This window comes from Varanus komodoensis, unplaced genomic scaffold (assembly GCF_004798865.1).
Source record: "Varanus komodoensis strain SLA01 unplaced genomic scaffold, ASM479886v1 scaffold55, whole genome shotgun sequence".
In the NCBI taxonomy this organism is placed as follows: Eukaryota; Metazoa; Chordata; class Lepidosauria; order Squamata; family Varanidae; genus Varanus; species Varanus komodoensis.
In genome coordinates, this window is record NW_025336157.1 from 2,636,748 (window position 1) to 2,764,993 (window position 128,246).

The 128,246-nt window shown below is 49.3% G+C and overlaps 7 protein-coding genes across 19 annotated transcripts in view; 4 read left to right on the top strand and 3 right to left on the bottom strand.

The window, feature by feature from the left end:
• Positions 1–5,647, bottom strand: part of MACROD1 (mono-ADP ribosylhydrolase 1) — a 251,469-nt gene extending 245,822 nt beyond the window's left edge. The window contains exons 1-3 of the mRNA XM_044448380.1: positions 5,258–5,647; positions 1,379–1,480; positions 780–899 (exon numbers count right to left, since the gene is read on the bottom strand). Of these exons, the coding sequence (XP_044304315.1) occupies positions 780–899; positions 1,379–1,480; positions 5,258–5,516 (481 nt within the window). The 5' untranslated portion in view covers positions 5,517–5,647. The remainder of the gene's footprint in view (positions 1–779; positions 900–1,378; positions 1,481–5,257) is intronic.
• Positions 5,648–10,110: 4,463 nt separating this feature from the next.
• Positions 10,111–27,355, top strand: STIP1 (stress induced phosphoprotein 1). Its single transcript, XM_044448722.1, has 14 exons — positions 10,111–10,262; positions 13,693–13,902; positions 14,204–14,345; positions 16,954–17,095; positions 17,986–18,154; positions 18,751–18,877; positions 19,417–19,519; positions 21,019–21,139; positions 21,616–21,712; positions 22,857–22,981; positions 24,773–24,809; positions 25,118–25,221; positions 26,285–26,457; positions 26,848–27,355. The coding sequence occupies exons 1-14, from the start codon at positions 10,254–10,256 to the stop codon at positions 26,918–26,920; spliced, it is 1,632 nt and encodes a 543-aa protein (XP_044304657.1). The 5' UTR covers positions 10,111–10,253; the 3' UTR covers positions 26,921–27,355.
• Positions 27,356–34,948: 7,593 nt separating this feature from the next.
• Positions 34,949–56,733, top strand: FERMT3 (FERM domain containing kindlin 3). Its single transcript, XM_044448530.1, has 15 exons — positions 34,949–35,100; positions 39,556–39,723; positions 41,544–41,777; positions 42,637–42,762; positions 43,902–44,070; positions 44,810–44,912; positions 46,210–46,317; positions 47,410–47,547; positions 48,333–48,382; positions 49,836–49,960; positions 50,565–50,671; positions 51,792–52,001; positions 52,421–52,545; positions 53,375–53,516; positions 53,809–56,733. The coding sequence occupies exons 2-15, from the start codon at positions 39,564–39,566 to the stop codon at positions 53,986–53,988; spliced, it is 1,977 nt and encodes a 658-aa protein (XP_044304465.1). The 5' UTR covers positions 34,949–35,100; positions 39,556–39,563; the 3' UTR covers positions 53,989–56,733.
• Positions 43,984–62,013, bottom strand: TRPT1 (tRNA phosphotransferase 1). Of its 5 annotated transcripts, XR_006416498.1 has the most exons (10): positions 61,905–62,013; positions 61,348–61,429; positions 60,613–60,782; positions 59,565–59,739; positions 58,289–58,345; positions 57,536–57,646; positions 56,876–56,937; positions 51,159–51,232; positions 45,882–45,975; positions 43,984–44,236 (listed from the first exon to the last, which is right to left on the bottom strand). XR_006416498.1 is itself a non-coding variant. In XM_044448536.1 (8 exons), exons 1-7 carry the CDS (start codon positions 61,995–61,997, stop codon positions 56,915–56,917), a joined length of 711 nt encoding a protein of 236 aa, XP_044304471.1. In that variant the 5' UTR covers positions 61,998–62,013; the 3' UTR covers positions 43,984–45,975; positions 56,876–56,914. The 5 variants fall into 5 exon arrangements, 3 of the variants coding, with proteins under 3 accessions (XP_044304471.1, XP_044304472.1, XP_044304470.1); XR_006416497.1 differs by having other exon boundaries at positions 43,984–45,975; XM_044448536.1 differs by lacking the exon at positions 51,159–51,232 and having other exon boundaries at positions 43,984–45,975.
• Positions 62,014–62,697: 684 nt separating this feature from the next.
• On the bottom strand, positions 62,698–77,854 carry NUDT22 (nudix hydrolase 22). 3 transcript variants are annotated; one of them, XM_044448533.1, is made up of 8 exons: positions 77,784–77,854; positions 75,311–75,398; positions 69,210–69,707; positions 68,465–68,572; positions 68,280–68,377; positions 66,481–66,574; positions 65,611–65,726; positions 62,698–62,716 (listed from the first exon to the last, which is right to left on the bottom strand). In XM_044448533.1, the coding sequence occupies exons 3-7, from the start codon at positions 69,675–69,677 to the stop codon at positions 65,622–65,624; spliced, it is 873 nt and encodes a 290-aa protein (XP_044304468.1). In that variant the 5' UTR covers positions 69,678–69,707; positions 75,311–75,398; positions 77,784–77,854; the 3' UTR covers positions 62,698–62,716; positions 65,611–65,621. The 3 variants fall into 3 exon arrangements, with proteins under 3 accessions (XP_044304468.1, XP_044304469.1, XP_044304467.1); XM_044448534.1 differs by lacking the exon at positions 62,698–62,716 and adding an exon at positions 75,516–75,571 and having other exon boundaries at positions 65,357–65,726; positions 77,784–77,839; XM_044448532.1 differs by lacking the exon at positions 62,698–62,716 and having other exon boundaries at positions 65,357–65,726.
• A 118-nt stretch (positions 77,855–77,972) lies between these two features.
• DNAJC4 (DnaJ heat shock protein family (Hsp40) member C4) lies at positions 77,973–103,468 on the top strand. Of its 6 annotated transcripts, none has more exons than XM_044448630.1 (8): positions 77,973–78,052; positions 79,064–79,142; positions 84,859–85,006; positions 86,606–86,705; positions 98,234–98,442; positions 99,303–99,470; positions 102,172–102,258; positions 103,106–103,468. In XM_044448630.1, the coding sequence occupies exons 3-8, from the start codon at positions 84,912–84,914 to the stop codon at positions 103,257–103,259; spliced, it is 813 nt and encodes a 270-aa protein (XP_044304565.1). In that variant the 5' UTR covers positions 77,973–78,052; positions 79,064–79,142; positions 84,859–84,911; the 3' UTR covers positions 103,260–103,468. The 6 variants fall into 6 exon arrangements, with proteins under 6 accessions (XP_044304565.1, XP_044304568.1, XP_044304566.1 ...); XM_044448631.1 differs by having other exon boundaries at positions 78,009–78,045; XM_044448632.1 differs by lacking the exon at positions 77,973–78,052 and adding an exon at positions 78,454–78,476.
• Positions 103,469–103,594: 126 nt separating this feature from the next.
• On the top strand, positions 103,595–121,261 carry VEGFB (vascular endothelial growth factor B). Of its 2 annotated transcripts, none has more exons than XM_044448637.1 (7): positions 103,595–105,070; positions 112,815–112,857; positions 113,900–114,096; positions 114,879–114,952; positions 117,360–117,395; positions 118,259–118,384; positions 120,568–121,261. In XM_044448637.1, exons 2-7 carry the CDS (start codon positions 112,836–112,838, stop codon positions 120,620–120,622), a joined length of 510 nt encoding a protein of 169 aa, XP_044304572.1. In that variant the 5' UTR covers positions 103,595–105,070; positions 112,815–112,835; the 3' UTR covers positions 120,623–121,261. The 2 variants fall into 2 exon arrangements, with proteins under 2 accessions (XP_044304572.1, XP_044304571.1); XM_044448636.1 differs by lacking the exon at positions 103,595–105,070 and adding an exon at positions 107,858–108,503.
• Positions 121,262–128,246: the final 6,985 nt, after the last annotated feature.

A 128,246-nucleotide genomic window follows, 5' to 3' on the forward strand; every position in this document is an offset into this window, starting at 1 on the left:
CCGCCCCGAGGCTTTGTTGCGATGGGGGCAGCATAAAAATGTTTTAAATAAAGAAATAAAATGTTTTTACCCTAGTGCCAACAATATAGCCAGCCATTGCAATCCAATGCATAAAGAAATCTATTTACGTTCACCTACTTCTTAGATTTACAGAACATGAGAGTTAAAACAGGGCAGTGCCAGCTCAGAGATGCAACATCGTTCCTCCCTCTTCCACATATTTTTATCCTCTGAGCCAGTCTCCTACACACAGAACCATTTTCCAAGCAAAAGCGGAAGTTCACACTCAGCATTTTTGAGTTGGTACTCCTACGCTCAAGACTGACTTTAAGAGCAATTTAAATTATGTAGAGAGAGGAGCATCTTTCCCTATTACATACACCCCGGTTTTTCTGATTGCTGCCTACTCAGTCCAGTTTTATGACAAGAGTAGGATGCATGTGTACGTTGCGATCCTCAGCTCTCTTAAAAAGCGTCACACCATGGCTTTCTTTCGCCTAAATGAGATCAACTTTGTGAGGGAACGGCGCTACAATGGAAACTGCAGGTAGGCTACTTTAAGAGGATGCTGAAGCAGCATGTTGCAACAGAGACATCGCGCCACCTGTGTCTTTCAGTCTAACAAGAATGAGAAGGATGACCAAAACCTGCAGGACCTGTTTTAAGTTTTCAGAATCTTGGCATGGGCTCCCACACAGTGATAAACAGCACCTACCTTGGCTTGCACTGCTTCGCTTCCCACTAAGCCAAAGACAAACTCAGACCCAAGTCTCACCCACCTGCGTTGACAATGGCATCCACCTCCAGCTTAGTGATATCACCACGGAAGAGAGAGATCTTCTCGTTCAGACTATTATTCTTGGGGAAAACAGTTTCTTCGGGCTGCCTGACCCGGATACCTGGCATGGATGAGACAAGGGGACAAAGATCACACACGGAAAAGTTGGTGGGAACAGAGCAAGCTGCTTTTTAGCAAGTCAGGCCGGCTCAAGAAAGCTATGCTGGATTAGACCACTCTTGTTTAGCTCTCTGCTCCCACAGATGCCCCAGCAGGGAACCCACAGGCAGGAGATGGAAGGCAAGAGCCCCTTTCAGCTCTTCTTTCCTGGCAGCAGGTGGCCCCCAAAACCACAGGTAGTTCAACCATCACAGTTAGTAGCCACTGATGGCCTCATGACTCATAAATTTATCAAATCCCCCTTTAAGGGCATCCAAACTGGGGGGCATCCACCCAATCTGGTGATGGAGCAGTTTTCAAAGTAAGCAGCTTTGTCAGCTAACTGCTCCACAGCCCTTGATTTCCTCTTGAAATGCACACACGCAAACACACACACTGCAAAAGAGAGAGAGATCAAAGAGCATTCTTTAAAAGACTCACTTTTGGCCATTTCCTTCCAGGTAGGTATTTGCTTCAGTTTGATGAAATCCCTGGTGAAGTAATGCTCTCGCCGCTGCTTGTTGTTCAAGCCTTTAAGAAAGGCTAATCGGCAAATAAAGGAGGTGGGAGAGGGAGAGACAAGAAATAGTATATCAGTGGGACATAGAGAAGCATGGATCCAAACTTAGCAGAAAAACTTGGAAACATTCTTTTGGGAGGCGTTTGGACCAGAAACGAGAATCAGCTTGGTCTTATGAACAGGTCCATTGAAACTTATGCTCCCCAGAAGAGATCCTAGGGTCATGTCACCTGTTGTGGGGTATGATCTCTGACATTAGAACTGGATGCAAAAGTTTACAAACCCAGCCCTTACAGTTGCCAAGCAAGGCCAGGAAAAGAGCTGCAAAGCTGTTGATTTATATTATTTTATTGAAGTTACTTATGGTTGTGAGCCGCCGATGCTTCGGCAAATGGGGCGGCATAGAAGTCTCCTAAATAAATAAATAAAAAAGCAGCTTTCCTCACAGCCCTGGATGGACAGGAGGGAGTAGGCCGACACCGATACCAGAAAGAGGATGACGTACGGCAAAGGAGAAGGGAAGTCTCTCCAGACTTAGCTGCTCACACACCACCGCTTCAAACGTTTGTCTCCCCAGCAACTCATCATGCTAGACTTCATCCACTAGACTAGCAACTATTTACAGACCCCACGGTTTGTAACCTCCAAAACCCCTGCCTTCAATATGCCCTTTTGGCAGCCCTTTCCCGGGTTTCCCCACCATTGGCAACAAGATGAGTCAGAGCCAGGGAAAAGGAACTCCAAAGTGGCCTCTCCGGAGCAGAACGGTTTCCTTGGGGTGGCATTTCAGCACCCGGGGAAAGCCTTGGAAGCCGTTTTGGACCAGGCTTCTCAACATCCTTAATTTTTCTGCCCGGACATGCACAGGCTTGCCAGCCAGTGAGGCTGTCTCTGAAAAAAGTGCATGCAAGACTGCAGCCTTACAAGCATTTGTTTGATGGTGTTGCTAAAATTATGCTATGAGAAGGAGACAGTTACAGTCACAGTGCCTGCTGGCAGATGAAGTAAAAAGCGGGCAGCACTAAAAAGCACCCAACTGTGAGTTACTTCGGGTCAGTCCAGATACAACAGCTAGAAGTTCTGGAGACAGACCTTGGAGTCTCCATGACCTTGGAGTTGTCTTCATGACCTTGGAGACAGAATTCCTCATGCCACATAGGAAATAAGCTTTTAACAGCAAAAGGGACATAAAGGCAATAAACCCTCTCCTCATAAAATCTGAGTGTTTTTCTCCCCAGTAAGCTAAGAAATAAAAGCTCTCAAGAAAAAGAACACCAGGTGTGTGATGTAGGTTTTGTTCTCCTCTCCTAGTTTCCTTTTGGCTATTACACCCCGCAGCCCCAATTTCTACAAAATGGGGACATCTCCACATTTAAACACGAGGGTTTGTTGCCATCACAACTAGCTAAGCCCTTGATTATGTGCTGCATTTCATTGTGGGGAGACCACTGGGCAGTGTGTCCCTCTTCCGATTTGGAGCGGGCTGGTTTATAAAATGGCTGATCTTCGAGCTAGCATTGAGGCCACGGAGCTACGCCTGTGACATCCTGCTGCTACAGATCTCAGCCTTCGACGGGAGCTCAGCTGGCCTTTGGCAGGGTCTTGTCTTACAACAGCGACTGCGCCCTGGCAGCAGTTTTTAAGGGTTCACTGACTGAGCCAGGGATGCTGCAGTACCCATGCGCCCTCTAGCAAACATCAGCCCCAAGAGTCCAGAACTCCGCTAAAACCATCTGGGAAGGGATGTTGCTATGCAACAAAGGCCTGTGTCATTTCACTCTCCATTAGCACTCGCTGGACTCTAGAGAAGCCAAAACACCGGGGCATCCGTGCCCTCGGCCAGAGGTTTGCTAGATCCCACAGCATCCAGGCTGTCCATTATGCTTTTCACACACCACCCGGGAGGCCCACAGCACGGCTGGGCTCTCACCGTCCTCACGAGGCCTCGTAAAACCTGGAGCAGCTGCCACATCAGAGCTGATATATGCCCTCAAGTTGCCAATTTTTAATTTTAACCCCAACCCTAAGCCTTTTATCAGCTGCATGGCAGGTAGAGAGTCCACCCCCTTTGACGCTTTCCTCCTAATTCCCTTCACAAAAGATGCTCTGAACATGCTCAGGCACTTGGTCTCCAAAGTTTTTTTAAAAGCTGAAATGGACAATCCTGTAAGTAGCACCCCATCACCTCTTAGCAATGGAAGTTACTATTATTGTTATGATATGGTATCCACCAGGCAACATTATCTACATTAGCTAAGGTAGCTACAAGGTATCATTGTTTTTCCTTATCCTTAGTCAACACTTGTTTCTCTGTGCCACATTGTTTTAGATTGTTAGTCCCCTGGACAAGGGCCCTTTTGCTTAAATAATTATTTATAAGTCACTCCAGGAATGTTTTTGGCTGAGTTGCAAGACAAAAAATACATTAAATAAAAAATAGTTCTGCATCCTCTATGAACACCCCTTATAAGCCCTGTAAAAAAAATAGGGTTTAGAGCTTATTTGTTTAAACTTCATGGCATGCCACCCATCTTTAAAAAAAATACTGTTCAGCCTCCATGCCAGATCAAAATATACAACATCAAGGTAAAGCTGCCCTCCAAAGACATGGGATTACAGTTCCCAGCATCCCCTGCCACCAGAGCCAATGGTGAGGGATGCTGGAAGCTGAAGTCCGACACATCTGGTGAGGACAGCCTGTTTTAACCTCAGTTTTCATGGGGCTGATTCATTTCAAGCAGCACATGCAGCACATTCTCTAGAACCTTCTGGAAAGGTGTGGGAATTCAACAGCCCTCATACGACAAAAACACCCACCATGGCTATGGAAAGCCTTCTGGGTTCTCAGCCTTTCTTCTTGGGCTAGGAAGCTCAAAACAATACATGCATAAAATTGCTACTGAAGCTCACAATTCCGTGCAGGGAGAAAGAAAAATAAGAGACTGGCTGAGGCATATTGGGCATTGTAGGTCTTTGCCATCTAAACTTACACAGGATTGCACACTTAAGAGATGACATCCTGAATGCACACAGATTAATGCGCAGTGCTTAGCATCCAGGCTGCAGATGGTACTAAGTTGCCACCTTGCTCCACTAGCTCTGCTAGGGTTTGTTTGTTAAGCCATGCAAAGTGGCAGAATCTTAGAGCAAGGATAAGCACCACTTAATTCCCTTCACCTCAGCTGCTGCCCAAAGCCCAGGAGCATAGCCTGCTCCTTCGGAGGAAAAAACAAAAAAACCCGCTGGCAGCCTGCCTTCCAGCCTGGCACAGGCCTGCAGGCCAGAAACACACCCCTGCCAGTCTGGAGCCGCCCTTCCTTGCCCCAGAGCCCCGCTCCCTTGAGCAAAAGCGCTTGGCCTCCCTAGGCCCACTGGGACACACATGGCTGCCCGGGCCCGTCTCCTAGGAGACCGCTCCCACTTCCCATGATGCACCGCGGGAAGCCCTCCCGCAGGCAGCGCCGGCTCGGCCGGGGAGCTCAGTGCCCCACAATGCACCGCGGAGACCTCGGCTGAGCGGCGGCCGGCGGCCGCTCTCAAAATATCCGGGCCTTGGGGGCGAGCCAAGGCTGCTGGCTGGCTGGCTCCGGAGCGGGATTACCAGAGTGCCCCCGGCCGTGGCTGGCGGAGCGGGGGCAGCAGGAATGCAGAGGCTCCCCTGGGCCCGCAGAGATGCCCCGCTGCGGGGAGAGCGCAGGGCGTGCTTGGGGGAGCCAGCTCGCCCGCGGAGGGAAGCGGCGGGACACGACAGACACGCACAGACACACGCCCTGAGCCCCACAGCTCCCCCTCTCACTTACATTTAGCCTCTTTCCAGTCGGTGGAAGTGGTCAAATCTACCTTGGCTGCCATGGCCAACGGAGCAGCCGTTGCCCAGCTCCGGAAGCCCCTTGCCAATACCCAGGGAGCGGGTGCTCTGCAAACGGGGACCCTGCCTCTACTGCACACACGCCGCCTGCCACCCCCTTGCACTGCTCCGGGGCACCTGCCCCAGGCGCTCAGCAGCCTTGCAAAGGCTCCAGGCAGCCTGTTCTGCATGGACATGAGCAACCCTGGCATGGTGTCAAGGCCAGGGCGGGCAAAGGACAGGGAGGATGCCTCGGCCTGCGGCTCTGGTTGGTCCCCACCAGGCGGGAGAAATTCTTCTCCCTTATTTATAACACCTGGTATTTCAGCGGGAGAGGGGATAAGATTCCTAGCTGCTGCAGCTGCTTCGACAACACATGATAACGGCCTTTGACTTCCAAGCCTCTCTCCTCCCTCCCTCGCCAGGCACAAGGGCTTCTGGGAAATGTAGTTCCACCCCGGCTCCTTCGCCGCGCTTCCCAGGCTGCGGCCTCAGCCAGTCCCGAGGCCGTGCAAAATAAAGCCGCCGGGCGTGTGCATCGCTTTAGACGTGCATGCGCTCGGCCAAACACCTTTTCTCTCCACCGCGTCGCGCTTGCACAGGTGCGTGTATCACGTGTCGCGCTTGCATTCGCTCTTTCTCACGCACCCTCCGATCCGGAGGCGGCCAACATCCCTCCAGTTTCAGGTTGCGCACCGCTTCCTCAATGCAGCCTGTTTTTTAAAAATTGCGCCCTATACTGACAGTGGGTGCACAGACCCTGCGGTGATTCCCTTCCGACACCGTTTTTTCATCCAGAAAGCGGAGTCTTATTTCCTGAGGTCGCAACCCAGTGGCAAATGAGACTGAGGACAAAAGGCGCGCTGGGAATCCAGTAGCCTGGTCTCCATCCGGCTGTAAAACTCACCTAGCAACTTGGGGCCAGTTGCTCTCAGCCTGAGCTACCTCACAGGGTTGTGAAGATAACGGGGGATCACATAAAGATCCTTGGATTCCTTGCAGGAAAAAGGCAGGGTATAAATAGAATGAATAAATATTTAGGCTTAAGGTTCTATTGCCTTAAGTAAGCCTTAGCAGAGTAAGACCTTTTTATTCAAACAATATTTTAACAACGTTTAATATTTATAGGTTTTAATTGTGCAGCTAGGGTGTTTCCGGGTTTTAATTGTATTATATTTATGTATTTATTTGTGTGAGCCATCCCGAGGCTATATAGCAAGGGGATGGCATACAAAAACTCTAAATAAATATTTCAGTCATTAAGAATAGAGTGCCCAGCAGGCGCCAGCACAAGAACTAGGAAACAAACCCACAGCAGTCAGGACAAAGGGAGTGATCCTTTGCTCTATCAACGGAGCTCCTTTTCCACTGCAATTTTCATGGTGAGCTTTATAGGAGCAATCCATGATGCTCAACAGGGGGGACTCACTTTGGAGATGGAGTGCCACAACACAGATTGATTGGATTTCTAACCTGCCTCATTAGCCACGGGGCTCCCGTAAAGCCCCCCATCAAAGCTGCCCCACTGCCATGGGAGCATGCAGCCTCTCACGGGCTGGATTCGGTCCCTAGACTTGAGGTTCCGCACTCGTGTCAACACAGTGACTCTTGCAGCAAACTCTGAAGTTAAGAAACCGCAGTTAGGGCAGAAGGCAGAGAGGAGATCCAGTGGGATTCTACTACAACTTAACACTGCTGCTGGGAGACCCGCATGAGCAGCCGATTTGCTCCTGCAACACGGTTAAACTTGCACGATTCATTCCTAAGGAAGGGATACCCGAGAGAACACCTTCTCAGGTATGTTCCCACCAGCTGCTGCAGTCGCCATCAAAGGCCCTCCTACTTGTGCCACATCTGACCTGTGGCCACCTACTGAACTCAGGAACAGCACTTCTGTGAAGGCATCCACACTCTGGAGCACCCTCCTTCTGGAGACAAAGCATGAACCAGTTCTGAGGCTCAGATGCATGTTGATCTTCTCTCCCTCTTTCCTCAACTTTCAATAGCATATAATGTCATTCTGATTTTCTGCTTGTTTGTCTTCTACGGCTGATGACTGTTGCAATATGTCTTGATTATATTACATATTTATATTTTGATGTTTAGGTTTTAATCTTGTACACTCCCTGAATACATTGTATATAGCAGCTGGTGTGAAAATATGTTTAAATAAATAAGCATACATTTTCTGTTGCACCTAACAGCTTCTGAATTTCTTAACACCCTATCATAAAGGACCATCCAGACTTTCTTTATATCCTACCTTTCTCCCCTTGTGGAATTTAAGGTGGCTACGTGCAGTTCCCAGGCGGTCTCCCCTCCAGGCTCAGGCTCGTCCCAGACCTGCTTAACTTCAGCATGGTGGCTGCCTGATGTTCCTTCAGGCCACAATCTGGCCCAGTGTGGCAGGACGGGCTGCCCCAAGGCATCTGAGAGCAATTGCTGACCTCCTGGACACACAAATTCCTCACACGTCATTCTTCTGCCACTGCATGCTGAATTCAGCAATGGCTAAGTGTTTTTTTCTTCTGCAAATTCTGCTTGCAGGTCGTGGGGACTGCAACATGCTGCCTACCACTGTATTACAGACCAGGTGTGGATTGCTAATTAGGTACAAACAGATGCAGCCAATTAAAAAGGGGAAGCAATTTTTTACAGGTGTAATTTTGCCAAGACCTGATAACTCAAGAACTCTGCGGTTCTTTTCCACGCTGCTCAAGTTGCTCCCCCTTTTCTTTCCTTGTTTGGCTCTGTTCCTACCTGGGCAATGCAGTTCTAGAAGCAGAACTAAGAAGAAATATGAAGGCAAATCCAGGCATCTCATCTGGTCTGACCTACGGGAAGGTTTATGAGCTGTCCCAATTGCTTCCCAGCACAACCAGGCAAAATTCTCCGTACAGCTTCTACTCTTTCCTCTTTAGCACTTTTTGCAGGAGAGGAAAAGGATGGAAGAAGTGGTGGGGAACATAGGAGAATTAGAAGCGGAAGACAGTGACATTGCAGCCCCAGTGGAAGGAAGGGCAGCAGACTGCAGAATAGGAGGCTTACCATGAAATATCCTTTATTTCTGGGCAGGTGTTATTATTAACACCTTGTTGATTGGGGTCACCTTCAGCCCCAACAAGCATGGCCAATAGACATGGATAATGAAGTCATAGGGAGAGGCCCCAATCACCAGATTGTTTGGTTTATTTAAAGAATGGCTTCATTTGCTCTTCAGCCAAATGAAGATCCCAGAACAGCTTTCATATAATCAGTTAACCAGATGCTTACAATCTAAAAGGGCACAGCATATAAGGAAAAAGCTATGGAGAGGGAAGAGGAAAAACAATAATTATTTTCGGTAGGCCTGGTGAGACAGTCTACTCTCCCTCAGCTCAGCTTGCTGGAAGTGTCACTGGTAACAGCTGAAGGAGAAGGAATTCTCACAAGGGAAGTCTTTCAATGGGGTAGTGAAATGGAAACACTACTTTAAGGAACCATTCCTTAGTCATCAATGCTAATTTTTATTCTCATGAAGGCAATCAGGGACAGTTGGCAAATCTGCCTACAAGCCTGAGGCTTTGACTAGCAGTGCCATATAATGATTTATTATTAATAATTTGAAGCATTGGTTTCCACCTCCTCAGTTTACAGATCAAGAGCACCCAGGTTCAGTGATTGAGTTCCTCAATGCCTTTAGAAGAGCATTCATCTCTCACCCGAATGGACCTGTTACCCCTTTGTTTGGCAGGGCTAATTTTAGTCAGGCTGCCAGGGCACCAGAGACCAAGTCAGAAGCCAAGCTTCTAATTATAGTGGCGATATTAATCTTGCATGTTTCCCTCTATAGCACAGAGCAGCAGCACAGTGGTTTAAACAGATTGTGGTCTGTGTCCCTCAAGACATGCCATACTATGAAATTCTAAAATAAAGTGTACAAAAAGGAACAGCTACAGAAAACTTGTTCTCCCTGTTCCCTTCCCTAACCCTAACCCGCCCCCCAGGTTAAACAGGTCCAGATGCGTTTCCTTGTTACTGCACCCCACAAACTGACCACAGATTCCGATGCCTCGAGCTTGCAGTTTTAAATGAAAATAGTCCGACTGGATTATGCTAGCTCCCCTTTATAACATACACAACTATCATTAAAAATTCTGATTCAAAATAAAAGGCGAAAACTTAACAAAATATAGTTACATTTAAAATGAAATGGGCGAAACGGTGAGGGAAAAGGAGACAGAAAGGTGTAGCATTATATCATACCTAAAAGAAAAATCAGAGGGAGCAAAGGGTAACTTCCGGTCTCCCCCCTTTGTAAAAGGCATGGCGGTGACATCACTCTTTTTCTCCTCCCCCATTCAAGGACGCTCCACGAGGAAAAATTCGGAAACCAATGAAAAAGAGGAAAAAATCCTCCAGCCAATAGGCGCAGGGTCTGATGACGTCAGCAGCCTGAGCTGCCCAATAAAAGCGCGGTGTAATTTGCTGAATGAAACCTGAAGGCGGGCCTTTTAATGAGAAAGGACGTCGGTTCCCAATGAGGCTTCCCATTGCAGTTCTTCAAGCCCCGCCTCCTTTAAGTCTGTCAAGTGCGATGGACCAATGTCATGAGTTCTTCGTCGCGCGCAGGGGGGTTGTATTTGAGGCGGAGCCGGCGAAGGGAAAGGAACGACATTCTCGCCAATGTGGTGGTAGAAGGGGCGGGGCTTCAGAGCCTGACTGAGAGTTGTGAGGAGGAGGAGAAACGCTTTTTTAAAATTTTAGCCTATCAACGCGTCAGAGAGGAGAAGTGGGCGCGGCCCCGCGAGAGGCGGGAGCCTATCAGGGGCCAGGGGCGGGCTAGGAGCGTTCTAGCAGGTTCCAGAAGGCAAAAGGAAAGGCGGGCGCAGGAAGGAGAGGGAGGGAGAGCGAGGAAAAGTCTCAAATAGAGGCGGCGGCAGCTGTGGTGCGGAGATCTGGCCGGCGTCATGGAGAAGGTAGGCAACCTCGATGGGGGGCCGGGCTGGGCCTCGCGCAGGGGCTCACGGGAAGGTGGAGGTCAATCGAGCAGGGTGGTCTTGAGGGGGAGAATGTGTGGTGCGTGGTGCAAGGGATCCTGGGAAGGGGGTCTGGAGGGAGAACCGCATCTATTGGCAGGAATGGCTCGCTGGGGGGTGGTCTTTAAAAATAGCATGGCTGAAAGGGCAAAGGATTATGGGAAGTTGTGTTTCAGGGTCTGGATTGGGGGGTCTCGGAGGAATGTGTGGAGGAAGGCGTACATATCCCGGGCGTCATGTCTGGACGGGTTCTTGAGGACTACGGGAAATGGGAAACGGCGGGGCGTTGGAGGACAACGTGTGGGTGGGTGGATGGGTGCGAGATCCTGTTTGTGTGAGGGCTTATGAGAAGTTGTGCGTGAGGTTCAGAATTGGAGAGAGTGCGTGAGGCAACTGTGGAGGAAGGGGCATAACTATGCAAGGGGTCACGGGGATTTGGGGGGAGGAAGTTGTATGGATATAAGGCTGTATCTGAGCAAAGCATTATGGGAAATTGAGGTCTGATGGGGAGGGTGGCAGGTCCTTGCGTGAACTGATGGACATAAGGTCACAATTTTCTGTGATTTCTCAGAGAGGCTTGGCAGTTAGAAATGAAAGGGAAATAATATCTGAAGTATTATGGGATGTTGTGTGTGGGCTTCTTGAATGGGGAGAATTTTGGGCAGCTTGAAGGCAAAAGATGCATCACCAGGACATCATGGGAAGGTCTGGAGGAGGCCTTGGAGGAGGCTTGGATGGATATATGATTCGATCTGCTTTATGGGAAGATCTATGTGGAAGGATCTGGAATGGAGAGAGGGTTTCAGGATATGGAGAGAAGGGCATGTAGAAAGGGTTAGGGAAGTGCAGAGGACTGTGTGATGGTCTGAAACAGGTATTGATTTGAGAGCCTTCAAGGCAGAAAGTGTGGGGATATTTATCCAGGTTATTACAGAAATGTGGTGCTTCAGCTATACAGTATCATGTCGATATTCCACCTTTCCCGCATGATGGAACTTCACGTGGCTGCATGCAGTTTCCAGGTGGTCTCCCCTCCAGCCCTAGACCTGCTGAGCTTCAGCACGGTGGATGCCTGATGTGCCTTCTGACCACACTCTAGGCCATGCAGTAGGTCAGCCTTCCCCAACCAGGTTTCCCCTTGGTGTTTTTGACTACAACCTCTATCACCCCCAGCCAGCATGGAGGAGTTGATGGTGTTTGCAGTGGTGGCTGACAAGGGGTGGGACTGTATAAAGTGGGAGTGGTTGGGGTGAGGCTGAAAAGGGCATAGCAATTCCCAATCTCTAGATGTTTTGGAGGAGAAATCCCAGTGTTGCTGACCATGCCAGCTGGAGCCGAAAGGATGCCTGAATGGCTTTTTCTCTTAGAAACAACAGTATGCTGAGATTTTGTTGAGTAGGAGAACATGCGGGTGAGGTTTTCTGTAATATTGCACAAATGCCAATGCTCAACCTCATCCTGGAAGCTGAGTCTTGCACGTTTATGAGGGCTTGGCTGGGTTTATGACTCCTGCCCTCGAAATTGGGGTAGGAAATTATCTATGGGGGAGTGTTGGTTGCACATAGTGATGGTCAAACTAGAGGGAAGCGTAAGAAACAGCTGGAAATGGGAGGAAGGACTGTAAGTAGTGCTTAGCACATCTAAGGACTGAAAATGGTTCTATGCTCCCTCCTTAATTATGTACTTTATTCCTGAGCCCTATCCAATCACTCCTCACTAATGATAAGAGCATCCCCATTCTAATTGCATCTGTTCTGTGTGTGAAAAAATGCGTGAGGCAACACTTAACAAAAGGTGCCAAAGCTCTAGGAAGATTTTTCCCCATCTTTCAAGTGAAAAACGGCCTGGAGGGCAAGCAGATGAGAGTGAAAGTACCAGTGTTACACCATGGCAACCTGGCAATAATCCTTCTACGTCATTTCACAGAACCATGGCTTCATCTTTCGTTCTTTCATGTTAAGGATATTATGCTTCTCTGAAAGAAGGCCACTGCTCTGCAGAGTTTTGGCCTTCATAGGCTTGTGTGTGTGAAATCTTGCTTTGTGCAGTGGTCTCTCCTTTAATATAGGGTCTTTACATGGATAGCCATGCACATTTGTTCCAAATCAGTGCGGCTCAAAGGTGGAGGCGATTCTCCTTTTGCAAACACAGGCATCACACCCCCAGCTTGCTTGTCGTTCTCTCCCGAGCGGCCTTGGGCACAACATGGGTACTGTTCTGTTTGTACCACTGTATTATAAGCTGCAAATGGATGCAGGCTGCGTTGGCCTTGGTGCCACTTCCTTTGAAGCTCCTTAATGGAAGACGCTACCTGTGGAAGCAGTGAGTCATATCTGGGAGAGCTTTCACTGCATTTCCTCCTAGAGGGAAGTATCTTAACCGTAGTCATGGACAGCTTTGGCCCTTGGAGGTCCCCCGAATGTTCAACTCTGTGAGAAAGCACTCCTGCCACTTGCCATTCATTAAAAGGAGGAATATTTTAAGCTGCTGAGAGAGAATGTATGTACTGTGATACGGCATACAAAACCACCAAAGTGCAACCTATACATTGCGTATAGAAGTATGCATCAGAATGCAGTCCTGTGTTGTGGAGGACCCTGCAGCTGCATGCAGCTAGCTTGAGCCTGTGCAAGGCTCGGCTGGTGAAGCAAAACATAATTCCAGTGTCTTTGCACCCAGATTGCTGTTTGGAGATTGGAGTGAATCCTGAGAACACAGCAGTTGGTGTTTAAGGGAAGGATGGCCGTTCAGATGCTGAGGATAGGAAGCGCTCCCCTGTGCACTGCACAAGTGCCACTGCAGTATATTAACCCATTTCAACATTGTGGGGACTGGTGTAATCTGGCAACTCAGAGGCAGAGCTGTGAAGTAGGAGGGCCCTGGGTTTAACTTCGTCTCTGCCCTGAACTGTCCTGGTATCTTAGCCTCAGTGTCTTCATCTGCAGTATGGGGATGATAATACTTTCACCAAAGTAATTTTCAGAACTGCGTCTAGATAATGCGTGTGCGGGGCCTTCAAGTATTCAGTATGCCTCACAAGTGTTTGGGTATCATCACCATGATACGGTTTCTCTGATTCCCTGCCAAGAAAGCGACCAAGCATGTTTATGATAAGCCTATGAAGGCCATAGAAAAGCTCTGCAAGAAGTTCTGTGCCAAGGCTATTCCTTCGTCTCACTGCAAACACTCTCGGCTTATAGCATAATGCCTCTAAGATGATGAGAACATGAGGGAATATGACAGAGAGTAAGTCACCCAAGGTACTCCGCATGCAGTAAGTAGTTCAGTGTGTAAATAGGTTATGTTGCTGTGTTACTAACACATGGAGTGCTTCATAAGCCTTTGACTCCTGTCATCGTTATTTTATCAGGTAAATGAATTGAAGGAGAAGGGTAACAAGGCCCTGAGCTCTGGCAACACAGCTGAAGCAATCAAGCACTACTCGGAGGCCATCAAATTGGATTCTGCCAACCACGTGCTTTACAGCAATAGGTCTGCTGCTTATGCCAAGAAGGGCGAATATCACAAGGCCCTGGAAGATGCCTGCAAGACCGTTGAGCTGAAGCCCGAGTGGGGCAAGGTGAGGTGGCCTGGCTGTTGAGCAGGGCTTCTGTCCCCGAAGCCTGAATGGGTTTAGAGGTGGGGTGCTTTTTTGTTGGTAAGATGCATCACTCCGGCCTGTGCTATGTTGTCCCTGTGCCATCCTGCTCGCTCGAGTGCCGCCTTTGACACCTGCCCCAAATTAGTCCCCAACCCTTGCAGTTTGTGTCCTAAATGAACTAAGGGGCTCGGGGTGGCACTCGCCAGCTTCCCTGGTGAAGGAGGTGGATCCTTAGCCTTTCTGGCTTTTCCTCCAGTTTTTCTCCTCCTGTTTTTTGCAGGGCTATTCCCGGAAGGCTGCTGCCTTGGAGTTCCTGAACCGCTTTGAGGAGGCTAAAAAGACATACGCGGAAGGGTTGAAACATGAACCGGGCAATGCTCAGCTGAAGGAAGGGTTGCAAAACATGGAGTCCCGGCTGGCAGGTGAGGGGAACTGTGGCTCCATACTTTTCTCTCAGGGCTGGTCTGCACCTTTGCTAGTTCCCTGTTTAACTTGAAGCAGAAGTCTGAGAAATTATTCTTGACAGGAATCCAAGAAGTCATTCTCTGCATATAGCCGGAGTAATGACACATGGATTGTTTCTTGCAGCTGCAGATATAATCATGTTCTGTGTTGGCAGGAGAAACCTAAGTCTGGCCAGGGGCTGCAAGGCAGATTGCAGGAGTTGGATTGGGGAGAAGCAGTTTACGGGAACAGTGGTGATCCTAACAGCCAGGAAATTAGGGAGCAGGAAATACTCTAGCAAAAGTCTTGAACATCTCATTATAATCCACTGATGATGGATGCAGCTTGATGCATGTCTAGACACCGAAAGGTCCTACAGCTCCCAGCATCTTCCAGCCATGCTTCTCAACACCAGTTCCCAGGAAGCAGAAGCAGGAGAGAATATTTGCCCCTCAAGTCCTGCCAGCAGACTTCCAGAAGCTCTCTGTTGCCACTGTAGGAAATAAGATGCTGCCCAAGAGAGTTCTCCTGGTCTGATTCAGGAGGCTTCTTCACACTCTTACCTCTTGGGGACCGGTTAGTCCAGTGTGTCGACCTTATTAAAATTCTGACAAAGAGGGTTGATGTAAGCCTCCTTCCTCTAATGCAAGTCCTCACTGATTGTCCAAAGGAAAAAGAGCCCCAGCCTATCTCAGGGGGCTGCAGTATGCATATCTAAGCAAAAAAAGGCCCATGCTGGCTGGAGGATGCTGCGAGTTGTAGTACTTTTTTTTCTCTCCTCTAAGCATACATAGGATTGTACCCTGGATAAAATTCACAGAGCAGTCCTGTTCATTGGCAGTGTGATGGGGTGGTTAGAGTGTTGATCTGGGGATCAGGGAGTTCTGGGTCTGGACTTGGTCATGACACTCACAAGGTGGGAGGGCAGAATTCCTCATTTTTATTTAATTTTTATTTATTGCAATATTTATATACCATCCCATTCTCATAGTCTCTGGGTGGCTTGTAAATCTTTCATCTTTCCATTCAGTTTTCTGTGGGTTTACAGCTGCCCCCAACCTGTCCCTTGGGTATGGTTTGGCCCTCAGCCCCAGGTTTATGTCGCTGGAGTTTTTCTGCAGATGTTCAACAAGGGAATTTGGTGATTGTGCACCTTTTTTTCCCTGCTGGCAGAGCAACGCTTCTATTGCATACTTTTCATTGACTTTAAAAAGTGCCGCAATTAATCACGGAGCAGACAAATCTTTTCAATGCAAGTTCATTTTAAAGAAACACAGGTGCTAAGGTTTATCTTGTAGCAGTTACTGTTTTCAGAGAAACACTGCTCAACACTGTGCTTAACAACAAACAAACAAAATTCTGCTTGCTTCACAGTATTACTTTATGGGGCTGGGCTGGGGCTGGGCCCAGGAGCTCCCAGCTTCTACAGAGAGGTCTGCCTGGCGCCGTCGTTATTTGTTTTTCGGCGCCAGGCTAAGACCTTTTATTTAAAACTTATTTTAATTGTTAAATTATTGAATTCATTAGGATTTTAAAATTTTTAGCCGAGAATGCACTGGGGGTTTTTTAATTTTTTTTAATTGTTATATTATTATTTATATATGTTTTTATGTATTCTTTGTGAGCCGCCCCGAGGCTTTGTTGCGATGGGGGTGACATAGAAATGTTTTAAATGAATAAATAAATACTCCTCACACGGACATGAAGTTCATTGGGTGCCTTTGGGCCAGTTCCAGATTCTCAGCCCAACCTACCTCAGAGGGTGGCTTTTGTGAGGACGAACCCTTGGGTTCCTTGCCAGAGAAAGCAAACAAGCTATTACATAACAGTATTCAAATTCTTTGTTTGGAAAGAAGCAAGAGGCGTGTGTGGTGCTGTCAGTCAAATGTGAAGCAAGCCCCATGGAGTTCAGTTGGCCTTACTCTCTGGCAAGTTGTTTAGTGGCCTTCCGCTTGTCAGAAGAAACGGGGTCACATTTTCAACAGGACCCTTCAGGGGCTCCAAGCCGTGAGGCCTCCACCTGCTTGACCCGAGAAACGGGGGGAATGCCGACACCTCCATGGGCACAGATTCTTTAAGGCGTTCAGAGCTGGAGGTGAGAATCCCTGAAATTAGCAAGCCTCTGGGATTGTTGTACATTGAGAGGATCAAGGGGGTAACGAAGCCTCCCTTATGAAGCACCAAATGGATGCATTGACAAGGCCTTTTCTAGGGCAGTGATTCTTTTCAGCAGTGCCTGGTGGAGATGACCTCAGGCACCTCGTGCTGAAAGAAAGGGAGATCCTGCAGATAATCAGGTCTCGGCCCTCCTTGGTAGTCTGAGTCGGAATGCAAGGCTGGGCCTTCCCAGTTGTTTTGGCTCCAGAGTTCCTGTCATTTGCCAGAGTCCGTATTTCCACCTGGGGTGCCCTGCAAGCCAAGCAGGCAGGTAAGAGCATGAACCTCATGCCTTGCATGAGGTAATCCTTCCGCATTTTCCCAGAGTTTTCCACTGTGGGTGACACAGAAGAGCCTTTCAGCCGAAGTTCAGCTGTGCCTCCTTGAAAATAATCACCCCTTTCTTCCATCGTCCCGTACCCACCCCAGAAAGGAATCTCATGAACCCTTTCAACATGCCTAACTTCTACCAGAAGCTGGAGAATGACCCCCGCACGAGGGCCTTGCTGAACGACCCGAGCTACAGGGAGTTGATCGAGCAGCTCCGCAACAAGCCTTCAGACCTGGGGACGTAAGTGTCAGGGTGCCAATTCACATGACGGAATCATCATGCGGTGATTTCCCCGAAGGGGCTACAGCCCTTTGTGCCAGGGGATGGCTCAACCTCCACATCGTCAGGCACAGGAAGTGCCATAAAAAATAACAAGGTGTCTGTTTGAAGTGTGTTGAGGTATAAAAGAGAATCAAGTGAAGAAGGGAAGTATCCAAACAGGATAGGGAACGCAGGTGTAGGCGGCATCCTGTTTGGACAAGGCTAGCTGTGTGGAATGAGGAACAATTTGTGTGGCTGAACCCAATGGTAAATCCCAGTCCAGGGACTGAAGTTAAAGTGCATAAAGATCATACACTCAGTAGATGGGCATGAACACAAGTCTCATTGGTTTTATTGAAGGTTTCATTGTCTTACATCAAGGACAAGGGTACCTTCAAAGTCTTTCTAGTAAATCTTCACGAGACAATATAGTCAATAATCTCGTCCTAGATTCTGCGAAGCCATCAGTAAATTAGGAGATTTGTGTGTGAGTCGGGGAGGGGGGAGGCTTTCCTGCCACACAGCTAGCTGAAATCCCAGAGCAACCAAGGAAAAAATGGAATTGGTAACTCTGCAAGTTGGGTTCCATCTGTGAAGTTCAGAAGTTTCCTCAGCAGAAAGAACCAAGAGGCCTGAAGGATATTTTAAACAAACAGATGTGTTACAGTCAGAGGTTTAGGGGCTAACTCCAAGGGACTTTAAGATCCCATAATAAATCTGTTAGCCTTATGATATTGCCAGGGAAAGCAACAACCAGGGAGCAGGTTTGGAGCTGGTGGAGTCTGGCAGAGACAGAATCAAAACCTAGGCTTCTGGCACTCCATTCACCAGGCGGTGTGTCTGTGTGTGATCTGTCTGTGCCCCCGCAGGAAACTGAAGGACCCGCGTGTAATGACAACCCTAGGAGTACTGCTTGGTGTTGACTTAGCCAGTGCGGATGATGACGACGAAGCAATGTCCCCGCCCCCTCCTCCTCCTCCCAAGAAGGAGCCCAAGCCAGAGCCTATGGAGGAAGACCTGCCAGAGAATAAGAAGCAGGTACTGTTTCCTGGCCAGGAGACTGGGCTCTTGGCACCACAAGCTCCCGCTGCCATGGTCTGTGTCTGCATTTGTTTATCCCCTTTCTTATTCAGACGGCTTTCCTTTAAACCTTTAAATGGTCATGCCATCTTATGCATTACATATTTTATCCACCCCACCTTCTGCTAACCCGGTATCCAAAGCACACATCAGCTAACACACATCACAATGATAGAAAATACAAAAATGGACTCATCTACAGCTAACCCAGTGCTCAAGCGAATCAGAACTGTTCTGCTCTTAGCACCTAAAAGATGCTTGAGATCTGTCTGGGGAGGATACACCCCAGCTGGCACACCATAATCAAGAATGCCAAGTCTCTAGTAGCTAACTAGACTGACCTTTGGCGATGGGGCAGGGCCTCACTTGCCTGTCTCAAATTGGACCTCAGATGCCGAGGTGATCCTTCAGATGCCCCAGTGCTAAAACAGCAAAGCCCAGAGTCCCTAAGGACCAGAGAAGCAACTTTGTAAGAGAGCCTATAATTCTGGGAGACCATGCCTTGCTGTCCTGGAGTGACCACCATTCATAAATACGTGTCTGTTCCCTTTCAGGCCATTAAGGAGAAAGAGCTGGGGAACGAGGCTTACAAGAAGAAAGACTTTGAGGCAGCTCTGAAGCATTATGACAAAGCCAAAGAGTTGGACCCCACCAATATGACTTACATCACAAATCAAGCAGGTGAGGGTCAGGGCTGCTTCCCAGTCCAGGCAGCCTTGATGTTTACTCCTAGCAGTCTGCAGCAGGTGTGAAAGGGGGCTAATTGTGCTGGAAATGTCTTTATTTACTTAAAACATTTCTAGGTTGCCCATTAATGAAAAGATTGTCTGGGTAGTATACAAACAAAAAATATGAAACTACGAAGCATAAAAACAGCATGTACATAACATCTTAAGTTTAAAAGGCATTAGAAAACAACAGTGCAAAAACAAATTTATAAGCCCCACCGTTGAAAAGGACTCCAGCTCACACCAAAAAGGCCGCCGCAGAGATGCTGGGTCAGCTTCTCTGAGAAAGGCGTTCCACAACCAGGGTGCCATTGCCGAAAAGTGCCCCCCTCATGCAGTCACGTGACTTGTCCTCTTTGAGGGGGGCACCTGGAAAAGTGCCTTGAAGGATCCTGGGGGCGTTGGGAAGGTATGTGGGAGACGATCCCCTAGAAAGATGCAGCCGGTCCATACAAACAGGCATTCACTTCTGTGATGTTTCTTCAACTCCAGCGGTGTATTTTGAGAGAGGAGATTACAGCAAGTGCCGAGAGCTGTGCGAGCAGGCCATCGAGGTAGGGCGTGAGAACCGGGAGGATTACCGGCAGATTGCCAAGTAAGTCGCCAGCACGACCATAGCGGTCGGCCTCTCTTGAAGCAGGGAATCTGCCCCGAGCCCACTGGTGTGGCACTGGGGGATGGTGGACAAGCCCAGCTTTCTCACCGGCTTTTCTTTGAGAATTGATTTTGGGGGCCTTTTGCATACAGACTGTTTTTGCTGCTTTTGAGCAATGGTCTCACCTGTAGAGACCACCGTAGACTTTCAATTCCTCTCTCTGAGAATGGCCAACTTTGGTTTTCCCCAGTGTGTCATCCCCTCCAGATATTTCAGAGTACAACTCCCAGTCTTCTTAGCCATAGGCTTAGAGCTTCGGGGAATTAAAACCAAACGGCAGCCACATTGAGGGCAGCTGGTCTGCTCTAATGGGGAACCATTCTCTAAGTCCTTAAAAAGAAAAGGGTCTTTCCCAGGGACGGCAGACGGTTCCTCCTGAACTGGAGAATCCATGGTTTGGCCTGGAAGATTGTGCGTGCAAATTTTGCACTCTGCGCACAATCAATAGACGTGTTTTCTTCATAGTTTTAGAATTAATTGGTTAGGCTTCTCTTTAACACTTTGAAGTAGCAAGCTTTGAAAGAAGAATTCTCTGTGCATGAGGGGAATGGCAAGAGATGAACGCTTGAGAATACAGCACACTCTGGGCTTCGGTAACTTTGCTTGTTCGCTTCTTCAGCCAAGAGAGACAGCACAGGCCATTTGGATCAAGCAGAAGGCCTATCTCACCTAGCATTCTGTTTCTCACCGTGCCCAACCCAGTGCTTCTGAAGTCCAGAAGAAGGTTGTGAGGGCAACGCTCCCACTGTCGGCCCATCAACTGGTATTCAGAGGCCTGGCACCTCTGAAATTGGGACTAACCTATAGCCATTCTAACTAGAAGGCACTAATAGTCACTGAATTTTTCTACCTCATGTTAATGCTGTCTACATTTCTGCCTAATGCCACATATTTAATTCCAAGCTGTAACTATGTCCCATATGAATAAGTAATTTATTATTTAGACTTTTATCCTGCCCCATTAGCCATAAGGCTCCTGGGTGCGTTACAATTTTAAAAAATAAAATAATTGGGCAAAGTAATTCCTTTTGTCCATTGATGGCTTCATCAGATTCCAGCATGATGGCAGAGGACCTATGTACTTTCTCTACTCCATGAATAGATCTATAGACTTCTGCCATTTCCCCCCCCCCGGCTCCTCCCCCCCGCCCCACGAAGCCCCAAGCATTGCAGGCCTCCCTCTTTGGTACACTTTTCCCAGCGTTGTGCCATCCTTTCTGAGATGCATAAAGGAGAGCTGTGCACAACGTTCCACACCGGGCTGTGCCGTGGATTTGCATCCCAGCACAGACGTCCTGTATTCATTCAAAATACCAAGCGTGGAATGTGCCTTTCCCACAGCTGCCCCAAAAAAACGTCAGGCGAGTTGTGGGTCAGGATTCTTCTCCTGCCAGGTGCTTACCAGCAACTCGATTCTAAGCTTGTGTTCTTGCATCTAGAGCCTATGCACGGATTGGCAACTCTTTCTTCAAGGAGGAGAAGTACAAGGAAGCCATTCAGTTTTACAACAAGTCTTTGGCTGAGCACCGGACTCCAGACGTGCTGAAGAAGTGCCAGCAGGCGAGTGTTCCCTTCCGAGGTCCTTGATGCAGCACTGAAAGCAGATCCCTCTCCCGTCCAGATGCTGCCGCCAACGCTGGCTTTCCCACCCTTACACCTGAGCCTTGCTTCCACTGGAGGTGCCAGGAATCACACCTGAGAACTTGCACACAAGGCCCAGCAGACAACCTGCCCAACAAAGATGCATGGGCATCCTGCGGCTGCTGCAGAAATCCCCCCCCCCAAAAAGAGCTACCTGTGTCCTCAACTTCCATAAGGAATGGCAAGTTTGGAAGATGATGTCTTAATGATAAATCTTTTCCCAAACACATGCTGCTAATAGCTTAATCTTAGGGTGAAGGGCAGAGCCAGAACTCCTCTCCCCTGTTTTCCGGTTTACCTGGAGGGAGACAGGTGGACACTCCAGTAACTAGTGACTTCCTTGCCCGTCTCCCGGGGATTCCGAAAACTGACAATGTTCCCTTGCACTTTTTCAGGCTGAGAAAATCCTGAAAGAACAGGAAAGACTAGCCTACATCAATCCTGAGCTGGCTCTGGAAGAGAAGAACAAAGGCAACGAGTGTTTCCAGAAAGGTGAGGATGGGTGTGCGTGTAAGGCTGCGTGAGCAGACAGGTACCATCCCAGAGGGCAGGGGCTTCCCTGTGCACTGCAGAGGGCTACTTTGGAAGCGGCAGCACCACACGCGTGCATTTCCCCTGTTGGTGCAGAAAGAGCCCTCGCAACACCTAGAGGCCCCTCAGCCACCCACAGCAAAACGTCGAGCGGAAATGCTGCGGCTGACCGGCACATTCGCTCATCTAGCGAACATGACGGACTCGTTGCTTTGACCCAAGCCTCATTCAAAACTTGGCCATAATGTATGTGGGTGAGCCTTCCCAAGCCAGTGTTTTCCAGGCCCCTCCTCAGTCCAGACTGCAGGAGGGGACAGATAGCGCTGGCTTGCCTTGCGGTGTTAGTCACCTAAGGGACATCCAGCTGCATCCAGGCCCACCTCACCCTGCACTTTCCCCGCAGTAACCACCCAATAAAGCCCCCATGCAAGCTGAGAAGGAAACATCCCCCTCCCATTGTTCTTAGCAACTGGCATGCAGTGATGTGCCTTTGAGCCCTCACCTCTGAGCTCTAGCCAGGTATCCTGCTGGTTGGTGTGTGGAGTTACAGAAAAGACCAGAGAAAGCTGAGTAGACAGTGAACAGCTGAGACCTCAATAGGAAGTTGTTGTTGTTCAGTGGGATAATCCAGCGTGGCTGGTATAGATCAGGAGCTGGGAGTCCAGGGCTGTGTGATGCCGGGAAGCTGCTCTGCAGTCTTGTAGAAGAAGGTGGCCAAAGCAGGCATCGCAGCCCAGATAAACTCCCCTGGCACTCAGAAATATGGCAGGGGGAGAGCCTTGTGGAGTTGGAGGAAGGCCGGACCTGGTTGTGGGTGTATTTGTTGGGATGGAGGGGTGGGGAATTTGGCCCGGCATAAAATAAGTCGATAAGGAGTTTGCATTAGCCGCAGTGTCTCTTAAGTCCTAAAGAGCAATCCTCAAGTACCTTTCCATATGTGCAAAATAACCTTTTACTAAACCGCCTTTATCAGTTCGTCCTGTCTCCAGTGGTGATGCCATCGCATGCCTAAATCTACTCTGCAAAGCAATGAAGATGTTTCAGAGTATTCTAGCTAGAAAGCCTCCAACCAGCGGAATATTTAAACCTGTGCTCTTTCTCACAGGGGACTACCCACAAGCGATGAAGCACTACACAGAAGCCATCAAGCGCAACCCCGAAGATGCCAAACTCTACAGCAACAGGGCTGCCTGCTACACCAAACTACTGGAATTCCAGTTAGCACTGAAGGTGAGACCCCTGATTCCCCGTCTTCCAAACTGTATTCTGGGCAAGAGCTGCCCCCGGAAGCTTGTCAAAGGCTCCTCAGTGGTGGGCACGCTTGCCTGGAAGAGAGCTTTTTCCATCCGCCGTTGCCTGCCTTCTTCCCCAAACGATGCACGGGTGTCAAAGGGCGTGGGGCATGCCTGAGGGCCTGCTCTCTTCCTGCGGGGCCCTGGTGAAGCTGACCTGACTTCCGCAGTTTTCTGTGTGCATTGAGCATGCCTGTAAAAACGTGTCCCTGCAAGGAGCTACAGTTCAGTGGCAGATAAATCCAGTATGGAAAGGGCTTCCTAGGATTAGAGTTAGATTTGCTGGCTTAATGTAAGGAAGCTGGCCGGTCTCTGCTTGAAGACCTCCTGCAAGCAGTTTGTTCTTCCCCTGGTCAAATGGCTCTTCCCAACAAGATGCTTCTCCTAATAAGCAACGAAAGTTATTTCTCCTGTAACCTACGCCCCCTGGAATCGACTCTTGTCTCTCTGAGATGCTGCAAAGAGCAAGGCTTGGCCCTTTTCCCCATGATAGCTCTTCGGGGGTTTAAGAGCTATAAAATAGCTCTATAAAATAAACATCATTTTAGAATGGTTGTTCCAGAGCAGTGTGTTCTCCCCATGCATTTGTGTCTGGTTTGTGATCTCAGGGCAAGCTTTCCTCTGTAGCACATGACTGGCCTATCCTTACTGGAAGTCCTTTTCCTCTACAAAGGCCTGAGTACAGGAAATCCCATCACTCCCTTGCAGCGTTCTGTCACCAGAAAGGGTATGTCAGTTGAGCATTCATTTTAAAAAGATCCCGATGATTTGCTAGCTCGGCGCCTGATCCTGCACAATAAGGACCCAGCTCTGCTTCTGGGTGAAGACATTAATCTGCAGCCTTTCTTGCTTTCAAAAGAAAATTTTGTTTTCACAGGCTGTCCTCCCTGTGGTTTTTAAGAGCATTAAGTTTTTAAGAATTCATGAGACTTGGGTGCTTACAGAGTAATTGAACAGTATAAACACTACGGCCCGGTTCACATCGAACACCCCAAGTTCTTCTAGACCCTTGTACTTAAGCTGGTGGTTGGGGGACCTCCTGACGGCGTTGCTTTCAGATTTAAAAATGAAATTTGCTGCATGTCGAAGTATAGCGTGTCTGGGAAAACAGGCGAAGCGAACCTTCTCCTTGGCATCTAGTTTTCGATGTACATGGTGTTGTTTTTGATAAGGACACTTTCAGCCATGTAGTTCTCCATGCCAGGATGGTAAACTCTTGTGGTGTATGTCCAGAGTTAGGTTTGGCGCAGTTCTAGCTGTCGATGAGAGCTGGGCTTTCATGGCAAAGGCATGAACTGTACTTGGGTCTTCCAATACAACGAGGCTTAGCTGGTGCTTCAAACTTCAGTCTCTTGCCTACCTGTATTTGGTTGTTTGACATGCCATGCCAGGCTTGGATGGCTCGGAATGAACTACTTGGGCTTTGCAACTTGATGGTCCCCTGCAGGGGTCTGATTGGACAGTCAGCTCAGATTCTCTGATGCTGCTGAATTTGCTGTGCTTGCAAGTAATCTCACCCCAAGGCAGGCTTACCTGGGGATTTGGTCTTGTTCCTGGACATGGCAGTCTGAAAGCAGGGGATGGAGACTCCTGGGGGTATAAGCTGGTGGTAAGGCTAGTTTGAGTTGAAAAGCTGGAGAATGAACAGATGGAAGGATCGCAAGCTTTGTGCTTTTCCCTGAAAATGCAGTCTTTAAAAATAAACTTGCTTCTCTTCCTCCTGCTACAGGATTGTGAAGAATGTATCCGTCTAGAGCCCTCATTCAGTAAGTACCTGGATTTGAATAGATTAACTTGAAGGCTTGGGAGGGGGGAAGTAAAAGGGTTTCCTGCAGGTAGAGGATGGGGGTCTGCAGGAAAAGGGAAGGGATTTAGACTCAGCAACAGGTTCTTCCAAAGCCCTTAAGGATTGTTTGGGCCAAAAAGGGTAAAGCCGCCAGCCAGTTAGTTGAAGAGATTCATATGCTCTTAAGCAGGGCACCTGTTGAAGAACAGTAGACAGAAAGCACAGATGTTACAGGATGGGGCGCAATCCACATGTTCAAAGCACTTACTGCTTGCTCTTGGCTTCCAGTCAAGGGTTACACACGCAAGGCCGCAGCTCTGGAAGCCATGAAAGACTATACCAAAGCCATGGATGTCTATCAGAAGGCCCTTGAGCTGGACTCGAGCTGTAAGGTGAGCGCACCAAATCGGCTGTTGCCGCAGCGGAAAAGAGGGACCAGGGATGGGGGGAGGAGGATGGGGAGTTCCCACCAAGCGTGTTGTGTCCCATCCTTCTACAGGTTAAAGCTTTAGCCGAATCATTGATAAAACCCCCTCCTAGAAAAGCGCAGCCCTGGAGGGCGGGCACCAGTCCCCCTTGGGGAAGTTCCTAAATGATTTGCGCATCCTTATGTTGCTGTTTTCCTAACTTCACTGACACGTTCATCATGCTACCCGTGCTGCCCCCTTTGATAGAGAGCAAAAGCATTTGAGGCCTGCTGGGTAAGGCTGCAGGACCGTCGCCCTGCCCCTCTGCCACTTGGTTTTCTGCCCAAATTCGGCAGCATCAAGAAACTCTGGAACGGCATAAAACTCGCCTTGCTTTGAAGTAAAAGCTCAGGATTTTTGCTGCTGCCACAGCAAATTCAGCAGCGGTGGGGTGATGCCCACCCTGTTCTCTTTTTGCATTCTCCATCCCACAGAGGCTCACCGGTTACCTCCAGGAAGCCAGCAAGCAGGGCACCAAAGCAGCTTCCCACACCCTGCTGCTGGTCCTTTTGCAACTGGCATTCCGAGATAAATTGCCTCTGTCCGTGGAGGCTCCATGTGTCATTATCATTTAGTTAGCCGCCGCTGCCAAACCTCTTCCCCCGTGAACGTTTCTGAGCCTCTTCCAACGCCCTCTTTTCCAGTGGCTACCGCTACTTGGGACAGCAGACACCACAGGTTAATCACGCATTGTGCAGAAAAGCGCTTTTGTGTCTGTCTTGACTATATCATTTGCCAGCTTCACTGAATAATAGCTCAACAGAGTTACAGTAATTGAGAGAGAGAGGAAGGAAGTTCCATCCAGTCATCCGTATCAGGTTGAGCTCCTCACATCCTTCATACACACACGTATTCATCCAGCCCATTTGAGACTAGAAATTATTGTAGAGAAATAGAATTTTATGTGCTGCCATTGGACCGAAGACGACGACGAGGAGGGGAAATAATCAGTTCCAAGCACTCCAGCATTGCGCTCCATCTCCTGCAGGAAGCGGCTGAGGGTTACCAGCGCTGCCTCATGTCCCAGTACAATCGCAACGACAACCCCGAGGATGTGAAGCGCCGTGCCATGGCGGACCCCGAAGTGCAGCAGATCATGAGCGACCCGGCCATGAGGCTGATCCTGGAGCAGATGCAAAAGGATCCACAAGCACTAAGCGAGTGAGTGAGGGCAGGGAAGGACCTCTAGGCCTGGGCCGTTCTGGTTGGCGTGAGCACATGGCCGTGTAGGGGAAGCGGGGTGGACGTGAGACTGACAAGGAAGGTTTTTGTTCTGCGGACCGTCTTGCAAAGCTGTCTCGGATTTAAAAGCATCTTCACATCTGTGGTGCTCGTTTTTTGTGACAGCTTTGCCCTTGCTCCACTTCCTTGAATTGTTAATTGTCAGCAGCTTTTGGAGTTCCGCTGGGTGGATTGCTTGCAGGGGAGGTACCGGTACAGGGATCCCATTATGACTCTGTAAAAAGGCCAAACCATGGCTCAGCCTCTTCGTTTGGTGGCTGGGGCGGCCGAAGTCCTGACAAGTCCCTTCTCCCTCCTTCTTTCCTGCAGACACTTGAAGAATCCAGTCATCGCTCAGAAAATTCAGAAGCTGATGGATGTCGGATTGATTGCCATTCGGTGATGATTTTGACTTTGCGCCCTCCCTCCTTCCCCTGTTTAAAAGGGCAGCTGGGACTTCTGAATGCTGGCGACGCAGTGCAAGGGCGCCTACCCCTCTGTCGGAGGCAGAGACTTGTACAGTTGAGCGATGTGTTGGTCTCTTGCACACTTGCCCACACACGTGCTCACACACGTGCTCACACCAGGCTTCCCTGCCAGCGTAGGGGTTGGCTTAGCAATCATCCTGGCCAGCCGCTCTGTCTCTCATCAGTTATTTCCGTTCGTGAGCTGCCCTTGTCTTTTCCCTCTCCCTCTCGCAGTTTTTAATTCTCTTTGCCGTGGCTATGGCGTGAGTCAAGCTCATCACTTGTTCGTTGTTTGGTTTCTCGGTTTCTTTCAGCTGTGAGGCTGCGTTTTTTGTCTGCTGCACACCCAATAAAAGAGCAAAGTTAGATGCCTTGGCTTCCTGGGTCGCCTCCTTCGTTTTGCAATTCTGGTCTGTCTGTCTGACCTGGTATGGCGCCAATGTTATTGCAGTCAATTTAGGCCAATCATTTGGTATTTGAGATTGGGTCTCTGCAAACTAGCAAGGGAGAACTAGGACCCAAGACTAAGCAGGTGTCTTAATTCTGAGATGGGATCTGAGCTAGTTGTGACTGACCAAGAAAGTGATCTTGAGGTTGAAGTGGGCAGCTCGGGGAGAATGTTGCCCTGACGTGTGGCACCGGTCAAAAGGCAAATTCCATCTTGGGCATAAGTAAGAAAGGAAGCTAAAATAAAACTGCCAATGTGTGTTGCATCTAAAAAAGGGATGAAGTACAGAAAAGGGCAATGAAAGTGGCCGAGGGGCTGGAGGAGCTCCCCTCTGAGGAAAGGGGCAACATATGTGGGGTTGCAGAGCTCAGGAAAGGGGGAGGCGAATTTTAAGTGTACAAAGATGTGCCTCCCTCTCTCATCATTCCTCCCCTCATTGTGGCTCTCATCCCCCCCCCCCCCCGTGTCATTATGCTAAAATTCAGGAGCCTATTTGGTGGGAGGCTCAGTACGTCACTGAATTGGAACCTTCTTCCCCAAGATGTAGTGGAAGCCACCAATTTGGATGTTTTGAAGGGGGAGGAGACAAATCCGTGGAGGAGGCAGCTCTCAGTGCAAATGCTATTATGCTTCTGCCAGTAGCAGAGGAATTATGCCCGTCAGTTGCTGGGGAGCATGGGAAAGAGGGTCCTGTGGCATTCTTGTGCTGCCCGTGGGGTCAGGGATAGGGCTGGCCACTGTGTGAACATAATGCTAGACAGGATGGGCCCTTGGGCTGATCCAGCAGGGCTGGTGATGTGTTCCAGAAAGAGACCACTTTCCACTTGCTTGTATCCAGCCAACAGTTTCCATGACGAATTAACATTCAGATTCTGTGCTAAAGAGAGGACTTTTGTGTCCTATATAGCAGCTCATGCCAGAGAACCAGATTGCCTCTGGTTGAGGGGTGGGTTAAGGAGAATATGAAGGGTCACTGGGGATGGGTGTGAGTTCACTGTCAAGCCAAATAAGTGGACTGATTAATGTCAAGTGTTCCTGCTGTCCAATCCACAAGCAGCCCAAACCTCCTTGAGGGTGGAGCCAGCCCCTTTGGAGCAGAAGTCGGGAGGAGGGACTCTGTTTGGAATCAGCTCCTGATGTGGGCAAGAGCTAACACCACCCATCAGTGAGATCACCGCTATGATAGATGGACATACTAATAATGCAGTTACTTACTCTATATTGCAAAGTCAACCTAGCTCAATAAAAGACTATATTTTTGAAGCTGGTCACCTTACTCTGCTAAGAAAAAGGGTAGAGAAGTACTGAGCGACAGCAGCCTATTTCCTGTACAAGAAGGGGAGATACAGTCCTCAGCATTTCCACAAGTATTTATTTCTGCCATGTATATAATGTCTTTTCTACTAAAAAGCCATCAAGGTGCAGTTTAAAGCAGCATACTGTGATTTAAAACCAACCTTGAAAGAACCAAAGCATTAAAATTACATATCCACATAGAAGAAAACATCCTAAGGGAAGGGGCACCAAAAACGATCTGATGAGGACTGCAAATGTTCAGCATCCAGAGAATGAGGAGGAATGAAAATAACTTTGCAGCAAGATTCTAAAATCTGTTGTCACGATTTTCATCTTTTTGCACAGAGTACTGAAATATCTTTATCCCACCCAAATACTTGAGAGTTTGCTTTTTCTCAGGGGCTGCTGGGATTTTGCTTTGACTTCAAAGCATTCAGGCCTAGAAATCTGAGATGGAAGTGAAATTCTGTGCTATGTACCACACGCGCCACTTGATGGTAAGCACAACTGGGGAAATTTTGTTCTCGTCTTGCCCTATTCTCTACCTGCACAGAATCTAGGAAGTTGCACTAACAGAACCTTGCTTTCTCTTCCGTTAGACAAGGCTGTGTTCCTCACTCTTCGTTTGAATGTGTATGAAGTAACAGGCTTGTTTTTTTAGGGACTTTTAATCGTTGTTGTTGTTTCCCTTTTCGTCAGTCGTCTTCCAACTTTTTCTGAAATGTAGCCAAGCACTGGAGTGACCTGTGTGTGTATAGTCTATTTGAGACAACTTGGTTCTCACCAGCCTGCCAAAGAGATCAGTAAGGCGCGAAATGTCTGCCCTGCCTCCACATCTGCAGGTGGTTTTGCACTGACTCCAAATCAAAATGATATTTTCCAAGGCTATTCCTGTTTTTGCGGGGTGAGAAGTGGCTCATGAGAGAAGACTGGCTTTTATAGGACTATTCTGTGAATTCATCGGTAGTGATAAAATTTGAACTGGGAACTTCCTGGTTTAAGCTCTTCTTCGCTTTGTAGAAATAGACATAATCTGAAAATGGATGTGCTTCTGATGGTGCTCAGTCAAAGCCTGTGCACTTTTGGGAAAATTCTCATAGATGAGATTAAACGGGCAAAGTGTGGAGTGAACCATCCCCTTTGGGAATAATCCTGATACCAGTTGCCGGTGCTCATCTTTGTTCTGGCTCCCCACCCATTTTTCTTCTAGGCATTGTTTTTAATTGCACAAGGATCTGATGCAGCCCCTCCATCCCAAAAGCACGGCCCTCCCAGAACTTTTCCACTGGAAAGCAGCAAAGCAGGGGTGTCCAACCCGCGGCCCATGGGCTGCATGTGGCCCAGGAGGGCTACGGATGCGGCCCGATGTAAAACCGTAAACTACAGACACTGAGATCCTTTTGCGATTTTTGGGTGACTCAGCCGTGGGGTTCTCGAGTGTGAACTCTGCCAACGGCAACGTCATACCACAATGTCCCATAAAATAAATGCACGTTTGCTCTTGCTATTTGTATGCACGTTGGGGGCAGATACCACAAATTCTGCACAGACTTTTCTTGGCCGCACATTAAATGAAGACTTGTGCATTTAATGTGCGGCCCAAGACCATTTTTCTTCTTCCGATGCGGCCCAGAGGAGCCAAAAGGTTGGACACCCCTGCAGTAAAGAGATGGAGACGCACTCCAGTTCTGCTGAGAGCAGAACACGTGTTTCTCCCGTGACGATGCATCCTTGTCACAAAGCCAGCTCCGAGTAAAAGCACTCCATCCATCTTTAAACTCCTGGGTAACAAAACAGAGTGCTGCTGTCACCCTCCAAACCACACATAGGTCCTATTTTTGTGTGAAACGTTCCCTTTGTTTCCTCAGAAAACAGTTTGCTTGGCGTGCGTTGCAGCATCCCAGCCCAATTTTAAACAGTAGCTCCCACCAAAAGAGGGCAGTGGAGTTGTCTTGGTCAGGATGCCGATGAGGGTGAAGCATCAAACGCTCAGCAGGAACTGTCGGCCATCAGCGGTTCATGTGCTCCAAGCCTGGGATGATTCAGCTGGAAGCGCTGCTGCTGGCTTTGCGCAAGGTTTCCTGTCTTTCCCCCTCTTAACTCATTCTGCTTAATCCCCTGAAGGGAAGTGGAGTTGACAGTCTGGGTTGCATTATGCCTCTTTTCCTAGAGCAGCAGGGGGTGAATTAACAACCACAAAAGTCTTCGGATGTGCTGCACCTTAGGAGAATGAGTAGGAAGGACTCCCTCACCCTTGCTGTTAAAACTGGGTTAATCTGCCCTGGGAAATGCTGGACTGTGAGTTCCATAAATAATTTCAACACGGCAGAGTTGTCATCTGTACATATGCGAAGCGAGACTTAATGTGGCTGAGCTTTGCAAAAGAAAAGCTATATTTAAGCCAGTATGAGTCACGCACTTCCGGCTGGAGTGCTACAGCTCAGCCACCCCTCCTGCATAACTACTGGGTCTGTGTTTTACTTTTTATGCTGTTTATTTAGAAGGCTGGGGTGCTAGGTGAGCGGTTGCACCAGGCTCCCTCCCTTCCCAGTATAAATGCAAGCTGCGCTTATAAATAGCAGATCTGTTGCAGCTGCAAGGAGAAGCAGAAGCTCTCATGTCTTGTCCACTGGGCAGCACAACAATGAAATGATGTTGTGTAGAGCTGCATCTTTTGGTGCTGAAATGAGCGCCTTTTGGTGCCATGGACCCCCGTGGTGGAACCTGTGTAGCCGCAATGCAAGAGGTCCGGGGACTGCCCCCATGTCTAGGCCAATGGAGTGAAGAAAAGTACACTCTCTTGTGCCACGACTGGGCTGGAAGTCCCCTGTGCTCAAAAGACAAGGAAGAACAGGCATGAGAGTACAAAGGGGCACTTTTTAAAAAGCCCAGATGTTGTTACAAGGAAAGTTGGATCAAGCCAGCACCCATGACACAGAAAAACGAAGTGTTGCATGGTGTGATTTTGCAACCATCCTGGCACGAAGATCTGAAGGCAGGGCCCTCTGGGGAAGGTCTCATTACCCACAGAGTCCTATTTGTTAGACATGGAGAAAAAGATGTTTTCCTGGGCAGCTCCTCAACTAGGGAACGTCCCACGCTCTCTTGGAAAGAAAAGGTGTGCAGCTGCCTCTTTTTAATCACCTCTTCTTTTGAGGTTTTCCTGTCTTTCGTGTTCTTGTTTTTATTGTGCTGATATTTTTTTCATTTGGAATTGTTGTGCCTTGTTGTGAAAGCCTTGCATCCACAAGGTGCTCTATATAACTTAATAAAAGATAAGACAGGCAGCCCCTCAGGTGGTCAGGTCTTAAGCTATTGGAGCCAAGTTAAAAATGAGGGATCATTTTGGAAATTTTCGGCAAGCGTAGGCACTCTCACCAAATTCCTGCTGCAGAAGATCACAGCCTATCCTGTATTTGCCTTGTATGTTGTGGTTTTCATTGTTGTTGCCAACTGCCCTGAGAGCTTTGGCTACAGGAAGGTATAGAGGAGGAACGGGATGCTACCAGCAGCTTTCTCCATGGCTTTTTTGCCTGGTGAGCAAGCCAGAGGGACCAAGGAAAAATGTAGCAGGAGCAGTTAGTGACAACAGGAATTGTCCCCCAAAACCTGGAGCTCACACTGCAGAAGGATTTCTGACAACAGGCCAGGAAGCTGTGACAGGCAGGTTTGTGTTTCAGTCTGTCGGAATATCAGGGCACAAGAGGTGCATGAATTCTTGTTCCAAAGCCATGGAGAGCTCGATGGGACTCTTGTGTATTTTAGCAGGTTAGAGCCCACTTTATCTGATGCATGAAATATCATCCATAGTTGGCAGGCTGCCTGGAGAGACACGGGGGCAGAGAGGAAGACGTGGAACCCAGAAGCTGTGAAATTTCCAAGCCCGTGTCCTCTGAGCCGTCTTCATTGGTGCTAACCTCATTTCTCTAGCTCCGTTGTGTTTAGTTCATTTCCTTTTCAGAACCTTTTTTGGTGTGAATTGCCACCTTTTTACCCAGAACAGTTTTGCCTTTAATCAAGCAACTTCTTTGCTTTGAAAAGCAAATACCAAAAAAAAGCAGGTCTCACTTCTGGTTCTATGCCTACACATCACCCGTCGTTTAATCACTTCCGGAACTCACTTCCTTCTGTTAACCCCTGATATTTGCCTTGTCTTGCACATCTACGGTTCACTTAACCTTTTATTAAAGAAAAATGTGGCACAAGTTTGATCCAGCAGGACAGTGAAAATCCTGTTTTAAAAATAAACAGATCTCCCCACCAAGAGAACACGTAAAAAATAACCCGGTGCATCTGAAAGGACGTGGGCTGCGCAGCAGTGTGTGCTCAGTTAGGTTGCTCTCCTGGTCCGTGCCCATCAAGGCCACATCCTTTCTGTTGTCGGAGTTGAGGAGGAGGAGAGGCAGCTCCATCCAATGAGCTGAGAGTGAGAGGGAAGGGGAGAGAGAGAGCCGAGCAGAAAGAGAGGCTGGGCTTTCACACCGGCCAGGACAGCAAGGTGCTTCCCGAGAAGGCTTTGGTTGTGCAACTCCTCTGCCTCATTCGTGAAATTTTACAAGGGGGCCAGAAAGTGTTGCCTTTGTCTTGCACCCCTCCCATCTCCTCCCAGTGTTGCTCCTGTCTTGTCTTCCCAGGGAAAATCCTTTAAAGTAAATATCTGACAAAGCTTTGAATTCTCCGCCGGATCGCCTTGGTGCGGAACACGGGTGGGCAAGGGGGAAATGTCTCGGTTGTCCCCTGATCTCTCATCCTCGGGTATGGTGGTCGGGGCTGGTGAGAGCTGGAAGCCAAATGACTTGCCGGACCACAAGCTGGCTGCCTTGAAGCGTCCAAACTCCCTTTCCAGCCTAGTTGCCCTGGACTGCCCAGTGGACTCTAGCACAGCTGCTGCTTTTGGTTCTCCCAGTGGGGCAGCGGGTAATGTAAGGCTGGGTGTAATGGCCTTCTGGGGCTCCTCCCTTCAGACACCTGGCTGCAGTGGTGAAACCCACAACTCACATTTTCCTTCTCCCCCAGCCATGCTCTTTCATGCTTTTTGGACCAGTTTCCACATTTCTGATCTATTAGAGGCACGAGTCTGCTTAACTGCTCAAAGCATTCACTTTGAAAGAAGCTCTATTTTATAGCAGGAAGGAAGTATAAAAGTTGCAAAGCGAACGAGGAAGAAGCGGGGGAGCATGTGCAACCGGCGCCAGCTCCAAGCATTTGAGAGACCTGGGGCAAGACACGATCAGGGAGTTCCTCTGCTCGGTGGATCTACCTTCCCCACACGGTTGGCACAAGCTGCTGTTGCTTATCTTCCTCTCTCGTCGCCGCTCTGTTTGTTTGGAAGACGCAAAGGCAGGAAGCAACAGGCCATGGCATTGGCTGCTCCTTTTCTGTACTGCCACTGTTGCATGGCCCACAGCCAAAGGCAGGTGAAGCCACAGGTTGCAGTAGTGAGGCATCTTGAGAACCTGTGTCCCAGGTGGACGAGTGTTCATTCCTTTGCCCAGGAATGACTCAGTCATTGTGCCCAGAGTAAAGCCAGCCGGAAGGTTCACACTTCCCCAGTCAAGCAGGAAAGCTGCGAGCTAGAATCGGGCTTGCAAAGCAAAGGTTAACAATGTGCATCACTTTGAGCATGGATGTTGAGTTAACTACACTTCCTTTTAATGGCCTTCCTTCATGAGTATTTCTCTGAAAAGTAAAAAGAACCGTGCCCATGTCTGCCAATTAGGGTGTGGGGCCCTATGCTGGGGACTGTGGCACAAAGGTCATAGCAGGTATGGTATAAAGAAGATTCCTCCAATTTTCAGGCCTCTAAATAAGCATTAATGGAGTAGATGACCTCTCCATTAATGGGAGCAACTCCTTACTGAAAAACAGATGAGTTCTTTGATAGGGTCCAACACCTGTGGAACATTCAATGAGCGATTTGCAGAGATCCTCCTTCTCTTGTTAGCCTGTTCTTAATTTTCCTGTAACCCTATTTGGGTGAGCTCTCCACCCCTTTCCTCCTCCTGGCTGCCTGATAATAATACTCGGTTTAAAATAGAGTATTGCCTACCTGGAGTAGGTAAATTTACTCTTTCAGGGTGTGTGAAGTTGCGCGCTAAATAATCTTTGCAAATGCAAATTTGGCTCAGTACGAGAGCTGAGCTATCACTGTAAGACTTCCGGCTCGTGAGGTTTCAAACAAGACTTCCACTTTTGAGTAAGCATGCATCACAAGCAGAGAGGAAGTTGATAAAAGGCACTGGAAAGGAACACCCTGAAGACGGGTAACAGTCCACCTAAAAGTCAACTAAGCCTTCCACAGGACTCAAGAGCTGCTTCCTGGGCCACTGTCAAGAAAAAAAAAACTTTCTGGGGTGAGATCACAGCCTAAAGGTATGTTTCAGACACTTGATTCTTCCTTGAAGGTCTGGCAAGAATGTAAGAAGGGGAAGTCCTCCTTCTGAACTCTTCAGAAGCAGGTTCACTGGCAGGTTTTCTCTGGGTGGACTTTCAAAACCAGCCCCTTTCTCCAGTTGTTAAAGAAGGGCCTCAGCTGCTTTTATGCCTTCCGTGTGGGTTTTCTGGGCATCTGGCTAACCAGAGTGGGACTGGGAGGACCTCTGGTTGAGACTAGCCGGGCTCTTCACTCAAGCCCATGCTCTCCAGAAGCACCAGAGAACAAGGTCTGTTACCCCGGCCCACTGCCTGGACTGTGTGGGGCTGAAAAGGCAGTATCCACAGCATCTGAGGGAGGAGATGGTTGTGGGACTGAGAAGGCACGGGAGAGGCATCGACTGAGGTTTCCATGGCTGCTCGAAGCCCGTTGACGGCAGCTGAGCCTACTATCCTGTCCCTGCCATTATAACCAAACTGCTCTGCTAAGAGAAAGGACCTTTGCCATGGTTAAATGCTAAGCAAATGGGACAGAACTTACTGATGACAAATTCTAGTCTGGCAGTTCAGGGCACTTGCCTTTAGAAAGCAATTTATGGTAGGACGCTGGCTCCAGCAAAAGCTTACAGAAGAACCAACGTCCTCCTGCCTGATTTCTAATTTTTGCTATTGCAGCTCTCCCTTGTCTCCTTCCACACATTCTGTTCTCCTTAAACAGGAGAAAGAGCCCCACAGCTTTCTCTGTCTGCAGCTTGCTGTGGAGATGCCTACCTTCACCTCTTCTTTCACCTGTCAAAGACAAGGCATCTTCACCTTTGCTGCTGTAGCAGACCTAACAGGTGTGAGTGTTTACATGGAAGCTGTGGGATTGTTGATGAGGCAAGAGATGGCTGGGCATAGATTTCCATCTTGTCGGGTCGAAATACAGTGACTCTTCTGTCCCTTGTGTAGTCTCCGTAATAGGAAATATTGTACAGGTTTTATTATATGGTGGCAGAGCAGTTAGGGAATTTTAGACTCAACAGAGGGCACAGACCTGTGCATGTAGGCCTATGCTTCCCAGCATTCCCCAGCCTGCGACTCCCACAATCCCTCACCTCGGGCTGATGGGAGTTATAGACCAAAACATCTGGAGAATCTTAAGCTGCACCTGGATCCTCTGGAAGATAGTGGGCCTGTGTGTATAGTTTTAGTGAGGGAAATACATAATGAATCTAGATGTGAGCATGAGAAGATACATCGTCTTAGACCAGGGGTAGAAAAACACCTTCCTGGCAGCCAAATGTGGCCCTTCTGGGACTGCAGGCCGTACCCCTTCCCCTTGTGTGACCCCTTCCCCCTCTGAAGTGTCAAAAGGTTTCTCCCAACACTGGCTTGCTGCCTGTTAGAGCTGACACACACATTTTGACACGCCTTTGCCTCTGGTTCCACTTTTCCACAGCCCTGTTCAATATTAGAATAAGCTTCCCCAGAATAGAATTTAGTCTGAAAGGGCTTTCATACCCTGCCTCAAAGGCTGCCTCCTTCCCTCGGTCATGCGGCTTGTTAACCATGTCACCATGGCCGGTTAACCACATTGCATCTGTTGAACCCTGTCATTTGAAAATTTCCCTATGTAGCAACACTGAACCATGTACAGAGGTCACTGCTTGATAGGGGAGGGCCATACAGTCGGCGTGGTAAGTTCAATCAGGACTAGACACTTGACGGGCAAACCTGCACGCAGCACATGGGTCAAGGCTTCAGGCCAGGGTGACTCACCATGAGATGAGTAAAAGGCAGATTTGCAAGGGCATTCTGAATCAGCCTAGCGAAGGCAGAGCACCAAGAAAGGAAAGCCGGCAGCACATTAGTCCAGGGGAGCGTTTGGGAGAAAGGAAGAGCTACAGACTTGGCTGTGGGTTGGTCAGCCCATCTCCATCACCCAGTTGGCAGCCTGTATTCCCTGGCTTGTACCAGCAGTCCCCCAGGTCACTCCTGGTGGCCCACCAGATTCCCCTCCATCTGCTGCCACTGTGGTGGCTCTTGGGGTTTTCTGTGCTAGCCAGGGGATCCCCTTTCCCCTTATCTCCAGTCTCTTATCAGATCTACTTCCTGGCACGAGCGCGATAAGGATTAGGATTCCCTTCCTGGCCTAGCAAGGGAGTCCCCTCTGTGAATGAGATTAGGAGGGTAAGCACCCGGAGGAGGGCTTTCTCTGCGGTGGCACCCCACCTATGGAATGCGCTCCCCAGAGAGGTCCGCCTGGCGCCGTCGTTATTTGTTTTTCGGCGCCAGGCGAAGACCTTTTTGTTTAAAACTTATTTTAAGTGTTAATTTATTATGGAGAATTTTTAAAAATGTTTAGCCGAGATGCACCGGGTTTTAATATTTTTAGTGTATACATTTTCTATGATTTTGTTTGTTTTTGTTTTTGTTGTGAGCCACCCCGAGGCTTTGTTGCGATGGGGCGGCATAGAAATGTTTTAAATAAATAAAGTGTGGCGTTCAGAGCTTAGCAACACAGATCACCAAGACGCGGTCAAGGGCTCCAGATCTCAGGATAGTCCGATTTGTTCGAGCTGTCTGTCTGTCTGCAGCAGTGCCTTTGCAGCAAGAACAGCAGACGGGTACTGTTCCGGCCTCTCATGTTGCAGCTTCTCAGCACCTGCAACCCAAAAGCTTTGCCCGCACGCCAAAAGGCCCTTGCACACAAGGAGCAGCAGGCAGCTGCATCGTGACTGAGTGCACGCAGCCGCCAAGAAGGGCAATGGCTTGTTGCTCACCCACCAGCAAGACAAAGGGCTGAGCCCATAAAACGGAGATGGCAGAATGGAGGCTGCGCTGCAGCTGTTGGCTGAGGTGTCTGCTTTGTGCTCAGAAGCTTTTGAGCTGGATCCCTGGCTTCGACACACATGGGTAGGAAACAAGCTTGCCTGGAACTGTGTACTGCGCTAAGGATCTGACCAGGAATAAAAGCAACTTCCCCTGTTCCCCCGTGAGCATTTCATGCCAGTGAGCCTAACCTCTGCTCAGGTGAAACAGTAGGTAGTCGGAAGAGCTGCCTTATCTCTCATCCGTTCACCTCTGGACCTAGAGGAAGTGAGAGGGCGGGCAGAGAGGCTGCACCCCAGCTCAGCCGGGGTGGAAGCATGAGAGAAGAGGGCGCCCAAAGGAGGAAGCAAGAAGAAGAAGAAGAAGAAGAAAAAAGAAGAAGGAGGAGGAGGAGGAGGAGGAGGAGGAATGCTTTCAAATGCAGAATTGTCCTCTGAAATGCAGAAGACACACAAGCCCGAGTCTGTAGGAAGCGGCTTTTCCCAAGGTAGCCGCTCTCCTCGCGTTTGGACAGTGGCGTTTTCTCTCCTTGCCTGGAGATGTTGGGAAAATAAAAGAGGACATGAATGAGAAGTGGAAGGAAGGCCAGACTATAAAGGCAAGTAGCATGGAACGGCAGGCATGTGGGGAAGGTGAGCGCTAAGAATCAGCTGTGGTTAGCTGTGGATGCTCAACACACACATGCCTTCCTCATAAGCGGTGCCATAAAAGACAGAGGGAGAAAGCACGGCTGAGCTGCTCAACGAGGGTGGCAAAATGACAACCGGTGAAAAAGGCAGAGGCTTTCAATTCCTGCTTGTCCCAGCCTTTTCCCAACAGAGGGTCTACGTCCTCCCTGGCAAAGGTGCAGGACCACCGTTTTTGATGGAGGCAAGTGGCCAAGGAGAACACCTCATGACTTTAAACGAGTTCAGCTCTCCGAGGTCCGATGAACTGCTTCCTAAAGTAGCTGGCAGAAGAACTGCCATCCAGTATCTCTGGGAAACGATGGAGGATCGGTGACATGCCAGATGCCTGGAGGAGAGCTGGTGTTCCCATCCTTAGAAGGGGAAACGGAGAAACATGGGAACTGCAGATCTGACGTCACCCCCTGGGAAAACTCCAGAGCAAATGAGAAAGCCATCAGTCTGCAAACACCTTGAAAACCGCACAGTGATGACTGGACCCAGTGTGGATTTGTCAAGAACAAATCCTGCCAGACGAAAGTGATCTCACTTTTTGATGGGGTAGTCTCCCTGGTGGACTGTAGAAATGATGTGGATGTAATATAACTTGCCTTCAGCAAAGCTTTTGAGAAAGTCCCCCTGATATCCTGATCAGCAAACAAGCTCTGTCTTCACTGTGATTTAGCTTCAAATGGTACCATGGAGGAAAGTCTGATTGGCAGAATCATGAAGACAAAACAGAGTGACGGCAAGACACATGGCCCTTACTCTCACTCGGCTTTGTGATGAGGTTGCTTTCATGTTCTGTTTGTGGACAGCCTGAAGGCAGCCGTGTGGTCATTCTTAGAAGTGACATGGTGGATGAGATGTCAGTTCAGTCTGATCCAGCAGGCCTGCTCTTATAGTCTTAGATGTCCTCTCCACACCTTGAATTTTGCTCCTCCCTCCCTCCCTCCCTCCCTCTCTCTCTCTCCAGGGCTCACCATGGCCGGGCTGAAAACAGCCAGTGGGGAATATATTGATGACTCCTGGGAGCTCAGCGTTTTTGTGGAAGACCTGGGGCCCGAGGCGGCTCCAGTCACACTCCGGGTTACCGGCAATATGCATATTGGAGGCATCATGCTGCAGATTGTGGATAAGATAGGTAAGTTTGCCTAGAGTTTCCCTTGCCTGTTTTAAAGGGAGTGTGTAGCATGTGACACTAATATTGTTATAAGTTTGCGGCAAGGTCAAAATCCTTTCAAGGAATGGTGCCCTCTCACTGGGAGGCACTGTCCCTCTGAGCTCAGAGAGCTGGCAGCTGGTTGTAGTGATTCAGCTGGTATCACATGGTGGTTACAGCAGGGGTGGGTAACACATACTACATGCAGCCCCCAGGCCTTCGGGGCAGCTGCGGTCCCTGAACGTAGTTCCTTAAGGGCAGCAAGGCACAGACATTTGGAAACAGATGGCTAACTGCTTTGCTGGAGAGACACAGGCAGCAAGCAGGTTCAGGGCTGGAAACTGGCCAGTCCTGGCTGGAGTGTCAGGCCAGGCTCAGGGAGACCTGAGTTTATCCCCACTTAGCATGTCCATTGCTGAGCGACCTTGGGCCAGTCACACCCTTTCAGCCTAGCCTACCTTACAGGGTTGCAGTGAGGATAAAAAGGGTACAAGTGATCAGAGAATCTAATACAGATCTAATACAGATCTAATTAATTTATACTGGTAATTTATATTACTCTATTTTGAAGTTTATTTATGGTTGTGAGCCACCCCAAGGCTTCGGCGAATGGGACAGCATAGAAGTCTCCTAAATAAATAAATAAATAAATAAATAAATAAATAAATAAATAAATAAATAAATACAGCACTAGTGGGTGAGGTTTTCTGATTATTTCCTTCTCCTATAACACTAGCTAAGCCCATGGGCTTTCAGAAGTACAGTTCTCATCATCCCCTGCAATTCACCATGGTGGGGTAAGGATGATGGATGCTGCAGTCCAAAAACTTTTGGAGGGTTTCAGGTTCACAAGAATACAAGAAAAAGAGCAAGAAGGATGTGCCCCCCCCCCCCCATTTTAGTAGCACATGTGGGCAAAGTGCCGTGACTCAGCTGGGGAGTGTGGTGAGGCCCCGCTTCCCTTGCGGGATCCTGGCAGCACATTGATAATCTATTTGGGCCTTGTCACCCCTGGCCGGGAGCAGCTTTCAGCTGCTGGGATGGCGGGCGATAACCATAGCCAGAAGAACCCAGGCGATCTGTAGGAGCTGCTCAGGGCTGTGTCTATTTTATCAAACGCTTTTGAAGTAGGAAAGTCCTCAGAACGAGACTATACCATGTCGGTTTCATGTGAGAAGTGTAAGTCATAGGAAAAATAGAGCGATCTTCCAGAACTCCTTAACATCAATTGTTCTTCTGTATTTTTTTTAAAAATGTAAAATGCTTTAGGAAAAAAAGGTTTCTATTTAAAAGCAAGATAGAAACAGTAAGGGGAAACATTAAAACTAAAACTGGATTTGAATTGATTGGTTGATTGAGCTCTATGCTTCCTGGATCACCTTCCATGCTGCTGCTAAATGCACTGGACTTCTCTGTCTGCAGCTACCTAAGCATCAGCCGTTCCATCAGGCTGCAGCAGAGGGAGATGGGAACATGGGTCCTCTCCTTCAGCAGTTTTGAAAGACCAGCCCCACCCGGCTCCTTTTCATCTCTTTCCATTCCTGCAGATCATCATAAGAACTACTATGCAACTTTAAGAAGTGGTGCCCAAATATACTTGTTTTCCTTTTCCCTCCTCATTCCATGTTCCTTTTGTGCCATATCTTTTGGATTGGAAGCTTGTAGGCAGGACAGGGGCTGTCATGTTTACTCTTCAGCTTATCTTTCCAGCTAAAAAGCAGGGGGGGGAAATCCATTTTAATGTACTCTGTCTTAGATCTGTGTTTTTCCCCACATTCCTGCTTTCTCTCCTTCACATCTAGAAATTAAAAAGGACTGGTCAGACCATGCCCTCTGGTGGGAGCAGAAGAAACTTTGGCTGCTGAAGACAAACTGGAGCCTGGACAAATACGGGATTTTGGCCAGCGCCAAGCTCTGCTACACTCCGCAACACAAGCCAGTGCTCCTCTCTTTGCCGAACCGCTGCTACGTCCGAATCCGGACCAACTTTGCCCAGCCTGTCTTCCGCACGGTTGTCGACATCTGCAGGGTGCTTGGTGAGTGGCGAGTGCCGCCAAAGTCTCGAATTTGGCATCGAGGCATCCTTTCTGCATAGGGCGCCCCGGGACGTGGTCTTGAGGATATGTGGTACAGCAGGCTTGCGGAGAAAACGCAGGTCAGCACAGCACCCAGAGGTGTGATCGCCCTGGACTAGGTAACTCCACCTTGGTTTCCACAATGGAAGAAATGTCGGGTTTCAATGGGCCAAATACCAGCCTGCCAGTTGAACTCTTGAACGTTTCTTGGTCTTGGCATGGCAGCTAGAGCGGTCCCCACTGCTCTAGGGTGACATGCCCCCCCTGGAATTGCTGAGAAATTGGCCACCAGCTGTGGGCGGCCTATCGGAGGAGGGCCAGCCATTTTCCCTTTAAAACCAGTCATGTCCTTTCCCTGCGCATGTGAAATAAAAAGGGTTTTGCCTGGCATCAGAAAGAAAAGGTTAGCCTATTGCACATTCATTTGCAACCATGAGGGCTAGAACCCTAGAAAGAGTGTTGGAATTCTTGGGGAACCTTTCAGACAAGATGCCAAAGTGAGGGCAGAACAAAAGAGCATAAAAGACCCAAAATTATCTTTGGGAGACCAGGAATCTGTTAGCAGAAAAAGGAAGCAAGAAATCTAGGAAACCGCAGTGCATTAGGATCAACTAGCTAATAGATCTTAGCTAGTCTGATCTATGCTGGGTGGCAGTGACTTTCCAGGGATCCCCTTCCCTTCTGCCTGATCGTTTTTTTAACAAGCACACCTGGCCACTGAGCCGTGGACTGTCTTCAGGCGAAGCACCGGGTGAAGGCTGGCTTCTAGAAAGCAACTGGTTAGATCATCTGAGAGACCACTAATGCCGCCTCCTCACAGGTATTCGCCACCCTGAGGAGCTGTCGTTGCTGCGCGCCCCGGAGGAGAAGGACAAGCGGAAGCAGAAGGACAAAGAAAGAAGCTCCTTGGAAACCTATGACCTGAGTGGGGTGCGGCTACCGGCAAGTGAGTTTGCCTGGGAACTGGGCTTGCCCCCACGGCTCATGCCAAGGGCCCATTTCTCAGCAGAGGCCCACAAGCAAGAGACCCTCAGAGTTGTGCATCCTCTTCACCATGGCAATCTCCTTGTTCCCACTTCTCACCTGTATCCCCAACAACCATGAGAGCAGACGGAGGAGCGACAGAAGCCACGGCCTGTTTGCTCACCACACTTCCTGTCACCCAAATAAAAATTAGCCATGATTTCTTTTTCAAAGTTTCAACAAAACAAAAGCAAATTGTAAAAGAAAAAGATAGCTACCTAGATTTGAATATATCCATTAAGTAAAAGCTTCAGCAAAAGCAGACCAAAGATTTGTGTCTGTATGTACTCAAGACTGCTGTCTATTTGCCACCCATTGCATTATAGGAGGTGACTATTTATCCTTCCAGTCTTGCAATATTCATCTTTAGTGGTCAAAAGCATATGGAAAAACCACTGACCATGCATTAACTTCTACGAAGTAGGTAATTAAAAGAACACATGCATTCCAATACAAAGTTTACCCATGTTATAGAATCCTCCTGAAAAGAGGCAACAACGACTGGACACGGCCAAAACTTACAATTCGAGAAAACAGTAGTAGTATTGTATCTCTCCTAGTCAGCTGACTTAGATAAGTCAGATATTTAACAGATATTGTGGTGTCTGGTAAACATAGGACCTAACCTGGAATCCACAGATGGTTTATTTTATTTATTTATTTATTTATTTAGAATTTTTGTATGCCGTCCCATCGCTTATAGCCTCGGGACGGCTCACATAAATAAATAAACATAATACATAGAAATAAAACTATAAAAAACCCAGAAACACCCTGGCTGCAAAATTAAAACCTGTAGGTATTAAGAGTTGTTAAAATATCATTTAAATAAAAAGGTCTTAGCCTGGCGCTGAAAACAAATAACGGCGGCGCCAGGCGAACCTCTCTGGGGAAGGTGGACCTCTCTGGTTCAGGTGGGGACAATAAGGGAGCGATCCATCGACCGGGCAAAAGGGGGCCACCCAGTTCCCTGTCCCATTTCTGCTCAAGCCCCCGTGCGTTGCGCTTTTGGAGAGGGGCAAGCGCATTTGTGCTCCCCCTTCGGTTCTGTTCTCCCATCAGGTGTGGAGCAACAGCAGTTCCGTGGGATGCCTGCCCACTTCTCGGACAGCGCTGAGACCGAGGCCTGCTACCGGATGCTGTCGGTCAGTCAGACTGGCCTGACCCCAGAGCAGATCATGCGAATGCACCGGCCAGGATCCCTCACCGAAAAGACACATATCAACAGCAGGTGAGGGGCAGAAACGGGCAACTTCAGACCTTGGGGTCTATCACAACAAGCCAGGTACTGAATCTGAGGCAAGAATTTGAGCTGCTTCTCTAGATGAGGCCCGAAGTTGATCTCCCCAGCGTTCTGTTTCCAATGGGGGCCAGTCAATTGCTTGTGGGAAAACCACCTGAAAGATATGTCAGTGGTGTAGTGGAGCCTGGGCTCACAGGGTCGAAATACCTGGACTTTTTGATTAGCAAGGGAGTTGATGTCCTCTGTCAAACGTTCCTTTTCCCTCTGAGCGTCGCTGCAATCCTCACAGTGGCCTGGGGGAAAACATGTTTCTCATGTTTCTTCTCCTGCCTTCGACTTGCCCTGGCGGGATGGTTTTCCAGGGAGTCTGGACTTCTCATGTGGAGGACAAAGTAGGACAGCCTCAGTTTTGTGTACTGCTGGTCACTGATATTTTAAACGATGCTGTCTCCTGATACTTTTTAAAAAACAAGTTTCCATGACCTCTCAATGGAATCCGTGATTCAATGATGGGAAAGGCGGTTGTTTTAGTCCAATCATGTCTGCTACTGTGGTTTTCTTAAAATAGTATTTAAGGGGCACCCATCAAACAAGGTAAGGAGAGGCCCCAAGTATCCCACTAATACTTCATCTACTACTTATGGCAAACAGAACCCTTTGCAGGAAAAAGGCAGGATATAAATCGGAAAAAAAAAGTCATCCTTTTGCTCCTTTTATGCTCTCCCAGGTGGTTGGATTCATCACGGACTTTGCTGCAGCAGGACGTGAAACAGAATGAGCGCTTATGGCTCCGCTTCAAGTATTACAGCTTCTTTGACCTGGAGCCAAAGGTCAGTGCTGCTCTCAATTCGTGTTCACAGCTTCACGTGTTTCTAGAAAGAATATGTCTTGTTCCCACTCAAACCCCACCTTCTAGCCTGGGAGCTCCTGCAAAATCCTCCTTGAAAATATTGGGTCTATTTCAAAAGAAGCTTCTAGTCCTCATGACTACAAAGTAAAACTTGAAAATGCATGCCTGTAACCCTCCATTTGTTTAGCATTTGATCTTTTCAGATGTGTCTCTGCATGGTACAAGCAGCTATCCATTTGTGGGGACTTTCTGCAATGCACTTTTCTGTCCTTATAAGGTGCAAAGTTTATTTACAAAGTGCAAACTTCAGAAAACAATCCGCTTCGCCATGCAAGTTGTACTAACCCTCACTCTGCTCCTTCTTTTCCCTCAATATTCAAACAAGACTGAATTTTTCTATTCTGGTAGCAACCCCACTTTCTTCCCTTCTGCCCCACTCACACAGAAAAACTCAGGAAGGGGAAATGACACATTTAAGAAGTTTTGCAATATCCCTCCCTGAAACCTTTGAAAAAAATTAAAAGCATGTAATAAGTCACACCAATCTGCACAATCCTCCACCTCGGTTTACAAATACGGTCCCTGCACAAGGTTTCTCTGAACAGAGGAGCCATGAAGAAAGATGTTCTCCCTTCTACTAAAGGATGAGTTGTGGGGTGGAGGGTGGGGGTTGGAAGTCGCTCTCACTGCCCACCTTGCCAGGTCTGGATGACATGGCAGAACACGCATGGGGCAGGTAATGATGGAAACGAGTCAGCACGTGCAGGGTCAAGTCATGGTCTTTTTCTTCCACAGTTCTGCAAGCCTGGCTAATCCCACCTGTGTATAGTCAGACTTAGCAACCCCCTTGTCCTCTCAGCCCTGACAAATATTATTGCACCAGTAATCATAATACCACGCATGTGTGCAGCATGAGTGCCCAAAGCACATTACAAAAGCACAGCCTCACCTTCAGGGAGACGTGAGAACAAATACGATGGTCAGAAGGTTGGGCTGCGACTCGGGAGACCCAGGTTCTAGTCCTCGCTTGGCCATGGCACTCACTGGGGGACACAGAAACGCCGTGTTTTTACAAATACATCCTTTGACACACAGTCCTTTAAGCGTGTGCACAGATATGTATATGCAGTTGTGAGCTGTGGGCTTAAGCCCCAGGTCTTTGGATCACCCCTGGAAAGCTGTACAGTGCCTTGAGCCTCTTGAGAGAAGTGTGGGGTAAAAGAAATCTTAAGAGTAACTTCATGGTAGAAGTGAAATTTCCTTCCTTCCTTCCTTAGTACGATGCGGTGAGGATCAACCAGTTGTACGAGCAGGCGCGCTGGGCAGTTCTGCTGGAGGAGACTGACTGCACCGAGGAAGAGATGGTGGTGTTTGCGGCACTGCAGGTATAGTTTTCTTATCAGTGATGGCAAGGCTCCTGGGCCCAACTCCAGACCAAGCGGGCTGCCCTGCCTTCGCCCTTGTTTTGCAGACATTCTGTTTTGCATTCCAATCCGGCCTGGATTGGAGCCAGCAGTGAAAGGCACGGCCCCAAATGAGCAAACCTACCAGTGTTCTTTAGCTTAAAGTTCTTATGGCCAGTTACTAAGTTTCAGGAAAGGTCATTAGAAGTGGGGGACTGCACAAAAGCCAGGAAACCACCAAGCACTCTCGGGGAGCAAACTGGCAGGGGACCCGATTTGCTCCCTGTGCTTATGTTTCTCCATCCTTGTCCTGCTGGGTGGTTTTGCAAGCACTTGCTGCAGTCTCCTTCGATGCAGTTCCTCCAACAGGGATGTGGCTCATCATTTGCAATCCTGGATTTGTCGTTGTCTTTCACACATCCTCCTTTGGAAGCTGGTCTAACTCTGGTCATTCCCTGCCCTCTATCACCACTCTGTGCTTCACAGCTGCTCAGAATAATTTAGGATGCAAGACAGAAAAGGGGTTTCTCTCTCAGATCATGCATAGGATTATGGCTTTAAAATCATTACACCATCAAGACTACAGGAATAAAATGGAGCTTGCTTCTGCTGCTAAACAATGTTATCTTGGGAATATTTATCTGTTGTTTGCTTAAGAAATGCCTTACTGGCTTTTCATTATAAAACGGTCCCAAAGCGAGGCACAAGCAATAAAACACAGTAAAATTATACAGCCTGGACCAAAACCGCGTAATCGAGCAGAAGGGAACAGAGCGATAGATAAATAAGCATTTACACAATGCGTCAAAAGAAAAGAGAGAAATTTAATCAAATGGCTGGGCAAACAAACAGATGCTTCACTGGGAATATGCACCATATCGTAAATTAAGACAGCAAAGTGTGATGGCTGGAGAGGATGGAAAATATGGTTTTAACACATCTGGGTTGTGAAAAATTGGCCTGTTTTTGGTTTTTACGGTGAACTGTAAGCATTCAGAGCTTTGTCTGAAATCTGGGCCTCATACTTTCATTGCACAAAGCTAACCAGGCCTTCTTTGTATGCCCCTGTACCAGTATCGCATCAACCAGCTGTCCTTGAACACCAGCCCTGCAGAGCAGTCTGGAGACTCCGGACTTGATGACTTGGACAAGGCCCTCGAGTCCCTGGAAGTCAAGCTGGAAGGTTCGTCCTCAGCAACTCCCAGCGTTCTGGTAAGTGCCCAGATTTCGCTCACTTTTGCTGCTGTCTCCTGCTATAGGTTTGGTAAGCACAGTCTCTCCTCTTGTTTCAAAGCAGAATGAAAAAGGTACATGCTTCATTGTGGCTCCATCTGGTAATGTACCCATTGCTGACCTAGTGCTCGCTTAATGTGGTGGACTGCAACTCCCATTGTGCTGGCTGGGGGTGATGGGAGTTGCAGCCCAGTACATCTGGACAGCAGCTGGTTGCGGAAAGCCTCATTTAGGACTGAGCTACTTGAAAAATGCCCTTCTCCCACAGGTTCCTTGGCAGAGACCCTCTTTGTGAAACTACCCCATTCAGAGGCATGTTTAGTAGGTACACAGCGCAGAGCCTTTTTGGTGGTTGCTCCCAAGCTGTGGAATTCCACACTGAGAGTGGCTGGGTTCGTTCCCTCTCTGTCCACCAGCAAGCAAAGATTTTTTTTACTGAAGCAGCCCTTTGGCATAGTGTCTGTTGGGTTGGATGCTGTTTTTATTCTGGTAAAGTTGTGTTTTAATTCTGCTTTAATGCAATTGTTTTAATCAAGCTTTTATTTATTATTGAGAGCTGCCTTGAGGGCCATTTTTCTTGATACAGATTTCCCCCCGCCTCCCATTGGTTTTTAAACTGAGCTTTACTTTAGACTGAAATCATTTCAACTACAGCTTTTTTAATCTTTCTTTTTTAAATAGTAAGGAGCAATGGGAAGGGTTAAATCTGAAAGGTGGTCTATAAATATATTAACAAACTAAGCATTTGAATTGTTTCCGTACAGGAGAGTCTCACAGCTATCCCAGAGCTGAAGGATTACCTCCGCATATTCAGGCAAGATCCCAAACCTTACATTTCATGAGATCATCTTGGTATGGCATTTTAAGATGGACAGGAGTGCTTGCATGCAATTCCAAGGTCTCACTCCAATTCTGCTGCACATCAGTAAAAGCAATGCATTTATCTGAACCAGTCTTTCCCCAAACTGATATCCTCCAGGAGCAATGTACTATACCTTTCATCCTGGCTGGGGATTATGGAAGCTGTAATCCAATGTGTCTGGAGAGCAACACTTTGGGAAAGGCTGGCTTAGGCAGTTGATTAAACACTGCAGCCAAATGAAGCTAGCTAGAGGGATTTTGATAAACTCGCTTCCTTTACCATGAGTGCAAAGGGCAGGGCACGTAACAGAAAAAAGACAATCTCAATATAACAATGAAAAATTGCAACTGGGAACTTTCAACCAGCAATAGAAACAAACCAACACATTTTTTGTTAAATGATTAATGTTTAAAATGCCTGTAAAAAGGAATGCCTTGATCCAGTGCTGGATCTCCCTTAGGTAAAGACATCCCCAAGTCAGGGTATTGCCAAATAGAAGACCCTTTCCTTTGCAAAAGTATTCTGTAATGGATTTCGTTCACTGAAGGCATTCAGAAAAGGGCCTCTTCCAAAAATCTTGATGCACAAGCAGAGGGATTCCTTAAAGGGCTGGGCTTTAAGTTTTCTGACTCCTGCTTCTGGCTTCCTACTTTTTGAGCAGATGGTGTGTGGGATGGGCCATACCAGAAGGGCAAAGAAGTTACTGAGGTTCAAAAAGTAATGCAGTGAATTTTCACAGTGTCTAGAAGTCAGTATTTTCTGGCCCTGAAGTGTAACCTCACCTTATGTCAGTTAGGAAGAGCACCAGATAAAAGTGCCTGGAACCTTCCCTCCCCAATGATATGCCGTAGATAAGGGCAGCTTTGTTAGGAGAAACACAACTGTTTGCGTCACTGAAGCTGCTTCACCGCCTCTCTCCTTGTCTCCCAGGCAGGGAAGGGTTAGCTTGTGGTTTACTGTCAAAGGGAAAGAGGAACCCCAAACAATCCAGAACTTGTCTGTGTTTTGCTTTTGGACAAGCAGCACACAAGTATCCAAACAGCTAAGATTCTAAAACAACATCTGTTATATTGGAAAGCCATGCAAGTGAGGGGCATGTGTCAGCTTCGTTTTGCCCGTTTATTGATTTCTTATTATCTGCCTCCACTTTCCATCGCTGTGTTCAATAAACTGGATGCTCTCTGTTACAGGGGTAGTTTAATCTCTCCTTGGTTCATCTCAAGTCTAAACTGAGGTGACCTTAGTTGGGAAAGCCCCAAGAATAATGCAGATGGTGAAGTGGAGAATTTTGCCCAGGTTGTTAAGGATGGCATTGGACAGAGAGAGGAGAAATGTGACCTTGTCTTGCCCTTTCTTCCTGAGTATGGTTTTGATAGTTGTGTACTTCTTCTGCCAATCACCCCAGGCCCCGCAAGCTGACCCTGAAGGCTTACAAGCAGTACTGGGTGGTCTTCAAGGAAACCTCCATCTCCTACTACAAGAGCTCTGAGGAAGCACTGGGAGAGCCCATCCAGCAGCTCAACCTCAAGGGTGAGTCCAGTCACCCCCACCTGCAGAATCTGCCATTGGTGGGCCCACCGCCCAAGCGGTGAAGGACATGTGAAGCCAGCCCCAGAAGGCAGCTAGGTAGGGCCCTTGCTAGGGCCCACATAAGACCAGAGGGCCCGCTGTCCTAGCAGTGCTACCGCTACCTTTGTCCAGAGTGCATGGGAACACTGCCATGGTCTGCATGGCACACTTCTCCAGCGTGCTGGAAGGCCCCCCACTTCTGAAATCCTGGAGCCAGGCAGGCTGCAAGCTCCAGGTCTAGTCCTTGGGACTTCCAGTTAAAAGGGTCTCTGGAAGCTGGGCTGGGAAGGGACTCATGCCTGTCACGGCCAACAGGGCCAGCTCTACCATTAAGCAGAGTGAGGCAGTCACTTCAGGCGGCAGCTGCTGCGAGGTGGCAGCAGCATGCTGGAAAAAAGAGCTGTATGCCAATGTTGCCACCTTGAGTTTCCACCATGGGAGAAAGGAGGGATAGAAAAAGAAATAATTCTAGGTTCACTCCCTTGCAAACGGGGGCTAATGGATCTTGTTAGCTTCAGATCATTCAATACCTTGTGTTGCTAACCCTATTCCTGCTTCACTCCAGGCTGCGAAGTGGTACCAGATGTCAATATATCTGGTCAGAAATTCTGCATCAAGCTGTTGGTGCCTTCCCCTGATGGGATGAGCGAAGTACACCTACGCTGTTCAGACGTAAGTGGGGCAGGAAAGAGGTGATGGGTGGGCAGAGAGAACACCAGAGTTAGAACTGCAGGACTGGGTGGTACCCTGGCAGTCATCTAATCTAACTCCCTGCTAAAAGGAGGCAAGACGCTATTTAAGACAGGATCGTTTCAGTGCCGGCAGAAGGGCTTACCTGGTGACCAACCTGTAGCCCTTCCTACCATGGGGAGATGATCTTTTTACTCTCTCAAGATGTTTAGTTCCTCTGAGTATTTTTAAGTGTTACTTTGCCTTGAAGTGGATTTTAACTTTGCTTCTAAAAACACTACTGTTTTCTGAAGTAGTATTTTCACGGCTTCAAGTTTTGCAAACAGTCTAGAGCATGAGCTTCAGCTATTGGGCAATGCAGACATGCAAAGACCTGGGGAATGAATACTTTATAATGCAAAATACGATTACAGCATCCCTACCAGCAGTGTGTCCAAGGCGGTCTGTTTCACTGCTGAATAGCTCTTACCTTAGGAAGCTTTTCCTGAAGCTTAAACAAAAGCCGCATTCATGCAGTCGCCACCCACTGAAATCTCTTGCCCTCTGCAACAACAAAAATGTGTTGCACCGTATTCTGTTAGCAGCCCATGACCAGCTATCTTGTGCCCCATTAACTTTTTCGTCCCCAGCCTAAAGGGATACGTCTAGCCCTTTCAACTCTTTCCAGATCCCTCACCAGGGCCAGTAGCAAGGGTAAACATGATGGGCCCCCCGCTGAGAGCCTCACCCTGCCAGGGGCTGAATAACATTCCCCCCCTCCGAGTTGCTCCATCTCCTAACTCTAGCAGCTTGCTTGTCTGCTCCTCACTCCACCTGGGAGAAGGTTGGTGGTGAGAGCAAAGACCAGCAGATGCACCAGCCTCCTTTTCCCTTGCTCTGTGCTTCTCACGCAAGCCGGTGCTGAGGGAATGGGGCTGAGGGAGGGGCCTTGAAAGGTTACTGGCTCGACACCACCACCCCTGCCCCCAGAATCTGGGGCTAGTAACGCCCATGCCTCCTGGGTTGCTCGGTTCTAATGCTGCGCAAGATTGTAAGAGCACGTTGAGCAAACGTCAGTGCTGTCCATGCCTCTAGAAGGGGTTTGCTTGGCCTTCCCGACCAGGAGCAGCAGTACGCCCGCTGGATGGCCGGATGCAGGCTGGCAGCGAAGGGGAAGACCATGGCTGACGCGTCGTACCAAGCTGAGGTGGAGAACATCCGGTCCTTCCTGAAGCTCCAGCAGAGCAACCCAGACACAGCCCTAGTCCCGGAGGCGGAAGGTGCCCAGTGGCTTGTGTCCCCTCGCTACCAGAAGAAATTCAAACCGAAGCAGGTATTTCTGGGCTCGGCTGACCCCAAGGGCTTGCTATACTCCTTTTGAGGGGCTGCCTGATTTACAGGGGGGCAGCTCACTCCTCTGTGGGTGCAAGTTTCTGGATGCCGGTTTGTTGTCTTCTTGCAATGCTTGTGCGGGCGGGGGGGGGGGGGGGGCAGGCGGGCTGAGGTTATACCCACCACAGGGAGAATATACAGACTCCCAAAGAGTTGGCACACAATGTTCCTTTAGTGTTTGTGTGCGTTTGACTTTTATAAATTCACCTCAGTGCCTCTTTCCGCAGCCCCGGAAACTAGTTGGCTGGGTGTGACATGATAAAGTCTTCGAAGACGGGGTGGAAGCAGACCTGATTTCCCACCTCGCCCCACAAACTGCTTTACCTGAGCTGTGTGCCTTTCTCTTTACAACACCCACAGTTAACTCCGCGCATCCTGGAGGCCTACCAGAATGTGGCCCAGCTTTCACTTCCTGAGGCCAAGATGAAATTTATCCAAGCTTGGCAGTCCCTCCCTGATTTTGGCATCTCTTACTTCGTAGTTCGGTAAGGAGCTGCTTCAGTTTCCCAAGGCCAAGTACAGTGGTCTGCTTCCTTTCCTTTGTTTTTTGGTTTTGTTTTGCTGTGTGGGTTTTCTTTACTATTGAATTTTTTTTATCAGTTTCTGTAGCACCTCTTGGATTGTTTGGCGTCTCTGTTTGGTACAAACAAGAGTATTTGCTAAAGCTCTCACTCATCATTCTTCCAAAGGATGCTACAGCATTCTGTGTGCTTTAGAAGGTTGTCATGGATTCATCTCAGTATTAGCAAATTCAGTAGATTATCATGCTGCATGAAAAGTGTCGATTTCTACTTGGCCTCTTTGTACCCAAGAGTGTTCAGAGAATTTCCCATCAGCACAAGGTCCCACATTTGCAGTTTCCATATGATAAAGCTTGTTTGCTGATTTGCAGGTAACAGCAATGACCAACCAGGCTGCTGTCCAGAAAAGTGAAGAGTTCTTTATGTCATATTTCTGTGTTAGAGTTGTTATAAAGAGAGTGTAGTTCCAGATAGTGTCATATCTGGTTGTGCAACTTCTCTGGTTTTTTGAATTAAACCCAATCAGGGCCTTCCAGTTGTGTTGGATCTGCAGCCCCATGTGCTGCTTGTCTACTTTTCCATTGTTTCTTTAAACAAGAGGACTAGTGACTTGTTTTCTCTTTTTAAAGTGAAATCTTGAACATGGTAGAGAAGGGAGCTGGGTGGGGCAGGCTCCTCTAGAAGTTCTTCTCCTCTGTGGCTAAAGTTATGATACAATTGTTGGTTATCTAATCAGATGCTGTCTCTTGTGGGATAAGCTTATACGGAGAGATTTTTTCCTGTCTTTCTGCAGGTTCAAGGGCAGCCGGAAGGATGAAATTTTGGGCATCGCCAACAACCGCTTGATCCGAATTGACTTGGCCGTCGGGGATATAGTGAAGACGTGGCGGTACAGCAACATGCGCCAGTGGAACGTGAACTGGGATATCCAGCAGGTAATTCTATTTAGCCAGGAGGGGAAATTGCGCCGTAGGTTCCCTGGCAAAAGTCCCTTTTATGGGTAAGGCAACATTTGGTTAGGCTGGCTTTGCTAAACTGCAGCTTAGCAGCAACTCCCTGCTAGGAACAAAGCCACAAGTAAAACTGCTAGTTTCCCATCTCTCCCCCTTCCTTCTGTGGCTTAGGAGAAGTGTCTGTACGCTTCCTTGCTGGCTCGCCTGTCGGAAATTCATGTGCACCCAGGTGACTAGCCAAGACGTTCTCAAACTCTGCTTCTTCTTCCGCCAGGTGGCCATAGAATTCGATGAGCACATTAACGTGGCTTTCAGCTGCGTCCACGCTAGTTGTAAAACTGTGCACGAATACATTGGTGGGTATATCTTCCTGTCCACCCGCGCAGCTGACCGAAGTCAGACGCTGGATGAGGAACTCTTCCACAAGCTGACGGGGGGCCACGAAGCCCTCTGAACCCTCTCGCCCTCAGCTATTCCCCTCTCTGGAAGGCAGGGCCAGGTCCCACTGCTGCCTCATGGAACTCTGTAACCAGCACTGATGGAGAGGCCCAAACTGGAGCCTGGGTTTGTCCCTCAAGAACCTACCCCAGGAGCTAAGAAGGCACCAGAGCAGTGGGAACCCTTGCTCAGCAAGAGAAATCGTCCTCAATTCGGCCAATGGAATGAGAGGCCTGCAGGAATGGAGTTACTGGAACAGGCAGGCTGTGTGCTGCCCATAAAAAGGCCTGTATTTTTTGGGAGGGGGTGGGATTTGTAAGGTTGCCCTCTCCCACCCCACCCCCAGGCTGCCTGAAAACTTGATCCCTGTGTGACTTCACACAACACCTGCTTCTGCTTCTCTTGGCCATGACAGGAAAAGGGCACCTCCTGGGTGCCAGGACCTGATTTCCAGGCAGCAAATTATTTCTGGGAAGGGAAGAGAAATGAGCTCCCTACAACGGACATCACAGCAGGTGTCTGCCGGCATAAAATCCAGCTTTCTGGGACTGCCTACCTAATCACACCCTCCTCCTCCTCCTCTTTTCTCCATAACTGCCAGTTCTCGGAAGGTTTTTAAGCTTCTGCTGCTTTTGCTCCCATTCTAAAATATGGCTAGTCGTGGCCAACAGGAAATAGCCCTGATTCTTAACTCTCCTTCCAATCTAAGTGAAGCAAAAGAGCCATCAGGGTCGAGGAACCTGTGCCCCTCGAGAAGCTGTTGGACTCCAACTCCCGTCTTGAGTGCAGGTGGAGGAAAATTCCCAGCGGATGCAATCAAACCTTGGTGTGTCCTCTCTGGAGGCAGTGGGGGCAGCCAAGAAATGACATCTCATTGCCTTTATCAATTCTTCCCTTTGCCACCCATTAGAGCTGGTCAAGGTTGTCCAGGGCTTATGACACGCTGCCCCCAAGGCATCTTAGAGCCTTCTGAGGCTCACTGCATTCTTTTGCTTCCAGAAAAAAAAGCTGGAGCTTAGATTCCAGAGTTCAGGTGGATGAATCAACGGAGCTACCCGGAGTGTAACCGGCTCCAGATTTATTGGATAAGTGTCAGTTGGCACAGCTCAAGGATGTTGACAAAGTCCCAGGCCAGGTTTGTGCAGCCGCTTCTGCCATGCACTCTGTGGGATGCTGCCCTTGAAGGTGGTCTCTGCAAAATGTGGCAGCCAGACCAATAACCAGGGCCCACAGGTACCAACAGGAGACCGATCTCAGCCCTTTGCCCTGGCTGCCACCAAGCTTCCAGGCACAACTCAAGGTGCTGGTTGGAACCTATAAAGCCTTACACTGCTTGGGACTGCAATTCCCATCAGAGTCTCTCTCCATCCACAATCTACTCGAACACTATGCCCAGCCTCTGCGGCCGTTCCTCCAAGTGCCAACCCTGAGAGGGTTGGGGGTGGCACCCAGGGGAGGGATCGATCTGTGGTAGCCCCCCATCTATGAAACAAGCCCCCTGTTGCAGCCCACCTGGCACCAAACCTTTCATCTTTTTGTGCCAGGTTAGGACAACCGGTCATGCTGAGGCCTTGAAGGGCTTGCTTAGATAGCCCAGGGGCTCGAAGGGATGGCCCATCCCAGGTGTCTGTACAGAGTCATTCCTTGTTTTACAGTGTATGGTTAAACTATGGAATTCATTGCCACTGAAAGGGGTGAGGGCTACCAATCTGGATGGCACTAAGAAGGGATCGGACGGTTTTATGGGGGAGGAGGCTGTCACTGGATACACCAGGTGCTGAGGAGCTCGCGCAGGTGGGGTCCTGCACCCACTGCTGGAGGGATCCTGCGGGCAGCTGGCTGGCCACCGTGTGTGCGGAGTGCTGGACTAGGTGGACCTTGCGTCTGCTCCAGCGTGGCTTGTCTTGTGTTATGTTCTTCCGTTGCTTTAGCCATTTTAAAGCTTTTGAGTGTTCCTCTGGTTTTATTATTGTATCCCATTTTTATTGTATTTTGTGTTGTATGTGATCATCTTGACTTATGAATTGTTGCCAACTGCCTGGAGAACTCCAGTGATGGGAGGCAGCCTAAATGAAATAATTACCATCAGTCCAAGCCAGAGGGAATAAGGGCCAAGGATGATGGGAAGGAGCAGCTCATCGGTTCCTCAGGCATGAGGTGTGCAAGTCTCACCTCGCCTCAGGTTGGTCTCCCTTGAACTGCTGCACCGTTCATCCTTCCGTCATCCCAGATACATATGGGATGTCTTCTAAACTAGATTTTGTCCTAGCACACTAAGCAGGAAACCTTTTTGTTTGCTTACGCTGAGGACCATCTAGCTGCTGATTTCCTGTTCTGTTTTCTGCTTTTCTCATTTTTATACATAAACCTTTCTAAGTCCAGATCCTGCAGTTTATCTGTTCAACTGGAAACAACCAGAGGTATTTCATGCACGAACCTAACTGCTTAGGCTGCACGATCTGAGGCAGCGTTTCACCGCCTGGTGCCCTGCAGCGGTGCTGGGAGTTGGTAATCCTATAGGTATGGAGGGCATCAGGTCGAGGAAGACTTCTTCAAGCTATTGATAAATGAGAATGACACGGTTGGATCCAGGCTGAAGATACCCAGCAGATGAAATAAGTGTGATTTCCCATACCACTGACTGTAAGTGCCTTTTTGCTTAAGAGCTAGAGCCTAAAGAGCTGGTGGTCTACTTATGAGTAAGTTAAAGGACAAGTATTAAAACCTGGTCCACCTTGCACTTCAGGTGGGGGAATCAGTCTCTCTCTCTCTCTCTCTCTCTCTCTCGCACGCGCACACACGCACACACACACACACACACACACACACACGTGCACAGAGATGGAGAGGAAAAACATATTTAAATATGAGTTTTCCTGTTTAGTAATAAATAATCCACGCACCCAATAAATTCCTGTCTTGTAGAGGGTCCGATGGTTCAGTCACTTGAGAGGCAGCATGCATCCTGGTGGAGAGAAGAAGAGCAAATGGGAAGGTATGAATGTCTGAGGCAGGGTTATGGAGGTTGGCCCTCACCTAACAAGGCATGGCCCTGGAAGATGAAGCCATAGTTCTCCTGAGCATGTACAGAGAACAGCTGCTACACTAACAGGCAAAGACTGGGAAGAATCAGGTTCAACTACGAAGGTTGTAAGGGGATGCTGAAGCGGTCACCTGCCCAACTCTGTGAAGACAACAAGGGGAAAACTCCACATGTGCCACACTGGGTAATTTGGAGGAAAGGTGGAATAGTAGCAACCAAAGCAATGTCTTGACTGTCATCTAAGTGCAGTTCAGTCTCCCCTTGGGTGGCCAGGTGCACAAGAGGTGGCGGCCACCCGTCTGAAATTCCCTCTTCTGCACAAAGCTTGAAAGGTTCAGAAACCTGGTCAGTCGATCAGGGGAGGCAAGCAAGACATTTGCATGGAGACCGCTGCAAATGTGTGCATAGGACAAAGGAGGAAAAGCAAGCCGCAGATGTGAGCACAGGCTGAGGTGGGAGGCGTGCGGGCTGCTGCAGAAGTGCAGGTGGGGCAAAGTGGGAGAGACCAGTTGCGACTTACGCGTGGGCCGAAGCTGCAGGGCTTCCCGAAAGTACTGCGGGAGGAGACGACCGTTGGCATCGCCGGGAGTCAGGAGGACTCCATTTGCTGAGCGGTAAAAGGCGATTCCATCTGCAGGGGAATGAGATGCCCCACGTGTTACTATGCCAGTCACTGCCCTGACCCCTTCTAAATCGGTCTTACGAAGACTGAAATTTGCCCTGCTTCTCTGTATTGGGGGCAAAAGGCTCATTCCCTCAGTTTTTTTTCTCTTTCTCCTATACAACTCAAACCCAGGGCCATCCCATGAAGCTGATTGGTGGGAGGTTTAGGACAAATAAAAGAAAATGCTCCGTACAACATACAGTAAACTATGGAATTTGCTGCCAGGGGAACTGATGATGGCCACCAATTTGGACGGCCTTAAAAGGGGACTGGGCAAATTACAGAGGAGGAGGAAACTATCAGTGGCTACCAGCCTTGCTGGCCATGGGCTGCCTCCGTCACCAGAGGTGGCGTGCCTGCATGTCCCAGTTGCTGAGGAGCTTGGGCAGGAGGAGGTCTTGCACCCATCCTGCGGGCAGCTGGTTTGCCGCCGTGTGTACAGAGCGCTGGACTGGATGGATACTTGGTCTGATCCGGTAGGACTTTCCTCATGTCCCTCAACCCAAGATGCAGATAATTAGCTATAAACGCTTAATTGGGCAAACAAGGTTGCATGTTGGCTGATCCCGTGCCCCACTCCTCCTCTGATCCAGTTTTCTCTTCACTCACCTGCCAGTGCTTTGGCAACATCTATGATGATGGCCATCTCACAGTTGTTTCTGATCCCTGCAAAGTGAAAACCTTTGTGTTTTTTTTAAATAAGTTTTATTTGAAATGATAGTCCTAAAAAACAAAGAAAAACTAAAAACAGCATCAATCATCAAAAACATCGGGCCTGCTGGGTCAGCCCCCACACCCTTCCTTTTCCATTTATGATAACTTAAAAACATATTTAAATCTATACGAAGTCCTGTTTCTCTAGCCAATAATAAAGAGAGTCCCAAGTTTGATAGAAGTCAAAATGAAAACCTTTGTCACAAACACCCGCTTTACCAGAAACAGCCCCTCTTTCCTCATCCGTAGCCCAGAAAATCTCTCTGTTCCGAAGTTGGCTGCTCTGTGTGTGCATGTGCGTACACAGTAGTGGTGCTTTGTTAAAGTTTGTTTAGGAATTGCTGAGCCTTCTGCGGGATCTTCAAGGTGAGTGGAGAAAGGAGAGACCTTGCCTGTGGGACATCATTCCTATTAATAGTGAAGTTCATGGCCGCATGCCAATCATTTCGTGGCCAAAATGGCCAATCCATGTGTGCTTTGCTGAAGTCTGCGATTGACTATTTGGGGGCAGTAAGCACAAAGCGAAGATGAGCTGGACGGGGAAAGGTAGGAGTGGGAATTCTAATAAAATGCATGAGATAAAAAGAATAACAGATTTAAAATCCCAGACAATCCACAAAACAAGCACAGTGGACAAAAAGAGTATGGAGAAGCAAATTTAAACTAACAGGGAATTAATGTTGTTTTAAAATAGAAAGGAAACCACAAAGGATTTAGCTGGCTGATGTAGCAGTTAGAGTGCTGGACTGGGTCTCAGAAGTTCAGGGTTCTAGTCCTCAATGAGCCATGAAGCTCACTGGGTGACTTTGGTCCAGTCATGGACTCTTGGCCCTAACCTACTTCACAGGGTTGTTGTGAGGATAAAAATGGAGAGAATCAGGAGGACATATGTGGCCTTGCGTTCCTTGCAAGAGGAAAAAGGGTAGGATATAAATGTACCATAATATAATTATTATATATAATAATCTATAAGAGAGTAATAATGCTCCTGCGCAAATCTCTCTGGAGGACGAATTCCACAGCAAGGTGCATCCCCTGAACCTCAGACCAGTCTTGTACGTGATCAAGTTCACTGAGAGCTGCCTGTCAATCTAAGCCCAGTTTTGATCAGGAAGCAAACGATTTAGGGCCTGCTTTCCCATCTGCCTGGCTAGGGGAATCGAACGCTCACCACTTACGACAGTCCCGTCCCCCGGCAATCCCGGTGCTAAATGGATGTGTGTTCTCCCCATCCGGGACAGGCCGCTGCGGCGAATTGCCGTCCAGTGGCGAAGGTACGTGCCGTGGGCCACCACCTCTGGAAAATCGGATGGATCCAGGAGCGGGGTCAGTTCCAGTTCCGACACCTGGTGTTTTGGGGGCAAAGAACACAAATAGCTACTTATTCCTGCTTTCCCTCCCACTATGCATGTGTTTTTTATTATTACATTGCATTTTAAAGACTAGCTTGCGATTCTTCCCTTCTTCAAATGGCCATGGTGGCAACAGGACGTGCTTTTCTCAGGCCTGCAGCTGCGCACGCAATATAGCAGGATGAACATACACCTAAATGTCTCCGAAATTAACATGGGAGTCAACTGCAATCCGCTCACGGCAGAAATGCGAAGGGGCATTTTTAGTCATGACACCACACTGGCTCTCAAGGAATAAATAGTCTTATTGCAGCATGGCAGTTGTATCCTGCCTTTCTTTTTTGGAAAGGAACCAAGTGACACTTGCAAGGTTCTCCTCCTCTCCATTCTGTCCGGGGAACAACAACCCTGTGAGGTAGGTTAGGCTGAGAGGCAGCAATTGGTTCAGAGTCACCCAGTGAACTCCATGGCTGAGAGGGGACTCGAACCCAGATCTCTCTTAGACACTATACCACACTGGCTCTCGCTCACTGTTGTGAGGATAAAACTGAGAGAAGGAGGAGAATTATGTAAGCTGCCTTGAGCTCCTTGAAAGGGGAAAAAAGTCAGGATATAAATAAAAGGATAGTCTAGACATGCACATGGTGGGCATGTCGTGATCAGAGCCGGGGGTCAGACTAGATGGCCCGGGAGGACCCTTCTGACTCACTCTGTTTCTATGTTTCTAAAATGCATGATAAACCTGCCCTGTTCTCTTTTTCTGGAATTTCTAAACCAGTCCGATCAGTGGGTTCCACCAACCCCCAGGTTCCACCAACACTGCCCTTTTTATTCAGATTTTTATACAGCTTTTCACATGCTGATTACCGGCAGTGAGTGTCCCTGATTGGCACGGATCTGGAGGTGGCCAGTGGACGGATGGGGGCGCACTGCAAAGCGCTGCTTTTCGTTCATCTCCACAACACGCTGCACGTCATCCAGCGACCAAGCCTTAAACTGGGGCAAACGAAGAACCTCTGCGACATCCACAAAACCATCTGCAATTCCAGAAGAAAAAGCAAGAGGAGGTTCTCTCCTGAATTGAGCAAGATTCACAAAATCCATACGACACAGTTGTGAGATTGTACCATAACAAGGAAATTGCGATTTTAGTACCAAAGGGGCATCCAATTTGGGAGCAGTTCAAGAAACCAAACGTGCATTTTAAAAAGAAATCCCTTTCCTTCGACTTCCCCCTGTTGCTTGAGTCAATTCGTACTGGTGTACACGTAAGCTCTTGCAAAAGGATTTTCTCTGCAGGCAGCCTCTTGCAAAGCTCTTACTTTGCCCTGCGTGTGTATCAAGGCCTGGCTTTGTCAAGGCAGACTGCTGCTGGGCTGGTACGTGCGTGTATGTGGACAGAGCCTTAACCTAGTTTTTATTCATAATCCGTTTCTGTCCCACTAAACTGGTTTACAAAACAAAACCACAAAAGGCGGGCTTCTATTTTGAGAAGGCTTTGCAGTCTTTTCACCCTCCCACCTGTGACAGAAAAGAAACAAGTGAAGTTTTATTTTCCAAGCAGTGGTGGGGAAAAGGACACAGCAGGGGAGAAACACTCACCACTTCCCATGTGTAACCCCAACTTATTCGCACCGTGACGTAAAGCGTAAGACAGGGCTTTGGACAGTCGAACATCTGGGTCCTGAAACAAGGTTTGGAGACAGGAAAGGGATGGATGGGTATTAATTTTGTTAATGACGTTTATATGATGTCTTTACCAGAGTTCAAGCTAGCAAACAGGGTTCTCTTTGCACCCTCTCAGGACCCCAATCGCATGAATTTTCCAAAGAAAACATAGAACTATGCAGTGGGAAGTCCTCTTTATTCACACGGAGAGCACTGAGTGCAAAAGTGCCTTTCTTAACTGCTTGTCAATGTAGTTCTTGGTCACCTCTCAAGATTGCAGTCTTACCGTGTTGATTTATAGTATAAAATATAGCATTCTTGTCTGTAAGAACCTCTTAAAAGTTCAGAAAGTGATGCAGCTGGTAAACGTAGGTGGATGGGAGACGTTGTAGCAGAAAGAAATGCTAATCAGCAAGATCTGAGTGGGCAATGCAAACCGGATGCAAGCTAGAACAGGAGTGGGAGAGTTGTTGCTGAAGAGGGAATCCAACCTGATCTCTGGGTCTTCTCCGTCTCCCCCGGTTTCCATCGCTTCTTGTAGCATTTTGGGGAAGTCCCCCGGCGCTTGATTCCTCTGCCTCCATGCACTGCAAAAACCCAGAAGAAGCGCTGCCAAGGGAAAAAAGAGTAAAAACAACCTTAAAATCCCTCCTGCTTCGGTTTGCAAAAATCTTCTAGCTCACAATCAACTACCTAATGATAATTTCTTCCAAACTTCGTCGTCGTCTTTGCTCCCACCACCTCAAGGGGGGCTTCTGCTATCCCCAGAACCGCAGACACGGCCAAAGCATGAATGAGGTAGAGGTGGACTGAATGCCTAGGAGTCAGCTGATGTGCCGCTGAGGCTTCTGGGAGTTGTAGTTTTCTCTCCTCTGAGAGAGATAGGTTGCTTTCTCAACCCTTCCCCAACTTAACTCTTTAAGATGGGTTTGATCCCATCAGCCCCAGTAGCTGGGGATAATCCACGGTGGCTGGGGATGATGGGAGTTGCAGTCAAAGTTAAATTGATAGCTGGGGAATATTTCGTCTCCAGCGCACACTGAATGAAATGGAAAGAAGGGGGCACACTCCTGCTCTCAGTAGCCCTATAGTGAGGAGAAATTGCAGGGAAGCAAATTTTGGCTAAACTTCAGGGGAAACTTCCTAATTGTAAGAGTCGCTTCATGAGGGAACCAACGTTTCTGGATGCGGTGGGTTATCTTTCACTTGGAGGCACTTACAGAGAGCCATCTATTGGGCTGCTGTCATTGCAAGATTCCTGCTTTGAGCATGAACATGAATGCCGCGCCCAGCATAGGCAGCCCTGTGGAATGGAAAAGAGGAGGAACTATGGAAGGACCGAAATATTACCTGCCTCTGTTGACATCCCTCTCACAACATCCCTCTGAGAAAGCAAAGTTGGTGCACTTTGGGAGTGCATCCTGCTGTGTATCAAACCTCGCAGGTTCGGACTGCAGGTGTGTGGACGTGTGCTTGCTGGCTGGGCAAATTTAGCAGGCAAGACCTGATCTGCACATTGCGGGAGAATCAATCATACGGTGACTCAAATCATCTTTCCCGACAACATTATTCTCGGGTGGCCACAAGGTGATGCTGTCCACGTTCTTATGTGCCTACTTCTTGCACAGCGCAGTTTGTCTGTGCAATGCTTTGCCTCCCCGTCTTTGGAAAGTCATTTCAAGGGCAAGAGGGGCTGAGCCTAAGAGAGCAGAAAGAAAGGAGTATAAAATACTCCCGGGAAGCAGGAGGTGGTCTGTCCTGGAATGCAGGATACAGAAGCTGCAGGAATTTAAGCCAAGGGTAGAGTTTCTTAATAGGTATAATCACTTGTTATTTCTCAACATTTATATCTGCATTTCACATATGTGATACACTATCCTATAGTATAACGTTCTAATTATGTTGCTTATAATATTATAACGTATATCATATATACCAATAACTAATGCATTATATATAATACTGTGATAATTCCCTCCCCTACAAAAAACCCCCTGTGCAAAATAACTTTCCCATATTATTTCCACCCACTGAATTATTTCCTGCCATTACTGGATTTTAGACTGTAGGTTCCTTGAGGCAGGTAGCTGGCCGTGAAAAGTGCAGGCTGCATTGATGCCCTGATCTAAACTACGAATTGATAACTTTCTTGTTGTAAGAACAAAGAGAACGGGCAACGTCATCCTTAATCTCCACCTTATTTGGGACAACGACATGCTGGTTTTAGGACTGCCAGCTCCTCCATTGCCCTCGCCTGTGTTCTTTCGATAGCAGCTTTTGCTGGAGGCATCAGCGAGGACAGTCACCTGCCCGGAGCCTACAGATCAAGCCATCGTTGAACACCGAGGAGCAGCCGAGGTGGGGGGGATATCCCCTAACGCACAGAATCGGTTAAGTAAGTGCAGCAGCTGAGCATCTCGGGTCACAGCTCAGACACTAATCTGCTCAGGCCTTGGGCAAACAGTCATCTGGATTTGGGGACCAGGATCCTGGGTCATTAATTGCCTCCAAGCTGCAAATAATCCCGATTATCAAGGCTCTAGAGGAGATCAGCTAAATCCCTGAAATGCAGCTGCTCTCACGCCACCCAGGCCTACCCCAGTTTCTCAGCCTCCTAGGCTTGCACAGGTCCCGTGCCTGGACCTGCCTACTAGGGGGTGCAAACTGGGAGTTTGGCCAGAGCAGTCTGATCGTTCTCGGGTGAAGCAGGCAACCTTGACGGCACCCCGTCCCCCCTCGTCGTTGGCGCTGTTTTTTGCACACTTGCCGCCTGCAGGTGCGAAAGGAACACGAGACCTGTCTGAGAGCGAAGGTGTCTCTAAAGGTCACGTGACCATGCGGGGATGACACTGAAGTGCAGCACTGGGAGCAAAAGTCGGCTTCCTGCACTTTAATTTCACCAAGACAAACAAGGTTTTAGCCCTAATCATTTGAGAAGGTCAGTGACTTTTTACACGGCAAGCTTCTGCATTCCTCAATGCCACACATACGCAGAAGTTATGCAAGAACACACACATGTACTAGGAGAAGGGAACTTGAAGGACTACATACAAACCTGTCCAGTTATTGCTGCCATCATCATCATCATCTTCAAATGCCCTCATTTTTAGAGGGTAGGAAAGTAGTTACTGGAAACGGGGGCTTCTCAGTTTGGGCTCCACATTTTGGAATACGTTATCCTTGGGAGGGCCTTTCATTTCCTATGCTGTTCCTATCAGGTCCTGGGTCAAACCATCCCCAACCTGACACCGCCTAGAGGTGTTGGATTACAACTCCCATAATCCTCAGCTAGCCACAGGGCCAAATTCATTTTTTAATTTGTCAGAGGTCACAGGGCAGGTCAAAGGCTAAACAACATGAGGGCAAAGGGATGGGGAACTCTTGCTTAGCCCCGGCGACCCTCCATCGTGGCCTTTGGACTAAAAATTATGGAAGACCTAATGAGAATAGGAACATCCGTGCATCAGCCATAGGTTGGCAAGAACTTTCCACACTCCAAGAAATGTCTAGAAACCATTATCCTAAAAGAATTATCCTACAAAATCAGGAAGGTGATGAGGCTGAAATCAATGATCAGGCTGTTACATGTTGGGCGCATTCACACGTCATGCAGTCACTCTGTGACTAAGCTGTGGTGGAGGGGTTGTTCTCTGAACAACCCACAATATTGCCTGGCAAACAACTGGGCTTACTATAGGTTGTTCTACCCCTTCTTTCCCTTCGTCCACCAGCCGGTTCCAGCACATACTCCAGCAACCTTTGCGACACAACCTGCCTCCCTGTCCCCTTCTGGATCATGATCCTTCTTTCTTTGCCACTGGGTTTTTGTTTGCTTGTTTGTCTATCTGGAACCTTCTTAAAGCACAACTGGGGTCTTTGGTTAATGCTGGTCCCTCAAAATTGTAAGGCCGCATTTGCATTTTTTCAAAAATGTACCACCGAGTGAGATTTTTAAAAAGTGCACACACAACTTTATTGAGAGATTAACATAGCAGGAAAGCTAAGATTTTAGGTGGGAATCGACCAGTTCATTTTCAAAAGAGGCGCATAAATGGAAAAAAAACAAGTTCCGTACCACTGGCCCAAGAATTCCTGCTCTCCCAAAGCACAACTAGTGATCTTCCGGCCATTTATGCTTTGTAAGGTGCCCTCCACCGTCCCTGAGAATCAGAGTAAATTTCCTCTGACATTTCTCACCAGCAGGAGTATCACTCATGTTCGCCCATCACCACTTCGTAGAGCGTTATGGCCCCTTTGGCGGAAGGGGACAGTTCATGCCACAGCTCGTCGTTCTGCTTCATTGTGAGCACATCCTGCGCAGAGAGAAAGCCACATATTCAGAGAGGTAAGGAGTCAGGAGAAAGATCTTCCTACAGAGGAAGTTGCTCAGTTAGAGCGCCAAGCCAGGTGGAATCATGGGCTTTGCACAGTCAAGGGGCTGCGAGTGGCCACCTGCTGCAACCTGGCAGCCAGGTTGCCCCCTCGTGACGTGGCACTGGGACTGCCTAAGCCCAACGGAAAGAAGGCCAGTGCCTCTCTTTCCTGGCTGACTGCTATAGCAAAAGACAAACAGGCTTATTTAAAGCTCAGCCCTGCTGAAACGGGTGGGCTTGTAAGTGTGTGCAAGACTGCGGCTTGAGCCAGGTGCCTGGCTCTTGCTCTTGCTCTTAAGTTCTTTTTACCCATAAATTCTCCATGCCTAGCAGAGTACAGCAGAGCCTAATGGGCCTGCTATGAAGCATGGACTTCGGCCCGGACGCTTGCGAGCTGGCGCTAACCCTGTTCTAGGCTTCTTGGATGAACCAGAGCTGCTTCAAAGAACTGGGCCTGGGTCTGAGATCTAAGGAGGGCTCCCTGCCAAGGCATAAGACTGGCTACAGCCACCTGGGCCCCAGAATAAAGCTGTGTTGTGCCAAAGGCCTTGTGGGGGAATTAAAACAGCTGGCGGCGGCAGCCCTTCTTGGCTAGGGAGGTCTGCAGTTGCTGATGCTGAGCCCCCCTGGCTGGTACCATCGTGGAGCTGCCAGACCTGCTTCTGCCCCTTCAGCAAAGAGCCCCCGCACGCACCTTTCTGCTGACAAAGAGGATGCCTGTGGATTCATGGGCTTCAGCGCCTCCAACAACATAATAGATCCTTATTTGCTCAGATGTCAGACTGCACCTGAAAGGTGGAATTAAGAAGGGATCCATCAGAAGCAAGAAGGAAAACTGGGAGTTGGCAGCAAGACCCTGGGCAGGGGAAGAGATCCCAGAGTCGGACGCACTTGGTGCCGCACAGGGATGCTGCATTTGGGCTGCCTGGCCTTACAGATCTTCTGGAGGAGCAGCAAAGGGGGAATCAGGCTGACACGAAGCCAGCAGCACTGCAAACAGAATGCGGGGAGCTTTCTCGATGCACCTGTGCTAGAAGAAGCACAAAGCGGGAGTGGTACCCCAGAAGGACAAGCGAGCATCCGAACGAGCAGGACACAAGGCAAGGCTGGGCAGGCTATGGAGAAAGTGGCCTGACAGGCTATAGGAAAGCTGGCAATGCTTGGATGAGCTACATCAGAGAGGGCTCCTAGAAGATGCCTCACCAGCTCCCAGTGTCCTTTGCAGCCCATCAACACCTGGCGGATTCTGCACCCCCCAAAGCAATGACTGAGAAATGTTTATTGGCCCTTCCAGAATGATCCACTGACCAAGGCTCTATTCAGGATACAGAGGCATTTGCTTCTAGTTTCGAAAGCCTGTGAGCAGAGGGGCATGATAGAGAAAACAGTAATATCCAATATTTTCTTTTAAAATCCTATTTTAGTGTGTCGTTGTTAAATTTGTCTCCCACCATTCAGTCCTCAAGGCAGTTAAGAGCAACAACAGAACCAGTAATGATAGAGGTACAGTAGATTACCATACAGTGAAAGGACACTGGGAGAAAAGGGGGGGGAGAGCCATGGCATCGACTTTACTTGAGACAACAGCGGCCTTTGGCTCACCTGCAACTTGCATCTAGCAGCAGTCATTCCTTCAGGCTACCCTGAAATGTTTCCATCCCAGCTTGTATACCTGGTCGTATTAAGGACTAGTGCTTTTTTCCCCACCTCCTTCCCCACCTCCTTTCTCTTTTGTGTTGTGTCTTTTAGATTGTAAGCATGAAGGTTGGGACCTTTTCAGTTTTTTATCCATTTGTAAGCTGTTCACAGTGATGGTGCCTGTTCTGTTAGCCAGAACTTCTTAAAAATCAATTAAAAGAAGTAAAGTAAAAATGTAAGAAGAACAAAAGGGGTAGAACATTCTCCAAAAATCGGTTACTATACATGCAGCTTTTTCCCTTATGTACTGAAAGTGATTTATTCTCTTAATAATCCTTTACAAATTGCTTGATGGGAAAAAGGCAGAATATAATAAGATAGATATAGCCATCCTTGAAGTAGGTCAGCGTTATGATTATGCCCTTATTAGCAGCGGTGGCATTTCTGCAGAGAGAAGAGCTCATCCAAGAGAACCCATGGCTGGGCTGACTTGCACGTTGAACCAAAACTGCTCCCTTGCACCCAGGACACTAAGAAGGGGATGGAGAAAGTGGCAAAAACCACACTATTCACTTGCACAACATCCTGAGCTTGGTTTCTGAGATCTCCAGTTACGAGATCTGATGTAGCAAAAAAGATCTTTCACTGCTGGGTACCCTGGAGAGTACCTGGTACTGAAGGAGGGGAACCATGAGGATCCTTTGCCTAACAGGCCTCCAAAACCTGGAGGCCCACACTGGTCAAAAATCGGACTCAAAGACCGCCTCATAACTTCGTAAGTAACTGCAACCCAGTACCTGGACCTTGGGGAGGCTGAACTCTACTTCCCCAACCCCACTGGGTTTAGTGTACTACCTGACGTAGAATTCAGCACTGCATCGGCCAGCACTGGTCTGGTTCCGGGCAATCCCAAGCAACAGCGGCCTGCTCAGACTGGATAAGGGAAGGTTTACCTAGGAAGGATCAACAAGCTGGTTCAGCCGCTGTGGCACCGAAAGCAGCCCACACAGCTGGCCCTGGAGTTTCTTTTAGCGCCTCACCTCATCCTCAATCTCCCGCAGCACGGAGGAGAACAATTCCTGGACCACAGATTTTCTGGGAAAGTCCTCATGTCTGAGGGGTTCTTTTGAGGAATTTCTTGTCACAACCTGTGAAGCAGAGGAGGAGAAAGGATGCACTTGGAAGAACAACTTGTGTAGCTTCAAGGGAGCTGTGCTTCACATTGGTTAATGAGGAAGTCAGGGGCATTTTGGAGCCTTGGGAGGAAAATCTAGGGGGGCCATTCAGGAATATCCCATCCCGACAGGCCAATGTTTCTGAGCTGGGGCACATCTGGAATTCTGAAAACATCATCGGCACTATCTTGAAATGGCAGCCATGGGAAGCATGGTTTGCATAGGGTTGCTGGAGTGGTCCTGGACAGTCCCAAATTTAATTTCCCAGAAAACAAATTGGTGAGATTTAAAAAAAAAAAAACTTACCCAAGAAACTAAGCACAAGGAGAAGTGGGGACTGCTTGCCCCAACTTAAAAACACTTTTATAAAATCTAAACAGAGATGGCATTGGCGGCAGCACCTCACTTTGCAGCATGCTGGTCTCCCAATTAGTTTCTTTTTATTTTAAAAGTATGTCTTAAGGAATAAAAGAAAAATCAGGAGGGAAAGGGAACCTGGAGTGTGCCAACAGAGGTGCCTACAGCTCACAGGCACACAGCTGGAAGTCTCAGCCCTGTCTCTTCTTTTCTCCTCACTCCACCTCCCCAGACTACACAGAATGTTACTAACCAGTGGTTCAGGATGCCCTCCAGGTACGTCAATCTTTCCTGGTGCCTCCCCTACGCACAGACTCCGTCGCAAGAAGACAAACTGATCATCTGTGGTATGCACCATGGCGCCCACCCCCAGGGGCTCAGCAAGATAGGCCTGGCTGTTCCCAAAGTCCTTGAATCCCTGCTCCTGGAGATGCCCGGCTCTTTCAGCTAGGTTGGTGCCTACAAAGTCCTTGTAGCAGGTGAGCCCAAGCTGAAAACTCAAAATGGTCCCCTCCAGCATGATGGAGTGTAGTCGGAATTTGGGCGCATCAAAGAGCCACGGATTCTGCTCACGCCGTGCTGCCCATGTGGTCTCTATCTCAAAATTGTCGCTGGGCAGCTGCTGCCGGTCATACTCTGGGGAGAGCTGAACAGAGACTTGAGTTTCTGGGATACCCTCAGGAACCGGGGACTGGAAAAAGAGGCTGATCTCGGGATCCATCCTTTGCTTGCCCAGCCCATCTAAGGACACCTGGAACACAAAATGGACAAAGTTACATCTTCCCTCCTTACCAGGGATGTCCCAGCTCTGATGCCTTTGTCGCAGTAGAGTTTCCAGTGTGGAATTTTTCCTGGCCCTGTGCTATCAAATGCTGTCTGAGGCAAAGACATTAACAGAAATTATAATGTAATATAGAGTTGCCCATGTTTGTAATGAGCCCTGCTCCTTGCCTCTAAAAGATCAACATATGGAATTTAAAAAGGGATTGTTTTCCCCCAGTATCATGAGAATGAAGACCATTCTGTTGCAATTCAGGCTGCAGCTAAAAGCACAACAGCAGAACCAATGAAGAAAATGGCAACTTGCTTAGTTGGTCAGTTTCTTTTAGTGCACAGAACCCTCGGTTCTAACAATTTTGACAGGAAAGGACTTCAATTCAACAAGAAAGCAAAAAATCACAGTATGTAAAAAAAGCAAGTGAAAGATTTAATCCCAGCCAAAGTGACGTATATCAGTTTGGTGCACCAGTGTGATGTTGTGCTTATGAGTGTTGGAGCTATGATGCTCAGTGGGTGACTTTGGGCCACTCGATGACTTGCCACCTAACCTACCTCACAAGGTTGTTGTTCTGAGAATTAAATGGAAAGGGAACCTTGTAAGCCATCTTGGGTGCCTTGCAAAAGAAAGCAAAGCAGCAAAATACATGTTATGGGAATTTTAGAAAAATGCAGCTATCCCTCCTCACAGAAATTTGACTGTGAACTTTCCCTAAGTAGTTGGAATGTTCACTGAGATTCTGTAACATCACAGCAGCTTAGTAAGGATGAGAGACTGAACTTCTCCAGACCCCTCTGCCATGGAAGTACCGCGCAACATCAACACTCCGGGGGCCTTTCCGACTCGTTGCTTTGCTCCCAATGCCAGCTAATCTGATGTTGTTGTTTCACAACAGTTAAAACCCCATGTCCCCTCTCTTGCTCTTTCTGATCCTTGGTAGGACAGTCAGGAAGGAACTCTGGCCTAGTGCAACTAAGGAACTACAAATGGATTTCCTAGGGTTGCAATTCCACCTCTCCAGATCAGTGTGAAATGATAAGCACAGTACATGACCTACAACATCTTTCTTTGTGTGACCCTGTGCAACACCTGGCTCTGTTTTGAAATATCAGCCCGTCCCAACCTGGCACAGTCTGGACCACAACCCTCAGCCAGATGTGTTAGGCTACAACACCTATAACCCTCAACCAGATATGGACTACAACAACCACCGTCCTAAATCTGCATGGCCACCTTCCCCAGTCCCCAGATATGTTAGATCAAAATGCCCACAATCCTCATAGGAGCGTTGTCATTCAACACATCTGGAGGGAAGCAAGCTGGGGAAAGCTGAACGTTAATAACAACAACATTAGCAACGATATTATTATACTTATTACTGGAGCGCGCCAAGCCAAGCAGCCTTTCCCCAGCGCATCTGCTAGCAAGGCACGTAGGTTGGCTTATGAAGCTGGCAAATTTATGCTAATGACGCCACGTCGGGAGGTCGGCGATTAACCCTCCGTGTGCCAACGCCGCCCCAGCAAGGGCAGGACACGGGGCGGGACGCGCTCCTCCGGCGGGGCGCCCCGGCGGCTTCCCAGGACGCGCCTGCCCCGAGACGGGCAGAGCCTCCCCTTCCGCCGCCTGCTTTTGCTGCTGCCCTCCGGAAGGAAGTCGGCTGCGCTGGCATTAGGGCGCGATCCTATGCATGTTTAGACAACCCCCAAAAGAAAAGTCCCGCAACTCCCAGCATTCCCCAGCCAGCCACGCTCGCTGGGGAATGTCGGGAATTGTAGGACCTCCTTTTTCTCTAAACAATGCATAGGATGGCGCTCCTAGCAACTTGCCCGGATTTTATTGCCATCCCCTTGGCTAGAATTAGGCAGGGAAATGAATGCCAACCGGCTCTGGGAGTAACTCCCAATTTTAACATAATCCTTATTATGATTTCTGGAAGGCACTTCCTGTTTGTCTAGTGTAGCCAGAACAGCGCGGTGCTTTCTATTTGTGGTTGCCAAATGATCAGACAAATCTCCTGCCCTGCTCCTGTACTTTTAACAGCAGCTTGATCTAGGTTGCCAGATAGAAAAGAGAATAGGGCTCCTGCACCTTTTACCAGTTATGTCAAACAAGGAATTTAAGTAGGTGTCACTCGTCATGCAAATTACACTCCAAATGTCACTTGTCTTGCAAAATGACACTCCAAATGTGGATCAAGTTGACACTAAAAGCAGAGGTCCAGGAGCTAAGAAAGAAGTTGGAAGCATACAAAGGCTGACGGGAAAGAAATAGCCAACTTATAGTGAGGTGGTGGTTGGAAAAAAAAAATCAAGCCATCACGTTAATGCAACATACCCCTACCAGCCTCGATCTACATTCAACGGGTTAAGAGCTTCCGATATTAAATCTGATTCAGCTTTTGACCTTATAATGGATGATGTACATTTGAATGGACATGGAAACAAGTGAGCCCTTGGGCAAAGAGTTATAAGATTAGAGCTCTTCAATTTAATTATGGAGCAAAGGCTTGCCCATTTCCTATTACTACAACGCGGAATGCAATCTTTGTAGTTTAATGGAAAGAACCTTCTGCGACTGCAGAGAAACTATGGTGAGATCTTTGCTGCCCACTGCAGTGAGCAGTGAGTCCGACGGGTTGGTTTGCTTTTCTTGATTTCAAAAAATTCCACCAATGAAGCAAGAGGTCTCAAAAATGGTTATATATACTTCCCAAAAAATGTATGGGTACCCACATACCAGTTTAGGTTTCACATTGCTCCCAGTGAAGTGCTGATCCTATCTCTGGACTGCACCACATCAAATTGCAGATGGGGGACTCTGGCTTTAATATTTAAATATTTAAACTCTGGCTTTTATTGTAAAACCAGGGTGCCTGCTCATGTGAGACTCCTTCTGAAAACCAAACTGGTAGAACCCAGATGTGATTTGTCCACCACATGAAGTTGTTGCTACAGACTTTGGGGCTGCCATATACAGCACCCCATTATTCCACTTTGGCTGTGTGAGCACAGAACCATAAACCAGGACTGCAAACTCTCTTAGCTGTTTCCCACTTGCACAACCACCAGACCAAAGTTTGTTCATGTCGGTTTGCAGCAAGGAGCCAAGAATATCAGTTTACCATGAGGACATGCTAAACAAAACATCTTTGATTTATTTTGGAGTTGCATGAAGGGAGAGGAGCAACATGGGAGTAACAGACAGAGGGAACCAAAGCACAGGTCCTTAAAGGCAGGATTATTCTGAATTCTGGTGTATCATTCCATGTGAATGCAGTCTTTGTTTTAAAAGATAGGTGGGAAACCTGTGGCCTACCAGCAGTTCTTGGACTACAATGCCTATTACCACTGCCCATTGCCTAAGTTGGACTCCAAAAGCATTTGGAGGGCCAGGGTTTCCCCAACCCATATTTCAGAGTGACATTCCAAAACAGTATGCTTCTGACCATTTAATAAGCTATTATCTCAATGCAGTCAATGCTACAGTGGCTTATCAGCACAGAGTTGTTCTCAAATATTCTGTTCCACCACAAATGCTCCAGAGACCTCAAATTCCCTAGTGCTTTTGTCAAATCACAGGAACATGAAAGGTTGGCTGCTGTGTTAGGAGTAAGGCATCCTAAGAGAAAAGACCCTTGTGTAGACAGGCCTTAGCTTCTTACACACAAGACGGCATGAATCTTCATCTGAGGTTATATCAATATCTAAACCAAAAATGCTTTTTCCTCCATTCATAAAGATGCTTAAAAAGTAAAGCAGAACTATATTCAAATATACTGAATTCAAAACACATGCATCAAATCAATTGTCGGGGGTTTTTTTTCTTTTTGATCAAATGACTTTTCAAATGCTTCTGCCGAAAATAGTTTTGCAGAAGAATCTCATACTTGAGTGCCAAGATAATACATAGATGCAAAGAGAGTGACAGCCTCCCTGGCTGTGCTGCTTCTTGGTTATGTTGTAATTTAGGATGTGAGAAGAAAATGCCCACAGAAGGGTGCACTGGGATTCAAAAGGGGGGGGGGGGAGACTGATGGATTCAATTACAACTGGGACAGCATTAACAAGGAGATAGATGAAGTCGTCAAAACAAATAAAGAATAAGATCCTTTGAGGCAAAACACCCAAGGAGCAGACTGGCAGGCCTGACATGTTATTAGCCAAAGTGCATATGAGAAAGCTGTACCTTCATAGACGCTGGTCCCTGCATGGTTGATTTTCCAAGTATTTCCCCCTTCCTTTCCTAAGAATGTAGGAAGAGCTGCACTGGACCAAACCATAGGCCTGTCCGGTCCAGCGCTACACACAGTAGCAAACTAGCTGCGCACAGGAAACTCCATGAAGGGTGTGAGTGTGACGGTGCCTTCCTACCTATGTTCCCTAGCACCTATTGTACTTAGCAACAAGATGCTGGAAGGATACATATAACCATTAGGACAAATAGCCATTGACTAGTAGCCCTCCCCATGAATTTATCCAATGTCCCCTTTTAAAGCCATCCAAATTGGTGGCCATCAAATTGGTGGCATCTTGTGGACGTGAATTTCGTAACTATGTACTGTGTGAAGAAGTCTTTTCTTTGATCTGTCCTGAATCGCCCACCATCTTGCTGCATCGATAACCCTACTGGTTGTAGCATTAGGAGAGAGGGAGAAAAATATTTACCTATTCACTTTCTTACACCACGTATACGTTTGGATATCATGTCTCCCCTTATTTGTCTTTTTTCTAAGCTAACCCATCCCAGCTGAGGTAAGCTTTTCTTGTAAGCGAGTCACTCTGATTGCTTGATCATTTTAGGATGCCATCTTCTTCATGTTTACTCAGAATAAGTCCTACCAGTTCCAGCATGCCCCAGCTGGCATGCCTGGAACATGCTGGAATTGGTAGGATATTTTTCTGCCTAAACATACATAGGATTGCTCCCTGAGTCACTCTTTCCTGTACTTTCCCCAACCATATAATGGCCTTTTAAAGGTGTCTTTTTAGGTGCTGTTTGCTCCAGAAAAGGCTCCCCAAAGGCTCCTGGCACTATCCAAAAATTTTAGACTACAACTCCAACCATCCCAAGGCAGTGTACCCTTTGGGAGGCCAATCTGGAATAGCGACTGTATGTATATGAGCTGATTTTTATGCTTCCATGATATTGCCATGTACTCAAGCTACAGGCCGGACAGGACAGGGCTCCTGGATGCCTCTTCCAATTCAGTCATGCTCAGTGGTTACAGCTGTGGAGCCTATCAATGCCGAGTTTCATTCCTGTCCTCGGAAGAGAGGATTATGACGGTTTGCTACGTGCAAAACCCAACGTTGCTTTCCATCCTTTTGTGCCAAATACCTGCTCACCCCTCTGGCAATAGCTCCATTCAGTAAGAGATTTGCCCCTCATGCCTCTCGGAGGATGTGTATAATCTGATTTGTAATTGCCACTAATTAATTTTAATCTCAGTGGGAACACTTCATGGGCACAGATAATAATTTAGAGAAAGGGTGGGAAAGGTACCCACTCAGTCCCTCTCTGTGGTCTTACAGGGCACTATAACTAGTGGGGGGGCTGATTTCCTTATTACTCACCTGTAATAGCAGTATAGATTTGGAGCCATTTAGCTGTCGATAATGGAGTGGAAAAATCTTCTGCTGAATCTCTTCTAGTTCAAAATGGCTGCAAAAGACACAGAAACAGACCAGAAGGTGTGTGTGAGTTTTTTGGCCAGTTGGCAACGCTGGAGACAGGTAGGACCCCACCCCACCTAAGAAATGACTTTAACAGTAGAACCACCTATGAACAGGGGTGCAGTCCAAGGGTCCAAATCCATTTTCTGGTGCAGGGCACAGCTGAAGGTGAAAGTGAGAACCAAGACCTCAAATTACCAGCATATTTTAGCTTTAGGTTTACTACTAATAACTAAACTGTGTAAGAAGGATCCTGCCTTTTACAAGCCCCATCACCTCCATTCAGTTGGCAGCTGTTCACCACACCCCCGTCTGACACTTCCCCCAAGCAATCCTGAGGGGGTCTGTTGTAGGAGGAGCCCCCCAATGAGAGAAAAGGGACCGATATTCCCCTCCCCAGTGCAATGAAAGGGTGAGGCAGCCACTTTGACAAAACTGGGTTTTGTTGGCCTGCACCCTCTGCTCCCAGCAACTGGCACCATTCCCACAACTTCTGTTGCTGAGCGGCTGCGGTCCCATTTTTCCACTGGTTTCCAGAAAGCGCTGCTTTCTATGCTGCTCCTTTTCAAGTCAAGCTAGACAGGTCTGGCAAAACCGCGGGCATTTCCTGTTTTCTAATCCCCTGGATTTTGGGCGCCTTCATTTGCGTGGCAAGTGTTTTTCATGAGCACAGTTTGCGTCACGGGTTGCTCTGCTACACTGCATGTCTGGCTTATGGGCTGTGAGTTGTCCGGTTTGTGGTCACTGGCCATCTTCATGCACGTGAATAGGGAACCACAGTTCATTGAAGGGCAGAATTACCTGATGCCACAGATCTTGTGTCACCAAAGCTCTGAACTATCTATCTATCTATCTATCTATCTAAAACTTTTAAATGTCATCCCCTCATACCTCGGTATCTCAGGATGCCTTACAACACAGAATTAAAACAATAAAACAGTAACAGTAAAATTATATAAAAACCAACACAGAAACAAAAAACAAAAAAGCGACTGTTAATGATAAAACTGATTTATAAAATAGCCATTAAATAAAAAGGTTTCAACCTGGCGCCAAAAAGAATATAGACTCGGCACCAGGCACACCTCTCCAGGGAGCACATTCCATAACCTGGGTGCCACCGCAGAGAAGGCCCTGCTCTGGGTAGTTGTTCTTTTTACCTCCTTTAAAGAGGGCTCCTGGAGCAAAGCCTCTCCCGCAGATCTTAAGGGGCGTGAGGGCATGTAAAGGAAGAGGAGCTCCTTCAGGTAGCCCCTGATGCTGTGCTTTTAATAGACCACACTTGGGCCTGATTCAGCACAACCCTTCTTCTATTTTTATTACATTATTCTCTTCTCCCTCCATTTTGTTCCCACAAGGTAGGCAGTGATTGGATTGTCACACTAGGATCCAGATCAGTTCTCTGCTCAGCAAAAAAAACTTTAGTAGGTGATGTTGGGCAAGTTGCTATGCCGCTGCCTAACCTACCTCACAGGGTTGTGGTGAGAATAACAAGGGAAGTACGTGCCACCTTGATAGGCAGGTTATAACTGTAAATAAACTGCCCAAGGTTATTAAGTGAAGATATGAACTCTGGTCTCTAGTGATGGTGAATCATTCTCTTTCTTCAATTCTACCCACTCACACGGCTGTCGGGCACACAAATTATATAATGTTGGGGTGTAGTCTGGTGTAGTGGTTAGAATTTTGGACTGGGACTCAGGCGATCTGCATTCAAGTCTCCATTTAGCCATGAAACTCCCTGAGTGAGTTTGGGCCCATTGTTGACTCTCAGCCTTACCTACCTCACAGGGTTGTTGTGAGGACAGAATGGAGAGAAGCGTTCTGTGAGGTGCCTTGGGTTCCTTATTCATCATTTAACTGCTCTGTCCAGCTTTTGACCTGACCATCAGCCAAATTTATGTTGGTAGTATCATTTTCTACACTCCCCACACTAAATACACACTCACACACATGTGTAGTTAAATATAATATTACACACACATATAGTTAAATATAATATCTATGCACACGTATATAATATACATATATTCAAGCACCAACTAAAAATAATTATTTGCATACCCATTGGAGTATTGGCAACAGTTTTTTGTTTTAGGGCACCCATCCTATGCACGTTCAGACAACTCCCTACAATTCCCGGTCGCCCCTTTACTGATGTTCACAATGTATTTGATAATGTCGTCAATTTTAGGCTTATTTTAACGGTGTCTGTAGGCTGCACTATATGACTTGTCAGTCGCCCTGGGTTTTTTGTGAGGAAAACTGCGATATAAATAAAATACTAAATCATATTAAAATATATATTCCAGATATAGTTATAACCAAAAATGGGTACAAAGATGGTATTAAAACATTTAGCCTATGGTTTTACCTTAAAAATTAAAAGCGCGCTTCTGTGCCTTGAAGTGAGAAAAGTCCTACAATTCTCAGCATTCCATCAGCCAGCCATGTTTGCTGTGGCATGCTGGGAATTGTAGGACTTCGGGCCTAAGCGGAACCATACTGATTGAGGCCAAAGCTGATTGGGTAGGTACCCAGATGACGCCCTTTTTATTCCGCCTTTTCCGGTAGGAGGCTTAATGAGGTCGGCGAAGCGAAGGTGGTGGCAGTAAAATGGCGGTCGTGACCCGCGGGTGAGCTGTAAGTTTCTATGGCAACCGTCGTGTCCCCACCATGGCCACTCCTCTTTTCTTCCTGTCAGCCCCCCTCCATTTTTTTTTGGCAGTCTTTGGCCCTTTTTAATGGCGGCCCCTCATTGTGCCACCTATTTCCACAATACTCTATAGCACGGTTGCCCCGCTGCTACGTTTGCCTCACCGTTAACTGCTTCTCCTTCCTCCCCCCAAAGCTGTGTCTGGTGCCGGTGTCGCTCCCATTTTGCTACCTTAAATATATCTGACGACTCTCTCAGGGTTCCCCCCTTCATATGTTGACTCCCTTCCCCGCCTAGTTAATTGGTACTGGCTGATTTATGTATTAATTATATGCATGCTCTGCCTTTTTTTTCGTGCAAGAAACCTGAGATGGCATCCTTTCCATTTTACCAGCACAACAACCTTGTGAGGTAGGTTAGGCAGAGAGTCAGTGTCAAGCCAAAGTTCATGGCCAAGTGGAGATTTGGACCCGGGTCTCCCAAATCCCAGTCGAAACTTAACTATTATGCCACACTGGCTCGCTATAATTGTTTAATTGCTTGTTCTATTTATAGTCTGCTTTTTTGTGCAAGGTATCCAAGATGGTTTACATAACCCTTTCCCTCTCTCTTCTCCTCCTCCTCTGTTCTACCCTTCTTCTTCCTATTCTACCCTGACAGCAACCCTGTGGGGTAGATTAAATTGAGAGTCAGTGATAGTCACCCATGTACTTCATGGACTAATGGAGACCACAAGTCTCCACTCTGTGCTGGTTTATCATAGATATTGGACCATATGTAACAGTGAGAGCCAGACCCCAGAGGTTTGGTGGTGGGAAGATCAGCCCACCAATCTGTGACTGGCTGGGGCTGTAAATACAAACTGCTTCATCTCCTACAGCCTACAGGTGGTGATGGTGATGGTGGTGATAATGGTAAAGGCAGTAAAGAATAGAACTCATATTGATTATGTCAGTGAGTCAAATTATACTCAGTTCAAAAGCCTCTTTTGGTTCTAGATGATAGCATCGAATAAGAACAGGATGGGACTTAAAGGCTGCCTTATACCCAGCGTCACACTCTGTCTCCCCTTGTGAGGTAGGTCACTGGATTTTTTTTGTAACTATGCACCAAAATGGCATTTGAATTAAATATTTGTTCATCTTCCCCTCTCAAGTAGGCCTGGCCTAGAGATGAGAGAGATCCAATAGCCTAACCACCCCGTTGGCCTCACCTCCTTTAAGCTTTGGGGAGGAAAGCCAGGAAGTGAATGTAGTAAAAGAAACAATATGATTGTCCTGTTATGTATCTTGACAGCCAAACAGTAACCCAGCTCGGTAAACTGCTGGCAGCAGGCTTGTGATGACTCTCTGGAGTGCTGTACAAACAGCAGCAACCAGAGGTGTGGAGGCCCTTCTAGGGGAAGCCGCATGTCTGTGGGTGAGTCCCAGCCCTGCCTCTTGGGCAGGGCTGGAGGCTGCATTAGCTCTTCCATTAAGCTCCTGTTTGTGATGATAATGGTGTTTATGATGCCCCCCCACCTTCTTAGCCAAGGAAGCCTTCCAGCATTAAAGCCAGCTGCACTTTGTATCTGTCACGAGCCCTTATAGGGCAAGGCTGTTCCTTTCTTCAGAGCAGAAGGCAGAATTATAAAGTTAGACGTGCCCTTGTAGGCCGTTTCTTTCAACCACCTTCTCAGTCCAGAGAAACCGGAGCTCAGGTATTCCCAACAGATGCCTGTCCAGCCTCTGCTTGAAGACCACCAGTGAGGGAGAGCCCAGCTACTGACTAGGACATTGGGCTGCATTGTCAAGAACTTTTCCTTTAATGCTTAACCCAAATCTTTCTTCCTGTAGGAGTAGATCTAGGCTTGCTTTCTGGATCCCTAGAGAAAACAAATCTTTAGCTTGAAGGTGTTCCATTTTGATTTGGGGCAGGAGGACTCACATTGCTAATTAGGCACGAGGCTCCCAGAACTAGCCATATCACTACCGAGAAGGTAAAATTTCTGTGGGTTTGCTGGGGTTCTGCAGGGCAAGGTGGTGGGCCTTCATCTAAAAATAAAGGAAGCAGCCTATATAAATCTTTCATCTTTATATTGCTGACATGTTGGAAAAGCATGTGAAAGGCACCTGTAGTTCAGTCTCTGGCATCTCCAGCTAGGCCCAGTAAAATCTTCTACACTAGTCCAGGTGGTCAGCGCTGGACTAGTGACTTCTAGATAAACCCTTCAGGCTCTCACCTGGGTCCATGCAGGTGGGCAGGCATCTGTTGAAGTACTTCAGGGTTGATGAGTTGTTCGTGCTTGTCTGCAGGATTCAGTCCTCTGTCTTTGGCTAACTCACTCTTCCTTGCTCATGCAGATGATATGTACAGGTACAGTACCATGAAGACCCTTTCTGGGGAGGGGATTAAATGCAGCATGAAGTGGGTAGCTTAAACATTAGGAGCATGCTCAAGTACGTCTCCGGCAAGGTTTTGAGTCTGTATGTGTTTTACAGTGGTCACCCACTCAAAATATTCCTTCCCCTTCCTTCTCTTTATATACGTTCTATTCTAAGCCTTGGTTGCTTGAGCTTCTTTGGTCTTTAGTTCCTACAGTCTACTTAGCTATGGATGTTCTTCCTGGGGCAAGACTAACCTGCCCTAGTTTAATAGGTGTCACCTTCTTCTGAGTAATAGGATTACTGTGAACAGAACATTCCAGTTCACAGGTGCCTTGTTTACTTGTAAAAAAAACTTAACGGGGTGGGGAAAGAGAGGACTAGTTCTAGCAATAAAGCTGTAGATGGATTGGTTCCCATTTGCTTTGCTGAGCCAAAGGAATGGTGAGCTTTTAAACATGAGCTGCTGCCTCTGTATGAGCCACTCTAATTAGCATTACTTTTGATTAGTGTTATAAAAGTTGCTTATAGGGGTTGGGAGCCCCAGGCATAATTCCAAACAGTTTGTGAGATGCCTTTCAGTTGAAATTGCTCCTTGGAGAGGTGGTGAGTAAATTGTTCCAAATATTTTGTTTTTGCCTTTGCCAACAAGTAAGCTCATTTCCCCAAATCCTCCCATTTCCCAGATTTCCAATTTATTTGCCCCGTGTAAACATAATTCTTAATCATGGTTTGTTTTCCTTATCCATGCTTCAGTGCGGTGTTCTAAGTACCCATAATTAAGGGTTAGCTACAAACAAGGATTACAATGTGAAAAGGTGTTTTTGCACTAACTGTGATTATGCTTTCACTGTTGTGATTTGTAGTGTTAGTCGCTGACACGCTATCCTTTGCACAAACAAAAGTTGATTGTGAGAGTGGCAGCAAACCACTATCAAGAGTTGCTAATTATGACATTGGACTTTTATCCTGCCCCATATTAGCCAAAAGGTTGCTGGATGGGACCATGTTGACACTCATTTTTGTGCTTTTTCTTCCATGACCATTCATTTTACTGTCCACGCCCTTGACTTTTCTAGTTTTACTCTACCAGCTGCATTCCTTGTTGGGGAATGCTAGGAGTTGTAGAGCATTTCTGTGTCTAAACATGTATAGGATTATGCCCAAAGAGATGGAAAGAGGACTAAAAGATGCTTGACGTTAAATGGCTTCCTTTTATTTCATGAAAGACACATTTAATTTTATATTGGCAGCTAAGAGTTTTGGGCTGTTCCTGGACCAGGCTTTTATTGTATAATCCTTTTCAATCTCAGAATTTTAGCAGTTCCAGACACCTTCCACTTGGATGCCTCATATGTTTGTATATTGCTTCTTCCATCTTTTTTCTTTCCACAGTGGAAATCACTTAGGATAGAAATGACAGAATAACTACACAAAGCCATTTGAATGGTAGTGCCAGGAGCTGTTCATCTGGAAGTCTCCTTGAAGTTTTCGAGCATCTGCTGGGGTGCTTATGTATTTCGTTGTGTCCATGCATTACTTAAAAGGCTAAAAGATCAACTGTAGCTAGATAACTGAACAAAACTGCCATGTTCCTAAGCAGGCATCCTCTCTGAATATCGAATGTTAGGGAAAGGCATTGTGTGTGCACATGTGTACTTTTGTCGGTATCCGTTTCTTTCATGCCCTGCTTGTGCACTTTTTAGAAGCACCTAAGTGGCTTCTTAGAACAGAGTGCAGGGCAAGGAACTTTTGTGCAATTATGGTATGTTGTTAATGAGTTATTTAGATAATGTTGCAATACTCCAGTTTTGCATCTGTATTTTCAGAGCACTCCCCTCCATATTTTTTTGAATGGGAAAAATGGAGTATTCTTTTCAAAAGCATTGTTTCCGCCTGGATATGTGTGCTATTCTGCTACGGAATGGCTTCACCTAGCGGTCATTGTGTGGATAAGACTGAGAGGTAAGACTGAGAGGTGGAGGACAATTATGTACCTTGTCTTGAGTCCTTCGAAAGGAAGAAGGTGGGATATAAATATATTAAATACATAAATAAAAGCAGGACAGGCAAGGCTTTTTGTGTATAGCTCAGATCTCAATTCCGCAATGAAGCCAGAAGATACAGCAATTAACAGACTCGTGTGGAGAAGCTCTTTGTTTTGAGACCCAGTGATGTATTTAGAAGTGCAGGAGCTCATTGGGACCACGTTCACGCTTGCATCCCTAAGAGAGGAAGCATAACAGCCTCTTCATTCACGTCAGAACAACTGCCTTCCTAGGCATAGTTACCTAGGGGGCAAGTTCCCCGTGGAACTTGCTTCTAGCTGTGAACATTCACCTTCTAAACACACTGAGCTTTAATAAAGGAACTCAGGTGGATGAAAAATGCCAGTGGCTGTGCTGGCTGGGGATGATGGGATCTGTAGTCCAGCACATCTCGAGGGCATCAGGCTGCAGCAGAAAGGTTTGATTTTATTTAATATTACTTTTATATCCTGTTTTTCCCCCCTTCTCAAGCAATCCAAAGGAGGAAGGACAGAAAATAATCCCAACTAATTAAGCCTGGTCTTTTCAAATAAAAGACATAGTTGAATGTAAGCTGCAGGTGGCAAGTGCCATCCCATAGAAGAATCCTGTAGAATCCTTCCTCACAAATAGGAAGACATAGCTTTCCAAGATGCTGAGAGGAATGCATGTTTCCTCTTGAAGCAGGAAGTCGGTTTCTTGTGTACAGATATACCTAGGCATGTATTTGACCAATAGGTTGAGGAAAGGTGAGTCTTCTTTTTAAATGCGGTTGCAGCCTTATGTTGATTTGAGAAGGTTCTACACATAATGGTGGCCTGAACGTAATTTTAAATAAAATAAGGTTACAGTCTTATGTGTGTTTAATAAAAGGAAGTCCTACAACTCTCAGCTATGCTGAATGGGGAATGCTGGAACTGTTTTTTTTGGGGGGGGGAGGTTTAAGTGCTATGTATAGGATAGCTCCCTAACTAGAGTACTACTGCTCCTTCAGGTCTCGCTCTATTCAAAGTGCAGCCACTTGTCAACCAAGCAAGGTTGCCACTGCTTGCAAAGCACCTTCAGTTGGCCTTCTGGGAACTCTTCGCTTGGCCTCCTTTTATCTGTTTGTTTGCGGGGTTTTGTCCTGGTTAACGGTGTAGAATTGATTTAGTGGACTCTGCTCCGTAATGAGCCAGATGGTGTTTTTGCAAACTCCAAAACAAGGACAAACAAACAGCTACTGGTGCTGAGCTGGCAGAAGAGAGCAGGGGAGGAGATGGACAGGAGGTGGATGTATGAAGTCGCGGGGAAGCAGCTGGAGGTCTTGCACTCCATGGGCCAAAGAGTGGGCTAGCTGGAAATAAGTATCAAGCTGGGTGGAAAGAATCGATCTAAGGAATCTTCACTCATCCCCAAATCCCTGACAAAATGGAAATGGCCTTGGGTGTCTGTGCAGTGAGAGCAGGGAAGCTGGCTGTAGCCGTGGAGAGCATGCCACAACCGCGGGGCCATCCTGGCAAAGGCACTGCTCTGTGTACAGAGCCACTGTCCTTGGAGCAGGGCGTGAGGCGAGGGGGAGGGTGGTGGCCATATCAACAGACAAACTGATGGATAGGGACGCCGATGGAAAAGTGACATCCTTGATCATTTCTGACTCTAGACTAAGGTGATGCCAATGATCTGTTTGCCCCGGGCTTTTCAAAGTCAGCCCATGCGACAGCCGTGTTCTTCGGAGGTTTGTTGTGCGTCTGACAGATGTGAAGCCATGTTCCCCTGAGTGGCACTTGATGGGCCCTGTGAGCACCCACGACCAGCTGGCAGGCTGTGGGCCAGATAGGCAGATCAGAGGAGATGGGCCAGCCAGTGTTTCCTTCTGCCCGGCATCCCGGTGGGCACATGTATGCTCTGAATGTGTGCAGCGCAATATAAAGTCTTGCAGCTGGCGCCAGGAATTAGTGCAGTTGGGCAGGAGCTGTACCCTGCAAGCCATGGTTTGCTGCTGCCATCTTGAGACAATCTCCCACCTTGTGGATAAAAGGATAAGACTGGGGAGACCCCACATCTACCCCCTGAGCCTTGACTCTCACTGGGGGCCCCTGGGCGAGTCACTCTTGGCTTAACCCATCTCGCAGGGTGGTTGTGAAGATACAGCTGGCGGAGGGGAGAGAAACATGCATACTGTTCACTGGAGGATAGGCTGGGGCAAGATTTAAGTGTGGTAAATAATGGCAATAGGAACCTGGGTTAGAAACCAATAGAGGGTAGCCGGCTCCTGGTTCCTGTTAAAAATAGCAAAAATACTGTTCCTGCTTAAGGGATACCGTGAGGGCTACTGTGTGTGAAGTGCTGTGAACCAACAAGGAGCATTGCTACATGCAAACTGTTTAAATCCTGACGGCTTCCCTCTTCTTTCCTTGATAGGTCCATGCCTCCTTCCTAGGACCAGGGCCCAGCATTTGGCAGGAGGAGCGAATATGGCCCTCGCCTTTCCCTCTTTCCTCTGCCGTTCCTGCCAGCAGTGCCGCAGTGCCAGGCACCACCGGGCCTTTTCTACCACCCACTGCAGCTGGTGAGTGCCCTTACCTTGCAGGCCCGTTCAGGCTGTCAGGGACTCAAACCAGGAAGCATGTGACTTTAGCTTGCAACTCGAGTGCCTTCTTGATCTTCAGATCTCTGAAGAAAGGTGTGCAAAATTGCCTCTCGGCACTTGGCAGCAGAACAAAAGCCTCTGGGTTGGCTGGACCGGTCATGAATCCTGAGGACTTGGTCTTCTGCTCCTTCAGGGTCCCATCAACAGAACTGTTGGATGCTGGGTTAGCAAGCACTGGATCCAGTATTTTAGATTTATATCCCACTTGTTTTTCTTTTTTAAAGCCCTCAAAGCAGCATGCATCATTCTCTCCCCACTGTCAATCTTATCCCAATCTGCAAAAGCGACCTTGTGAGGTAGGTCGGGCTGAGTCTGTGACTCATCCAGAGACACCTGGTTGACTCCATGGCTGAGCGGGGACTGGAACCCAGACCGCTTGAGGCCCAGCCCCACCCCTTACACCGCATTGTCTCTCACAGCCCTCACCAGCCCCAGCACAAGTGATTGCCCCCTCTCATTTCTGCGGCGCGTTAAGCACCTTTTCTGAGGCCGTCTTCAGTGGCAAAGAAGCTGCCAATCGTAAACCTGCCGGCTCCCCAGGGTCACACCTGTCTTAGCTTTCTAAAACATTATGTACTCTGGCTGAATTATCACAATTCATTCCCAAAGCACAAGGCAAGTGCAGGAGAAAATAGAATAGGGTGGTGAGAAAAACATGCCCCCTTCTGTTGGCAGCTTGCCCCTTTCTGAGCTTTATCAATAACAGTGAAGACGCTTTGGCTGGCAGGTTTTGGGGATACCACGCACACAGCGGCTGCATCTTACATGTGCTCTTTTCAGCCCTGTTGTTGACAAATCTCTTGTTCTTCTTTCTCCCTCCCCCCGTCTTCCTCTCTCTTTCCAGACACACACACACACACACACACACGGAGTAAGGGAAAAAAATGGGCTTTCTTTCATGTAGTTTGCCTGGTTATTATTCTTGAGTCTTGCATAGAGGGATGAAACAATCACGTGTCACTTCCCAGTGCTGTCCTTCGTCTGTTTGCTGCTTGGGGTATTTCCCTAGGCAACGTTTTCCACTTCGCAAAATGGTCCGTATGGGTATCATTGCACCACAGATCTGTCTGGTCCCGCAGTCCATTTTCTGATAGCAGCCAGCCAGGTGGCCTGTGACAAGCTCCCAAGCAGATCACGTCTCCTCCGGCTGTTGCTGATCACCAGCATCTGCTGCTCGGAGGTAGACTGCTCCTGTTCATGGAGGTTTGCAAGCTGTATCCTTGCGTTATCCCTGTGGGATAGGTAAACACCCAACCCCCGCATATGACAATGATCCATAGCTTAGACGGCAGCTGCTGGAGGTTGTTTTCACTATGTATGCTTGTTCTTTAATCCTCCAGTTGTTTGGGGCTGTGGCCCCCAGAATTCCTGCCCAGTGCCCATGTGGGCTATGGATGTTGGGAGTTGAATTCCAAAATATTGGGAGGGAACCAGGCTGGGCTCAGATGGCCTACCAGGCCCCCTCCAATGTTACAGTTCTGTGTCATCAGAATAACCGTAGTCGCATCCTCGTCACAGGTCACCAGCCAGAAACAGCAGCTACTATGAGCTGCTGGGAGTGAAACAGGACGCCACCCCGAAGGAGATCAAGCAGGCCTTCTTCAGCAAGTCGAAGAAGGTACCAAGTGAAGCGCTTGCGTGGGGACTGTTTGGCTGGGCTTGGGGGCTGGGGGGGACTGCTCGAGGGAGGGAGGGAGGGAGCAGCGCGCTCCAGAGCTGGCAAGGGGGGCAAGCGCAAGGCCGGCTGATTCGCTCACAGGCCTGCTGAGGAAGAAGGGGCTTGTTTGCAGCTGCTTTTTCATTGGCCCATGGAGTTAACTGCATGTTGCAGACAAACCGGAATCCAGCTGTCGTAAAAACAGGACAGGACAAATGCCAGACAGCAGATTATAGAAAGCAAGCAAGCCCAGATTCTCAAGGACCTTGACTTCTACAGATGGAGGAAGCAGCCAGGAGAAGGTGCAGTTCCCCTTCGGGGTCTCCCGAGGCCTGTGCCCCCTTTTCCCTAACCACCGTAGGTTTTCCAGCCTGAGGGCTCATGGAGCGATGGCAGGAAAAACTGGAATGTCCTGGATGGGTGGAGCCCAACTAAGGTTCAAGTACGTTGTAAAACGCAAGGTACCAAACCTAACTAAACCTTCCTTTCATCCTGGACCATAGGGGTCAAGTGTTCTGGACCTTTGCTTCCTCCCCCTTCTTTCCTGAAGAGGGCAGTGTTGGGCCAGAGGAATGCTGGGTGGATTTCCCTGAAGAAAATTGGTGTGTTTTGCAGAAATGTGTTCAGTGGAATCCTCCTTAGGCTTTTGGATACTTCTGGAGAGGCCTTTATTGGGCAGTCTCCTGGATTCAGGCACAGAATTTTCCATGGAGTTCCGACATTCTCCTCTTCCGTTCATAATCCTCCTGCACCTTCCCAACACTTCTTCCATTTTTACTCTTAGCGCAAAGTATCTGATAGGGAAGACAAGACTGAATATCTGTGTGGCTGTTCTGTCTTTACTTTCTTAATGGATTTTCTGTGGCAGGAATAACGTTGGAAGAAGTGGGGGGGCACGGAGAAGTTGTAAGAGGAAGACCAGTGTGCCTAATGCCCCCCCCCCCCACCAAAAAACAATTCTGTGAGTTCGGCTGGGTGGTGGGATTATAAATCTTCCTGTGGAAGCAGCCTAGGAGCTGTCCACCTCAGACTGTGGGCTGTGCATGGGTGTATACATGAGAGCAAGACACTTCACATTTCATGGTACGCCATGGATTTTAACTTCTGAAGGACTGAGCATGAACTGGTTCATGCAGCCCATTTGCTTCGCCTTTTGTATCAGGGTGTACGCAAATCAGCAAGCGGCACTGGAACATCACTTTCTGTTCTCTCCAAGTTCACGACTATCCTCCCCAACTCACCGGGACTTATAAGCCAACTTAAGGTCAAGTTTCCTGTCCTGATCTGCTTGGGAGCAGTTAACCACGATCTCTGGATTGGACAGAACAATGCTTAATTGTGGCTTCCTTGTCTGGTGACCCACTCCAGTGAAAAGAGGTGCAAATGTTTGCACGAGAATGCTGCTTGTACACATTATAGTTTTGTAAGCCAAGATTTGCAACTTGCCCTGATGTGCGAATGGAACCAGAGACGGAGAGGCAGCCTGTGTTTAATAACAAACAGCCATTCGTACTGCCAGCACAGATGCAGCTCAGAACTCTCTCCGCCATAGAGCCGCTGAGGGCTGTCACCGTGCTGGAGGCCGTCTGGGGCTGGCAGTCTGCTCTGGGCACGTCTGGCTAAGACCAGAATGCATTCTAGCATCACTCTGCAGAGGGCCATGGGAGTATGAAGTTGCCAGTGTCCAGGGTGCCCTGAACTTTACCCTCTTGAATAGGATCTGAAGGGGCTTGGTGTCAGTTCCTTCCTCCTCCTGAGTCACAAGTGGGGTGGCCCCACTTGGTATTTCTGACAGCTTGCTCAGGCGCCACTGAGGAGTGAGCAGAAGCCGCTCAGTGCCGGGGGAGTTACTGGGATCCTTCAGATGTGCGGTCGCCAGAACTTTTGCATGCTGGTTCATAATCCCCCTCGCTTGTTGCTTTAACTTCCAGCATGGATGAGGTAGGAGCAGTCGCATTTCCTGCAATAGTTTGTTTGATTTCAGAGTGAGTGGTGTGTGGGAAGGTGGAGACTGCTAGATTACTGGGACAAAGTGTTTTAAGCCAGTTTTGCTCACAACTAAGCCTGTTGAAGAAGGACTCTGGATTATCTCTGTCAGTGCCACAGAGGCCTGCAACAAGGTAGAGAACTGCTTTTCAGGCATGGCATAATTCTTTTTGTCCACAGTCACATGCACCAAGCAAGTAGAGAATTTAGCTGCAGGCACAAAATGCCGCAAATTAAAATACGAGGCTTCCTAAAGTTTAAGACTTTAACTTTAAGGGTAATGTCTGGGTTTTTGGGCAGTTACTCCTGGGACTGGGAATGATTTTTTTATCCACTTCATCGTGCTCTGCCTTTCACCTCTCTGGATCAAATTGCTTTCCCTTTGTCTTCCAGTCCAAAATGCTAGGAAATTTGCAAAAAAAAAATGTCATTGCAAACGGATGGTATTGTGCAAGTTAAGAACACAAGTACTGAGCTGGCTTAGGCTATGGCCCATCAAGTTCATCTTCCCGTCCGGCCACCTCAGTGGGAGGCCCATTTAATTCCCTTCCCCATCTTCCCCAGCATCTTTATAGGCTCTGAAGTTAAAGGCCTGCAGCCCCCAAGACCAGAGGCCTTGGGGAGCCTTCTGCTCTGTGTATTTGCCCCAGTCTCCTGTTCAAGCCTTTCCTACAGGTGGCTGTCACTGCGGTTTGCGGAGGAGAGCGGCATTGTTCAGAGATGCAGTTCTTTTCATCTGTCTTGAATACCCCACCAATCAGCCTCACGGATGACCCATCGGGTTCTAGTACTGTGAGAGAGGGGGGAAAGCCTGCTCACGTGTAGCACACTAGCAGTTCTGCAGTGCCACATGTTAGGCGCCTTTCATTTGGGCTTTTCTCTGGAGGGGCGAAGCAGGTAATGCAGGACTCCGAGCGCTGCAGCAGCTCCTGCAGCACACCCGGTTCGGGCTTGTTTCTGCCACTGCACGGAGCGGCACATTGGAGACAGGCCTGGGGCTGCATGCGCTCCGTGGACACTCGCACCATCTGCATGCAGCTGTTGCAGTGCCGGTGCCTGTGCAGGAAGCAGCACCCTGGCCCAGAGCCCACCCTCCCCCCACTCCCCCACAAAGCGTCACTGAGGCCCCGCTCTTTCATGGCTAGCTTCCACGCAGTGCTTGGCCCTCCCAGCTTGTGGTCAAGGGGATGGCGCTCAGCCATCCAAGGTCAGCCCCCACCGGCTGCATCGGCGGTGGGAGAAGGTGATGTGCTTCAGGACGAAGCTCTCCGGCCAGTAAGGGGAGGGGTGTCGAACCAAGCTCTTCCCACGCTGGGGTGCAATGTGACAAGTCAGGGGTGGAGGGGACGGCTTCCCTGTTGGAATCCGAGGACTGGAGGGGAAACCTCTTGGACAGTCGGCCCTGGTGTAGGGGCTCGCCCTTCTTTTAACTGGTTGGATTGCCACAAAAACTGTCTTGGGTTCCTCACAAGCAGAAAGGCAGGATGTAATCGCATTAAATAAACCAGCAGCAGAAAATGTCCACCTGGTTTCCCCAAGCCAAGGAGGTAAAGCACGATGCCACACACCCCCTGTCCTCCGCCCCATACGGTCACCCTTTCCTTGACTCTCTCCCAGGAGAACCCCTGCTCTCATTCCAGTGCGTCGCATGGCCCGGAGCTCGGCCACCATTTCTGAGGGAAGGGTTGCCTGCTGTTGGCTAGCTCCCTGCTGCTTGCCTCCCCAGCCTCAGCTGCCTTGGAGGGCTGCCCAGAAATCTCAGCCTCAGAAATCTTTTTATCCTTTTGGCCGACCGGCTGGCCGGTTGGAAGAGCTGCTCTGTCCGGGCCAATATGGCACTTCTGGGCTTGCTTCTCCCACACAGGCAGGGAAGGTCTTCGCCCGAGTGAGAGTGGTGGTGTCGAAACTCCGCCTCGCAGCACCATGTCTGATCAATCTTTAACCAGGGCCCTTTCCCTCTTTCTTTTTTTCTCTGGCTTACCTCAGCCCCAGTAGATTTTTAACATGAGGTTATCCATTAGGGGCACGTTCTCCTTCCTTAGCCAGCTCCCCGCCCACCCTGACCTCCTGTTCTCTCCTCGGCCCTCTTTTAGTGTCTCCTTCACAGCACATGTTGGTCGGGCAAGTCAGGCCAGCAGGAGAGACGATACTGGAAAATGATCAGGACAGACCAAATATTGTACAATTGGGGGTGTTTCAGGAACTGTTGCAAAACCATCAGAGCTGGTTGGAGGCCGGGGACAAACTCCTCAGGCTTGGGAAACAGCATCTTCTGTATTTGTTAATTCTCCCTGCTCCCCAGATTTGTAATATAGAAGCCTTCACTTCTCTCAAAAATAATCTGTTCATCAGGCTGAAGATTCTTAAATGGAACCCATTCATTCTTGTGCATAATATTTGTAAACAGGCTCTTAGGCAGAAACAACAAAAATTTGGTTGGTTTGGGTCACAGTAGAAATGAAGCCAGAATCCACAAGATGCAGAATGTAGAGGGAGAGATTTATTAACTGAGATCAGAAGTGATCAATTAATTAATTTTCATGATATCCCTATATTTGTACGATGGTCTTTTCTTTTCCATACTTTATTCTGCTTTTGCCACTTTTAATGGAATGATGCCAAGAACCACCAGTGACCCCAGGAATTACTACCCTGCTGGGTTTGAGGCTTTCTTCAGGCATTGTCAAACGTCTTTGTCACCCAAAGGCCTAGAAATGTTGTTTTTGCCAAAAGGAAGATGAAGTGGTTTGCGAAGCTGCTTTCCACATCCAGCGCCACACGCTGCAAAGAATTGTGGCATGCGTCGCCCAGGTTCTAGGAGAAGAGGTGAGGCATGGCAAAGAGTATAGAGTGAACATTTATTAACAATATGAAAGGACATCAGTGGAATAAGAGAGGTCTGAGAACGGCTATGGGGATAGGCAGCTCAGACAACTTGATGCCCACCGTCTTTAGGAAAGGACCCTGGGGAGGTGTGGTTGTGCTCCGGACTTCTGTGCATGATGCAGTGCAGGCTGCAGGACGGCAGGAAGGTGAGGACTCGCAACCCATCACGACAGCTTCCCGCCTCGGTTCCGGCCGCTTGCTTACCCTGCAGGGGAAGCCCCCCTGGGCCTGGGGGTGGCAGCGGCTCCCCCCTGGAGGAGTTAAAGCCCGCGACGCTGTGCACGCACATGTCCTTTCCCTGTGTGCCGGGCTTCCCGTGAACGCCAGCCAAGCCCTGCCTGTTTGCTCTGCAGCGCTGTTCCACAGAACCACAGCCTGCAAGGTAAACACAGAAGGAACCCCTGCCTGACAATGCTGTGCAGGGACAGGAAAGGAGGTTACCCAGTCTTCCAGGTTAAATTGTGGGGCAAGGAATGGTACACCGTATTCCTGTAAGCCATATATATACCCCCACCTTTTCCCTTCCAGGGGAGCCAAGGCAGCTTGCAGCATCCTCCTCTCCGTTTCACCCTCACAACCACCCTGCAGGTAGTCTAGGAACTGCAGGTGCGCATTATGGGGCCGCAGGCAGGCAGGCAGGCAGGCGGCTGTGTGGATCGACATGGGCAAGCTGGTTCGAGTAGTTCCAGTTCCGCCCAGAGCAGGCTCTTTCATTGCCTTTTCCAGGCCAAGCCCTCTTCGAGCCTGGGCATGGCAACAGGAACTCGGATGTTCTTGCTGGAAAATTCATTTCCTCCCTGCCACTGCAGGGAATGGGGAACGCTGAATGGGGAAGGAAATGGGGAGTTCTGCCTGGAGTGGCTGCTGGCATCATCAGCCTCTCTAATAAAAAGAGCTGGAGCTGTAACTCTGCTGGTTCCTCCAGCCAGTCGCAAAGCCTTTGCGTAGCCCTCTCGGTGTCGAGGACACCACTTCCATTCACACTTGGTTATTTATTTAGCTTTGGAACCACCCAAGGGACAAGTCCTGGTGAAACACGTGTCTGCCCCAAGCAAGAGACTGAATTATGCCACGCCTGGGAATGATGGGACCCACAGCCCCCGTCCCGTCTGTAGCATAGAAAGCTCCTTTGCCAGAGCTTTGGGCACCCTTGCAGTTACCACAGCCTCCATCTCCACTTTCCCTGGCCCCCAGGTAAGTATTTTCCTAGCCGAGGCAAGCAGAGGAGAAGCAGGGGTGGCAGGTGGCTTTAAGCCACCCGTGAACCCCTTGTTGGCTTGCCAATGACCTGAGCATTTGGGATCTCTTTCAGATTAGCTTCTGGGATGGTTATGCCTCCCTCACCAGGGCTGAACCCAGTGAAGGCTGCATGGGCTTAAGGGAATGGAGGCAAGCAGCATCCACCCCTTGGAGCTGCCGGCTTGGTCAGCAGAGCAGTTCCTTCCATTGATTTCCAGGCCCTTGAGCTGGAAATGGTGTCCTCCATGTCTTGATTCGGGAACCAGCCCTGCGGACAGCAGCCCGAGGGGGATCAGTCCCAGGAGGGCGCCTTGGGTGCTCCCAGTCCGCCATCTGCCAGGCCAGCTTGGCTCTGGCGGCTCAGTCCCTGGATGAGCTGGGTCTCGGGCTGTGCAAGCTGGTTTTGCTAGATTCACCACAGCGGATCCTTGATGGCAAGTCCAGGAGAGCATTTGGACCAGGGCAAGAGGCAGGAGGCCCCCAACCCTGGGAGCAAGGGCTCATTTGGGGAGCTCCCAGCCTCGTCCCAGGCATCTCTGGGAGGAGGGGACAGAATCTGGGTCACAGTGCGAGCCTTCTTGAGCTTGGCACATTCCTCCCGCCTTCCCCCCCCCCCCCACAGCTGTCCCAGCAGTTTTCAAGAGCAGAGAATAAGGTCTGCCTGTGCGTGCTTGACCCCTGCATGCAAGCCCTCACCTCTCCCTCCGGCCTCCTTGTTTTCTTACGTCAAATCGCTTAATTAACCATTAGGGAGGATTTATTGGCTTGTCAGGCCCAAGGGTGTTAAGTTAAACAGGGCTGTGTAGCATCCTTTCGTTTTTTTGCCTGGTAGAGGGAGGTAAGGGAAGTGGGAGCCGCCATCTCGCCTTTTAACTCCTTAGCATTCTGACAAACCGAACAACTTGCCAGGCATAACTGCTGGTGGGTTTCAGATGAGCGAGGTGTTGCTGGTCCCCCCCCCTTTCTCCTTCCCCCTCAAAGGGAGAAATGTCCAAGCAGTCTTGAATTTATGCAGCCCCCTTATCATTCCAGAACATCTGTCTATCAGCCAGGCTGGCCCTCTCCTAAGCGATGCCAACTTTTCACAGAAAGGTCACATATAGGGGTATTTGCTGCTGAGCACCCACTGTTCTCCAGTTGTTCTTTATCTCCCCCCCCCCCCCCCCACATTCAGCCATTGATGGCATGAGCCGCACGTCTCAGAAAGCAAGCAAGTTTGGTATTTGCAGTCATGCGTCGATTAATTCCTAATAAAAATAAACAGAAGCTGTAGATTAATTCCTAATAAAAATAAACAGAAGCTGTAAACAACTATTACGGAATAAGTTTTGCAAAAGCCGAACATCTAAATTAGGGCATGCTTCTTCAAGGTTTCAGTTTAAGAAAAGCCTGCAGTGCTTGGCTGTCTCGAGTTTAGAGAAGACTCCATGGACTAGGCAAGGAAAATGATAGAGGTTCTTGAAGCTATTTATGCTGGGGCAGAGTAGAGCGGGAGAAGTTGTTCTCTTTCTCTAGGAGTAGTAGAACTCAGGGTCATCCAATAAAAATGACAAGCAGCAGTTGAGGCCTGACATAGAGAAGACAAACACTTCATTCACAGACCGCTTGAAAATCCCTTGGGATCTCAGTGGACCATTTCGCAGACTTGATGCTTGGGTTCCTCTTGATGAAAGGACATGTTTAACTCATATTCTAATAACCATAGTCATGCCTTTAACCAGTAAATTAAAAAGAGGGGCCTCCTGGCAGGTGTTAATAAGGTTTGTGGAACCTCCAGGTTCTGAAACAGTCTAACTCTTGAGTATTGGAGAAAGGTTCTTTTCTCCAAGGTTTGTTCTTGTGTTTCCTAGAGGCATTCGAGCAACCAGTGTGAAAAACAGGCCTCGTATGTCCTCATCTTCAGGTTTCTGAGCTTCAGGCTTAGAACCAGACCAGACACTCTTGCCCCCTTTCCCTCATCTGGTAGATTCCCAGCTTTTCTGCCATTTCCCCCCATAAAAGGCTGAAATACTTCGCCCAATATTTAGTTCATAGCAATAAGAATTGTTGCTTTAATAAAATGACATTTCAGAACTCTGTTGCAAATACCCAAACATTTTAAACAGTCCCTGGGATAAGGAAGATTCTGCTTTTGGATAGTCCTGATCTTGGCGAGTTTCATAGCGACATAAAATGTGGAGCAAATTCTCTCTTACGTCCCGGTCCACTTTCCCTGCACGTCCATTTCCAAGTCTGTGAGTATTCTGTGGGAACTCATTTCAGCTGAAGGATTACCTCCTAGGAGAATATGTGCCGCATTCTAAATGCCCCCATTTCTTCCTGCACGAGAAAATTCCTTCTCCCCCCGCCCCCACCACCCTCTGATTCCATGGTTTTAACTGTGGGGCCATTTCAATTGCTTGTACTAAATGCTAAATTGGCCTGCTCGGCCCCTTGTGGTTTTTGTGGCACTGTTTTGGGTGCTGCTATGATGCTCTTGCTCCATCACGGCCAAGGCTGTAAATAACATGACAGTCTTTGGACTTGTTTTTAAAGTGACAGTATTGAGATCTGTAAAATGATGCTTGGTCTGGAGAAAGTGAATAGAAGGTCCCCCGCCCTGCCCCTAATTCTAGAATTTGAGCCAAGTGATAGGAGATTGCACAGCCGAAAGGAAGCTTGCTCGCTTGCGCTCTTTCTCTCTCTCACACACACACCCCTGGGGTAGCATACCTACCCATCCTGTCCCTTAGTCCAGCTTTCTCCAACATGGAGTTCATGAAACATTTTGGGCCGACTTCCCTCAGCCCCAACCGGCACAGTCAGTGCTCTGGAACTCTGGGAGTTGTAGTCCAGAACAGCGGGAAGATGTCTGGTAGGAAGGCTGTTCCAGCCTCTCTGCAGTGAAACATGCAAAAGCCATTTAACCACGAGGAGCTTCTCCGCAGCTGGGCAGGTGCTACAATGCACCAGCTACCTGGGAGGCAGGGCTGGTTGACTTGTCCTTCCTAGGGATGCGCAGTGCACCATGCACCAGGGATTGGGCCTGCCAGAAGTGCTTCGTGGACAGCGGACCCCGAGTGCAAGGGTGACGTGTTCCGATTTCTCAGGGGTCGGGACTGGGCCGTGTGCGTCCTGCTTCCTACATTCCTCTCCACATGGTCTCATCCATCTGCCATAATCATAACATTAGGCCTGTGCCATTAACCCAAGTTTATACCTAATCAGGCTTGTGACCAGCACCAAGCCGCTGTGCGTCTCCTGTTCGTTTCAGTGGGGCTCGTGCAGAGGCACTTCCTGGGTCCGTGTGTTAATGGAAGGCTGGACCAGCTGCTTCGGCTTCTGGCATTGGCTGACGCACCAGCTTCCCAGTGAGAAGCCGTTGCTTGTTTCCAGCCCTCCTCCCCATTTCCTTTGCATTTTGGCTGTGCAGTGAGTGGCTTTATCCTGCCTCTCTGATCAGGGAAACGCTGCGCCTTTGGCCCCAGCACAAGGCAGAGGTGGTGGGGTGGAGGGGGACGGCTTTGGTGCGGGATGCCTCCTTGTCGCCACCCGTAGCGCCCCGCTCTGGGATGGATGTCCCCGTGCGAATGCAGGGAGCAGCTCCAGGCCAGGGCTTCCACCGGCGGTCACAGTTTTTGGAACAAGCCATCAAGGCCCCTTCCTCCTCCTCTGGCAGGCCTCTGAGATCACCCTGCGAGGAGGCAGTGACAGCTCGGCCAGCTGGAAGCAGAGGTCACAAGGCCAGCACCCCCCCAGCGGCCAGGCGCAGGGGCTTGCCAAGCAGATCGCATTCATACGGATGAGCCTTCCCTTGAAGCCTCCCAGGGCACAGACCCTGTAAGGAGTGCCTGGGTGCCGTTATCCAGTCAGTAAGGATTGCTGGTATGTGCATAGCACATACATTTCAGCCGTTAAACCACCAGCATTTTCATAACAGATTTTGAGTGTCTCATGTCTGTTATGTTAGTAACCATTCACAACCATCTGGTCAGGTAGGCCAGCTTTGTTACATCCAACACTGCCACCACCCGCCGCCCCCAGCCAACCAGAGCAAAGATATTCACACAGGGCCCTATAACCGGGCTGGGCAAATTGTGGCCCTTCAGATGTTCAGGACTACAGCTCTCATCTACCCTAGCAAGCATAGCCTCTGGTGGGGGATCGTGGGAGCTGCAGGCGAAACCATCTGGAGAGCCGTCAGTGGCTCGCCCCTTCTTTCAGGAGAGTTCGTCCCCGGCAGAAGGAATTTTACCTGAGCATGTCCTCAGTTACAGATCATTCTTCTAGTCCTTGCACTAGACCAGCTCAGGCCCGCAGAGGCTGCAGTTGAGAATGAGAGCTCTGAGGCCCTCCAGTCTCATTTTTAGAGAAATCCTCGGCAGGATTTCTAATCCTTCCGAAGCCAAGAACTGCTTGAGAAGAAGCGTGTGCAACACTCCCGAGACCTAAAATGCCAGTACAGGGAGGCGGAATGCAACCGACATGAGGTTTTAGTTGGGTTCTTGGAAGGGGGCCTTCTTGGGATGCCCTAGCAGAGGCAGGGGGGCAATAAAGAGGGTGCTCCCTCGTATTCCTCACCCCCAGCCCTCTGCAATGGCTCCAGCGGGGAGCAAGTCCAGTCCGCTTGGTCCATTGATCTTCAAAGTAGACAGGCAGTTTAACAGGGGCCTGCAAACAGGCCTGGTGGATGTTCCCAGCAAGATGCCAAATTCCTGAGGCAGTTGAGACCTCTTCCTTCGCTCGGGTCCTCCCACAGCAGCCTTCCTCAACCTGGCTCCCTCCAGATGTGTTGGATAACAGTCCTCAGCATCCCTGGGAGGGGGATGGTAGGAGTTGGAGTCGGACACATCTGGAGGGAGCAAGGCAGTGGGAGGCGAGCCTGCAGCAGCTGCGCTAAGGGGCCTAACCTGCTGCCCTGTGGCTTTTCTCGCTGCCTTTGGAGGCGGCCGCGGTGGCAGTCCTGCCCAGCTTTTGTTCACCTTGCCCAGTGTTGTGCAGGAGAACTTCACAGCATCAAGGTTGCTCCAGTTGTGAACGCGCCTCTTCCAATGGGGCGGGGGACCCGCTGGAACGAGAGCAGGAGAGGCAGGCTCCATTTCAGATCTGCGCACTCCAGCGCTTTGTACGATACTGGCCAGTCTCTTGCCAGTCCTTTCCCATAATAACCTCTGGCATGGAATTTGCCCTTACCCCGCTGGCGCACTCTGGTTTGGCATTTCAGCGGAACTCTCCTCCACGGCCTCATTCTTGCTCAGGTGCTGCCGGTTCAGAGCCCGGCAGCGCCGACGTCAAATTGTTAGAAAAGCACATCCTCAGCAGAAAAGATGTCCTTGCAGCCTTGGATCTGTGGGGCTGGGGCTGCAAGCCCCCGCTTCTGATTCCTCTCCTCTCTCCAGCTTCATCCCGACAGCAACCCGGCCGACCCTGAGCTGCATAGCCAGTTTGTGAAGCTCAACGAGGCCTACCGGGTGCTGAGTAAGCAGAGCAGCCGGAAGCACTACGACAGCTCGCAAGCAGCTCATGATGCCTGGGCCCCCCCAGCCAGCCACAGCAGCAGCAGCAGCTCCAAGAGGAGCCCGTTCGGCTCTACCGACTTTGGGACAAGGTATGGACAGGGGCTCCCCTGAAGGACGAGGCCTCCTATCCGAGGCGCGGCTTCGCACCGGGGCTGTTTTGGTTCACCATTATCCCTCCGAGCCCTCGACATTAACGTGGCTGTTGGTGCACCAGTTGCTGGATGTCGCGCACACTCAGCAAAAAGCTGGATTGGACCGCGGTTGTGAGATGGGAGCCATCTAGCCTTGGTGTCCCCTCTCAGCAGAGGGTGGCCAGATGTTACTTGCAAAGCGGAGGTGATGGCCCACCACTGTCTCTTTGTCTCCTGCACTCCTGCAGCTCGTTTCCTTTACTCAAGTGCCAAATCACCATCCTTCAGTACATTAAAAATGTACAATGCAGACAGTTGTTCTTTGCACAAGTAACACTTTGGAGCCTTGAAGCAACCCAGAACAAGTCTGCCCCACCTCCTCTGCAACAGTCCACATTTTTTGAGTGGTGCCATGATGCGCATATGTATCGTGCACATCCCAGGCCTCGGGGTGATCCTCATTAAAGCAGATTTGCAGTCCCTGTGAGCACACTGGCCCACATTCGTCCCTCGCCCTTGTTTATGGCCATTGCCTGTCACGCACTGTAAGCTAGTGGAGGGCATTGACCCGTCTGCCTTTTCTCAGTTCTGCAAGATGCTGTGCAGGCCTGCTCGCGGCGCATAGATAATAATTGGAAGCTGCCGTGCCTTCCGAGCCCCAGCTTCCCAAACGCTTTGTCATGGCCTCCATTCCACATTTGAGAGGACACCGGGATGACTCATTCCACAAGGCGTAGCCCAACCGAAAGCCATCTGGGCCGGTCCTTTCCTCCCCAGACCCGGTCCCGCAATACACAAGTCCTTGTTCTTCCCCTCAGGAGCAAGTCGGAGCCTGGCGACAACACACGGTACTGGCAGCAATTCCACGGGCCCTTTCCATTTTCTGGCCCCGAGTGGCAGAAGAGGCACAGTCACAACAGAAGGCTGTTTGGCTACTGCGTGCTCTTCATGATGGGCAGTCTGGTGGTCCACTATGTTGCTTACAGGTACGGGCTGCCTCCTGTCCCCCCGCCTTGCCAGAAAGCGGCCCCAGAGTGCAGGTTGGAAGGTTCCATGTCCAAACTTCCTGGGGGGGGCGGGGGGGACAGTACTTCATGGAGTGCTAGTGCACTTGGCTCTGGGGGCATGGGCCATTCTGCTTTTGCCAACCCAGAGTAGGGGCAAAGAGCTGAGCAGGTCATCGAGGATCCTGTTGATTGTTGCTTTATTTAAAAGTATTTTTATCCCGCTTCTCAGCCGAAAAGGTTCCCAGAGTGACTTACGTGCACTCCATAAAATGAGAGAGTCCCTGCCCACAGACTTCCCATCTAAAAAGTCATGTCACATAAGGAAGAAGGGGAGGGAAGAAGGAAAATTAAGTCATCCTCGAGCTGGACTGGTTGATGGCAGTACTTCTCTTCCTTCTCTTTGTGTCTTCAGGCGATGCCCCCACTTCCTCTTTGCTTCAGTGACCCTTCAGCTGCTGATGTTTCAGCAAATGTTGCCCACATGCTTCCAGGTTTCCCCTTGCCACCTCGCCCCGAGATGTGGTCACATCCACTGTATGAGACGGGTGTGCCAGGGCTTGGGAGAGATTCGTGATGGACAGATGGATAAGGGGGAGGCAGTCCGCTGAGGGCTGCGACTTGCGAAGGCTGTGTTGCAGGAGAGATTGCTATGGATGTCATGCCTGCCTTGCAGTCTTCTCAGAGGCACTTGGCTGGTCCAGGCATTCACTAAAACTTTCTTGGCCCAGGACTTTTCCTGTGATCTAATCCTATCATCTAGCAACCTTTAAAACATGAAGCAACAGCCACCACACTAAGAAAAAAAATTACATATTTTAGCTTGTTCAACGTACACAAAAAACTTAACCATCAGCTCAGAGAAATGCGCTGTGTACCCTATTATTAATGCCAGAACAAAGACGAACAGTAGAACAGAGAGTCCAACAGTTTATCTTGAGAGATCTTTCCACAAGCTACTGGAAACATATGGGGGAGTTATATCCCTTTTATTGTGAGCTGCTTATCCAGCACATGGAGACCAGAGCGCATAAATGGTACACTGGTCTCCAACTTGCTTCATAAGCCTTGCCATTAATGCATCGTAAAAACTCGAAATTCTCCCAGGGTGCTGTTTCCTAGCACATGTGTAGGACATGATGCTTAGATTTTTATTCTTCCCTTCTTTTTCCACCTATCTGATCCTCAAAATAGCCCTGTAAGGAAGGTTAGTCCAAGAGAGCGGGAGGGAGCATAGCTGAGCAAGGAACAGAATCCTCCCATGCCCTGCTTTGCCAGCTATACTTCCATACTACACTTCTCAAGGCAGTGCTCTTAGAATATTATTTTCCAAAACTATCCCCAGAAATTTGCACTTCACTCAATTTTGCAATGGGCTCTCTAGTTAAGAACAGTGTATATTGGTGGAAATAACATTAAAATAAATATCGAGACAACTCTTTGGAAATAACAAGCATAGTAGGGCAAAATGGTATGCAAACATGCATGGATAAGGAGAAATGCACATACAGCGCGTATGATTTTCTTACATTTAGAGTATAATCAATTCACTATCCGAGACAAACTGAACTTCTGACTAGAAAAAACAGAGTTTTTGTCAAATTCTAGTTATACTTACATGAGTGTCATAAAAGGGAAGCCTCAGGCAGTGTTGCCTCTTGAACCCAGAAAGGGATGGTGACCCTCGTGTTGCTGTTTGGGGCTCAGGGCAGGACTCTTCCCTTGCAGCCATTCAGTCCTTGTGGCTCTAGAGGCCCTTGTGCTGCACTTGGCTGGTGCTGTTTTTTGGGGGGAGAGGTTGCCCCCCACCTCCTGTCTTAGCTTTTCCCTTAGGCAACACAGTCTGCCAACCAGGCAGTTCTAATTCTAATCCGTTGTCTAATTAGCCAGCCTTGATCAGGGGAGATTAATAGTGAGCAGCCTTTAATCAAGCCTAATGCAATTAAATGTGCCCACTTAAGTCTGAAGAGGGGAGGGGCATTTAAAGGGACAGCAGAGAAGGTGCAGCAGCAGCACCGGCACCGTCTGGTCGAGCCCCATGCCTGACTGGGGGGGTGAGCAAGGAGGTGCACCCTGCAGTGGCATCGCAGGGGCAGCCCTGCTGGTACCGCCCGGCACCCAGGAGGTCTCTCCCAAGCCCTTCATGCCAAGCTCCAGGGGCCTTTTCCTATCCCTCGAATATGTCACCAAGTGGGGAGGGCAGCATCGTGTGTTGAATTGCACCTGTGCCAAGCTGGGAGTGTGGAAGCTTTCCGCAGGCTCTCTGACAGAGAAGGGTCACGTCTGCTCACTCGTATCTGATCCTTTGAGCCGAGGATGCTGGGCACTGAGCCCCTAAAGCGAGCGCTCCGCTGCGGAGTTGTCCTCCCTCAGCTTAAACGCAGCTCAGCAGTTTGAGCCTTTGCAGTACTGCGGAAGTCAAGGGCCCGAAGGAGGAGGCGTGGCCTTTCTTTATGTTGCTGAGAAGGGCCAGGGCTCAGTTGGATTTAACGTTCTGCCCGGCCTTGCACCTTTTCCAGCAAGGGTGGGGGGGCAGGGGGAGGCAGGCGAAGGAGGCTGCGCCACACTGGATCCTCTGGGTCCCTTTGCACCTTAGCGACTTGTAAATGGGATGTCACCCCCTGTGCCAAAGTCTCTGCGACTTTTCTCTCACCTCTGCCCACCCTTCCCCATCTTCTCGCAGGAAGCTGGCAGAACTGCACAACCATTTTATGGATGAGAAGGATCGAATCATATCTGAGATCTATAACAAGAGCAAGGAACAAGCCCGGTATGGATTTATGGGGACGAACAGGGAGGTTGTCTTGCCTTTCCTTTCCTTTCCTTTCCTTTCCCTTCCCTTCCCGGTGTAGATCTTTCCTCCAGAGATAATGATGCGTCATCTGCATGCAATACTGTAAGCAAGCTTGGCTTCATTTATGCCATTTTTAAGTTCTTCCTGATTATAAAGAGAGGCAAGGAGTTCTGAAGCCTAACCTTTGTTCTCTATCCATTTCCCTCCCACTGCCTTTTTATGGCTATGGGGAGTATAATTTTATGGTTGCGTGAATTTCTGAGATTGTTTTTTGCACCCAGTACCAAAGTCCAGGGCTTTTCTCCATGGACTAGAATGTGTGCCACTCTCAATTGTTTAGGAGAGAGATATCCGATCATTGATTATTGGTAAAATAGTTGATTCTGTGTGCAGAGCATTGGCAATTAGGTGGAAGTGGACTTCCATTTCAAAGGATGCATGAGGGAGCATTGGTGCTCTGGCTGGGATGGAAATAAACCTCTTCTCCTGGGAGCCGATTCTTTCTTAGCTTATTCATGGAATGACAGTTCCTAAGACTCCCTAGAGAGAAAGGACGATAGCTAAAGTACTTTAGGGTAGTTGAAGTACATTTATTAAGGGATGATGGTTGACGTACCTTTACCTGTGCACGAAAGCTATAATTTAGGGCCGAAAACGGTGGCATTGCTCTGCGTGGCACCTGTGCAAATGTACAGAGCGCGGTGCTAAGCTCAGTTCTGATCCTGGGGAGGCTCCTGTTTCAGTGCTACGGAGCCTGGAAGTCAGGTCGCTTGCCCTGATGGAGATCCGGTGCTCACCCTGCAGCCTTTGCGCTTGCCCCTAGGTCCATGGGCTTTCAGGAGCAGCAGGAGCTGTTGCGGCAGAAGCGTGCTGAATGGGCCCAGCGGTACCACAAGCAGCCCGGGCAGTTCACCGGAATGACCGGGACCTCGGACTCTGTGAAGGACCCAGCTCCTGCCACCTCCACAGCCAAGTAGAGCCGAGATGGCATCCAAATCCCAAGTCCTGGATGTTCCGTTTCAGCCGCTGTGGGCTGCCGAAGCGGATGCTCGGGGAGCAAGCATGTTTCTCTGCGTGCAGGGTGCTGCTGGCTGTCGTCGCTCCCACAGCCCCTTCACTTGCTGTTATTTCCGGTAGAGTTGCAGGCTTCCTGCAATAAACAGTCCCCTGCTTTCTTGATGACCCACTTTTGGTGCCACAATCCCCCTCCGTTTCCTTCTACTTCAACCTCCCCGGCCAGGAGTCAGGTTGAAGGCAAAGCTGGGAGACCTCTGAACTATGGGACAAATGCAGATCTTGAGGTCCCTCCAACCAACCCTTTGGACTCACCCCAGCCAAGCCCCTTTCATATCAGTTAGTCCTTTTGGTGGTGTCCCCCTACCCCGTCAGGGGGACTTCCTGGATCAGGGAGGGAAACTTTGGGCCTGGGGGTGATACCCGGACCTCTAGAGTTTCGCAGAAGGGCACACCCCTTCCCCAGATCTGACCCCCCTTTCGGTCAGCCTCCTCTTTGCTAGGTTCCAGGCTCTCATGCAGCATTTCTCTATTCTGAACGGCTGAGCTGTCTCATCTGTGGTTTTGCTATTGAGAGGAAAAGCTTTAAGCTAAACGTGTGTGTGTATCGGGGGGGGGGGGGTCTATTTTGACTCCACTCCCTTTGCCTTCTCCAGAATTGAATGTGGCCTCATGCTGAAAAATGCTGCCCTCTGGTGGCAAATGTCCTTCCTGCCCCACCTGCCCCACCTGCAAAAAAAAAACAAACCCCTATACAAAGCTAAGCAGTCCTCTGTAGTCCTTTCTGCAGTGCGAAGTGGCTGCACCCAGTGCTGGAATGTGGACTCCTGACAGTTTGATGGAGACGAGGACTGGCAGCAGGAAAAAGCTCAGATCCGCAGGTGGCATCTGCTTGGGTTGTGCTCCAGGGTGGCTTCCCCAGCTGAGGGGGTCCGTTTTCAGGTGCTGGAGTGAGCCAGGTCAATTTGCCGGAAAGTCACCAGGCCCTGTGGGCATCTGCCTCTGCCAGCTAGCATCACCGGGCCCCCACCAGCTAGCCTTGGATCCCGGAGAAGCTTTCCTTCAGCCCCCACCTCACTCCAGTGTTGCGGCCTGACCTCGTAGGATCGTGGCGATGAAAGGCCTTGGAGGCTGTCTCATTCCACTGGCTGCTGTGTGCAAGAAGACCAGAGCTCACACCACCTGCGCTGGTGGCTGGCCAGCATCTGCCTGAAGTCCGCCGGCGAGGCAGAGCCCTCCTGCCCGCCCACTCGATCGTTGGGCTCCTTCGCTGAACTGCTTCTCCCACCAAGAATGCTCTCCTTCCATTCAACTGCAGTCTCCCCTCCTGTAACATAAGCCCTGAGATCTGGTCTGCTTGCTGGTGCAGTGTGAGAGCCAGCCTTTGCAGCTTCATGAGACGCCCCTTCAGGGATTCGAAGCACAGGGTACGCGAAGGAACAAAGGAACAGGCGGCTGCCGGGAAATGGCTGTGTTAGCCGTGGCACCTGAGCTGCGCTGTCTACTGAAGCCCCCCTCACCTTGTCTTCAGGTGCTGTCTAAAGCAGCTTTCCTGAACCGCAGGAGAGAAGTCGCAGCTCAGTGTTAGAACTTGCAAGAGCAAACAGTAAACAGAGAGAGGAAGGAGAGAGAAGCCCCCTTCCCTTTTCTCGGCATGTTCACTGTACTGTGCGTGACTGGAACAGAATAGCCCAGGATGGTGACGCATAGGGAGACAAACTGAGCATCTTCTCCTGTACTGGAAAGTGATCCAGTGGCATAATGTGAAGAAAAGGTAAATTTACAAAGGGCTTGCAAGGCCAAGACCAGTCAGTTGCACAGAGGTGTTGTGGGGCAGCATGTCAGTGGGGTGGGGGTGGGGGTGCTTTGCTATTAATGTCTGTGTTAGGGTTAACAGACTATGGGAAGAGAGGCAGGGGCGGGAAGAGGGCAGCGTAAGCCCCCCGTAGTGGAAGCGTAGTGGCCGGATGCTGCTGCTCTCAGGGCACGCAGAAATGGTGCTTTCCCCTCTTGCACTCTTTTGATGCCAGCAATTGAGGGAGCGAGGAGGCAGACCTTCTGGAGGTAGTACCGAGTGACGAGTGACGTGCAGGGAGGATTAGCAGGACCACGGCCCCAGCAGCAGGAACTATGTGTGAAATGCTGCTTTAATCTCCTTGCGCACATGGTCTGGAGCTGCAAGACTCTTGCTCGCAGCGGCAGAAAGAACTATCTCCACCCCCCCCCCACATATGGGCATCCCCAGGAGTTGATAGGTGCCTTCAGCACCTGGAAGGGTGTCTGTGCTCAAGAACAGGACGGGTTGCATGGTTCATAGTTAAGCGTGTAGAAAGACTGGCAAAAATAAAAGGACCATGATGAGCAGAAGCCTGTTGGAGAGGCCTGTCTGGGCCAGCATCCTGCCTTCTTGCAGAGGGGCTGTAGCATGCAGGGGGTCTTGGGTTAGGTCCTCAGTGATTCCAGGAAGGGTGGGGAAAAACGGTTTGCAATGGTGCGCATTATGCACTCCGCACCTTCCCCTGGGTGTCTCAGGGACCAAAAATGTAGCCCAGCACTTTAAATCTGGCTTAATATCCCTTTCTGATTCTGTGCGATGCATATTTGAACGGCTAATTGTTTCTTTAATTGAAATGATCATTAAGGGCACAATCTTATACGTGTTCAGACAGAAAGGTCGTACAATGCCAAGCATGTGCTTAAAGATAATAAGCTGTCTATGATTTGATAGAGAGTGGGGAGAGCAAGAGATGGCAAAGGGACTTGAGGAATCCTGGCGGAAAAGGGCTTGGGATGAGAGGAAAAGGCACTGGCCCCCCCAACCCGCATGAGATTGTGCCCCCTCTCTGTGGTTCTGGCTTGGCTCTAATTCTGTGTGCTTCTCCCCATCCAACCCTTGACTTGATCTTGCAAGCTCCCCCATTTGTTTGATTCTGTTTGTAGTCAACGCAACATCGTTTGTGTTTAATTGCCAGGGCTGAAGTCTACTTGGAAAATAGTCCCCCTGATTTGGAAGCAGTAGCTTCTCTCTCTCTCTCTCTCTCTCTCTCTGGGGCCGGGATTGTTTGTTAGTTAGTTAGTTTGTTTGTTTCAGAGTGTGGTCTGGTTTTAAGGGTCTTCTGAGGAGATGAGTACATATTGCAAATTAGCTATCTGGAGGGATAGCTGTAGATGTTATAGCTTGCTTTTGGATGTCTTTTCCTGTATGTTTTATAGCAAAATTTACGCTCTGGGAGGAGCCAGTGTGTGTGGGAGGGGATAGCCTTTCTTTTTTAAAGAACAATTTTGGAAGCGTAAACGTCTGTGTACTTAGTAGCTGCTGTGGGCAGCATGCATGCCAGAACGCTAAAGTGTATGTGACAGACCATGGCAGGTGCTGTTGGAAAGCTGCTCTACAGGTGCTTAAATAGGCTGCCCGTTTGCACACATTTCAAAGGCTTGGGCCCGTGTGTGTTGGGGTTCAAAACCTTCTTCAGCCACTAGGCTAGTATCAACCCTTCAAATGTCTTGGCCTGCATTTCCCATCATCCCAGCCAAGGCTCCGATATGACTGATGAACACCAGGCTGGAAAAAGCTGGCTTAAAAGCGGCCAGCTTCTACTACTTGAATTCTGTTTGTTTTGCGCAGCGGTTTCTTGAATTTGAACCGAGCTCCCGTGCCTCAGTTTCTCCTCGATCAAGTCAAACCCCAGTCACCGGGCTGCCCTGAAGCTGCTCAACACTGGTCGTGGCGTGGCTTCAACCCCCGCTGTACTTTTTACGTGTGGTGGCCCAGTGAGGAGTCTTGTCCCCCCACTTTTGAAACGTCTGGTGTCCCGGCCACAGATGCTGAGCCTGATTGTCCCAGTCTAGTGGAAAGACCCAAATGGGGTTCGTAACCTGACGAGAAGAGCCACCGGGCAGAGGGCTTCTGTACCGCAATGACGCCGGGCAGCTCAGACCACCACTTCATAGAAGGCGGCCCGCATGCCCTTCGTTCCCAATGTGGTACACCAGCCCTGCTGCCCCCTGTGGCTTTTGTGCCCCCCCTTCTGCTGAGTGGGGTCCCAGACAGCAGCCCTGAAGTCCTACCCTGGTGGCACCTTTCACTGAGCTGTCTTCATTGAGTCCTGAAAGAGGAGGGGCATGAGTACTCATGCTCTCTCTCCCTCTTGCACCCCCCCCCATCACGGCTTTGGAGCTACAAATGGCGGGGAGGGGGCATTGGGGCTTTTTGTGGCTCTCAAGAGGAAGAGCGAAGCTTTTGGGCAAATTCGCGGGGAAAAGCCTATTCCAGCATCTAGCTGAATGGTGCTTCCCTGTCCAAGAGCAGATTATCTTGCAACACCGTCTGCTGAGCACAGCCAACATAGGCTGCCGGGCATCTCCACGGCCCTCTGGCCAGAGGGCTCCCCCAGAGCACCTTGCTGGCAGCGGTCTCCGTGTTGTTGGGGGAACAAGGTGCGGGGACGCCTCCGCTGCCCTTCGCAGCCGTGTCCGTGACCAGGCGGGGGTGGGGGTGGCGTCCGGAGTGCGTGGGGAGGATGCCTGCCCCAGCCCGGCAGCCCACCCTGCTGTGGGGTCTCTCTCCGGCCTGCCCCCAGAGCCGTCGCCTGCTCCAGCCGCCGGGCTCTCCCTCCCCTCCTTGGGGTGGGATTGAGCGGTCACATGAGCCCGCTGAAGTCCCGCTCGCCCTCTTTCTCTCTCCCAGCAGCTACTGTCTGCCGCTCTCCGGCTCGCAGCTCTGCCTGGGCACGGCAGCTCCGGCGGACTGCGATGAGGCACCTGTGATCTCCCCCAGGGAGCTCTGGGGAGGAGCGGCATGGGCTTAAAAAGGCCGAGTGGGGCGGGCGACTGCGGGCACGAGGCCCCGAGAGCCACGGCGTGCCCTTGTCACTGAGGGGCAATGCCCCTGCCCGGAGCTGTCACCAGCTCGCCGACGGCCGGGCATTTCGGCCGACTTTCCCCCCCTTCGCGGGGCATCCTGGGCTGAGGTTTCCCATTCCTGTCGAGCGAAGCGGAGCACCCAAGGAGCTCGCCGGCCGGCCGCCCAGCCAAGTTTGACAAAGTGCGCCCTCTGGTTCAGACGAGCCACCTCGAGGTGGAGGGGCACCCCCCGAAGCCCTTTGCCCGCCGGAAGCCGCCTTGGCAGCAGCACCATGGTTGCCCCCTGCTGTGCCCTTCCGCTCCTCCTGGCGACAACCTTGCAGCTCCAGTACTGCGCCGCAACGGTAGGTAGCTGGGCACGACGCTCGGGCCGGGTGGGAGTTGGCGCCGAGCAGCGGCTGCCTCGGGCAGGGGGGTGAGGGAGCAGAGTGAGGGAGAGCTGGCCACACATGGCTTTGCCCTGTGGGGAGGGGGCAGCTGGCTGGGGGGCGGTGTTGCTCGCCTGGGGTGGGCAGAAGCTCGATTTCAAGATTCGGGGGGACTTTCAGAATCCCCTGCCTGCATGAATTGCTGGCTGTTGCAATGCAATACATCTGAGGTTTATTTTCTGCCCCCCCCCCCCACCATGCTCTGATTCTCACCTCCTCCTCCATTCTCCATTTTGTCCTCACAACAACCCTGGAAGGTAGGTTATGCTGAGAGTAAGTGACTTTCTCAAAGTCATCCAGTGAACTTCATGGCTAGTGGGGACTAGAACCCGGGTCTCCCAAACCCCACCCAACACTTGAGCGACTGAACCATGAGGGGCTGCCTTTGTCAAAGACTTATAAGTGTGATGTGTGTTATTTTTATCATGTTTTAATGGCTTTATGCTTTGCTTTGGGGTGATGGTTATCACGTAAAGCAGGGAATCCATTGCATAAATAAATAGCCCAAAGGCAGAAGGCTGGGTGATCTTTTTGACCCACCAGCGTCTCGTGGGATGCAGCGAAGTGTGGTCTGGGGGAGCCTAGCATCCAGGGATGCTGGTGGGTCAGCAAGCCGGGGCACAGTTCGTTCTTCCTGGAGTGGGAGGACCGCACACCCCCAAATGTTGGGCCCAGGCGAGACCTTTAGGATGGGACTGCGGTAGCGCAAGTGCTGGCAGTGATCCAGCTGCTGAATGTATGATACGGCCTTTTTCTCTCCTGCCACAATAGCAATACATTTTCACTGAATCTTCCAGCTTCCAACTAACTTCCTGCAGTTCCCACTCAAGCAATCCCAAAGATGATTAGCAGCTCCCAGAAGTGTAGTGCTTGCTCCTCCACTGTGAAGAATTGTTGCCAGGTGCTCTCCATTGTTCTTGAGGCTTTGGGCTGGGGGGGCGGGGGTGTCACAATAGGTGTCCCCATCCACTCACGCTCATGCCGGCTCGTGCAAGGTCCCTGCTGTGGAGGAGGCACTGGGCTTGGGGCAGGGGACTGGAAAGCCCCTTCATGACCTCTGGATGCCCTTTACCACACGTTCTGTATTTACCTGTGGCACAGCGTTGGAAAGGGGGGCTGCTCCTGTTTCCTACTTCCAGTGCGAGCTGATGCCTCCTCAGGCCTGAATGCAAAGCCAAAAGGGTCAAAGGAAGCGCTGTGTGGTGCTCTGCATGTGCTCAGGTGCACTTTGCATCCCCTCTGTTTATAAAACCAAATTCTGGACCTGAACCCGGCATTAAATAACCATCCAGCCTTTTTCCAGGTTGCACCCGTGTGGCACAGTGGCTGCAGTGTTGGTCGGGGGATCTGGAGGCTCTGGGATCAGCTCCCCACTCAGCCATGGAGCTCATTGGGTGACTTTGGGCCAGTCCAGACTCCCTGCCTGACCTCCCTCACAGGGTTGTTGTTGTGAGGACAAAATAGAGAGGAGGGGAATCGTGTATGCTGCGTCGTGTTCCTTGCAAGGCGGGGTTGAAATGCAGTACAGTAATTAAAATCATTCCCTTCACATTCCTGGTCTTTATTTTAAGCTAATGTTCTACCTTCATTTTCTCTCTTACTCTTAAAAATCCCACTCCAGCAGTCGACGTGTTTTCTCCCCCTTCTGCATTTCCTTCCAGCTGCATTGTCAGGAATTAGCTGTCATAAAATAAGTAGTTACCGTCCTTGAACCTTCAGGCAGAGTGAGAGCAGCAAAAACCAGTGTTTGTCACATTTTCAAATGCTTGAAGCATTACATGCGGAATGAATGCCCCCCAACCCTGTGAGGGAGGCTGTCAGACTGTCTCCGTACTGCAGGACAGGCATTGTCACAGGCTGCAGAGTGGCGTCCCTGGCTCCGGATTCGTGTGACAGCGTGCCCAGACTTGGAGGCTAGGGCCGTCGGGGTGGGAGGGGGGGTGCATGCTGGCAAATCCAGGGCCGGCGGTTGTGGCCCTGCGGTTTGCAGCAGTGGCACTTCTTGACTGGCTGTCCCTTCCCACTTCCACCTCCCCCTTCCAGCCAAGCCCCCCGTGCGACCGCGGGTCGGTATTTTCCGTCTTCCTTGAACGTGGGCAACGTGGTGATGCTTGCTGGCAGCCGCTGATCCAACGTCATCGGCGGCAGAGCTTACGTTACCTCCGACACGGCCCCCATTAGCGGAGGCCGACCCGCCAGCGCCACCCCCTTCTCCTCAACTTCCCGGGTTCTTCTGCCCCCATGTGGGATCTTCCAGTGGTAGGCTGAGAGGCAGGACTTGCTCGCTGCTCGCGCAGTATGTGGTCTCCGTGTCCGAAACTCACTGCCATGTGACGTCGGGAAGGCTGCTGGCTCGGTCTGCTGTGGGTGGATCTGCTTGCTGGTAGATCAGGCATGCTAGTAGATCAGCAAGGAGTTGCCCGTCTGGCAAAACGGGAAGCTGTTTTTCAAGAAGTGCAGATCTCGTCAGAGTTCCTCACCTGTGAAGTCGGCTTTTGGCCAGGACGTTGTATCCCTCTGCTAGCTATGTTGAAAGTTGTGTGTTAGCATCTCTGTTTGGCAATAACTCAGACATAGGTTTGTGGTTGCACGTGCAACTCGTGTGCATGGCAGACAGTAAACTATAGAGCAGGCGACAACATGGAGCACCAGTCTGAACCAGGACCCTTCCTATGTGGTCAGCTGAGCAACCTGTAGGAGGAGGACTGGTCCAAACATAAGCAGATTTGGGGCCTTATCTCCAGCTTGTTTGGACTCCTGTGAGATTTCCAAGCAGTCCCTCATTAGTTCAGTGTGGTGTAAGCTGAAAATCTGGCCTTCACTTTCATTTTTATATAGAATAAGCTTCTCATACATGAGGTGGTAACGATTGTCTGAAGGTCATCTTCTTGAGACTCCCAGCTTCCTTATTGAAGAGCAAGTTTCTAGTCCATAAGGTGGCTAGTGCCTGGAGAAATTTAAAAACCGTGGGAGTTAGTGAGTAGAACTCTAGTGCGGGGGAAGGTGGCGCTGCAGAACTTCATACCAATTATAGAAACAGCATTAGTTACACTAAATACCCATTTTAAAATAAATGATGTGAAATAAGAGAACTTACATAAACAAGCTTGAATTGTCTTGTGTATGCTAGGCTTCCCCAAATCATCACCCTCTACTGCTATGTGTGGGTCGACTACTCCCATCGCCCGCAGCTAGGATAATGGGAATAGAAACCCAACATATTCAGTGGTCACGTGCAGGCCACTGTTAACGTGATGTGTGAAATGGAGTGTATTCATTTTAAAGGTGTTCTGGTATCATGTATTTGCATTATTCTGCTAATTACTTGAAGGGCAATTAGCCAGGAAGAAGGCCTAGCTCGGATGCTCCAGCCAACACAGGAGTTGTGGGACTATCTGCCTGTGTCGGCCTGCTCCCTGAATTGACAGGGCAAAGTCTGATTCAGAGTCATGGCGCCACCACCATCAAATAGACTCATCCTGAAATGTGGGGGATAAGTCATGGCTTTTGTCTTTTATCTTGGAAGAGGAGGAAAGAGGCCTTGTCTTCCTTAGAAGAGACTTATTTTGTCTGCCCTTATTTACCCAAAGTGTCTTTTTAACCTGCCCTTCACCCAAAAGTACTATGCTGCTCACCAAAGCAAAAAGAAGCTTGCGAGCAAACAATGCTTTGCAGATACATGGCAGTAACAACATCAGACTTGACAACTGACTCAGAGCAGGGGCCTCCGCAGGGCTGGCTCCAGGTTTCAGAGGGTCCCTGGGCAAGACTGCCTCCGTGGGCCCCCTCCGGCCTTCTCGCTTGCCACTCTGGAGCCTCCCCCTCTTTCTCCTCCTGGCTCCTGTTCATTTGCTGGCTTCCTTGGAGGCAGTGAGCCCCGAGCAAGTAGCAGGGGCGTCTTCTGCCTCTGCTCAGCACCACCATTGCCCGGGCTGGAGCGAGAGGCAGGTGGTGGGGAAGAGGAGGAGCATGTCCAAGAGGGTCTCACCCATGGAGCCCTGATGGTGTGCGAGAGACCCGGAACCCCCTGATCACACCGACAGCCAGCCCTGGGAGAGGTGCAGGGCAGAAATGCAGGGCAGACTGAGCTTAAAACATTGCAATGCACCACGGTTGCTGAACAGAGAACTTGGAGGAGGGAGCTTTGGGACAGACCCTTCAAAGCAAGTGTCTGGAGAGCAGTTCTGTTCCGTTCCTTTCCGATTCTGATTTCTGGCTTCTTTACAGCTTGCGATCCCTCCGACTGATATGCCGAAAGTATCTGGAGAAGGTAAGGCCTTGCCAGGCCTGGGGAATCGGGGGAGACAGTGGTTGGCGCTCACTGCTTGGTGCCGGGGGGCTCCAACACCCCTTTGAATCTGCTTTGGCTTCTGGGTTCCTGTATTTCAAACCTCCTTTTGTAAATCCAAGTAATCGCCAGTTATGTCTGGAATTCTCGTCTCCAGAGAAGAAAGCCAAAGGAAAGAGTCGTTGCAGCTTAGCGGTCGAGAGGCATGAACCGCTTCAGATTTTCATGCCGGTCACGCAGTCCCAGGTTCCCTGCCTCAGCTCCCTTCTCTGCAATATGGGGAAAATTTAGCACAGGCCAACCTTGTGGGGCTGTTGTGGGGGAACATGCATGTGACATGCACGTGTTTCTTCCCCGTTGCGTGCAAATACGCAAATATCGCCGGGTATTACTTACTAAGGCCAGCTTCTTAGCTCTCATCTCCATTTATAGTCAGTCTGTTTCTTGTGAGGAGCTCAAGTTGGCTCATATAGCCATCTCACCCTCCCAACAACCCTCTGAGGTAGGCTCAGCTGAGTGGCCTAAAGTCACCCGGCGAGCTTCATGGCCGAGTGGGGACTAGAACTCGGATCTCCCAGGTGCCCAGCCCAACCCTCTTAACACCATACCACACCGGCTCTTCATACATGCCCTCTGTATGTCATCAAATGCCTTTGAATCCCTGGGAGGAGGAGGCAGCTTTACCCTGGCACTCAAAGGATAACAGAGTGGGAAGGTCATTCCACAATCCGAGTTGGGGGCCACCACTGAACAGGCTCTTCCCTTTGTTCCTACCCTCTGGATCTCCCTTGGAAGTAGGAGGTGGAGGAAGGTCTCGGTTGTTGATCGCAGCACCTGGGTAAATCCAGGCTGAGAGAGGGGCTCTGCCAGGTAGCGTGATCCCAAACCAGATAAAAGGGTCACCGCTTGGGAACTTACCGAGGCATTTGGCTGTCCTTTGCCGGAAACGGGTACCGAGCTCGGTAGGGCAGCTCCCCCTGTTCCCAGGAGCACACTGACCGTGCGGATGCGCTTTCCCCGGCAGTGATCCGGTTCTTGGATGTGTACAACCGCAGCAGCTGCCAGCCCAAGGAAACCATGGTGCCCGTGACCACCGAGCACCCACACCTGGTCAGCCACCTGGCCGTGCCGTCGTGCGTGCTCCTGAGGCGTTGCGCTGGCTGCTGTTCGGACGACACGCTGGAATGTGTGCCCACCCAGACCCAGAAGCGGATCATGGAGGTAACGGAAAGCGTGCGAGGAGCGGGGCCCCCCTCGACCCAGGGCCCCCCAGGTGTGCTGCCCGGAGACTCTGGGCGTTCCCAGCCAGCCGGCTAAGGAAGAGGGGGGTGCATTTAATTTCATGCTGGAGCAATGAGCCCTGAAAGAGAGAAAGCGTGCAGTACAATATTGCAAGCAGTACCAGCGAAAACTGTGGTTGGCCAGCCAAGAAAGGCTTCCTGAAAGGAGTTAGTTTTCAGGAGCGGTTGGAACAGAGACAGGGCTGGTGCCCACCTGAGTGGCAAGTGAGGGGCTCCAGGTTGGGGATGGCTGAGGCAGGGTGACCGGAATGGCATTTCCTTGTTCAGGTGGAGTATACCTGTGAACAGGCCTTTGAGGGCTCCTGTGGGCACCTGGCTTTCTGTCTGCTGCTGTGTGAGCAGGACCCGGATCAGCAGTTCCCAAGTCAACCCCCACTCCAAATTGCAGCTGGACCAGAGCTCCCATCATCCCCAGCCAGCAGTGCTTGCTGGGCACTCAGTCATACCACACTGAGAGGCAGTTTGGTGTAGTGGTTAAGAGCACGGGACTGGGATACAAGCAATGTGGGTGTGGGTCCCCACTCAGCCATGGAGCCCACTGGGTGACTCTGGGCCAGTCCCAGCCTGGCCTCCCTCACAGGGTTGTTGAGAGGAGGCAGAGAATTATGGAAGCCACCTTGAGTTCCTTGAAAAGGAAAAGGCGGGATTTAAGTGTAAGAAATGCGTATCCAGCGAGACAGCTGTGTTCTTCCACTTATCCAGATGATGCTCATTCAGTTTTCGGAGAACCACCTACAACAATTGACTTTTGAGGAGCACACACAGTGCGCGTGCAGGTGAGACTTGGCAAGAGGGGGGGCTTCTCGGGGGAGTGTGATGGACGGTGGCCCCAGAATATTTTTTTCTTTTCTTTTCGATTCATTGTGGTCAAGCACACACCCAGCATCCCAGTCCCTTCAATACAAATTGGCCAGAGTGTGAGCTGAATTCCTACCCAACAATTGCCTGTCCTGCATTTGCAGAAGTCAGAGGGACTAGAAGCTTACTCTGTTAGAAAAAAACCTGACTTTGAGAGATAGGATCTGGAAGGAATGCTCCTAAAGAAGCTGCTCCAAGGTGATATTATGGAGCAGCCGGTGAGGGCTGGGGCTCTGGATCTTTCCTTTGGCCCTCCAAACGTCTGGGAGGCCGCCTGCCCCTGCGATCTGTGGGCGTTTGCTGGAATCAAAGGACAGGGCTCTGCCCAGCGTTTTGCCCGGATGTGTTTCTCCCACTGCTGCCCTTCCTCAGACCTTCCTGCCTGCCTGAAGTTTTTCTCTGAAACCAAATGCCCTCTTCTCCCCTGTCCTTTTTTACAAAGAGGGATACCCTTCGGGGTCCTTGAACATCACAAAAATGCATGCTTTAGTGCATATGTAAATTATCATATGTAGGAGTGTGTGTGTGTGTGTGTGTGTGTGAGAGAGAGAGAGAGAGAGAGAGAGAGAGAGAGACACTAATATTTCATTTCTTACACTTCCATACTGCCCAACAGTGAACTGTCTGAGCTGCTTACAAAGATTACGACCTTAAAAGTGCATTCTAAAAATCACGTACATACAAACATATCAACATGCAATGCGCACACGCACACACGCACACATAGAAACAATTTTGTACAATCAACAGGAAAATGCGATCTGATCAGAATCTCATTGTATGCTGCCAAATGCCTGACAGAAGAAGGTCTTAACTAGGTGCCAAAAAGATAGCAATATTGGTGCAAGAAAGGCCTTGTTGAGGAGATCATTCACGTACCTGGGGGGCTTGCTGCCTTCCAGGCCTCTCAGAGGAGAGCCTCAGACGGATGACAAACCTAAAGCGCACGGAGGTTCGTGCAAGGAGAGGCACTTCTTCAGGTAACCAAATAGCAATTTCAAAATACATTTATACATCTGACAACCAGCCACCACATAGATCGTAGGATATACATCCTAGGATAGGGGTGGGCTGAAGGTTATTCTCCAGATGCTTTGGACTTCAGCTTCCAGGAGCTGCTGCCAGCATGGCCACTGGTCAAGAATGCAAAGAGATTTCCACATCTGGAATTCTGCTTTCTGCCCACCCCTGCTTTACGCTGTCCAGCTGCTTGGAGAATTTCTGTGCCTTCCTGCCAAGGTCCCCACCCGAAAGCTAAGCTCTAGAAAGCCTGAACAGTAAAAAGCTGAGGACTTGCTTCCCCAGTGCAGAACTCCACAAAACTTTGAGAAATATCAGAAAACAAGGGGGAAGGTGCCCGAACACCTGTGCAGTCTTGGCACATAGGTAAGATTCTATTAACAAATTCCAGAAGCAATACCCTTTTAAAACAATGAAGCCAAATGTTAGGTACCGAAATAGATTTAATGGGAAAAGGTAGGGAGAGGATAGAAAAGGAAAACCTTAGGCACAGAGCATCACTCTCTCAAATACATTTTCAGATATTTACAATAAAAACCATCTGATTTAAGGTGCATGTTTAGGAAAAAAAAGGGGGTTTCAGGTGTTATGTTTTGTTTCTGAAGATACGTTGAAAAAGGACATTTTTGGTCAACTGGTTATTTATGAGGATCTGAGACAGTAAAAGCCACTTTTTAAATAGAGAATATTTCTGCCAGTGCTGAAAGCGGCTACATCTCTAGTGTAAATGGATCAGATACTTAATCAGAAACACACAAAGAGGCTGTTTCTACTTCCTCTCTATTCTGGACTTAATTAAAATATAACTAGTTCCTTCTAGCTGAAGTACTGTAAAAAAAAACCAAAGCAAAACAAATGATTTGTATTTCGAAATAAAGCTTTCAACATTTCTACAGGGGGTGTTGAAACAAAGACGCTGGAAGGAAGGCACTGTGGGTCAGTGCAAGTATAGAGCTGGTCACAACACGTGTTTGCACTACAAATGTGTTCCCGTTTCATGCCAGTTGAGCTCTTCTGGCTTCCCCACAAACCCTTCCAGGAGTTTTTAGCTCAGCTGCATATTCTCCATCAGAAAATCCTCCCCTGGCCTACCCTGCTCAGGGTTTCCTAGAAGAGGACATGGTTTGTCGACCCGTTTTACAGCTGGTGTGCATAGCCGGTTGTAAAGCTCTTTGTGGACGAATAACGTCTGAGAAGAAGAATCACAATCATGGTCTCAACCCTAGTTTAAACCTGGTTGAATCTTCCCCACCTTCAAACAAACCACACAGTATTAATCCTGTTATTCTCCCTTGTGCTTTTCAGATCAAAGACAACAGTTTTGAAATCTAATATGATCAGGTAAGAGAATTCTCTGCCCAGCTTGTTTTAACAAGTTCTTTCAGGAGAACTATAAAGCCTGTGGTCCTTCTAGCTGGCATTTCCATCCATTGCCTGTTCTGAGTGTACAATGCATTTCACATAATTGTGGCAGTCCATCATCATCACAACAAAGCTGTGACACTGTTTCTACAAGGGAGGGAGAGGGAGGAGAGCTGGGGCCCACCTTGTTCTTGCTCCCTGATCTGAGCGTACGGTATCCATGGAGTCATAGAATAGTAGAGTTGGAAGGGGCCAGAAGGCAAGGGATGGGTTTATTCCATCCGAAGACGGAATCCCTGGCTATACAGATGAGTTTAGACTGTGAGTAGTATTTCCCTGTGGTTTGCCCACCATGAGGCCAAATGGAGCTGTGCAAGGAATGGGGAGGGATTCAGACCAGGAAAAGAGTGCAAAGGCTTAGCTTCCACCCAGGATTTCTGCAGCCAAGGTCTCCCAGTGTTAGGAAACATTCCCAGAAGTGTTAAAAGATGGCCCACTAGTGCTTCAACCCCAGGTCTCTATTTAAGTTATCATAGCTATTTCTGCATTTACACCCCTACAGATAAGACAGTATAAACCAAATGTATGCAAATAACTTTCCCCATCTGCTGTTCCTTTTGGCAGTTATAAGCAGCCACCGCTTAACGTTTCTTGAAAGCCATGTGAATTCAGGTCGTTCTCTCACCCACATGCACTCGCATGCTGCTAAAGCAAGGGAAGCTAAAGGACAACTGGGAGATAGATGGCAACCTGGGTCAACTGCCCAGGTGTTTGCCTAGCGCCTGTAGTGATGGAGAAAGAGGAAGGAAAGTCGCGTCATCTGCGCTCCACTCTCCCAACAGCCGTTCCTGTGCTCCTTGTCGGAACAAGAAAAAGCAGCTTGACCTACAAACGTGCAAATGCGTGTGCCGGCGTGACTCTGGACATTGTGCGGCCCGTGGTCTGGTCTTCAGTGAAGCCACCTGCAGGTGCAGTTGCCGTACGCCTACCTTTACCCCCGTAGCTCCCCACTAATGCTTTCGCACTCCTCCTGGAGAATCTCAGCCAGACCGACCCTGTACCACATGCTCCATCATCCCTTCAGCCACTGCTGTGCTGCCTGGGAGTGCTGGTTGATGTAATCTAGCAGGGGAGAGAAAGGTGCAGTGGTTAGAGTGCAGGACCGCAGAACTCAGGGGATCTGTGATCTAGCCCCTCTGACCCCCTTTCTCTCCCCACTCCAAGCATGGCTGTTTCCTCCCCTTTAGGTTGCTTCTCTTCCTGCCCTCTGAGCAGCTTCAGAAACAGAACCCGGCACTTTTCAATCTTTAAAAATGTATTTGCTCTTGAGGGGGCAAGGAGTGAAGAACCGTGTGGGCGCCCTTAGAGGTGTCCGTGAGTGCCCCACTGGGGACTCTGATCTGCAAGCTGCACATGTAACGGACCAGCCTAGCTGGTGGGTACTAGCTGGAGAAATCTGATTTAGAAGATACGAACCAAGAGATGGCTCTTAATGCTTGCTTAAGTTCAGAAGCCCGCTGGATCCACAGGACTAGCAGGGAAATAGTCAGGATGGCTGTGGCAGAAAATGCCACCGGCAGGGAGATCATTCCTTTCACTCAGTTCTGTACCATCCCAATAGCCAGAGCTTCACAAAAACTAAAACCTGCAAAATACATGAGGCCCGAAAGCAAGAGGCCAGAAGACGGCAGGGTCAAGGCCACTGTGAGCGTTGACGGTAAAGGCTTCAGGGAAGGGCCGCAGAGCCGCGCCAGATGCTTGGAGTGCAGGTTCAAATCCCTGGCAACTCCAGATACGCCTGAGAAAGTTTCAGCCCCTGGGGTCCAGCCGAGGCACCTTGCTGTAGCTTCAAGGGTACTTAGGAAAGAAACGAAACTAAGTAAAAAAGAATATAAAGGTTATGGAACACAGTGATGACAAATGGCTGCGGAATAGGAACAAGCAATGGAAGGCGCATGTTTTTCTTCTCTCTCGGTTCCTTGGTTCCCTAAACAAGTCAGGGAAAAGCCTCCAAAGCTGCCTGGGTGAGCAACAGGGCAGTCAGTCTCTCCAGGCTGGGAACAAAATTCTAAACCTCTGGCTACGGATTTTGTAAATGTCCTCCCTCCCGCTTTGGCAGAGCGTGTAAGGATGCACCCGGGCTGTCATGCCCCATTCTGATTGCAAAGCTGCTTCCCTAGGACAAACGACTTTGTTCCCGCAGCAGAAGCAGCTCTTCTCTAAGAAATGTCAGGGAAAGCAGCTTCAAAGCTATTGCGCTTCTAACAAGCTGGAGGCCTTGGCACACCTTCAAAAAACAGCCCTGGTTCTTGCACACTGGGAAGGCTTGCTACCTTATCTGTGGAACCGCAGCAGTCTGCTTGCCATTCTCCCGGTGTTGCTCCTACAAACCTTGGAGCAGGGGTGCCCAGCCATGCTGAGCCAGACAGGCTGATGGCCTGAGTCAATATTTATTTATTTAGGAAGCTTTTATGCCGCCCCCTTCACCAAAGCCTCGGGGCGGCTCACAACAATAAATAACAACAATATAAAATACAAAGGCAGCCTCCTCAGTTTCCGGATGTTACAAACCAACGAAACCAAACAGTGGCACCCAGGACAAAACAAGTGGGAGAGTTTGCAACCCCGCCAGTGATGCGATGCCCACAGAAACGGGGTTCACCGTGATGCTAATGGTGCTTCGATGGATGGCTACAGGGTTGCTACCCTGAACGGATGTCACCCCAGGGGGTTCATGACCGAATGCAGTGGCGGAGCTTTACAGTTCCCTATATGAGCCTCACTGCTGGCTGCACAAACCTGTTCTGACAGGTGTTCCTCTTGGAGCTCAGCTGCAGATGTTCCAGTGATCCTAACATCTGGAGGAAAAGCATAATTTCCCTTTCGTTGGAGTGCCATCTCCTGACTAATAGGAAATAGACAGTCACTTGCTCTCTTCTTTTGTACTGAAGGCAGGGCGGAGGGACCCCTGGCCCTCCAAATGTTGTCAGACTCAAACTGTCAGTCAGTCAGTCAGTCCCAAACAGCTCAGTTCCAGGATGTGCATTTGAAAAATAACATTTTCTGGCATGCGGATCCACCCCTGGATTTTGTTTCACCTGGCCGTTTTCAAAGTGCCTTCCTGTCTCCATCCCTTCTAATCTCTTTGCAGATGCATGAAGCGGCCCGGGCGATTGTCCCACAGGAGAGCAAGACTGGCGCGGTAGCTGAATTGGAACCCTGGATGGAAAGGACGCTGATTTCAGGCTCCTCTTCAGCTGGTGACAGGCTCACTCAGCTGGAAACGGAATGGGCAATGTGTCCAGGAGGCTCCCGCTGGCTGTCAGGGAAGCAGGAATGCGTGACATAACACCCTTGATCCGGGCCAGGCTGGACTTCCTCTCTTCACAGTGTGCCGAGGCTGCATCTGGCAGAACTGCGCCACACTCCTGTGGGCGATGGGAAGGCCCCCCCCCCCCCAGCCTTGAGGCGTTGAGAAAAGTGCTGCCCATATTTAAGCCCCTCGGAGGGGCCTGTACTCCTCTCCCCTGCCTCCATTAATTTAATGGCCTCTCTCCACTGAGGGATGCCAGCCTCATTTTCACACCCACCAGTAACTCGGGGTGGAGGTCTTCTGCGTTGTTTTCAAACTCATTTCCTTCCTCCATTTGCATTGGTGGTGGTGGTACTAACACTTCAGGATCCCTCCCCCTTCCAAGTGGAAGGAGATACTGAAATAGCACTTTTCTAAACTTTGGGAATGGCGAGAATGTTCTTCCTGCTTGTAATTCTTCCTGTCTTGCAGTTCCTATAAGAGACATTCCTACTGACATTCATAACCATAAAGTTGTGCTTCTTAAGGCTCAGTGCAAGGTAACGCGTCTCTCTGCACACCATCCTTGGATTTATCGTCCTTCCGCGTAGCATCGGTGGTAGCGTGAGCAGGATCTGGGCCACATCACAGCTGCAGAAAACCAGTCTCTGCCTCCTGAGAGCTTACTGTCTACATTTAGGCCAGGGGTGGAGCAGAGAGACATCATCAGGTGGCAGGGACAGAAGCTGAGCCACTCTGTCCCACCTCATTCCAAAGGGAATTATCTGCAAGGGAAAATCCATTGTTTTGTCCAGCAAGACCAGTAGCAACAGAGATAAAAGGAAAAAAGGGTGCGAGGCGTGAATCAGAGGGCTCTCATCCCGGCATTCCAGAGGTGTGAAGCCCACTAGGAGAATGCAAAGTCAAGAGCTTTCCCCTGCTCCGCCTTACTACTCAGCTTCTATATCTGAAGCCTTTCACATCTGTCCAGGTGTATAGGATGACACACCTGGAAGGCAACAGGCAGTGTTGCAGCTAGTTCACTGGAGACCCTCATCTCACGGAGACTCCCCGTAGACAGCCCCGTGCCCTGCTTCGGCTGTGAGCAGAGCCCGTGTTCCTCTCTCCCCCTTCCAGCCACACACTTTACAACTGGTTCTGCACTCGTAGTAGTTTCAGGCTCTTTGCCCACGTTGATGCACGAAGGAAAAAGAATCAAACATTTCTGGGCAGGGGCAGTTTTCGCACTGTCAACTCACTCAAGTCACCCCGCTTTCTGCCTCCATCATGACTACCAGAATAAACAAGGATTGCCTCCTGAGTTTTCCTCCTTTCCGGTCAGGTACCGCTGCTTCCGGGAAGCCATTGACAGGTTGGGGAGGAACTGGACTTGGGTGCCGCCCAAACTTTGCCTCAAGGTGACAGTGCTTTGCATAATCTTTGCATGTCAGTTTATACGGAGAGATGGAAATGCAGAAATGCCTACTATGATTTCGGTAGAAATACGTACAACCCATCTTTCCAAGCTGGAGAAAGCTTGAAACCAGATGACCTCCATGCCTACCTGTTCCGCCAATTGTACATGGATGGAGAGCGATTCATACAGTTCCTTCCCTTTAAACCAGAAGGGAAGGGGACGTGGGGGCACCTCTGTAAGAGCCCCTGTGGCTGCTCTGGGTACCATTGTCACTGCTGAGCACTTAAAGGGCCTCTGGCCCTTCCCTGGGGCATGTGATCCCCACCCCCATTTCCCTCTTCAAGGCCCCGTGAGTTGTGGAGTTTTCCTTTCTTTCCCAGGCTGCCTGAATGGGCCCAGCCGCAGCCGTGTTGGCACAGCCAGCCGGAGACGTGTTGCTCTGCATGGATTCCCAGGCTGCGCTTGTGTCGTGTGTGTGTGTGTGTGAGAGAGAGAGAGACACAGAGAGAAGGCATCCAGGCCCAGCACAAGAGCAGCCTGGGCCCTGCGTTTCAGACAGAGCGGAGCTGGGGTGCAAAGACTCCCCTTTCTGGCAGCTGGATATTCTCCCTCGAGGCCTTGAACCCTGGCCTCCGTGACACCTCTCTGACAACTTGTTGGTATGGCGAAGACGTGCTCTGCTTGTGCTCGGGGGCATCTGTGTGTGCATGTTGCTTCATGCACATGTCGGGCTGAGCCTCGGCTTCCAACCTAGGCGCTGGTGCTGGGCATTTCCCGCCTGAGATCGGGCCCTATTCTGGGAACACAGAAGCCACGTCCCAGCTGCGTTTTGGCTAACTCCCAGCTCCCCTTTAAGCATCGAGGAGAAGGGTAACCCAGCTGTTCCCGTGCTGCACACTGCTGCACCTCCCCCAAGATTCGGGGGGGGGGGAAGAGCTGGCTTCCCCTACCTCCTGGGATTAGAGCCAGCTCCGGGTTTCAGAGGCTCAGGGCACGTCCACAGAGCCGTCTTTGCTGCTGCTCATCACCACCGTGGCTTGGGCCAGAGCGAGGGGCAAGGGAGCATTCAGGCTGGCATGATGACAAGCAGCCAGTGCAGGGGCTTTGGGCGTTGGGCGCCTGCTGGCGGGGGCTCGGCAGGTGCCTGGTATGCCTGCCCCGTCTAGCCACAAGTAGAGAAGAGTAGAATTGCAAGGGGCCAACTCCCATCCCATCCCATCCCATCCTTCTAGGGGACCCAAGAGTCCTGTCTCCCTTGCTCTTTAATCGTAGCACCAAATTTCTCTCCCAGAGCTGGGAGACAGCTTGAGGACCAAAGCTCCCCCTGAGTCATGCCTCCCGCTCACTTCCGGTGGCGGCCAACTGCCTGCTTTGGGAAGCCTTTAGCCAGTCTGTGAAGGCAACAGCCCCAGCGGCTAGCTACCATGATTTTTGCTTTTGTTGGCAGGGGAGGAAACGGGACACTGCCCCATGTACAGGGATGAGCCCCTTGTGGTGGCACCGGTAAGGCATTTCCCACAATGCCCCAAAGAATCTCACCCTGGGGGCTTGTGGGCAATTAAAATGAGCTCAGAGACCTAGAAGCCCAGTGTGGCAGGCCCAGAGCAAGAAAGCCAAGCAATCGGGGGTAATATATGCATTTCGGACCATTCTTCCATGCTGGGTGTTGAACCCTTTCCAGCCTGAGCGCTGAATTCCATTTCAGCAAAGCCTTGAGGGAAAGCGCAGCTTGAACGCCAAAGCAACCTGATCAAAAAAGTCACCTTTTCACTTAAAGCGCTTCTTGCTGAGAACTAAACCTTAAGCCATTTTGTCCTCCTAGGATGAGAGGAAAATCTGCAGAATAGCTGGGAGAAAAACTCATCAAAATTAGACATATATGGCTAAGTCACATCCCAGCCCTCATTCAAGGCAGGCACCCCTGCCTTTGAAATGACTGTATTCCAAATAACTGGCTGGCCTTCATAAGGATTTTGTGTGTGTGATCTTGTTTTTTTTATTATTTAGACACACTTCCGAATGTTTACATATTTTGCTAAATGCTGTCTTTTTTTTAAGGGCTTTCTTTACCATATATGTCTAATATATTTTGTTGTCTCTTTGGAAAGAGGCCTTTTTGCATCCATTTCTGTGTTCACAGCCACTGTTCTGACATAAAATATTTGCTGATTCCGTGTAGTTCACCCTTCCCCTTCTTTGGCCAGTTGGTGTGTGTGTGCACCGAGGAGGGGCGCATTCCCCCTTATCCAGCCCCCTGCTGCGCTCTTGGTGTGATCACAGCTCCTCCATCAGGCTAGGGGAAGCTAGGTTTGGGGGGGGGACCCTACTGTATGTTCCCCCCACCCAAGGTAATTTGACCAGGAAAGATGCACAGAGTGAATATTTGGTGTTTCGTTAATTCTCTGTACAGATAAGGTTCAGGTTGCCAAACAGCGCGAAAACATGCACTTGATTTTCATGGGTACCAAATGGACAAGGTGGCGCTATCAGGTGTGTGGGCCTTGTGCGGCCGTTGGGAGTTTACTCCCAGCTTCACCATACTATGGAGGCAGCCCTGCCGTGGTAGCAACACAGAACCTCCATGTTCAGAGACAGTATACCTTAAGACTTCCAGTGGCAAGGAGCAAATGGCAGCTTGTCCTTTCGTGCTTGGATCATGGTCTTCCCAGAAGCGTCCACAGGCCAGAATACCTGCAGATTGCAGGAGAAAAGAGGCCAGGCCTGTGGGTCTTGTCATGCGGGATGCTTCCTCTGGAAATAAGGAGCATCCCTCGGGCTGATCGCGGTTTCCTTGCTCTCTGCACAAAGGAGGCACATGAGGGAGCTTGCCAGATCTTTAGCAGGAGCGGGAGCTGAGGCTGCTCTTCCGGGTTTGCTGGTGGACTTTAGCCCCCTAACCTTGGCTAAGTCAATATTTAGAGAGCCCTGTTGGAGCCCTGGATGAGCCTGTGTGGGGTGAAGAACAGCTAGTCAAGCTTCCCCCTCTCCAGGCCTGCTTTTCAAGGTCGCTTCTCCCTGGATGTTGGGCTTGGAGGGGGGGGATGCAAAAGCAGGAAAAATACTGGCGGAGCGGCGGTGAATAAGGCCCCCTCTGTCTCTCATGGGACAGATGCATCACGCCTCTGTGGCTAGAGCTGCTTTGGACAGCAACCTTTCCCAAGCCAGGGCCCGCCGGAGGGGTTGGATTACAATTCCATCTTCCCCAACCCAGCTTGATAACATAGGAGGCTGGCTTCTGCAAGATCAGACTTCTGCGCCATCTGGACCTGCATTGGCGACCCCAGAGGAGGCCGTGGCAGGGGAACCTCCTCTATCCTTGATCCTTTTATCTGGGGGACATCACTGGGATGAGACTGGAAAATTTCTTCATTGCAGAACCAGGGGGGGGGGTCCTGGCACCTTTTAACAGGGGTGCCCAAGACCCCCACAGAAAGCCCTGAATCCAGAGGCATCATGCAGGGTTTCCCAGGGAAGGCAGAAAAACCAAGCAAGTGAGCCGTTAAGCCGTAAAGGAGGCAGCGGGAGGAAAAAGCAAACCACCATCAAACACCCAAGCGCTACCAGGCCAACCAGACTGGCAGTCCTGGTTCAAACCGCCTCCACCACCTCCTCCATCACTTGAGCCAAAAATGGAGGGAAGGGGAAGCGGCAGAGAGAAACCGGTGGGGTATTGTGAGGGATCGGCATCAGGTCTGTCTGTTTCTGTGGGATGAGAGAATGAGCAATCTTTGAAATCGGGGAGGGTCTCCGTCTTCCACATCAGTGCTCACCTCGTCCTCATTCTTGCTTCTGAATGCAAGGGTTTCTTCCCCCGCCCCCTCCAAAAGGAAAAGTGCATTTTTGAACACAGAAAATGCACACTTATCCAAGCACACACTCTAAATGTGCCCTCCACCATATACTAGAGCCAATGACAATTGGGTTTGGAAGAGAGATGCGCATTTTGGAATATGGAATGCCAGCTAGAGGAGTCACAAAGGTTTCCCAAGAATCATGTTCCTGCTTCAAACGGCACCAAACGCTTTCCAGGACCATCCCAAGCAAATTTCCCCTCCCAACATGGGATGGGATAATGGTGCCCCCTACAGGACACGATGGGCACAGCTGGGAGGGTGTTCGGATGCTAAGTGCCCTCAAAAGGTGGGAATCCCTCGAGGATACATGTGGATGAAATGGAACCGGTGGTGGAAGGTATACTCCGTGTTTTTGTATTCCATAAAGCCATAATTAGCAAAGGCTTCAAAAATAAATTGCAGTAGGATTCTATTTTTCAGCAGTAGGATTCTATTGTGCCCACTTCACAGTGGGGAACTCAGAGGAAGAGAAAAACTCCATGTTCCAAGACCAGTCAAGGGAATCCAGAAATAAAACATTTAGAAGCTGTCCCTCCCTAGCTTCATTAGTCTTCAAAAGCTGACCTCCAAGGTCACATAATCCGATGTGGTATTTTGACCCTTCCACCCACATAGAATGTCGACAATTTATGACAAGCTCCCCTTCACACGGCCTCTTTGACCTTAAAATTACGTCCACACAATATCCCTTTGTGATCTGATACTGTAACAGCACCCCCTCTCCTTTTCCCAAGGACGTTCCAATCTGGACGATTTCACCTATTTTTTCTGTGTTTCCCACTTTCTGCCCACCCTGTAGCTCCATCGCCTTTCGTCCCAAGAAGGCTGATGTTAGAGGGAGTCAGGAGCAGAATTCTCTCACAGTCTGGGGATCCCTAACAGTGTACCCCAGCAGAGTGTGGGGGGAGAATCCTTCGCATGCCCCCAGGTTCTGGGATGCAGCTTGCTGCATTTGGACAAAGAGGTTCGAACACAAGAGGAGCCCTATTAGATCTAGCTATGGTCCGACAGGAGCTATCCGGTAGTTCACAAGAAACTGTCTGTAAGCAGGACTGCTGAATGGACAGGCTTACCTCCTTCCCCTAATTTGTCAATCCCCGTTTAAAGTCATCCAGATGGGAAGCCACCACTCCATTCTGTGGACGTGCATTTCATAATGTGACAACATGCAGTGTCAAGGAGTCGTTTCTTTTATGGGTCCTGAACTTCCCAGCACTGAGCTTCATAGGGCTGACCCCTTGCGGTGCTAAGCTTATGGGGTGGGGGATGACTTCTGTCCACTTGCTTCTCACCATACATAATTTGCTACAGTTCAAGCAGGCCTCGTCTTGCTTGCCTCTTTGCGAAGTTAATCCCTGGCGTGTCCTTTCCTTTTAGGTGCGGCGACCCAAGCACTACAATGTACTCTAGGTATGGGTGCACCATTGATTTGTATAAGGGCAGTATGATATTTTATTTATTTAGTTATTTATCTTTCGGTCTTTTTCCTACAAAGGGCTCAAGGCAGCTTACATCATTCTCCTCCTCCATCTTATCCCCACAACAGCAACCCTGTGAGGGAGGCTGGGCTGAGAGTCTGTGACTGGCCCAGAGTCACCCAGTCGGCTCCATGGCCGAGCGGGGACTCGAACCCGGATCGCCTGAGTCCCAGTCCCACGCTCTTAACCACGACACCACACTGGATATGTGTAATTTTATTTCCAGATCCTTTCCTGAAGATGCTAAACATGGACCTTTCCTTTTCCAGAGCAGCCACACTGGGTTGGCATTTTCATTGGACTTGCCACCACAACACCAGAACACTTTCTTGGTCCGTGATGGCTAGCTGAGACCCCCTTGGCTTCGATCTGAAGTTAGAATCTTAGCACCATTAGGAGTGTGTTGTAATGTAGTCCCAACAATTTTTATTCTAAAAGCCCCTAAACAAATAGCTAACTAGCTTGGCTGAAAGGCGGGTTGGCCTGAAAGAGTTTTAACTGTAATACATTTTACAATTATTTTTCATATTCATTAAAATTCACCTTTTTAATATTTTAATATTATTTTTAATATTCATTAAAAGTCTCATGGGAGATATGTGACAAAGGCATGGCCGTTTCCAGAGAGCTCCGATTTCCATACTGTTTTGTTTTTAGATTAGATTCGTTAGGATTTAGTTGTATGCATAATTAGTAAGAAAATAGTTCTTTAACTCCCAGCATACCCTAGCAAGCCTTGCTGACCTAAGACAGACGTGTGAACTACAACTCCCATAATTCCTTGCCAAT

Excerpts from the sequence above, each read along its gene's own strand:
- TRPT1 (XM_044448536.1), bottom strand. The coding sequence starts at position 61,997 with ATGGAGGCAGAGGAATCAAGCGCCGGGGGACTTCCCCAAAATGCTACA. Across the intron at positions 58,346-59,564 it reads GGACGGGACTGTCGTAAGTG|GGATCAGAAACAACTGTGAG; the intron begins GTGAGCGTTCGA and ends TTCACTTTGCAG. Across the intron at positions 57,647-58,288 it reads TGTTGCCAAAGCACTGGCAG|ATGGAATCGCCTTTTACCGC; the intron begins GTGAGTGAAGAG and ends ATTCCCCTGCAG.
- NUDT22 (XM_044448533.1), bottom strand. The coding sequence starts at position 69,677 with ATGGATCCCGAGATCAGCCTCTTTTTCCAGTCCCCGGTTCCTGAGGGT. Across the intron at positions 66,575-68,279 it reads AGTGCTGAATTCTACGTCAG|GTGCAGTCTGACATCTGAGC; the intron begins GTAGTACACTAA and ends TCCACCTTTCAG. Across the intron at positions 65,727-66,480 it reads TCCTCTTTGTCAGCAGAAAG|GATGTGCTCACAATGAAGCA; the intron begins GTGCGTGCGGGG and ends CTCTCTGCGCAG.
- VEGFB (XM_044448636.1), top strand. The coding sequence starts at position 108,432 with ATGGTTGCCCCCTGCTGTGCCCTTCCGCTCCTCCTGGCGACAACCTTG. Across the intron at positions 112,858-113,899 it reads GCCGAAAGTATCTGGAGAAG|TGATCCGGTTCTTGGATGTG; the intron begins GTAAGGCCTTGC and ends TTTCCCCGGCAG. Across the intron at positions 114,953-117,359 it reads CACACACAGTGCGCGTGCAG|ATCAAAGACAACAGTTTTGA; the intron begins GTGAGACTTGGC and ends TGTGCTTTTCAG.
- DNAJC4 (XM_044448630.1), top strand. The coding sequence starts at position 84,912 with ATGGCCCTCGCCTTTCCCTCTTTCCTCTGCCGTTCCTGCCAGCAGTGC. Across the intron at positions 85,007-86,605 it reads TCTACCACCCACTGCAGCTG|GTCACCAGCCAGAAACAGCA; the intron begins GTGAGTGCCCTT and ends TCCTCGTCACAG. Across the intron at positions 102,259-103,105 it reads AAGAGCAAGGAACAAGCCCG|GTCCATGGGCTTTCAGGAGC; the intron begins GTATGGATTTAT and ends GCTTGCCCCTAG.
- FERMT3 (XM_044448530.1), top strand. The coding sequence starts at position 39,564 with ATGGCCGGGCTGAAAACAGCCAGTGGGGAATATATTGATGACTCCTGG. Across the intron at positions 52,002-52,420 it reads AGAAATTCAAACCGAAGCAG|TTAACTCCGCGCATCCTGGA; the intron begins GTATTTCTGGGC and ends CAACACCCACAG. Across the intron at positions 53,517-53,808 it reads TGAACTGGGATATCCAGCAG|GTGGCCATAGAATTCGATGA; the intron begins GTAATTCTATTT and ends TTCTTCCGCCAG.
- STIP1 (XM_044448722.1), top strand. Across the intron at positions 17,096-17,985 it reads AAGCCTTCAGACCTGGGGAC|GAAACTGAAGGACCCGCGTG; the intron begins GTAAGTGTCAGG and ends GTGCCCCCGCAG. Across the intron at positions 26,458-26,847 it reads GATCCACAAGCACTAAGCGA|ACACTTGAAGAATCCAGTCA; the intron begins GTGAGTGAGGGC and ends TCTTTCCTGCAG.